At 44.4% G+C, this 108,516-nt stretch overlaps 3 protein-coding genes across 4 annotated transcripts; 1 reads left to right on the top strand and 2 right to left on the bottom strand.

Annotated features, from left to right (window-relative positions):
- Window positions 1–12,543: 12,543 nt before the first annotated feature.
- Window positions 12,544–78,716, bottom strand: DHX35 (DEAH-box helicase 35). Of its 2 annotated transcripts, XM_079785079.1 has the most exons (22): window positions 78,593–78,716; window positions 71,594–71,727; window positions 69,073–69,165; window positions 66,110–66,187; window positions 59,921–60,025; window positions 58,082–58,143; window positions 57,196–57,265; window positions 54,572–54,631; window positions 47,224–47,336; window positions 46,188–46,284; window positions 45,191–45,349; window positions 42,358–42,568; window positions 37,922–38,046; window positions 34,097–34,151; window positions 30,652–30,747; window positions 28,732–28,826; window positions 26,965–27,042; window positions 25,280–25,409; window positions 23,272–23,353; window positions 21,201–21,272; window positions 20,498–20,609; window positions 12,544–16,559 (listed from the first exon to the last, which is right to left on the bottom strand). In XM_079785079.1, the coding sequence occupies exons 1-22, from the start codon at window positions 78,630–78,632 to the stop codon at window positions 16,515–16,517; spliced, it is 2,112 nt and encodes a 703-aa protein (XP_079641205.1). In that variant the 5' UTR covers window positions 78,633–78,716; the 3' UTR covers window positions 12,544–16,514. The 2 variants fall into 2 exon arrangements, with proteins under 2 accessions (XP_079641205.1, XP_079641204.1); XM_079785078.1 differs by lacking the exon at window positions 12,544–16,559 and having other exon boundaries at window positions 19,545–20,609.
- A 4,232-nt stretch (window positions 78,717–82,948) lies between these two features.
- LOC307107610 (F-box only protein 6-like) lies at window positions 82,949–84,249 on the top strand. The gene has a single exon (XM_079784953.1). The coding sequence runs from the start codon at window positions 82,981–82,983 to the stop codon at window positions 83,575–83,577; it is 597 nt and encodes a 198-aa protein (XP_079641079.1). The 5' UTR covers window positions 82,949–82,980; the 3' UTR covers window positions 83,578–84,249.
- Window positions 84,250–84,683: 434 nt separating this feature from the next.
- On the bottom strand, window positions 84,684–106,934 carry FAM83D (family with sequence similarity 83 member D). Its single transcript, XM_079785080.1, has 4 exons — window positions 106,449–106,934; window positions 93,172–93,339; window positions 88,839–88,963; window positions 84,684–86,522 (listed from the first exon to the last, which is right to left on the bottom strand). The coding sequence occupies exons 1-4, from the start codon at window positions 106,923–106,925 to the stop codon at window positions 85,550–85,552; spliced, it is 1,743 nt and encodes a 580-aa protein (XP_079641206.1). The 5' UTR covers window positions 106,926–106,934; the 3' UTR covers window positions 84,684–85,549.
- Between the last annotated feature and the right edge of the window lie 1,582 nt (window positions 106,935–108,516).

The following is a 108,516-nucleotide window of genomic DNA, read 5'->3' on the forward strand; positions in this document are numbered from 1 at the left end:
CGGCCCGCATTCCCGTCCAGTCGGGCCACCTCAGGGAAGCCAGGCATGTCCGTGATGTACCCCCAAACAGCCCCCTGGGAAATGTCCAAGTCACACCCCTGTGATAGCCAGTGGGAAGAGGAAGAAAAACTGACTCCAAAGCCCATGTGAAAAAATTTAAAAAAACAAAAAACCAACACGATGAGAATAGCTAAATCAATTTGGGAAGAGGCTTGCCTTAGCCAGTGTTAAAATGCATTATAAAGCTACAATAATAAAACCAGTCCGTTACTGGCATAAGACTCAACAGACAAATCGATGGGATGAAACAGTCTTGAGCAAGAACTTGGCACATGAAAAATGAAGGATCAATGACGAGGGATGGATTATCCAGTAAATGCCGTCTCTAAATCAGGTTATTTGGAAAACAGTCCATTTAGATCTTCATCTCATTCTGGGGCCCAAAAATAAAAACCAGATGGGTGAAACAGTGGAAAGTATAAAATAAAACAATACAAGGCTAGAAGAAAGTATAAAAAGAAAATTATTTGATGCCTGGATGAAGAGGGTTTTGTCCATGATTTTGGACAAAACTCCCAAAGGGAAAGACGGACAGACATAGTTTCCAAAATGTTTACTTGCCTGTATTTCAAGACACAGCCCCCAAGTAAAGGTCAAGAGTCAAACTGACAAACCTTTTTGCATATATGACAGTGAAAGGCTAATGTTGATAAACTTTAAAGGAAATAACTGGCACTTAATAGAATGAGCAGATGATAAAACACTATAATTCATCAAAGAATAAAAAGAAGTATCTCTTCAGCATAGGGAAACATTTCCAACCACTCACTGTGATGGTGAATTTTATGTGTCAACTTGGCTGGGTCATAGGGGTGGGGGGGAGTTGGGGTTGTCCAGATATTTGGGCAGACATAATTCTGGGTGTTTCTGGATGAGATTAACATCTGAATTGTAGGCTGAGCGAAGCAGATTGCCCTCCCGAATGCAGGTGGGCCTTGCACAGTTAGTTGAAGGCCTGAGGAGAACAAAAAGGCCGGCCCTCCCCAAGGAAGGGAGAAGGCTTCCTGTCTGGTGGCCTTTGGATGGGAACATCAGCTCTTTCCGGCCTTTACACTCAGACTGACCCATTGGTTCTTCCTGGTTCCTGAGTGTGGTCATCTTCATCAGTGCCCGAGACGCTGATGCTCTCCTGGATCACAGACATGGATGTTCATAGACTCCATGCTCTCCTGGATCCCAGCTTACACACTCACCCTGCAGATCAGCCTCCATGATCACGTGAGCCAGATCCTTAAAATAAATAGATAGATGATAGGTAGGTAGGTAGGTAGGTAGGTAGGTAGGTAGATAGATGATAGATAGATAGGTAGGTAGGTAGGTAGGTAGGTAGGTAGGTAGGTAAATAGATAGATAGATAGATAGATAGATAGATAGATAGATAGATAGAAGCATCCTTTGGGTTCTGTTTCTCTGAGAACCCTGACTCATATAATGTTCCTCAGTAATCAGAATGAGACAGGGTTTGATGAGGTTAGAGCAAATTTTTCAACTCCAGGCAATGAAAGGAGAGTGTCGGGGCCAAACCTCGAGTTGGGTAGGCGGGTGAGTTCCCCATACTGGACATCAAGGAGGCAGGGACGAGGTGGGGTGTATGGTTGATACTTGTAGGTCCTGTCTGCCCAGCTTCCACTCCTCCTTACGCTGGTGCCAGCACCCTGATTTTATTCTGAGCCCCAGCCACCTCTCATCTCTGGCCACGTGGTTTGAGCTGGGCTGACCCACCTCCGTGTGAGCACCCACACATGCCCATCCAGGCCAAATGCGCCGTTCTGCTGGACCAGGGACGGTTCCCACCAACAAGAGCCGATCCTGAGGGCTGCTGGGACTGTCAGGAAAAGTAACAGTCTTCTTCGCTCTGGGGTTGCTAAGCAGTGAAGGTGGGAGTCGAGGGCTGTACTAGACATTTGACTGAGAGTCAAGGACACAGAACGGAAAGGAGTCCAAAAGATATGGCAGAGCAGACTCCTGCTGCCGCTGGTCGGTCTCCTGGATCCAGCTCTTCCTGAAGGAGACCTCTCTCTAGATATCTCGATTATATGAGTCAAGCAAGTCCTGGCAAATGGAGTTCAGAGCTCAGAGAGGAAAAACAGGAGCAGGACTGAAACAAAGGGCAGAGGTGAGGGGCAAGGAAGGAGGCTCAGTTCTGAGAGATGCTCTTGAAGGGGTAGAGGCTTGAAGGAAAGGGCTGACCCTCCAGAGCTTTCCCAGAGTCTCGGGCACCCAGCATCCACATTCCCGGAGGAAAAGAGATGGGGGCCCGCTGCCACTCTACCTGGAGGTGCCTCTCTGCAGCCTACACTCTGCCTGCCCTTCTGGAAGTTCGCCCTTGCAAACACCATTAGCGCCTCCAGCCAGCCCCACACCCCAGAGGGGGATTAAAGCCACTGCATTCATTAGGCAAGAGCCAATGCTGGTGGAAATGAGAGGGAGGCGATGAGGGAGAAGGAGACAGGGCTCTGCAAAGTTCGCTGAGGATAGCGACCACCCCTGGCACTTGACTAACGAATGCAGTGGCTTTAATCCCCCGTCTGGGGTGGGAGGCTGGCTGGAGGCGCTAATGGTGTCTGCAGGGCGAACTTCCAGAAGGGCAGGCAGAGTCTTGGCTGCAGAGAGGCACCTCTAGGTAGAGTGGCAGCGGGCCCCCATCTCTTCTCCCTCATCGCCTCCCTCTCATTTCCACCAGCACCGGCTCCTCACTCACCCCATCTCTAATCCCTCCAAGCTTTGTCAGCTCCACTTCCTAAATGTCCCTCATCCATCCTTACTTTTCCCCGCCTCCCCGGAGCCCAAAACTCCATGCTCTCCCCCTGGACCATAACGAGAACCTCCACACGCGTCTTCCAACTCTCCTTCTTCCCCCATGTCCTTTCTCAGCCCCAGCAGGACGCCTTTCTGAACCGGGAGTCTGGATGTGGCACTCACCTGGGTCAGACCGCCGGCAGCTCCACTGCTCACAGCGTCTTTGCTTTGGCTCCTCGGTCCCAACACATCCAGTCCCTGCTGATGCACCATCCACACCGTCACCTTCCTCCTCTCGCTCCACAGCCCGGCATCCCTGCGTTTTCTTTTCTCGAGCACGTCTTTCTGTTCAGTACACGGTTTGTCCTCGTATGGAGTGCACACAGAAAAGGGCAGCAGCTGTGCATGTTGAGATCTACAAAGTGAACACATTAAAGTTTTTTTTAATCCTCACCCAAGGAGTGAAGATATTTTTTCCATTGATTTTTAGAGAGTGGAAGGGAAGGGGGAGAGAGAGAGAGGAGAAATACTAGTAGAAAAACATCGATGAGAGAGAGACACATTGATTGGTTGCCTCCTGCACGTGTGCAGATGTGGGAGGAGGGATATAATCTGCAACGCAGGTAGTGCCCTTGACCTGAATTCAAACCCGAGACCCTCCCGTGTGCAGGTCTATGCTCTAACCACTGAGCATGCTGGCCAGGGCAAACCCAGACTTTAAAGGGAGGACAGAACATTATCAGGGCCTCAAAACCCCTCATACCCTCTTTGAGTCACTTTCTGGCCATTTTCAGAAGCGGACCTGTGTCTTTTGTTTCTGGTGTGTTTGACTCAACATTATGTCCATGAGATTCAGCGTGCAGCAAGGACTCCATTTTCATTGCTGCATAGTATTCCAGTGAATGAATGAATATACCACAGTGTAGTCATCCATTCTCCTGTGATGGCCATTTGGATCTCTTCCAGTTTGGGTTATTATGAATAAAACTTCTATGAACATCCATGTCTGTGTGCACACTTTTTGATAGACGTAAGGATTCATTTCCCCGATCCTGGTCCTGGCATTTCAGCTGAGGCCACTTTGCCTAGGAAGGAAGCAGGCAAAGTGCACCTAACGAGGGTTCCAAACAGAGTATCCTGAGGCTTAAGGTGGGACAGTGCAAAGGGTGCACACGCAGGCAGGTGTGCACGGGTATGTGTGCACTCACAGGCAGGTGTGCACGGGTGTGTGTGCACGCACAGGCAGGTGTGCACGGGTGTGCGCACACACAGCTTTGCAGCTGTACTCAGGAGCACACATAACCACACCCACTCACAGGTGTCACGGCTCTGAGAGGTCTGTGAGCCAGGCACGCACAGGCACACACTCCCACACCAGCAGTCCACGTGCACACACCTTCCAGGTGTGTAACTCCCGACCCTTGTGTGATTACACAAACACACAAACAAACCCACACGGCAACTGTTGAATTTGTCTCCACTGGGCTGTTTTCTGCTTCCAGAAAGATAAATGTCCTCCTCTCGGAGATGAGCTGCCGACCCCACAAATCACTGCTCCTCAGCTCCTGTGCCCTCCCACCCCGAACCCCCTCCATTACTCATCCAAAGGGGAAATGCAAAGAGTAATAATAATTAGACAAGGACAAATCACTGGGCTGGGTGGGAATGGCTTCACTCAATAAAGGGCTGTTTCCCTGGCAACCGGGACAGGTGTTGTGAGGTGGGGGTAGCGGGGACCCACAATGGGTAGGTGTGGGAGGCTGCAGGCCAGGGCTCAGCCCCTGTGCCTTGTCCAGAAAGAGAAGTTAGAACCCGGGATCTAGGGAAGCCAGCAATCCAACCCCAACCCCAGGCACGCTCATAAATTTCATTTTCAAGGCACACGGGCAGTGAAGGGAGATTGATGACCACCTGTCAGGTCTTGTAGTCTACATTAAATGGTGCAAATCTTAGCATTTTTTCAAAAGCTTATCTTTTGCTTCTAAAGAGTTGAAATTTCCTAGGAAACTATTTCAGCTTTAAATATGATTACATGTGCTAGATACTTGTTTTTAAAAATCTGATCATTTGAAAGTACATAAAGTAAAAATTCCCACTTTTTTTTAAGTCCAGCTCTATTCCCCAGAGGTAGCATCATTTCCCATTTCTAGAACCTTCTACAGGCACATACACACAGAGATACAGGCAGCAGGGAACTCATAGATCTAACTCTTCCATAGCACTGCATGCCACACACTGCTCTCAGCACTTCATGTCCACTTGCTCATTTAACACCCTAATAACTCTGTACAGTAGACACTGTTGTGTGCTATTTTTCAGATGAGAAAGATGAGGCACCGAGTCCAGTGAGTAGCAGAACCAGGGTCCAAACCCAGGCAGTCAGCCCCAGAATCCAAACCTTTACCTGCTACCCTCAGGGGCCTCCTGTAATCCCTAAGATGCTAACTTCTGTCTTGTTTCCTGCCTTCCTGTGTAGAGTCCTTGAGAGGGTAGAAGGAGGGTTGGGGGGAGGGGATGGGCTTGCTGAAGAAGAGGGTGGCAAGGGAAGAGGGACAGCGAGCTACAACCAGGGGTGCTGGGCCACCCTCCCCGGCAGCACCCAGGGATGCTGGCATGAATGATGTTGTTCTTTAACCCAAATACATCTCTTGCTCCCACAAGCCCAGTCTCAATATGTGGCACATTTCCTAACAGCCCAACAATTGGAAAAGTGACCGGAAGTCATCCTACTCTTCCCCTGCCCAGATCTCTCAAAGAATGTCAACAATGTCAAAGCCATTACCCCTCGCACCTCTTCTTAAGATCTCATTAGTGCATCATTTTTTTTCTTTCATTTTCTCACTGGCAGCTACCCGCCCCCCCCCCCACCCCTCCCGCAACCCCGAGTGTCTCTCTCCTCCTGACCAGTGCACTCAACCTCCTGCCCGCACGGGCCTTCACTTTATCTCCCCTCCTTTTCCACATCTGCTCTTCTGCTGCTGCTATCCACCCGCCCCGCAGACGCAGAGTGCCAGTCCCACTCCTCCCCACGCCCCGCGGTAATCGTGGCTGTCATTACGAATGCTGCCTCTTCGGGGCTGTAGGCAGACTAAATGGGGACGTTAGTGAAAAAATGAATAAAGAAGAATCTAGCCCACAGCACACATGCTCATCCCTCAAATGCAAATGGTGTGTGCTGTATGTATGTGTACACACATGCATATATGTACACACATGCCATAGGCAAATGGTAGTGCTATGTCATGTGCATATATGTACATGGTGCTGTAGCACATGCATATACGTATGTGCACACGTGTGCTGTGTGCAGGTGGTGGTGCTGCAACGAGCATACATACCCACACCCACATCCCGAGTGGCTCCGGGTTCTGTGGCCCAGGCCTCAGTCAAGCCAAGAGACACAGGCCAAACAGCAGGCAGCCGGGCCTCCCTCCCGCTGGCCTCAAGAAACAAAGACAGTTTAGCAAGAACTCCCCAGCTAAGCGGTTTTTTTAAGACCTTCAGCCAGCAGCCGCCGGGCTGAGCTGAACGTCTCACTTTATTAGTGAGTTTGGCCTTGGGTGTCTGGCTGTTTGATCAATCCTGCCGGGGGTCAGTGATATTTCCTGCGGGCCCCCGCCCCCGCCCCTGCCTCCCCGCGCACCTGATGAACAGCGGTGCCCCTGGACCGCTGATCACCTATTGATTTTTGCGCAGGAGGCTGCCTCCGCCGCCAGCTGCCATCTCCAGCCCTGTCACCGGGACCACTTGGTGACTAACTGACCCCCCAGGCCCCTCCCAGGCCCCCCCTCACTTCAGACCCAGCCCCCTCCCTGCTGGCCCATCCCGCCCGGCTCACTCTGTGTCCAGTCCCTGCCCTGCCTCTCAGGGCTGAGTGCTAGAGCACAGACACCCAAGTCAGAGTCTTTTGCTGGTGACCTGCCCACCCGCCAGTGGCCGGCCTTGAAATCCCAGCTGTATGGCCTTGAGCACATCCCCTCAAACCCTGTGCCTCAGTTTCCTCACTTGTAAATCTGGGGCATATTAAAACCTACCCATCCTGTATTTACGACAGCAGTTTCCAAAGTATGTTCTGAGTCCCTTCCGGAGTGTCCGTAATAATTAAAACTATGCTCATTAAAATGCTAAGATGTTATTTGCCTTTTTCATTTCGAATCAAAGTTGGGTTATTTTCAGTCTCGGCGGAGTGTGCCAGAGGCTGCAGGCCATGTGCTAGTCACACGCCTGCGTGCAGGCGCAGCTCCGGAAACCAGCTTCCTATGACGCTGACGCTGTGGAGACGTGCAAAAACGTAAAACGGGCCACGCGTCCTTCTCCCTAACTGTTTTGTGGGGGGGATGTAGTTATACCTCATCAGATATTTATGTGAGCATGTGATGTGTTTATTATTGCGATTTTAAATAAATTATCCACAAATATTACAGTTTCTCAGCTGTTACAGTTGCTCAGCTGTAGCTTCACCCGTGGTAACAGTGACAGACCCGCCCCGCGTGGCCAAGAGCACTTTGAGATCCTCAATCACTTTTAACAGCAGAGAGAGCTCTTGAGACCGACAAGTTTGGGAACGGCTGATACAAGAAGCCAGCACAGTGCCTGGTTGTTATTATTCATTGTCATTAGGAGTAATTATCACTGGCGAGTTCAGCACGAGAGCTGAGAGTTCTCATGGGTGTGGGCTGGAGACCCTGATTAGGGATTGAGTTCCTGAAGCCAAATGGCAAAGGTGGGGTCCCTCCTGCTGGCTCCTGGAGCCCTCCCTGCTCTGCCCCTGGCAGCCCTCCCCGCCTGGCACTCACTGTCAGCTCGGGGTCCCAGCCCCAGCGCCAAGGGAAGGGCGCACCTGGCCGACCCTCAGCCGGGCACCTGGCCTGGCTGCCTTGTGCTGCGTGCCGGCTCAGAGTCGCCCAGACGGAGGCAGTTGGTGCAAAGCGGGCAGAGGGGATGTAATAATAATAGCAGCCGCCAGGTGTCCGGCGGTGTTGTAAGCACTTTAGAAAAGTTGTCATTTGATCCCAGCAACAATCTGATGGGTTGTTTTTAAATGTACCTGGGGTTTTATCGTAACCGGGTTTGGTACGATGACAGACTTGAAGGCAACTGCCTTGGAAGAAGAGTTTAGTACTCACAGTTCCCAAGAAGAGGGGCACACCCCACCATGTAGGAGAGCACCGGGGCGGTCAGGAGGCAAAGGAGTGGGGGGCTGGCCGGGGCCAGAGCCTCTACTGTGGCTTCACAGGAAGGAATGGACATGGCTCCAGACTATGGGGGTGTCCTCCTTGTCTGGTCCCGGTACCTGGCCCTGGGGTGGTATATTAGCTTGCAGGGTGGGGTAAAGGAGATGGTTGGGGCAGGGCTTTAGATTGGTCAGTTTGCCGATGCAACGTGCACTCAAGGAGGTTGTTTAGCTAGTCCTGGGAGAGACAGTCCCTCCCTGCGTCTGCAAGTCCAAGTCCACAAGACGTCAAAGCATCAAGACACACACACACACACACACACACACACACACACACACACACGATTAATGCAGGGATGTATACTATTATTGTCTTCATTTTAAAGATGAGGAAATTGAGGCAAGGGCTTAAGTATCATGTCCAAGGTCCACAACTGGTACGTGGTGACAGCAGGACTTGAACCCAGACACTGTGGGCCCCAAGGCCATGCCCTTAACCTCGCCACACCACACTGCCTCGTGCCAGGACTGCTTCCCAGGCGGGGCTGCTCACTAGCTGGCTTCCATTAGCCCAGGGCGTGGCCGTGGCCTCCACCTCCTGGCACAAATGGGCTCAGCTCCAGCATCAGGCTGTAGCTCTGAGCACCATGACCTTGCGTAATGCTGCCTGGTAGGTGCCAATCTTGTTCCACTCCCCAGGTTCTCTGGCCATGCCAGACTCCAGGAGAGACGGTTGCAATGGAAGAAATGTGGACACGGGGTGGCCTGGGATGGTCTAGACATCCCCCTGCCCTCAGATTTATTGTGGCCCACCTGCTCCTCCTTCCAGGTTCTCGGGTCTGCAAGGCCCCTGATGGTAGAGCAGGGCCTTGTGAGCGTGACGCTTCACCAGGGCGGCCTCACACCCCTCCCTGCTTCCGCGAGTTCCACTCTGAAGGACCTGGCAAGCCAGGCCAATCACTAAACTCCGTAAAGGTCGGCTGGGATTATTTGTTGGTTATTATCATGCACTTGACCTCTAAACTGGGGAGAGTCATACCTTCCTTGGGAGTTGGTGGAGATGTGAGGACCTGCTCTGAGCAGGGTGGGCAGAGCAGAGGACTCAGTCATGGGCGATGGCGGGGAGGCTCCTTCCATTCCGAGGCGCTCAGGCCGGGACCACAGCCGCTGGGAGCATGCCTGGTGGGCAGGGGGTGAGACTGCAATGGCAAGGTCACAGGTCTGGCGGGCTCTGGGCACTCGCTGCCCGCGGGACCAGGAACACGACAGGTTTGTCTGGGCGGTGCAAACGCGGGGCGCCAGCGCCCCCTGCCGGCCGCCGCACGCAGCACCGGCCCGAGCGTCCCGCGGCATCCACGGGTGCTAGCGACAGCGGATCCCGCAGCCAGGGCTGGGATTGGGGACAGAGGGGATGTCCGTCCTTGCCCCCTAGCAGGCCGGCCCGAGGTTGAGAGCACCGACAAGCCTGGGGGTGTGGACCCAATGCGAGCTGCACCCTCCTTGGGCAAAGCCTCAGTTCCAACTTGTAAGGGACAAAGAGGAAGGGGCTCGCCTTTCCCCACCGCCAGTGTCTCCTCAACCTCTTCCCCAACCGCGTCCCTGCGTTTCCTACGGACCACCCCTCACCACCACCACCACCACCACCCCTCGGGCGTGACCCTTTCTGCAATTCCAGTCACAGTATGCTGCTTCTCTGCTTTCCTAAGGCGAAATGGTTGTTGCATAAAACATTGCTTCACTATTAGAATAAATCCGGGTCAGACAGACCCAATGGAGCTGACCAGGTCAGCGCCACCGACCGCCCAGGAGTCACAGGGGATGGAGGCCCCCAGATCTCCAGGCTGGTTACCCAGAAGGGGCCAGGCATCCCTCCAAGATTACCATGTGGGTCCCAGTTCCAGGCCAGGCTTCAGAAGCCCATTAAGCCATCATGGCCTGAGTAGGGTGTGATGGGCTGGGCTGGTGTGCCGGGGGGCTGCAGGACAATCCACCCCAAAACTTGGTGGCACAAAAACCACCATTTTATTATGCAAACAGATTCTGTGGGTCAGGACTCCAGACAGGGCACCGTGGGGATGGCTTGTCTCTGTCCCTGGGTGTCTGGGTCTCAGCTAAGGGTGATGCAGAAGGCTGGGGTCTGGCAGGTTTAGGCCTGGGGGAAGCGCCTTCCAAGATGCCGTCTCCATGGGCATCCTGGCCCAGGAGAGGCTACGGCAGTGCAGGGACCTTTACCCTAATTCTGGCTGGAACAACGAATTAATCAATTGGCAAAAATCAAATGTCAAAATCTTACTCCACCTGGGCCCACTCAGAACTGGGCCGGGCATGGCCACAGTCCAGGAGAGCCGACCTTGGTTTATAAATCTGGGAACAGGAGACCTGCCCCGTGTCCCTCGTCGCTGGTTTCCACGACCCCACTCACCCCTGGGCCAGTCACTGTTCCAGAATCTGCCCTCCTTCTGAGTCTGCAGCCCACGCCAGGCTGATTTATAATACCTTTCTCCGAGCAATGAAAGTTTTAGAGATAGACTTAAATTTAACAAGTTCCCTGATGGCCTCTTCCAATTTGCATGTTGCCTCACTAACCTGGCCCAGATTTCTCCTCCCTGTGAGGCGATTCTTGGAAAACCAGACCCCAGTGCTAATTAAGAGGATTCTAGATGACCAGCCAGCCAGTGATGAGAGCAGGAGGGGGCAGCAAACACAGCTGAAGTCCATAGGCTCCCTGGATGATAAAAGGTTACCAACGGGTTTCCAAAGTCTTGGCATATCCTGTTCTTTTTAGCCCCATAATGATCCAGGCCAGTGCTGAGGGCAAGAAGGTTCCGGAAGAACAGTGCCAGGAGCTGAAGGGACAACAGTCCCTGAGGGTTGAGAACACGAATTCCATCTTAAGGATGCTGATCGGCAGGAAGGACTCACAAGGGCATCCTCTGTCCCACAAGCTCCTGTCTTGGAAATCTGGATGACCTGTGTCCAGATAAATCCCACTTTTTTTCCTTTTTTTTCCTTTTCTTTTCTTTCCTATCCTCACTCCCATCCTCCCCTACCTTCTCCAGGCAACCCTTCTACTGTTGGTTTGTACGTGTTTTTGCAAATGCATTGTTTCTTGTGTGCACATATTTTTAGTGTCTGTAAATGATAGTGCTGCATATTCATTTTTTTACTTTTTTAAATAATTTTTTTATTGATTGCAGAGAGGAAGGGAGAGAGATAGATGAAACATCAATGATGAGAGAGAATCATTGATTGGCTGCCTCCTGCATGTCTCCTACTGTGGGGGGATTGAGCCTGCAACCCGGGCATGTGCCCTTGGCCGGAATCGAACCTGGGACCCTTTAGTCCACAGGCTGATGGATGCTCTATCCACTGAGCCAAACCAGCGAGGGCTTTTTTACTTTTTTGACTCAGCTATTTTTAAGGTCCACGGTAGATGTCGTCTGTGGCTTGAAACTGCTGTGGTACTCCGTGGTGTCACCCACAGAATTTCCCTGCACATTGTCCCCGTGGTGGACATCACTCCACCCCTCCCACAGTCACACTGGATGAGCATCCTTATACACGTCTCCTTATGGACCGAGGTGAGAATTTTGTTGGGGGCATTTACCCACACGTGGAGTTTCTGGAGAGTGGGTCAGGCACATACTTCACTTGATGAGTTGTATCAGGTAGCTTTCCAGGATGGCCACACGAGCAGAGCACCGGAGTCCCTGTCTCCCTGCCAACACTTGGCATTTCCGCCTTTAAAATTTGTGCTCATCTGATGGGTACAAAGTGGAAGTTGTTGCTTTAGCTTGTGTTCCTCTGATGATTGAGTTTGAACATCTCTTCACAGACTTGGTAGACCTTGGGGTGTCTTTCTACAACGTGTTCATTCCCTTCACCTACTTATTCCTATTGGGGTTTTCTTTTTATTGTTGATTTGTAGGAGCTCCTTATATATTCTTGACAGTTAATCCTTCGTTGGTTTCAACCATTGCAAATATCTTCTCTCAGCTCCCACACCTACACTTAGGCCTTTTGCCAAACATGAACACAAAATTAAGCATACTAAGATATGAGAAGGGGAGTAATGGGAGTAAAATGAAGTGGGAGGTAAATGTGAATTTAGAACTCATGTATTAAAATGAGAAAATAAAAACAATGGAAGAATATATTTACAGAACAACAAAACTAAATGAGGTTTCTTTTGTATCATAAGTACAAAATAAAAGTTAAAAACAAATAAGTAGAGTGTAAAAAAAAAGGACAAATAAGTTAAAATAAACGTTAAGGTAAAAATACTTGTTGTTGTTGTTAGTTCTCACCCGAGGATATATTTTGCCATTTATTTTTAGAGAGAGTGGAAGAGAGAAAGACAGAGAGAAACATCAAGCTGGGGAGGAGCCTGCCACCAAGGTATGTGCCCTTGACCAGAATCGAACCCAGGACCCTTTTGGTCTGCAGGCTGATGCTCTACCCATTGAGTCAAACTGGCTAGGGCTAAAAATACTTTTTAAAAACAGTATAAAAAGGAAGCAACTTTATGATTAAAAAAAAAAAAAAAAGGAAGTGGTGGGGGGCTGGTCTTTGTGGCCATTTTTGAGGCATCATCCTGTGCACCAGAAAGTTGCCAATTGGCTTGTCGATTCCCTGTCAGGGCACATGCCTGGGCTGTGGGCTCGATCCCCATAGGGGGCATGCAGGAGGCAGCCCATTGATGTTATGCTCCCAGACTGATGTTTCTCTTTCTCCCTCTCCCTTCTTCTCTCACCAAAAATCAATAAAAATATTTTTTTAAAGGTGGGGAAAATAATGCAGAAGTAAAAGAGGTAAAAATTAAGGGATGAAGGATAATCCCAAGTGGAAACAAACAAAAACAAAAAAAAACAAAGAAGAGCTAAGAGTAAACACAGTGACTATGCTAAGTGAACCCAACTGTACTTCCAAACAGAAAACGAAGCAAGTGGGAATGGAGAGAGAAAAACCCGAGTGAAAGCAGACTGCAGCAGGGTCCAGACGCAGTGTTCCAGAGGCAGGAAGGAGCCTGTGCTACCTTTGAATCATGTCAGGTTCCGCCCATCAGCCCAGGCCCTGGGGCAGCAGCTGTGCTGGACCCTCGCCTGGCTGTGGAGACTCTGGGCATCACCACTGAGGCGTCCCCACCACACCCACTCCCTCCTGGACCTCCCCACCTCCTTTGCTTGCTCCTTGCCTTCAGTAGAACCCGGGCCAGGGGGAAATGCTGCCTCAGGAATCTCTTTGGCAGCAAGGAGGCAGCCATTTGAACAAGTCCAATGCCACCCAACAGTGCACCAGGTACCAGCTCCGTGATTCACCGGGGACGGCAGAATGTGATCTTGTCAGAGGGAGCAGTGACTGAGGACCCAGGGACAAGCCCTCTCCAGGCCAGCCATGCTCCTCCCACTAAGTGGCCAGCTGTGTCCCAAACGATGTAATCGGTTGTTACCAGTTCCGATGACAGAAAAAAATAGATTAAGCTGACAGGCAGTCCAGAGTTCCATCACCCCCTTCGGCACAAGTTGGAAGGCCGAGGAAAAATCCAGATGAGTCATTAGAGAGTGGAAATCCTAGTCTTATCTAACGGAACAGTAAGTGATTCAGGGGCCAAGTCCTGCTCATTTGAATCCTTCCAATTATGTAAAGACAGACTCCCCAGCTACTCCAGCTCACTTGAATTTCAGGTGCTTGGGAGGACAGACCCATTTTCCCGGGGCCCTGACGCTTGGTGCTGGTGTTGCCAGCTGGCCCCCAGTCTGCTCAGCCCACCACCCCAGTGGTTCCCAGACTTGGGGATTTCATCAGTCGGTATCTGTTTTTGTTTTGATTGGTTTTTAATTAGGAGGCTGATGTAAGATTGTTAGTATTTTATTGTTCCAAGGAAAACATTTTTTTAACTATCATCATTTTCTAGAAGAAAGAACATTTTCAAACCAAAGAGACTACATGGTCTTTTAGGTAGAATAATTTTGAGCCTCATGAAATGCTCATTATCCAAGTTCCTCATTTTGACAGGGAAGCCGAGAAAAACAATGCCCAGCACCAGGACCTGCCTGGAGCCAAATTCCAACCACACTGCCATTCACGCAGTTCCCTGGCATCCTGTCGCGTTCTCAGCTCCGCTTTGCAGCCATTTCACAGGGTTGATGGGGGGAGGGCACAGGGCTGAAGCCCCTAAGTCAGCATGACCATGAGGCCCGTCCTGGAGCTACTGGACCAGGCCTCGGAGTAGACGGGTCTGCTACTTGCCAAGCTCCAGCCACACGGTTCTAACATGGTGGCTCAGAAGCCACTGGTGATGGGGATGGGGAAGGGGAACTGATCACAGTGCTTTGGGGGAACAGAGTGGGTTTGGAATGAGATCTAGGCACGAGGTAGGGTACCACCTGTGCAAAAACAGATGTATCAACTGTCACTCAAATCTGATGCTCCTCCTGCCCTCCCAGCAGCTGGCTCACCTTTCTCCCTGGTCTTGATGTCCTCAAGTCCTGTCCCCAGCAGGAGGCCTGGCTGGCCCAGGGGATTCCTTGGGAGACCAGCCCTGGGAAAGAACCTCAGGGCATGAACCACAAGCACAGAAATCTCCCGTCTCTGAGCCTCCAGGACCCCACTGCCCACCGCACTCTCCAGCAGACGCCCCTCCACTTCTCCCGCAGCACAACAGGACACTGCAGTATTGGAGAAATTCACTAACGGTTTTGAAAATCCATGCCGAGCCTGAGGGGACTAATTCTTGTGGAACCACTTGGGGACGGTCTTGTGAGTTGCTAGGTGACCAGGCCCTGCTGGCCACTGTCTCATCTCTCAGCCAGGCCGGGACATCACTCCTTGACAGGTGTGTGGTTCTTCAGATGCCTGTGAAGGCTGTGGCTTTACAGCAACAGTCTCCGTCTGTGACAAGTTCTCTACACACTGTGGACTGCAGCATAACACAGCTCAGGCGCCTACCCTGGGCGGCGCTCTGAGAGGTGGGTGCAGGCAGATGCGCTCAGGACCAGACACCCACAGGCAGAGGCGGCCAGTGCCGCCGGGTTCCCCTACGCTGCGCCCCCCACCGTGGTCTCTCATTTTGGATCTCTGGTCTCACTCAGAGGGGGTGGATCCTGCACTTTCCTCCTTCCACCACAACAGAAGCTTATGAGGACCAGCCGTGGCCCTAAACTCAGACTTTCTACAAGTACTTCAGACCTCTCTACAGGAAGACCCCAATCGAACACTGGCAAGAATCCCCAGGACTTCATTTAAACCACGTCCCATGGTTTGCTGTAGTGAGGCCTTGAGGGCATGTGGTCATGTGACCTTGCTGGGTGGGCTTCCTTGTCAACCTGACCCCTAAAGCCGCTGCATGCCATGGCATCAGGTTTCTTAGCTAATGCCAGGCCCTCACTCGGGAGAATGAAGTGGGCCATCTTAAAACACAGACCATGAGAACTGGGGTGGGAGGGAATACATCTACTTTAGGTATAAAGGTTTACTATTATTGACAGGTTATCACTATAAAATGGAAATAAAATTGGCATACACGTTTGGTGCCAAAGTGGCAGGTACATACTAAGATCAGTACAAAAATAAACTTTCAAACTACAATTTCTTAAATGTCATTGAAACAGGAAGGTGACCAAATCTGGACAGGTCACGTGTTGAAATGCCAACCTCTCAGCAAAGAAGCCTGGGCAGCAATGAAACCAGTGCCTGCTGGAAGAGCTGCCCACGTTCTCGCAAGAACCCGGCAAACGAACAAAAACAAATGCATAAGTTCTGTTCCTGAGCTAGAGAAGCTGAGCCTCTACGCTGCTGTGAGTTCCTGCCGCAGAGGGTCCCCGGTGGGGCTGAGCTAATGGACATTCATGAGTGCTCCGCTGGTGGCAGGGGACGTGGTGTGATACGCGGAGAAAGCTGGCCCACTTCTGAAACAGAAACGGTTTGCTAACAAAGAACGGTGCTTGTGAGTCATCACCAATCCTGAGTGTCTTCTGGCCGCAGATAAACGGACGTGCGCGAAAGGGGGACCCAGAGCTGCTTGGTCCGGGAGCCCTCGGTGATTTTGGTGGAAACCACAGCGTTTCCAGGGTTTCTCCCTCCGGGATACACAGATTCCCATCTGGCAGCGGACCTCACTAGCCGACACAGCTGTGGCCCCCAGGAGAGAGCCAAGCCAGCCCAGCTAACCCTCTTCACTCGACATGGTGCCTCAGCCGGCAGCGGCTCACTTTCCTCCTCGGTCCCCATTAAGCTGGGCCAGGACGGCGTGCCTGTTGGAAGTGGCATGCTGGGTCAGTGAAGGTGCCGAGTGACCAAAGAGCAAAGCCCTGCCAACTCCCGCTCTGCCTGGGTGCAGCTCGGCAGGGTGCCTGCCCACGCACAACTCCTCCGGATCCCAGCGAGGAATGCAATGCTGAGGGGAGCGGGAAGAGGGGGCCAAGGAATGGGCGGCGGCCCCCATCAGAGCAGCTGAAGGTCCGCATGAGCCACGGACAGCTCACCGCGCCCCGAGCTGGGGGCAGCAGCAAGGAGGAGCGGGCCCCAAGCAGCCCGGCTCTGCTCACTGGTCTTGGACCTTGGCCCTTTTGGCTTTTAGGGACAGGTGCTGCAAGAGAAAAGAGAACCTCGTAAGTGGGGTTGGTTAGACAAAGAAACCAGACTTCAACACCAGGCCCATAGAAATAACAAATCAGAGCTTCCATCCGGTTTCACACCTTCTCGGTTAGTGCCGTGCCCCTCGGGCGTCTTCAGGAGAAAAGCACCAGTGAGCAAGAGGGAATGCCTGCAGTAAGCACACAGCCCGAGGCCCAGCCCACCAGGGCTCAACCTGGGCACACAGGCTGTGCGGACGCTGTCAGTGAGACTCGGTCTCCCTCTGCCCAGCCCTCAGGATAGCACTGCAGCCAAACACCTGTGCCCAGGGACTGGCTCAGCTGGACGCCACCTCGTTTCCATGGATTCCTTAAGAATGGTCAGGGAAAGGTATCCTCTCCCTAGGCACAGGAACAAGGAGACGCATCATTTTACCGAGCGTCTCAGATGCAGGCACCTGTGATCCAGGCCCAGGCCCCAGGAAAAGGGTTACCTCCTAGTGACAGGTTTTTCCTTCAGAAATGTTGCTCTCTACCAGCATAAATAACATAAAAAGCATAACATTATAACCATGGGCATCAGATAATAGGACCGACGGAAATAACATTCTTTACATTCTAAGGCAGCAATTTTCAACCTTTTGCATCTCATGGTTGGTACTTTTGCATCTCTGAAATTCTGCAGCACACCAAAAAATATAATTTTTGCTGATCTGACAAAAATATAGGTATAATTTTGAATCATTAACACTGGACAGCTATTGTTGTGTTGGCTGCTCATTTTTTTATTTGACATTCTAAGGGAAAAGCAATCAGTGCACCTGACTAGTCAGGTATTGTGTGTTTTTGTTGTTTGTTTTTAAATATATTTTTGTTGATTTCAGAGAAGAAGGAAGAGGGAGAGAGAGATAGAAACATCAATGATGATGGAGAATCATTGATTGGCTGCCTCCTACACGCCCCCTACTGGGGATCAAGCCCGAAACCCGGGCATGTGACCTTGATCAGAATTGAACCTGGGAACTTTCAGTCCACAGGCTGACGCTCTATTCACTGAGCCAAACCGGCGAGGGCAGGTATTGTGTGTTTTTAAAATTCTTGCAGCACACCAGTTAAAAATCGCTGTTCCAAGGTAAAGCCTAAAGTGCTAGAAATCCTAAAATATGCCTTTACGACAAAGTGTATAAACGTAAGTTTTAAATAAAGAACTTCAGTTCACCAACTGAGGTATCTCTGGTAGCCCCTTAATAATCATAAACAAACAACCAAGAGATACCTAAGGCATGTCACCCTAACACGCGGTGAGATCTTCACTGGAGGAATTCCAGCCCTGACTGCCAACAGGGCCAGCCTGTCATCCCCCGCTACTCAGTGCCCGAGCCCGTTTCCCAGCACACCCACTGACTCGAGACAGCGATCCCCATGGCCTACAGAGAACTGCGGCCCTGGAGAACACAGGGTGCCAAAGACAGCACACCAGCGAGCACGACAGAGAGGGCTGTGTGGACAGGACACACGTGTGAATTTCTAACTGCTTATGCCCAAGAAAGGACCAGTGTAGGCTCTTGCAAAGGTGCTGGTTTAGAGGTTTCCCCAGACTCCAAAGCTATTTCTAAGAATCAGGGGGGTGAAAAAAATTAAGGACTGAAAGGCAAATCTCTGACCAGGTCACCCTGTTTTTCTCCCTGGCTGTGGGTCTTGTTGAATTTTTCTATTATCTCACTTCACTTGATGTGACCCCTACAACTAACGTTAGACACTCCACAGCCTGAGCTTGGGAGCGGGAGATGACATCACCGTGCCTGTGGACCATTTTTGGTGCTCATTTCTGGGAAGAATGTTGAGTCTAAACAAAGCCGACTCCGGACCATTTCAGGCCTCTTTAGAGGGTGAGAGTGACACTGAAAATCATCGGTAATGGAAAGTCACCTAAGGTGCCAGGAACAGCCGGGCATGTCACGAGGTGCTACGCTGTGTTCTACAGGCGCATCTACCATCCATGGGCACCACTGGAGGTCTGCAGGGCTCTTGCAGAAAGCCATTCATTTTGGACTAAAAGTTAATAGCGGTGCCTTTGGACTGTCTCGTTAGGAGGGGCTGTGGTTCTTGGGGAGTTTCAGGGCCTCGCCTGTACAATAAGGTTGGTGAACCAGGCGATTTCTAAAGGCCCTTTCCCCTCTAAAAATAACTGATCACACAATGATCAGAGTAGAGCTGCCGAGATGAAAAGCAGGCATCTGGAGAGAGGAGACAAATGCGGAAATTTGTGTTGTCATTTTCTTCAAACTTCTGGGGCTATTTGCTCTTTAACTTTGTGGGTTTGACCTAAAGAAACTCTATCTTTGAGCTGAGAAGGGAAAATGACTCAGCTTCTAGGTAATTCTGTTCAGCAAGAGCCTCGGACTCTTTAGGGGTCTCCTCTAACTGCCTGCACCTCGTTCCTTGAACAAGCACGTGTACGGCTGGCCATTCTTCCCAACTTCTTCGCCTTTCTAATCACTTCTCTTGGACTTTCCACCTGAGAGGTTTTAAAGGAAAATACTTTCTTTCACTTTAGTTTATCCTATTTTGTCAGCCCAACATACAGAGACAATACATTCAGCGCTGTTATCAGTCCCTGCAGCTGGTCTCATTTTGGGCTGAAATATCTTTATGAGGAAATGCTTGAAATGTTTGTTGTTTGATTGGGTAAGATTTAAATATTTTAAGAAAATGTTTAAAAGACAATTGCCCTTTATATTGCAAGAGAGATGGATGAGATTCTTCCATTTGCAGGGTCACAACTCAGATGTTCCCAGGAGCTGAACAAGGGACGCCAGGGCTGCGCTGGGACGCCTGGAGGGCCCTTTATACAGGCTGTCCTGCTTCAGGCCCCGTTGTTGCTGCCACGCAGAAACGCAAGCTCCATGTAAGCAGATACTTCTGCTTCTTTCAAGAGAAACCTGAGGTGGCACCTCATTTTGATTTGCATCTCTCCATGGACACAGACAATAGGGGGGTGAAGGCCTGGGGTGAGGGGGTGGGGGCAGGCTGGGAGAGGCCAATGAGGGAAAAAAGAGGACATATGTAATACTTCCAACAATAGAGATTTTTTTTAAAAAAGGAACCTGAAATCTATATTTAATGTGAAATCTCCCAATTTTTAAATGTACCAGTCAAGGGTTGAAAACACTGCAGTCTGGTTATAACCCTGATGAAGTTACAGGTTTTGGACCTTCCCTCTGAGGTAAATGATGGTAAAAAACAGATAAAATATCTGATGCAAATGTTTTCGGCACTGGGCAACAGAGAGCACAGGGCTACAACCATGCAGGAGGAGGAAACTCAAGGTGAGCTCTATATTCATCCCAGGTCTCTGCCTGACTGCAAACCTTGGCACACAAAAGTACATCCTAAATAGAGAGCAGTATGCTGGACAGAGGAAACAGGTCAGAAGAGTTCAGGAAGCCTGAGACAGCTGGAATTTACAGAAAGGAATAGCTCCAGAAATCTCTATGGGGCCACCCTTCAGTCTTTGGCTGAGTACTAAGCTGCACATGTGCAAGCCAAGATTCGATAAGGCTGGCCAACAAAAGTGGTTGGGGAGTGGTGAGCTGACTGGGAGAGTCTGGAGGTCTGTACAGTGTGGAGACACTGGAGTTCTGACCAGAGTGCAAAGGCTTCATTAAATACCCTAGGCATTCAGTTGAGACATCAAAAAGGTCATCATGTCATGGGAGTATGGCTACTTTAGACCAGTCCTACTAAAGACCAAAATCAAGCCTCAGTGAGATTAAACTATAAGCAAGTACTTTTACCCAGAATGGTCAGAGGATATGGTAATGGCCATTTCACCTTATGTGCTATCAGGGGGATAATTTCAGGCAGTGAACTGGGGAATAAGTGTGTGTTTAAAAACATGAAGAGGCAGGTTAACAGGCAGTTTTGGGAGACAGACTCTGTTCATTCCTACCGTTCCTTGTTGATAAAAGTGTGGAGCCAGCTCCAACAGCCAAGCAGATTCAATAGCAGTGACATCTCTCATATAATATTTGGAGGTTTGTATAACTTCATTGTAGATAACCCTGAAACAAGAAAGAAACATGAGCTAATTTCCTATATCTTCTGATGAGAGTCAAAAATCACCATTAGAACTGGTCACCTTTACTAGGTGTGTATTCTGTGTGCTAGGCACTATATTCACAAATGCACTGAGAATAAGAGTGTCCATTTCACAGATGAGACTTAGCTCCTACATGATTTCTGAAACATCTCAGCCATCCCTGACTCTCCTTGGTACAGGAGGTGCCAACCTCAACTCTTCATGCACCCCTCTCTCAAAGTCCTTCTCCTAAGACACTGAAATCTGTGGTGTCTATCTCTCCAAGGTAACTATAAATTCACCTGGATCTGAATTCATCTCCACACAGCTGTGCTCAGTGCAGGGGTTAGTATGTTTGCTGAATGGATGAGTGAGTACAGGATCATCACCATTTGCTTAAGGGGCTCTCTGATAGAGCAGAAATTCTATAAACGACCCAGTATAACAAAGTCAATAGCAAAGTGTCCTGGGCGCCTGTCCCAGGCGCAGTGCCCAGCAATAGGGGCCCAGAGACGAACAGAACTGGGCCTCTCCTTCGACACATTACAAGGCTACGAAGCAGGAGGTGGCTTACCAGCGAGGGGGCTTCTCTGCATAGAGGACTGACGCAGGGTGGATGTGTAGTTCATGATCGTCACGGATGGTCCTTGTAAAACAGAAGAGTTTTATCTGAAGCACATTATAAATACTTATAGCAAGACTCTCCGAGAGATGTGTTTAATATTATTAAAAATGCATGCAGATTGTACCTCACAGGAACAAAACTATTCTTTCCATCTTCTCTTGTGCCCTTCAAAGGCCCCTCCCCCACTGTCACCCCAGAAGTCAAGAATAAATCATGCAAACAAGGGAAGAAAAGAAAAGCAACACGTGGACATTCAGAAAAAAAGTTTAGAAACATATGGCTCTGCCAGTGCTTATGTTTGTCATTTGTAGGTTCTCTTTCAAAATCATTTCCTTGGAAACAAATGATATAAATTATTATTTCTATTAAACAAAGCTAAATACTAAAGACTATGGGGGAGATAATAATAAGGAAACAAGAAAGCTCAATATTGAAGTATCCATTTTGCTGAGAAAATATTTCAAATTCCAACTCAGATTTGACTCAATTTAATTCAAAAAAACTTACTGAGCACACAACTATCAATAAGATCAGATCACAAAGGAGCATTCACACATTCATAGATTAGGATGTCACTGCCCGAACCATAATTACAGAGTTTCTGTGGGTGCCAGGGATCTGTGTGTCAGGCAAGTGTTTCAAGCGCCATGACCGAGCTCCCCTCCAGCACCTGGGGTCCTAGCTGTCCTACCAGGTAGTCTGAGCTGACAGACACTGAACTTCGTCGCAAAGGGACTCACGGACTGTGAAGCCTCCCATGTAACCCATATTTTGTTGAGGACACTGGAGCATTTTTTTAAATGCTACTAGAAATTGCTAATCAGTACTGCTGAAGAGAATGGGGCAATCGAGGTGACAACGTAGTAACGGTGCTCACTGGAGAGGATCACAGGCCTCTCAGCGTAGCCTCCAACACGGACAGCTCAGCGTTGGGAGGGGAGCTCCTGTGATGGGCAAAGAGTCATGATACTGACCGGCTAGACTACTTGGCCTGGAGTGGCAAAAACAACACACCAGAGATCAATGTAACGGACTATACTTAGGTTCAAACAGATGCTAGATGGAGACCTGGTTTCCCCCCCAAAAAAGGGCCCAATGCGGCCCTGGACTTGTTAATAAAGCCCAGTGTCCAGGGCATCACAGCTGACTTCAAGGTAACAGGACTGAAATGTCTTCTGAGGGGAAAAGCTAATGACAAACGAATACATGAAGGGAACCCAAAGAAGAGCTGGGGAGAAAGCCTTTTGACTGCTCCCTTATTAAGTAACAGATTGTTATGATCGCTGCACTTTAAACGGGCTACAGTGAAGTTATGAGACTAAAATGAGCTGAGAGAAGACAGACTAAAAGGAACAATTCAAAGTGGAATGATTTAGTTTGAAGAAAAGAAAGTTAAGCTACACTTTAGCTTTTACTATATTTTAATATACTAAAGGCTGTTAGGTGGGCATCAACCACCAGTGATATTCTTTGCCTAGAAAATGGAACTGGAAAAAACAGGCTGCAGTCTGTAGTGAGGGGGGGGGGGGGGCGCGGGGCGGGCAGGCCCAGCACATGAAGAAACACTGGCCAACATCCAAAGACCCCAATGTGGCCACAATGCACCGGGGTAGGTGGTGGCTTCAATCCTGCAATTCTCTAAAATTATCTGAGCTACCCAGAGACGAAAGTAACTCCTCTAGCAAAGAGCATCTTCAATGGTTCCTTCTAGTCCTTGTATTCTACTACTGGAATGGAAATGTGACCAGCCTCCTGTAAATTGTCATCGTTCTACACCATGTGGATGGACTGAATATTTGAGAATCATTTCCATAAAGTTAAGAGACTTTGCTTAAAGCTATATAGCTAACCTCAACTCACCTTTGGATAGAGGCACGATATCAATAAGGGGAAATTCTTTAATTTCTCTTAAATTAAATTATTTAATTTCTCTCCTTTTTCTGTACAGCAGCTTTCTATGAGTTTTGGACATTTTTAAGATTTCTCCTTTAATAAATGACTTCATAAAGTATCATGTTACCTATAAGCTCCAGTAGAATGAAATCTCGCTGCATTGGCAAAGAATCCCGAAACGATGCACCTCAGAACCGGATCTGGATCACCTACACAAAGTAGCCAACAGAATGATGGATGAGACCCTTGCCTCTGTATATGCTGTGTGCTCAGGCCTGTGCCGCAAGGCCCCACCCCAGGCTGCTTCGAGCCACCTTGCAACCTGCAATGGCTGCTGAGGGAAACATGCTAACGGTGCTGTGCCTTTGACTTGGGACCCAAACCCTCCTGGGCCACAGACGCCCAGACCAAGGCCGGGCACCAGAACTTCAGAGAGCACTCCACTGGCCAGTGACCTCAGGAACTCCTTTCTAGAAGAGCATCTTGTGGGAATGTTCCTCCCACAAGATACAAACTGGGACACTCAAACTACATTATTTCTGTGGTTATAAGCTACAGTGTGTAATTCTTCACAATTTGCAAATGTTCCATTTTAATGGGTGTCTGTATTGCGACAGAAAACATCCTCCAAGGATAAAGACTTCCCATTTATTAGATGATTCTCAAAGGATACATTCCAAATTTTTGTGCAGTGTCATTTATGTGTCTAATGACATACCATATTTCATCAATTCTAAGACTCACTCTTTTTAGTGGTACATAAAATAATGGCATGCTTTACTCATGATAGCATTTAGATTCAATGAAATATAGTTTGTTTATAAATAAGTACCCAAAAGGTAGTATAACTTACAAAATCATCAACAATGTATGAGAATATCAATTTCGCTGCATTTTTACCAGCAATGTTTTGACAAAAAGGTACCTCTTCTTTTTAGCACAGAACTGATGAATCCGAAATTTATACCTCTAACCACAATCTGACCCAAGAAGCAATCCCTTGTTTCCAACTGGCCATGAGAAATTTCCACGTAGAACAGAAGGGGTGAAAAAATGGTTCTTGGGGAGCAAGTGGGAGGAAATCTTGGATATTACAGTACTTAAGGCCCTCAAAGTTCAATCCTTCCCGACAAAATCTTATTCCTTAGTGTTTAATTTCTCTCATTAGGAAGAATGTAATGTAACTTTTCTCCTGGGAGAGGGGTTGATAATGAAAAATAGGTTAAGAACCACAGACGCAGAAGACTGCAACCTCTCTGCTAGGTGACAGGCACTCAATCCCCAACTTACTCGCTGCCTCCTGGCCTCATTTTTCTCATCCATAAAATGAAGATAACACCTGGATTGTTGTGAGCATTAAACGAATTAATATATGAAAGCACTCTGGACACTGCCTGGCCCATCACAGGAAAGTACTAAGGGTGCTGAGAGTACACCCCCAGAGTGCCTGGCACACTGTAGGTATTCAAAAGACAACTGCTGAATGGAGGAGTAAACGTGTCACTTCTCAGAAGTGTAGGTTCTGAGCCACACACAGACCTCCCCTGCTGTAGCCAAGTGTGTCATTCTGAACTTAACTTCTCCCCAGGACTTGACATCTCATCTGTAATATAAAGTGTGGGTAATAATGCCCACACCTCGCAGAGTGGGAGAATGAGAGAACTGTAGGACCTCTGTCACAGAGTAATGTAACTAGTGTGTCCCCACTTCAGAGGCCAGAGATTGTGCCTTACACAGCACTTCCGTCTTACCCTGGTGACAGCCCAGGTTAAACACACAGCACTTGCTTTAAAAATATCTGTATTTCAAAGTAAAATGTAACATATATGTCATAGCCATAAATACTGTCCACTTAAAAGTAATTTTTCTTACAAAGCCTCCATGGGAAAATTAACTATATAATGTGCAATGATCTGAAGGTTAATGATTCTTATGAAAATTTTTTAGCAATAACCCTCGGACATAAAAATGAACCTCCTTAGAAAAAATATGCTACTTTTACACACAGCTTTTCATCGACACAGGTCCAGAACACACTGCGCAGCCTCACACCACACCCCAGGATGAGAACCCTAACAGTGCAGCTACACCGAGCAAAGAAAGGAACATCACCAGCAGCGGCAGCTTATTCTTACCTTCACTCGATATCTTGGGCACTTGAAACTTGACAAGAAGCTTTTTCAACTGTTCTCTTACTGTCGCAGCTCTGACAAGACCCTTGTAATTCAGGAAATGTTCCTGACACCACTGAGAGTTCTTGTTGTGCTACAGAATAATCCAGAAGGGGTAAGAGTGAGGAAACCACAGACAGGTTCTTGACCATAACTAGACTGTGAAGATCTTCATTTTCTCTTCCTGCATTTGCTCACTCAGTGGGACAAAATCTTCAGACCGTAACTGGGCCTTTTTTGGGCCAGATGTTGAGAGATGCTGGCAAGCTCACCATCTGACTGCTCTTTGATCTCACTCTCTGCTTAAAGGGCAAATAAGAACTTAATGACAAGCAGAGTTGTCAATCTTAATGACAATCTTAAATACCTTCCTACGTGAGTGGCAAACTACCAAACAGAATCACTTCCCTGTGGTTCTTTGTAAATCAACGTTCCTTCCTCTGTTGGCACTGCTTGAAGTTATCACTTTATTGGACTGCAGGCAAGCAATATGACACTTGCCAATTCAGAAATAATTTCCAAATTACTACTATTTATCCTGAAAGTACAATTTTTCTATCAACAGAACTTAATTCTGTTCTACATTCTAAAGAATGATCATTATGTCTTAGATCAATTATTGCTGTGGGAATGTACCTCAGAAATTATAGTATAAGCCAGGGAGGAAAGCATTTTAAATAAGAAAATGAAAACACAGATGATTTCCCAGAAAGCAACCACAGAATAACACAATGAAGACCTGTACCTGCATTCCACTGGCAGGGGGAGCTTTAGGTTGGGGATGATATACTGTGCATATACAAACAAATCTGAACTGATTTAATCCATGATTAATAATCTCAGTAAGAGACCAGGTTTTTTCTGAATAATCTCCCTTCAGATATCTCTGATAACACAAAAAGTTAGTGTTTCTCCTCTGCTAAAAAAAGTATTTAAAAAATGAATGCAAGATACTGAAAATCTGAAATATCTTATCCCCCCCTTACATCCATCCTTTCCTTTATATGAGAGGTTTCTATTTTCATTGCCTTCATCATCTTGAGATCTCCCTTTTTAGTAATTTTTGGTGATAACTTTAAGCTATATTATTTGCTCTTACTTCTACAGAATATTAAGCACAATAAAAATGAACATCACCTAAGGCTAAATACAGGTAGGGTACGTGAATATACATGGATCCTCACATAAATGTCTTCTCACAGCTTGTCTACTGCTGAGGAGAGGTGGCTGTGTGCAGTCTCAAACTCACATAAACAGCTCTGAAGAGTCAACTAAACTACAAGTACACCTAGCCTCGCTTATTTACAGGAAATGTCACGAAGTTCCTATTCAAATGCCAGCCGTGTTGTGCAGCAACACTGGGTGGTGAGAGGCAGAGTGAGGGGAGAGGAGTGAGGAGGGCCGAGCCGGCAGCCTGCTGCTATAGGCTTCGCCTCTAGGCAGAAAGGAGCGAGATTCCTGTGTTCTTTCAGCAAAACTGCATCACAATCTCAGGCAGGGGCCAACCCACAGATTAGAAGTACTGGCCATATCTAACAGGAAAGCGAAGAGGCCTCTTGGCCATTCCTTTATGAACCGAACTTCTGGACTCCTGGCTCCAGAGTGAACAGGTGTGTGGAGGGGGCCTTTCAAGCAGTAGCGGTGCTTACTTTGATAAATGCCTCGTACACGTTGAGCATAGTGAGATGATCACCTTCCTCCACAGCAAATTTTCGGTGCACTCGAATCTGGAAAGAAAAAAACATTTAGAAGTTGACTCCTGTGAGCCTCTCATACTGGGAGGTAACATACAATGAATGGCTCATGACTTGTAGAGCCAGAAAGACCTGGTTTGCACCATTCTAGCCCCGCCATTTCCTGAAAGACCTCAGATTGGTTACTTAACCTTTCTGGGCCTTAATTTCCTTATCTATAAAATCAGGATATGAAGCCTATCTACCAAGCTTGCTGTGGAATTGAGATAATTTACTATGAAGTACCTAGTACGGTTATTAGATAAATGCTAGTGCTCTTGTCTCTCTCCTCCTCTATGCAGGCAATATCATCTCTTTAAGAACTCCTCCCAGCCCCTAATGGAATGTAAGCTCCGGGAGGGCAGGGGCCAACTGTCTGGCACACAGTAGACACTCATGTTTCTAGGCTACCGCTCAGAACCCATCCCTAAATTTTTCCTTCTGTAACATCCTGGGCAATGCCATCTGCTCCCATGGATTCAAGGAGCAGCATATACAATATAAATACAAGTACACTCATACTGATTCACTTCAGAATTTTCTCCTTGCATCAAACACCACATAATTAATCTTCCTCCTTCCTTCCATTCATTCAATAACAGATATTTACTGAGCACTTACTATAGGCTAGGCACCGTTCTATGAATTTGGGCTATAACAGCGAATAATATGGTGGTGAGAAAAATATAATAAACAAGATAAATAAGCAAAATATTTTGTATACGAGGGGGTAAGAAGTATTAGAGGGGAAAAAATAAAGCAGGGGATGGGATATAAAGGGGAGGGGAAATATGCTGTAATTTTAGACAGATTGATCAGAACTTCTGTTTCCTCATCTTGAAAATGAGTTTGCCTATCCTGAGGTAGGATTGTTAAAAAAGCTAATAAAGAAGCAAATAAACAGAAAATGGAGAAAACAGACAAAACCACCTGGGCATGGAGGCAGGAAAACTTTGTAGTCTCTGGTTATATGACTGTCAGGGAAGAAGACAAGAATCCATAAGAAAGGTCTCTCCTCCCAACTACACATCCAAGGCAGCCTCTCCATGCAGAAGGCTGCCGCTTCTCTGACTCTTCCAACAGCAGCCAACTTTGAACTCATCACTGAACTGCCTCCATCATATGCCTCACCTGCATGGCGCTCTTCAGTATCACAACTTTCCTTCATAGTCTGTCCAACATTCATGCTTTCAGTCAATGGCGCCTGGGCCTCAGGCAGGGCCTTGTCATTTCTGTGGCTGGTTTCCAACATGACCAGAATCATTCTGCTGGGCCTGGGCACTGACTCCTTACATCACTAATGTGCCCACTCATTTGCTCCCAGAACAGCCTAAAGGACAAGTTTCCTTACGGGAAAGTCAGTAGGACAATGGTTAAGACTTGCGGCTCTGTACTGTGAAAGGCAACTCCACCCTGGCTGTGCAACCATGAGTGAGTCACCTAACCTTCCTGTAGCTCCATCTCTAAAAATGATTATAACAGCATCTACCTCGTGGTTTACGGTGAAGATAAAATGAAAGGATGCACAGAAAATGTCTGGCTCGTGTCAGGCACACAGCAAACACTCAAATGCAAGCTGGGATTTGCACAGCTCGGCTGTCAGCAGTTCCTAGTCGTTTTAATAAGGAAAGCCCAAAGTCAAAGACACTGGTATGAACAGCTTAGAAAGAACACTGGACTTACTGCCTGAGACTTCTGGTTGGAGGGGACCACAAAGATATTCTGGATCTGCATCATGGCTGCAATGCTGAGAATTTCCTGAGAACAGCCAAAATTTCCTATAAAACACAAAGCACCTTTGATTTCAAACATGCAATGTGTCAACAAGAAATAAAAGACATTTTCCTTATACAATACTGAAAACTAAGATGATATATCCATATATAGCTTGATTTTTAAAGTTTATAATTCATAAACGCTTCACTCTGCCAAATGGAATGTCCTACACCTGGCCTGATGCCTGGAGGCCTGGAAGGACTCAAAAAGGAGCTGCTCATTAACTCTGCAGCTGCAACACGGAGAGGGTTATACTCCTGTGAGCCATGGGGAGTGGGACTGGCCCCACCACTGAGGGCAGGTCAGCTCTACACCTGCTCCCAACTCTCTTACGTGGACACCTAGAATTCTGGCAGAAAGCCTGAGAGAGGAAGGGTGTAGGGAATACGTGGTTGTGTCCCTTCTGCTGTTTCTCTGCTCCTGGACCCTTCTCTGAGGTGGCCTGTCTGTCAGTAAGGCTCTAGCACCTGGAAAACTGGACCAGGGAAGCACTCTGTGGGCTGCAGCTACTGCTGCTGCTGCTGCTGGCACCTGGGACCAGAGGCTGCAGCAATCAGCCATCCAGGACATAGACAGCGAGAACAAACTGCACTGCCTGTCCCACTGCCCCCCAGCTTCCTGCCTCATGAGTGGCCCACTCCCAACTCCAAACTTAGAATCCTGCTGCTAAATGTAAGTCTAAGGTCATGTGTTTTCCAAAACACAATTATAGTTAACTTTCACCATGCTTAGTTTGACATACAACTTTGTAGATTGCCAACTAATGTAAAAGTTAGATAAAATTAAGAAAACATTTATTTACTTTCCCAGGCCGAGAAAACTATGCTCTCTAGATGATTGTGGTTTCTAAGTATAAGAAGATCTTTAGATCATACACTTTTATCCCTTAATTTATATCCTCAGAGAAGTCTAAAGATGTCAGAGAAGTTGGAACCCTGGTGCATTAGTGGGGGGGAAATGAAATGGTGCAGCCGCTGTGGAAAATGGTATGGTAATTCCTCAAAAACTTAAACATAGAATTATTACATAATCCAGCAATTCCACTCTAAATATATACCCAAAATAAGTGAAAGCAGGGACTTGAGCAGACATCTGTACACCCATGTTCCCAGCATTCTTCACAATAGCAAAGGTGGAAGCTCCCTAAGTGTCCATCAACAGATGAATGGGCAAACGAAATGTGATCTATACATACAATGGAATATTATTCAGCCTTAAAAAGGAGGGACATTCTGACATGTGCTACAATATGGATGAACCTTGAAGACATACCAAGTGAAAAAGGTCAGCCACCAAAGAACAAACATTGTATGATTCTACTTATCTGAGGTTTCTAAATTCAGAGACAAGAAGTAGAATGGTGATTGCAAGGTCTGGGGAGGAGGAGAGAATGGGGAGTTAGTGTCTAGTAGGTACAGGGTTTCATTTTGGAAAGATTAAAAAGTTCTGGAAATTAATAGTGGTGATGGTTCAATCACAATGTGAATGTACTTAATGCCCCACAGAACTATACACTTAAAAAATGGCTGAAATTGTAAATTTTGTTATGTATTTTTTACCACAATAACGTCCCTGTTTAAAAAAAAATAAAATCTAAAGCTGTCCGTGCTAGGCTCATGAGAAACAAACAGAAGTGCTTACCGAATTAATAAAGACTGACACTGAATCACAAGTTAGCAACATGCCCCACACCCAACAGCGTTAATCAATAGCTCCCTCACTCCCCTAAGTATATTGAACCCTCTTCCCCAGGGTGCATAGAATTCAGGGAAATAACTCCTCTGACAGACAAAATAAAATCAATGAGAACTGTTGGTCTCCACCCACCTGATTCAAGCAGCATTTTTGCAAACATGGGATTCAAAGGAAACTCTGCTATTCTCATGCCAAGTGGTTCAGTTAGTCGACAGTCTTTGTCCAGACCTGCCATGAGAACAACCATCAGAAGGCATGTACCGTTGTGTTGAAAGACATACAGTTGTTGAAGAATAAAAGATGATGATGTATGCTGAAAAAAGGTATCCAAAGGATGAATCATACACTACCACACTCAATCTGGCACCTGAGCACCGTTACATTATAAGAAGAAAAAGATCTGCTTTGAGCTCTTGAATATTTAATTTAAAAAACTGATACTTCTCATGACTTCTATTCAAGGACTTCATTATAAGAAAATGGCCCTGCAGCCTCCTCTTGCTCCCACTTTCTCCTTGCCCACAGCAGCCTCATTCTGGTCCCATATTCTCCACAGACTGCTCTTTCCAAGGGCCCAACCACACACAGTGCGAAATACAAAGAGCGCTTCCGGAGGGTCTGCAGCAGCCTTTGACCCTGTACACCACAGCTCCTTGGAAACACTCTTCCCCGGTTCCCACTACCCCCGCCCCCCTTTCTTCTCTGTCACCTCTCCTGCTGCTCCCTGTCACCTCTGGATCTTTCATGTCCCATGGTAGATGTCCCAGGATGACATTCAATGCCCTCCGTTCTTCCCTTACTATGCGAGCAATTACAGGCTGTGATTATGAATCTAAACACCTGCCCAGGTCTCTCTTTGGTGCCAACACCAGAGCTGTTTATCCAGCTGCTTCCTGGGCAGTCTACTGAACCGGCAGGCAGACTCCTTCAATTCTCTACATCCCTCCTTGCCTCTTTACCACTGGCCAATATCCAGAAACTGAATGCCCACAACGTAGACTATTGTTTTACTATTGTTTAGACTATTCCCAAGATGTAGCATTAAAACAAATGCTTCTTTAAAGGTGATAATTCAGCTTGAAACTAAATTAAATTGGGTGTTTCCCTCTATCTTTTCCAGTTAATTTAGGCCAGTGAAGAAATAGAAAATATTTTAAATGTCATGCTGATTGAAGGACAATTAGTCTAAATGAAAAGCTTCTATGCATTCAATGTTCTCCCATCCCCATTACAGATAATCCAGGAAAACTTGCTTTCAAGTTCCTATTACAAGTTTGAGAACAAGAGATGGAAACCTATCCCGGCACACATTCACTCTGGGCTGCCTTGATGTAGACCCACCTAAAGGCCCTTTAAATCACTGAAGATCTTTAAATCAGTAACTGGTTATTCCTTCACAGGAAAGTATCATAAATATAATGAATGAAGATGGACTCCTACCTCCCCCCTACAAATAATTAACTCAAAATGGATCATAAGCCCACTAAATGTCAGAACTAAAATTATGTTTAAAACTCTTCAAAAAAAGACCTAGGAAAAAAATTTTCATGCCAGTGGGTTAGGCAATGGTTTCTTAGCTATGACACCACAAGTGACAATTGAATTACTTAAAACTTTTGCCCTGGCCGGTGTGGCTAAGTGGTTACAGCCTCAGCCTGTGAACCAAGGGGTCACGGGTTTGATTCCCGGTCAAGGGCACATGCCTGGGTTGCAGTTGGGGCGTGTGCAGGAGGCAACCAACCGATATATCTCTCTATCCCTCTCATATCACTATTTCTCTCTCTCTCTCTCTTCCCCCACCCCTCCTTCCCTCCATGCCATGCTCTCTAAAAATCAATGGAAAAAAATATCCTCCAGTGAGGATTAACAAACAAACAAAAAAACTTAAAACTTTTGTACTGCAAAAAAGTGAAAAGCCAGCCCTGGCTGGTTTGGCTCAGTGGATGGAGCATCGACCTTTGGACTGAAGGGTCCCAGGTTCGATTCCGGTCAGGAACACATGCCCAGGTTGTGGGCTCAATCCCCAGTGGGGGGTGTGAAGGAGGCAGCCAATCAATGATTCTCTCTCATCATTGATGTTTCTATCTCTCTCTCCCTCTCCCTTCCTCTCTGAAATCAATGGAAATATATTTAAGAAGTAAGGGGGGGGAAAAGTGAAAAGCCAACCCACAGAATGGGAGAAATATTTACAAATCACAGACAAGAGAAGAAACGTATACCCACACTATATAAAGAACTCCTTTAACTCAATAATAAAACGACAATACCCCAAAATTAAACATGGGCAAAAAATTTATCCAAAGAAGATATACAAGTAGCCAACAAAGGTGCTCAACACCATTAGTCATTAGGGAAATGCAAATCAAACCCAATATACCACTTCCTATCCACTAGGATGGCTATAATACAAAAGACAGATAATAACAAGTATTAGCAACTTTTTATTATGTGGAGAAACTGGAAACTACCATACATTGCTGGTGGGATGTCCAAAACTTGTATACGAATGTTTATAGCATTTTGTATATTAGCCAAAATGAGGAAACCAACCCAAATATCCATCAACTGAAGAGTAGGTAAGAATAATGTGTGGTATATCCATACAATGGAATAGTATTCAGCAATAAAAAGAAATGAAGTATTAATATGTGCTCCAACATAGATGAATCCTGAAAACATGCTGAATGAAAGAAGCCAAACACAAAAGACCACATATTATATGATTCCATTTATATGAAATGTCCAGAATAGGCAAATCTATAGACATAGAAAGTAGATTAGCGGAACCCAGGCTGGGAAGAGAAGGGGAAAGGGAATGAGGAGTGAGTGCTGATGGGTACAGATTTCTTTCTGGAGCAATAAAAATGTTCTAAATATTCTAAACCTGTGGCAAGGTTGCACAACATTGTGAATATACTAAAAACCACTGAATTGTACATTTTAAATGGGTAACTTACACCTCAATAAAGATGTTAAAAGCAAAAAAATAATCTAAAACCTCCACTGAAACATATTACCAAAATGGATATTATATTCACTTGGGGCAACATTCACAGAAAAAAATACGTATTTCCTGAGGGGGTGAATTTAGGTGACAATTTTCTCTCTCTTAAGGGAAATACTACATTTTCAAACAACAAGAGAATACAGATTCCCCCATAACATGGTGTTTCCTTACCCGGGCTGGATGCCACCCAAATCTCCACAGGGAACGCTGAGCCACAGACTTCAGGATTGGGGGAGGGACAGAGAAAAAGGTCTGGAGAGGTGACACCTGAAATACTGGTATAAAATCTTCTGGATGTCGTTAGGAGGGGGCTTGGCTCTGCTGATGGTTATGAATAGCTTTTGATGTACTGATATGCTTTATTAATTCATTGTCAGGAGTATACGTCATGTACCATTAATCACACCTTCCTATTTCTATAAAGCTTAAGAATCCTTAAGAGGATTATTTATGTGGGGAGAACCAATGCCATTCCTGAAGATACTAAGAACCCTAAAGTGAAAACAACCTAACATCACATATTAGTGAACAGATCAGAGAACATATACTAGCAATAATAGATAGGCATACCTCCCAAGGCATAAAGTAACTCCAATGCTTGAACCATTGACTGTGCTGGAGGAGGCTGTAAAAAATATTAAAAAATTAATTAATTTCTTCAGGTGACAGACATAAAAGTGTGACTATTTCCAGATCAAATCCACTCTCCCTTCCATGTGGCCCATATTTCACCTCCATGCTCCTATACATAATGCTGGCGCCCCTTAACATGTCCTTCCTATACATCTCAGCATCCTTAATACTGCTTAGTCTTTAATCTCAGCTAGATTAAACATTTCCCATGGAGGCCAGGCCCTTCCTCATGCTTCCCTCTATCAGAAGTGGACTGCCTTGAACTACTTCCTTGTTTTTCCTAAACTCACATCAGACCGTTCTAATTTTCACTGCCTAGTCTCAATCTTCTACTACACATGATACTGCAATACTGGTTGGCAACTGATCTTTGCATCACCCAGAGCCCGCTCCAATCCTTGCCTATAAGTGGTAACTGACATGCGGTTGAATTTGAAGTCCTGAAAATAATACAGAATGCCAGATAACCTAAAGTTAAGCAAAGCTACTAGTAATATTGTGACCTTCAGTCTGATTCTCTAGATCCTCACCTCCTTCTTTCCTTCCACAAATCTTTACTGAGCATCTACTAACTGCCAAGCACCATTACTATTTACTGCTAAATGACTTCATTTATAATAAGCCAAGTAATAAAATTATAATAGTTTTCAAACTGTGTGGCTTCTTCTTTTTTTTTTAATGTTTTTATTTATTTCAGAGAGATGAAGGGAAAGGGAGAGAGATAGAAACATTAATGAATCATCGATTGGATGCCTTCTGCATACCCCCTGGGATCGAGCCCTCACTGGAATGGAACCATGACCTCCTGATTCATAGATTGACATTCAACCGCTGAGCAACACTGGCCAGCTGGTCTAAATGCATTCACATAACAAACATATTTTAAGTATCACACTGTTTTAGATCAATTTACAGATGAAGAAAGTAAAATAAGTAAAAGACATTTGAACAGGGTCAAGTAGGCAGCTGATGGATGGCAAAGCCAGAAACTGAACCCAGGTCTCATTTTTTTCACTCTACCCCACCCACTGACAGCCAAGGAACAAAGTTGTACTTTTAAAAGTTGTGATGACTGTACACACACACTTATGAGGGTAAGAACTAGACCTAATTCACTGCACAGAGGGCATTCCACAAATCATGGTTGACTCAATCATGGAATTGACTCACTAGCCTTTCCTCAGTGCCTCTGACATCTGACTTGACAACAGAGGCAAATACACAGCATCTGAGTGGAAGAGCCTAACCTCTCTGGGATCTTTACCCTGAGATTACTGAGAGCTGACAACAGGAGCAGCAAAGCACTGAACTAGGTTTTGAATACTTGCAGAACAAAACTAACGAGGTCCTCTATGAGTCCTTCCAATCCTTGACCCTATTTCTAGTCATTCACCAAGTCACCTTTTAATTCTGCTCTTTGAATTTATCATCTATCAACAAAAAAAGAACAAAACCTCTCCCCTCACCCCCCAAAGCACAGCCATAGTATTTTCACCTAAATACACATCTACTACATTTACCAGCATTTCTCTATGGCCTCATCTGATTTGGGATCATATGCAAACAGTTTTAACATAGTTGGAAGGACTGGGTATGTATAATTTTAGCTGTTTTTCCTCACTGTTTGGTTTTCTGTTTTCATTGTTTCTTGTACCCATAGGAACTTCAGTGATTACTTGGGAGAGCTGAGTAACATTCCAACAAGGTCATACACACTCTGTAAAATATGCAATTTTCTTATTACTGGGCAACTAAGTTGTTTTCAGTTCTTTGCTACTGTAATTAGCACTGCAAAATATACAAAATTATATGAACCCTATGATTTCAATAATGAAATCCAATGGTGAAAAACACCATTTCAGGGGGAAATAATGGGAAGGGACTACATGAAAATGAATTTGTATGTATTTTCCTCATTTCTCAGTTGTCTAAAGTTTATGGTTTTCATCACTTATATTTTTTAATCTAATACAAAGTGATGCTGTAAATATTATAATACATGGACTTTTTTGTCTTTCTTTCAGGAAAAATTTCCCTGAGAAAATATCAGGCCTTGCTCTGGCTCATAAAATAATGTCAGGAAGGCCTCCGTGAGGACTGAAACACGGGATGGAACCACTTTCCCAAACTGGGTCAGCTCTGGCTCTTACCATCTCTCCTTGTGTTTGATCATTTAATTAACTCAAAGTGGACTTTACAATTATTTCCATTTGCACTTCTCTCTCTTCTAGAAAAGCCGAGCATGTTCTGACATTAGTTTACTGTTTGTGCTGTTTCCTTTCCTTTAGCTTTTTTCTTCAGTGGACATTAGATTTATCCTAAATGATGTAGTTACTGAGATGTTGATCTATCACTGTTGCCATGTTGTTTTCCTTTAATCTTAGATGTGGGTTTTTAATAGCTTTTAATTTGCATTTACTTTTCATCTTTTCTTTATAATTTCTTGTAGTATACACCAATAAACAAAGGGTTCATTTTCGCCACAATTATTTCCTTTGGGAGGAAAAGTACTATTTTTCTATTCCTTCATTTGCCTAGTTTATGTGACATTAGGGATTTTATTATCCAAGAATCCAGACCTGCTATACCTCTTAACAATACAGCTGGGACAGAACAAAGAGTTAAAATGCAAGTCTTCAAATCATAAAAATTTAAGAAGAAAATATGAGTGAATATTTATTAACTAACTGACCTAGATATGAGGAAGAGTCTCATAAGCGCAATAACAGAAGCCATAGAGGCAAAGACAGAAAGACTTTACTGTGGAAATGTTTAGAATGTTTGCACATTAAAAAATAATAATAAACTTAAAAACATAAAATACAAGTAACTAGAAAAACTGTTTGCAAGAAATACTGTGGACAAAGATTAATTTTTTTATTAGTTAAAGGACTCCTGAAAAACACTAATAAACACTAATTCTAAGAGATAAATGGCTTAACAACATAAAAGTATAAAGTGTACAGTAAACATTTTTTAAAAACTATCTTATGAAAATCAAAATAATAAGGTACAGATGGTATTTTTCCTACCTTCTTTCTCCTTCCCCACCATCAATCAAATTAGCAAAACTCTAAAAGAAAGTAATATAGTATGGTAGGAGCACAATGAGTAGGGCATTCCTGTGCTGCTGGAGTTTATACCTGTAAAGCAACTTGGCCACATGTCAAGGACCTACAAAAGGACTATGGCTCTCTGACCCAATAATTTCACACCTGGAAACCTGCCTTGGGGAATAAGCAGAGACGCAATCAGCCACAAGACCCTTCCCTGCAGCTCTACCAAAGCCCTCTTGGCTCCCCCAATCGTGATACTCTCACATGCAAGCCTAAAACATGCTCACTGTCCTACATCTCGCTGCCCCTCCCGAGCTGGTGAAATCCCATGAGTTTCACATCTCACCACAGGCATGACTAACTGGGCTGGGGGGCCTGCCTTTGTCTCTCCCAGCACTGGCCACACGCACTGTAATAACTCATTACTTGTCTCTGTTCCCCCAGTGGACAAGGACAGGAACTGATCTGGCTGTATTCTCCTGTAGCCTGCACAAGGCCTGGTATAAAGCAAGCACACAACATAGGAGCTAAATAGAAAGGAAATGAAAATGGAGAAGGAAAGGAAAGGAGAAAGAAAGATGAGAGAGAGAGAGAGAGAGAGAGAGAGAGAGAGAGAGAGAGAGAGCGCGCGTGTGTGCGCTGACATGACCTATAACAATGTCCTGACATTCCCCTTCTATGGCTGCAGACAGAAGGCAGGACTCACCGACATGAAGTGGAACCTGAGGACGTTGTCAATTCCCAGTGCTTTCAGCTGCAGGATGACAGGTGCCAAGTTGCTCCGCTGCATCTCAGGAATGGTGGACTGAGGCAACTTGTCAAAGGCTTCCTCTGAGGATAGGAAATCAGAACTGTTTGGGATCAAATGGCACACTCAAATGCAATCATTATGACAAAGGAACAGTTTTCCTTCTCTAACAAGAGGCTCTAGGATTCCCGATTAGATGCATATATTATGATATAAAGTTATTTCATGTTTAAGAAAGACCATCCTACTTAAATACTTGAGCAATTTATATCTTTATAAACAATATATCATTATGGAAGTTTATCCTCTTATTTTTAGGATACGTTTTTTAAAATGTGTTGTCAGCAAAATATTAAATCAAAGCAACAAGTATTTGCTGAATCACTATTGGTGTCCAGTTACCATTACCTCTGCTTGGGATAGAGTAAGTCGAAAGGCAAGAACAGTACATATAAACACTAAAGAATAATTTCAAAATACATTACCAAAACAGTAACCAGAATATAATAAATGACCAAATCTTATGAAGAGCAAAAACTGTCCAATTGTAACTCTTCGAATCAATGAGCCAAGCACATACGTCACACTCATATCCCAATGGCTGTCCCAAATAGGTTAATGAATGCTTACATGCCTGCCCACCAGGAACAAAAGGTGACTTCTCACAGGAAAAAGCACAAGGCACAGAGGTGCCAAGATGGGAGGGGCAGGAGAACAGGGCGGGAGGGAAAGAGGCTTTGGGAGGCCTTCTTATAAAAGCTAGACAAAAAGATGGGGGGAAAGAGGGAGGAAGAGATTAAATCCATTTTGTTCATATTCAGAAAGTTTATGGGTTATATAGAGAATGCTCCACCCTCAAAACCCTCCCACATCAGTCAACATTTTAACGGTGCACACCCTCCTTCACACAGGATGGCCCAATTTCCACTGAGACCATTAAGGTGCAGTTAACTAGAGAAAAAGCAAACCAAAACAACCCTATCACTGAAGAACTTCATAAAGGTCATCTCTGAGAAAACAACCAATATTCTCTGGAGTGACTGATACAAACTGTCAAATGCCTGGGTCTAACTGGAAGGTTCTGGATTACAGGCAACAGCAGGAAGTTCCAAGTGGGATACCGCCTTTGTGTTTCAACAGCATTTTGGGAATAGCTTTTTGGTAGGATAGCCACATTTCCAAATACAGAGCTGACCAAGGGAGAAGCAACGCTATCAGATAAGAGGACAGCCCCCCTGAGAAGACACTCACAGGAAGTAAGTGCTTCCTAAGAGTTGAGTGCCACTCAATTAAACACCACTGAGGACTTGAGTGTGACACATTGGGTCAGAAGCTGTAGGAGCCATAGGTCAATGGTTTTGAGAAGCTTCAGTGATATGAAAAGGCCTGGGACAAGACCAGAAACAGTGACTTCTGAGACGAGGTCCCAATGAGAGGACCTCCCAAAGGAAAAGGGAGATTCAGGGAAGGAAGAAGCATAGCCATTGAAAGAAAACTAAGGCTGCTTTATGAGGGAGGTGCCATTTGAGAGAGGATGTGGAGGATACGGAAAATATGTGTGTTGGGCAAAGGAAACAGCTCAAGGAAAGGCATCACAGGAATGAGAGGTGGGTGTGGGAAAGCAGAAGGTATGTTCAGGAAGAGTGTAGTGCAGCTGTGATGCAGCTTAGGGGAAGTGTAGGTGGATTACAGGAGAAGATAAGCTGAGAAAAAGTTGTGGAAGGTTCTGAGAAACTCTTAAGGGTTTGAGCAGGAAGCAAGCTCAGAGCTGTGCTTTCTGAAAGTTCATCTAGTAATGTTAGCCAAGAACGCCTAGAGGCTGGATACAATGCACCCCATTACTGTCAACGGGCCCTCCCTAACCCCACCTCTACTAAAACTGCATGCTAAGGAAGACAAATATACCTGCCTGTCTTTAGTCTGTACTCTACTATTAGATTTCTTTGAAGCATGACATTATGTTAACCATTTCCTCAATGGGGGGTAGAGGGGAAGAACATTTGCAATATTTTCAAAGTAAAGGTAAATTTTTAAAAAACTTAAGTTCTTCAAAGTTAAGACACAGAATTATTAAATGACCCCACAATTCTACTCCTAGGTATATACCCAAAAGAACTAAAAACAGGTACTCAAACAAGTACATGCACACACGTTCATAAGAGCAATTATTCACAATAGCCAAAAGGTGGAAACAATCATCAACTAATGAATGTATAAGTAAAATGTGTTGTATCCACACAGTGGAATATTTTATATATATATATATATATATATATATATATATATATATATATATATATATATATATATTATTGATTTCAGAGAGGAAGGGAGAGGAAAAGAGAGAAATATCAATGATGAGAGAGAATCATTGATTGGCTGCCTTCTGCACGCCCCCTACTGGGGATCGAACCTGCAACCTGGACATGTGCCCTTGACCAGAATCGAACCCAGGACCCTTCAGTCTGCAGGCTGAAGCTCTATTCACTGAGCCAAACCAGTTAGGTCTTATCTATATATATATAAAAGCCCAAGTGACCTGCTGACCATTAGCTATGACGAGCATTGACTACCAGGGGGCAGACGCTCAATGCACAGGCATGGAAACATGGAACAGACTGATGAATCTCAGAGGGAAGAGGGGAGGGGAGAGGGCAGGAAGAGATTAACCAAAGATCTTATATGCATACTAGAGGCCCGGTGCATGGATTTGTGCACCAGAGGGGTCCTTCAGCCTGGCCTGCAGGGATCAAGGCAAAACTGGCAGTCCAACATCCCCCGAGGGGTCCCAGATTGCAAGAGGGTGCAGGCCAGGCCGAGGGATCCCACCAGTGCACAAATTCGTGCACTGGGCCTCTAGTTCAGCTATAAAAAAGAATGAAGTACTGATACAACATAGATGAACCTGGAAAACATTATGCTACATGAAAAAAGCCAGACACAAAAAGTCACATATTGTATGATCTCTTTTATTTGAAATATCCAACAGATATATCTATAGCGACAAAACAAAGATTGGTGGTTGCCAGAGGCTAGGGGGAGGGAGGAATGGAGGGAAACTACTTAATGAATAAGGGTTTTACTTTAAAGAGATGGAAATGTTTTGAAACTAGATAGAGGTGGTGGTTACACATTGTAAATGCCACTGAATTGTTCAGTTTAAAATAGTTAATTTTATAATATGTAAATTTCCCCTCAAAAACCATTTTTTTAAGTAGCTTGAAACTTTCTCCTCCCCTAAATTTCAGGATGCCTTTTACTGCCTTGGTTTCCCTCTTCCCACTCTAACCATTCCTTCTTAGTGCCTTCAGGGGTGGAAGACCCTACATCTCTGGCCTCAGATTCTGCGTTTCCCTCCCTCCCGACTACTCTTTTCCCCCCTTCTTCCCCGCCCACGTACTTGTGCATTCCACTCCCTCTGCTGGGTAAGCTGAAATCTAATCTCCACTGCTAGCCCTTCAGTGGATAACTACTGGGCTGTCAATAAAATCAGGCCCAAATACTCAATTTTGAAGTCCTCCCCAACAGGATAACTCTCTGCTCTCTGCTTCCAAGGCTCATTCCTTTATGGCAACCCTCTCACACAACATGTCAATCTGTTTGTGTGTCTGCCTCCATCACCAGGCTGTCAATGACCACACGTGGCCAAAACCATGTCTCACCTAGCCCTAGATCTCCAAACCCTGGCACCGCACCTGGCTCTGTAAACATTTGCTAAAAGAAAGAATGGTGTCAAGGACTGAACAAGGGCAACAGTAACCAAAAAGGAAAGAAGATATCTGGTAAGTGACTGCAAGTGGATATTGGACAGAGAAGGGAATTGAAAATGATGTGAAAATCAAGTCTGGACAATTGAGAGAAATCTTAGCACCATCCCTCACACAAGAGAAGTGCAGAGAGAGAAAGAGCAGCTCTGGGCCATCACTGTCTGTAGGGAAGGCTGTCTTCAAGCTGGAGAGAAGGCTCCTTAAGGCCAGAACAGTCTTGATGGTATTTATTTTGCTCCTTCAGAGCCTAGCATGGTGCACAGTACAGAGCAGGAGTAGACCAACTATTTGCTTTCTATCAGTGAGATAGATCTTGCTATTTTAGCTCTGCAAAGATGCTCTGACTAGAGCTAAAGATGGGATCCCCCCATTGGGGGTTCAGGGATCTCAGAACAAGAAAACAGTACACTAATAGGGACGTATAGGGACCAGTAGGCGTATAGGGACCAGTAGCAAAGAAGTACTATGTTTAGAGGAGCAAGGTGGGGGAGGGGGGACAGGTTACAGAAGGACATGTGAGGGAGGGCTGGCTTTTGTGTGAAGTCTTGCCCATTGAGGGTAAATATAATACTCTCCAATGTCGAGGCTGACAGAAATAAAAAACCCTTAAAAGAAAGCCACACTAACCTGTATAAAGACGATAACATTTTCCGGAGCGGCTACGGCCACCACGTCCTGCTCGCTGGTTGGCTGATGCCTGGGACACTGGGACCACTACCAAGCACTCGATAGCTGTCCTGGGATTGTAGGCTCGGAGTTTCATGAAACCACAGTCGATCACATACACAACCCCACTGATTGTAATGGAGGTTTCTGCCACATTGGTGGCCACTATCACCTAAGTTCCCCACAGAACGAAGAGTAAAAATAAAAGTTATTTGGTTCTTTTCACTTTTAATAAACTATTTAGTTTGGTATACTGCAAAAGCATAAGTTTTAGGGTCAGGGTGCCCTGGGTGTGAATTCTTCCAGAGCATGTGATTTTAGATAAGTTAATTAACCTCCTGAGCATGGTTCCTCACCAACATAATATTTACCCCCTTCCCAGTGCTGGGCTCTAATCCTGGTATTTGGCCCATACTAAATACTCAACAAACATTAGTTTTTGCCTTTTGTACAACTAAGATAAATCACCACCCTGTACATGTAAAACCCATTTATTCACTCACATTCTAGCTATTTTCTGAGAGTTTGTGCTTTGCCAGGCACTATGCAAGGTGCTGGGGATGTATGATGAACAAGAAAGAGAATACAATACCCCTGCTCTCCCAGAGTCTAGTGTGAGAAAGAAAATACAACAGAGTAAGAATATAACATTACACAGTATTTAAGGTGTTTATTATATACTAGTGGCCAGGTGCACGAAATTCGTGCACATTAAAAGGGAATTAATTAGAGGAAATATTTTAATAGTGCTATTTGCCCTTTCTCTATAATAGAAGTGTCAGAAATGAGAGAAAATTAGTAAAATGTATATGAAAATCTCCCTCCTGTCAGAGTCTGGGGCACGCCGTGGGACCTAGAGTCAAGTCCTTACCCACAACCTGCATGCATTTCGAAAACACAGGAGACCCAGACCCAGCCAGCACCACCCCCATCAAGCCTCTCCGGGCAGGGGGCGCAGCCTCAGGTCCCCCAGCCCAGCGCGGGTGGGGTCACAATCTCAGGTCCCCTGTCAAGCCCCACCAGGGTGGGGGACATGGCCTGAGGTCCCCCATCAAGTCCTGCCAGGTTGGGGGGGGGGGGCGCGGCCTGAGGTCCCCTGTCAAGTCCTGCCAGGCAGGGGGCGCGGCATGATGTCCTCCAACCCGGCGCTGGCAGCACAGCCTGAGGTCCCCTATCAAGGGGGGTGCAGCCTCAGGTTCCCCAGCCTGGCGCCGGGGACGGGGTCACAGCCTGAGGTCCCCCGTCAATCCCCGCCAGGCAGGAGGCGCAGCCTGAGGTGCCCTGGCCCGGTGCTGGGGCGGGAAGCATGGCCTGAGGTCTCCCAGCCCGGCGTCAGGGCAGGGGGCGCAGCCTGAGGTCCCCCGTCAAGCCCCATGGGGCAGGGGGGCATAGCCTGAGGTCCCTCACCCAGCCAGGCACCATGCAGCCTCAGGTCCCTGCTGTTCGGTCATGACGTTATGGCATCCTGGCTAATTTGCATATTCCTCTATTATTAGATAGATTATAATAATGGGCTGTGCTATTTTAGATTGGATGGCCAGAGAAAATCTCTCTAAAAGATGATTTTGAGCTGAGACGTGAGTAACAAGAAGCAGCCAACCCTGGAGATCCAGGCAGAAGAAACAATTGAAAGAAAGGAGAAACAGCCAGTGCGGCCAGAGTACAGAGTAAGTACAAGATGAAGCTGGAGGGAGGCAAGGACAGCTCATGCACAGTCTCTGGGAGACTGTGAGCTGTTTGCATTTTATTCCAAGTGCACTGGAGCTGCCCCTGAAGGATTTGAAGCAGCAGGGGTAGCACTTAGAACTTTCTAAAGGCACTTTTATATCTATCATTTCATAAAAATCTTCCTATCATTTTTACATAGTAGACATATGCTATAAAACCATCTGTCTAAAAGTCATTATTATTTATGTTTTACAGCTGAGAAAACCTGGCCTTGAGGTTGAGTAATTCATCCCAGAGCACAGTGACTCAGGAACAGAACCACTGCCTCCTGACTGGTTGGCCACAGTTCACATTTCACTGGGAAGATTCCAGCTGCTCCCTCCCAGTGGCCGGAAGCTCACTCCCAGTGGCCGGAAGGCTGAGCACATTCTTCCAAGTGGTCCAAATTAGGAGCGGATTGTCAGACCATCCCCCACTTACTGTATTCTGTCACCTGCTGATAAGTAGCTACTACAAGCCACTTCAGGCCAGTCCTGGGTCTTCCTCATCCAATGGAAGGGAAATGGGGTAAGGCCCAGGAGGACAATGAGCAGGAAGCAGATGGCTGCCTGCTGGCTCCTTCAAACCAATGCTTCCCACCACACCCTTCCCCACCCCAATTTCAATGCTAAATATTTTTAAGCCACACCTTAAATTAATTAACTTAAACCTGGCACTACAGGCAAAATGATGCTTCAAACCAATGGCTTAGGAACCACTAGTAGTAATAGATCTATTGTTCCCACTGATCACAATCCACCAACACAGTCCTGCAAGCTAAGGTAGTGTTGTGTCATGGGGAAATATTAGGCAGGCAGGAAAGAGATAAGGAGAAGTCACCTGCTCTGATAATTACTGTCAGAGTGACCCTTCTGTGGGGCAGGTTCAGAAATCTTTGGAACACATTATTTATTGTGTGCTTTTCAAAATACTGCACAGAAACATGGAGCTCTTAAAGAAACCTGCCTGTATAACAAGTTTCACTTCAATGTAAAAAAAAAAAAAAATTCTTTCCAATGGGCAGCAAAGGGCCCCCCAAATGATTCTAGATGTCTGCAAACACCCTTGGTCATCGGGTTAGTCTCACCTTTCGGACACTGCGGGACACCCTTTCAAACACTTTCATTTGCTCAAAGGAAGGCAGTCCTGCATACATGGGGAGGATCCGGAGGTGTCTCTTCATCCCAGTCCGACCTAGTGCTCGAGCCTGCTCGATCAGCATAGACACAACAGTTTCTACCTCTTCCTAAAACATCAAACCAGGAACCAAAGAAACCAAGATCAATTTCAAGTTGAAGCATGTCACTTTTTCATATGAAAGATACAAAAGTTGGGATCAGGATTTTAACTATGGTCAGATTCATGACTCCAGTGTGATCACATTCTACTCTGGGGTGGTATTTAATTAAATGCTACCCAACAATGGTGCCCGTGGAGTGAAAATTTGCAACTGTCAGATTAATAAACAATGACGATTATTTAACTCAACTTTGAGGTACTGTGACAAACAAAGCAATGCATACATATGAACAAGCTGTGGCAGATAAAATTGCTATACGCATTTCAAGAAAAGATTACTGAACTGTGGAAAATGCTCAACAGTGAAAAAGATTCTAGCTGGAGGGTAGTTCTGAACAGTGTTACAACCCTGAGTGAGCACTTGGGCTTGTTCAATTGTCTTTCCAGTGATGTGCCCACTTAGCACCCCCAGGGTAAACTGTAAAGGTATCACTGGAAAAGAAGCCTGCAGCAGCAACCTGCACACACAAATGCACCCGATGCAATATTCAATTTTAGTAAACAGCTTATGGAATGAATGTGTAATATACTTTGGAATCAACTAATAAATTTCAAATACATTTGACCCTCTGCAGACAGAACAGGCAGGAGCCAATGACTCTCTGACTATGTAGTCAGTAGATGAAAGACATCAAACCAAACAATTTTTTTTTTTGCAATTAAGTAACCACAAAATATAATAAAACATAAAATAAACAGCTAAGCAAAGTAACAGCCTTCTGTATTAATTCTGGTGCTGCCTTAACATGTCTGTTCATTACAGAGAAAAGGTCCATTGGAATTACCTGGCCAGTAAGAAATGCTAAGATGTCTCCATCTCCCTCTGTCTGGTGAATTTTCATCACAGTTTCTACAGTTGATTTGATGTAATCTGGAACAGGACTGAAAAGATATATGAGTGAAACTCATCACTACAATACACATAGTTATAGATCCATTACCCTGGTAAATCTGGCAGCAGAATCTCATGCAAGTTAGTTTGGGCCTGCCCAGCAGTAATCAGTATGTGAATAAATAAAATAAGTATTCACTTTTTCCTTTTTTTTAAATGCAACATTTAAGAATAATTCATAATTACATGTCAACTATGATTTTTTTGCTTTATTTGCACAGAAATAAAAACAATAAACCTATGCAAATTGATGGGCTATCTTTAGCATGCAAAGATGTCTGGCCAGTGAAAACAGAGGGCTATTCCTAGTGCTAAGTCCCACTCTTTCCATTTTCCCTCCTGACTACTGGCAGCATGTCTGAGGGATAGACGGAGCTGATGGGTGCACGCGCTGTCCAGCCAAAACAATTCAGAAGTCAAGCCCCCAACTCTCTGTATTTATCAGCCACTATCAGTCTGTCCAGTGACGCAGTATAGGAATTAGGATGACCCCCTTCCTGTCCAAGAGGGCTCCTCCCAAAATTGTCAACCAGGCCTTTTGCTAGGATGTAGGGAGCTGAGAACCAAATGATTTAAAGATATATGAGTGAAAACGACAGCCGTCTGGTAAACCTCAGTTCTAAAAATTATCAAACTGTCCTTCCCCTAACCTTGTTACCACTTTGCTCTTTCCTACTGAGCTACTAACTAGATTCATCAAAACTTGCACATTAGTGTCAAGAGTTTAAACTAAATTTGGTAGTGATATTGAGCAGGGTACCAGAATATCCTATCAATGACTGGAGATACAAAATAATGACAGGAGACAGAGTATACCCCTCCTCACCAGCCTGGCATATCACCCTCGGAAGACATGCAGTTGCTTCTCATTCCACAGTACAGGCCTAGCTTTCTAGGCACCATCATTAAGAAAGCAAGTATCAGCAAACCTTTGTAGGTAAAAGATATCCACAGGAAATGTCCGCCCTTCCACTGTAAGGATCACACATGTATCCCTGGTTGGGTCGCTGGTTTCATTTTGATTAAAGAAATCCCGAAATTTCTAAAAAAATAAAATAAATCAATTCTTCATTCCTTTAAAAAAATAATTCATAATAATCCATGGAAAAAAAGAAAATAATACAAAAAAAGAATACAGAGCAGGGAGTTGGCAGTAGAATTGGATATATATAATACAGACTATGGGTTGCAAAATAGTTATTAAAAACCGTATTTTTATTATTGCAAATTTGAGGGATCACATTTCAATGACAGACTCTTTACTAAGATTTGATAAAAATAATAAAGGTTAGATTTCAAAATTGTATTTGCTGACACCCGCCCAGCACCCTGTTGAGAGAAGTGGCTCTCAGCAGTTCCTCCCAAATAGGTAGCCACATCCTCTTCTATGGCACTTGATCACCAGACTGGTAGTCTATAGGGGGGGCCGGAAAGAGAGCTCTGGCCAACAATGGGCAAGGAGACACTGCCAAAGCTCCCCTCTTAGGGAAGGTGCCCCAAGACACACAAAGAAGCTGAGCCTGAGAGGAGCTGAGTGACCAAACCGGCTGGACAGTGAGCGCTGGATGGGAAGCTGCTGTGCCAGCGGCCCAGGGGCACAGACACCCCATTAAGTGGAGTGTGTCAATATGATGTCAATGACCTTCCTGTTCCCAACTATATTCCAGTTCCCCTGAGGCCTGCTTGGGCATGAGTTTTTACCCTCCTGGGAGGCCTAACTACATGATCACAAGTCCTGTCTTTACTTCCCCAGGTGTCTTTACTAAGCATGCCCATGCCTGCTCCTGGAATCTGAGAGCCCAGGGATACACTGAGGAACTGCATCAAATACAAAATGAATGGGCTTGGGGGAGTGCTTCTAAACTGGATTTAACCACAAAAACCTGGGATACTATACATTAACCTCCAAGTTGTGTTTGAGAAGAGTAAGCACAGATATAAAAGAGCCTCGTGCCAACAAAAGAACTACATTGTGTTATGAAGAACCATAAGGCACTATTCATTTTACTTTTGGGAAAATTCCCTTTGAGTAATTTCAGCCTTTCTGTGTCCTATGACGTACAGAGCACAGGCATGCTAGAAGGGATGCACAAGCAAGTGAGGAGAGACACCCCTGATGTCCCAAAAGAGTGAATAATCCAAGGGGGCAGGGTGCAAAGAACCAATCACAACATGAACCGAGGCAGAATGACTAAACGTCCAGAAAAGAGCTCCAAGTTACAACTGAAGAGAATGCGAGGTCAATGACTGGCTCTTGGGGAAGGCAGCATGGAGGGGCAGTCTCCCTTGGCTAAGCCTTACGGATGACTGGGAAGAAGAGACACCCCTTCCCAGGATGAGAGAAGAGTGGAGACTAAGATGTAAAGGGCCCCTGACAGAGCACAGAGTCCAAGGTTTAGGGCAGGCCAGCCTCAGCTCTGAGTAGCCCTCGTCTATAAAATGAACGAACTGCTACCTACCCTGTAAGACTGTTGTGCGGTTCAAATAAAGTGTGACTAGAATGAGCGCACAGTAAGTGGCTGTGTTATCACTCTAAAGGGGCCCAAATGTCACGCTACACGGGCACTTTCTTAGACAAGGGCAGTGAGGAGGGCATATTATCAGACCTGTGCTCTGGTGCCTGGCTCTGGAGGTCATTTTGGAGAAGGGCAGGTGTGATAAGAGAATGGAGGCCAGCAGACTAATTAAGGGAGGTAGTGTAATAGTTCAGAGAAGAGGGAATGAAAGTGTGGACTCGGGCAGGGCCGTTTGAAAGCAAAGCATTCCAGGGGTAAAGACTGACAGGACCTGGCAGTCAGGGAGTGTGAGCACATGCCCAGGCAAGCTGGGGAGGGTGGAATTCTTACCCAACCACATCCCCAAGCAATGAAGTCCTGAGCCTGAACAATTACGACAATGAGAAAGGGACTGTCACAGAGAAGCCGAGTGCCAGGGTGGTAGGAGTCCCGGGTCTATGAGTTTCAGTGGTCTGGCAGCTCAGGCTAGAGCGCAGAAGTACAGTCAAGTTCACCTGCAGCTCGAAGGAGGTGGGCCTCCTGGAGAAGGAAGAGCGCCTGTAAAGCAGCCTGAGGGGAAGCCATCAGGGAGGCAGGAGAGCGGGGAAACGGTGCAGCTCCAGGAGGAAGATTTTAGGAAGGGCTTGACAGAGGCTTTTTGGAGCAAAGAGGCAAGCAGAACAGGGAGGAAGTTGATGCCTTAACAATGTTGTTGGAGTGGGCGGCTACCCCTTAGCTGCTCAGGAATATGTGTGTTGAAGAGTAAAGATGGGAAGTTACTTTTTCAAGAAATAAAATTTAGCATTAACTGAGAAGGCACAAGATCTTTTTTTTTTTTTTTTTCAAATGAGAAGATGACTTATTTAATGGATTTCATTCCAGTAGTCTACACTTCCAAAACAAGAGGTATTCTTATTCACTGATTCAAGAATTTAAAGTTAGAATAATAATTTACAGTAATATAAAAAAGCATTATAAGCACAAATAACTTAAAGTAACATAAACACAATACATCAAGTAAGCAATAAGCATGTAGTGCTGTGAAGTGAAAATTGTATGCTTTTGAAATAAATTCTGGATTTGGAATATTCTGGAACAATCATATTAAGTTTCACTTCCTGGCTCCACTTTTGTTGTTGTATTTTAAAACATTTGCACTTGCCTTGTGTGGTGGGTATGAAATGCAACCACTATACTTGGGTATTTATTTAAATTTAATTTGCTCTAAAGTTCCCTTCATGGGGCTATTGGAAAAATCAATCCAGTTATTAATAGAGACACACACACACTCCAGGATTATGCAGAGATTCTAGTAATCTTACTCATGTAAACCCCTGAGATGCTCATTTCACCCTGGGCTCTGGAAATATGCTTGATTTCTGCATGAAAGTAGATGTTTCTGTACAAAATGAGACATTAAGTTCTATATTAATGCAAAGAGCTGTGGCATTTAGATCACAACATATATATTCCTGCTATTTCATTGGGAAAAATCTACCTTATCACTTTCAGAAACTTCTTATACATCATTTTCTTAGTCTTGGCATAGACACATAAACTTGTACTCAAAACGTGGACACTCAGTTTCTTAACCCCTTAAGCCTCTGTGCCCATCATCTCTTCTTGGGTTGCTCAGCTATGTTTTAAAAGGAATACTTCTTATGTTTGCTGAGAAGATAAAGGTAGCCTCAGGTCTCCTAGATTCAAATCCTGCTTTTGTTGGTGGAACTGACATAGAGTGGAGTGGGTATTTTGCTTTTTTTTTTTTTTTTCCTATCCATTTAGATTCCCTGGAAGGCACAAAAACTTAACCTTTAAGATCTTTGTCTTTTATCTTTATTTGGAAATATAAAATACACACAGAAAATTACAGGCTAGAAAGCAAATAAACATAGTATCAACAGTGTATACATTTTGAGGCAGAAGGAGTGAAACAGGCTCAACACACATGGAAAAGGAGAGAGTTTGAGTCAGGTTTGAAAGAGGGGGGTTACACTGACATGGACAGTAAGAAACATAAAATGGCATAAAGGAAGAGGACAGCCTATGAAATGGAATGAAAATGATGTGGACATCTGCTGGGTTGCCTTCCCAGTTTGCCACAGCTTCCTTCTCTGGGCACAGAAGTGGGCTTCCAGCAGCCATGTCCACCTCAGGTCCAATAGGCCTTGGCCCACGAGGATTAGTCCCAAGTGAGTATCTGACCCCAGCTGACCCCAAGTTCCTTCTCCAGGAATCTGGAAAGGGAAACTAGTCTCTTCCCAAGTAGCTGGACCTGTGACAAAAAACTGTGGGAGTAATCAGCAATCCCATTTTCTGCCACGTGGATGAAAGCAAATAAAAGAAAAACAATAGCATGTGATATACTACTGGTCAATAAATACTTCGTAATTACACTTGGTCATGTTTTCCGTAATTGTTTGCTTAATTAGGCTTATATTAACAAAGCAACTAAACAATGTGACCAGCCCAGTCATGCTTGCCTCTGCCTCCCAGCTGCAATCACTGCTGAGCCACCTGGGCCCTGAGCAAAACCAGAGCAGGTGGCATCATCTACCCCTCCAGGCAGTAGGGCTTGGAATTAGTCTGTCACCCACAGATCCAGCAGCTGGGGGACCAGGGATGAGTTCTGGCATCTCCTGGACCTCTTGGTCAAATGCTACCTAAGCCACACCCTTTCCCACTCCCACGCCCACTCCTATTCTTCCTCCCTGGCCCTCTTCAGCTCACTCCATTCCTCTTCCTCACTCATTCTCACATGAGAACTCATAAACCACACCCCACATGCACCCACACTCCCTCAGAACTGATTCTCTCCCTGAGGTCCTCTCCTCATACACACACAGACTTCACCTCCACCCCCAGCACGGGGCAAGAAAGGGATAAAGGGGTGAATGGCCCTAGCCCATCAAAGGCCCGGCTAAACAATGCTGAGGTCCTGGCATGCCGGCATCATAGTATTCCCACAAATTTCCTACATTCATTCTACTTTCCCACTTAAAGAAACCACTTCCAGCAAGTCCATCTATATCAATTACTGTAGGCAGAACTGAAAGAAGCTATTTTTTTTAAATTTCTATGTCACATCAAAAGACTATGAAAGGCAATTATGAGCAGTAAGTATTATTTAACAGTCTTTCTAAGAAAAGACTCGGACAGTGCTGCTTAGAAAGTGCGTGTACCATCAATCGGAACAAGGATTAATCTGAAGGAGCAAGGTGGTGAATACAGTGGGTGGGTTAATACTTCCCAGGCAGGATCTTTTAACGTGTCTTTAACTGGTTTTGAAGTGTGTGATGGTGTGTTATCATGAAGCAAAATCACTTTTCCGTGTCTTCTGAAACTTTCTGGTCATTTCATGATCAGAGTGTGGTTCAAACTGATTATTTGTTGTCGGTAGCAATCAGTATTAACGATTTCACCTGGTTTTAGAAGCTCATAATACACCACACCTTCCTGATCCCACCAAACACAGAGCATTGTCTTCTTTCCAAAGCGATTTGGCCTTGCAGTCAATGTTGATGGTTGTCCTGGATCAAGCCATGATTTTGTGCATTTGAGATTCTCAAACCCACTTTTCATCGCCAGTCACAATTCGATGCAAAAAAGACTTTCTTTCATGCTGTGGAAGTAACATTTTACTGATGACTTTTCCGTTTTCCATTTGTCTTTCGTTCAGTTGGTGTGGCACCCATTTTCCTTCCTTTAAAATCTTTCCCATTGCTTGTAAATGATAGGAAATTGTTTGCTGAGCAACGTTTAATCTTTCTGCAAGTTGTTTTTGAGTTTGACATGCATCTTCATCTAATAATGCTTGTAATTGTTGGTCTTCAAACTTTTTCGGTTGACCTGGACATTGTTTGTCTTTCACAACGAAATCATCACTTTTAAAGTGTTTAAACCAGCGTTCACAAGTATCTTGAGATGGAGCATGTTCACCATAAGCTTCCCAAAGTATACGATAACTTTTTCTTCAAAATAAAGTAACGAATTAAAACTTAAAAAAAAAGAAAAGACTCGGACATTATAGTTTTCAAACATAATTAAAACTGTTGGGAATACTTTTTACAAAGGGACATAACAAAGATAAGATGTAAAATAGAGATGTTCTGTGCAACTTAGCCATGGAGAAGGTAACAGGAGAGGTCAGGTATGGTCTTCAAAATAGCATTCTAGCAGGTATTGTGGGTGAAGGACATGAGAATTAAAGAGGGCAACCAAGGAGCCAGAAGTTATCATAGGCAGACTTAAGACACCAGCCTCCTAGGGCCTAGTGAGAAGATCTGCAAGCAGTCTGGGTGCACATGCAGACACCTCTCTTAGCCATGCTGGGTTTTTTCTCTCTACAAGTTGTTCGGATCCTAAAGCCACAGCGAGGCCAGGCCCTTTTGAACTGGATTATAAAACTGGCCTCTTAACTGCTATTTCCACATCTCTCTTGTCTCTTCTACACAGCACCAAAATGCTCTTCCTAGAATCAAATCAATATGATCAAGTCACATACCTCACACCCTCCCAAGGCTCCCGACCAGGCACTGGATGGAGTTTTTCCTTCTCTGGTTGGCTTGTGAGGCCTTCCATCATCTGACCCCTACTAACCTTTCCATTTTAATCTTCCACTGCCTCCTATTCAATCAAAATTCATTCAACCCACAGCACCTACTTTATGCCAGACACTGTTGAAGATATTCAAAGTCCCAGTCTTCAGGGAGTATACGTTTCATGATGGGAGACACACAATAAACAAACACTTGATATACACCTAATGTTAGTGCTAAACAGAAAAAAATAAGCAGAATAACAAGCTGGATAGCAACAGGGGCACTACTTTAGACAGAGTGGTCAAGAAAGGCCTCTCTGAGAGTATAATACCTGGTCAAGACTGGAATAAAATGAGGGTGGAGCCATGAGAACGTCTGAGGGAAGAATGGTGTAGAAAGAGGGTTTTTTGTAGGATCAGCAAGGGGACCAGTGGGGTTGGAGTGTAGGAAACACTGGAGAATGTGGAAGTCAGAGGCAGATCACCCCGTATTGGGTCATACAGGTAAGACTCCCACCTTACACTTGACTCCCAGCCCCATGCACACATGGTTTCACACCCTTGTGCTCTGTGCATGCTCAGGATGCCCTTCCGCACCCCTGTCCATCTGACAAACTTCTGTGCATCTGTCAAACCCAACTGGATGTCCCTCCTCTGTGAAAACTTCTGGACACCTTCGAGCCAGCTGGAGTTAGGAACTCTCTCCTTGGCTGTCTCAGCACCTTGAACATACTGAACTGTAAACACCTATTTATTTTATATATATGACAAGTGGTCAAAATTATTTGTTGAGTTGAGTTGCTGTTTGAACTTAAATATTAGTTAAGAGAGAATAATAATATAAACTTAGCCATAAAAAATTATAACACGGACATTATATGTACAGTAAACACTTCAATTGTACAAAAATTCTAAATATAAATGCTAGCCATAAGTAAATGCAAGAAATATAACCTCATACTAACAAAAGTAATAAAAAGAAGCTGCCTGTAAGAGGAGAAACAGTATGTAGAGAAACAAGACAAGTAGGTATTATGAACTCAATTAATTACAGGTTGATTTCCACCTACAGGCTAAAAAGGAGTATCCTCTGATCCCCTGGAATCTAGGTCATCAGATGGCCCCATAAGGGAGGTAGGCCATTCTGCCAAAGATAAGCTCTTGCTAGAGATAACTTCCCACAGTCACGGCTAATGATTCCAGTGTTTACGGGGGACACGGAGAGAGGGGAAATGTTCTTACCTCTGCATCCAGAGTGGCTGAAGCCACAATCAATCGAAGATCCCCTCGCTTTTTCTGAATCTAAAAACGAAGGTATCATAAAACAATAACTGTAAAATTTATGTATGAAATTTGATATCTGAAATTCATAATAATTTAGTATGTGTATTTTTGGGGGTAAGGGGGGGAGCTTACAGATGAAACAAGACTGACCACAAGTTGATAATTATTAAAATCATAGGTTAAAATAGGGTTTATTATTCTATTCTTTCCAATTGTACAAAAATTTCCCAAATAAAGAGCTAAAACAATTTAATAGAAAGTAAAAAGAAGCTTTAAGACTTGAATTTGAATTTACTGAAAGTAAAACCATTTTTCCTGAGACCTGGGTCTCTGGATAGTCAGAATCTGTGTATACAGGTTGGGACAAAACCCCACCCTGTATATAGCTAAAGTATAAAAAAGTACTTTAAAAGCAAACAAACAATAAACGATAACACCAAGATAGAAATATGGGCAAAAGATATTAACAGTTATCAGAAGAAAAAGATGACCAACAGGCATAGGAGAAATTATCATATAAACTATAGCAAATACATATAATAACAATGAGATTCTTTTTTTCACCTATTAAACTGGCAAGGATGTATTTTTAATGCTAATATTTAGTGTTGGCACAGATTCAGTGCAATAGCCCTCTTGTTATATTGTTCCTAAGAAGGTAATATAGGATAAGCCCTCATAAATATCAAAGTCTAAATCTTTGACCAAGGAATAAAATAATAATCAAAATAACAATAGCAGCTAACAAACACTGAGTTCTGTACTATTCCAGGGTCCCGGAGTACAGCTGTGTAACGTACGCACTGTACAAAGATGCCTGCCTAAGGGGGCCGGGGCATCTGAAATCCAATGCACCTTCCCCTCACTTGGCTGGGGACATCCTCCCAATGAGGGCATCTTTTCCTAATTTGCACAAAGGAGTCTTACAGTCTATTTGTGACCCTAGGCCAGATGCCATCCTAAGAATTTTACACTGTCTACTTAAGCCTCATAACAAATTATGATAAAGAGCAGCTCTGAGCTAGAGAACTCTCCTCAGTATGGAGAGGTTCTATCCCATGCTGTACCCACTCAGCACATGTGGCTAAAGAGCCCTTAAAATATAGCCAGTATGACTGAGATACTGAATTTTTTATTTTATTCTATTTTAGCCAATTTAAATCTAAGGTGGTTAGTGGCTACCATATATGAGAGTGTACTGCGCACATACAGACACTTCTATTATCCCCATTGTAGATATGAGTAACTCAGCAGTCAGAATTTGAATCCGGCAGTCTGACCCAGGTCAATGCTCTGCTCTACCACCACTTTCTAGACTCCTGAGATGGAAATTTATCCAAAGAAAACAATCAGAAAATTTTAAATAAAAAATCAGGAATGGGGGAGAGGATGGAGGTAAGGTAGAAACAATAATGACCATGAGTTATAATTACTGAAGCCAGATGATGGGTACACAGGCGTCATTAAACCCTCTCTTTACTCCAGGGTATGTTTAAAACTTTGTATAATAATAAATTTTTAAAAAGATAAATTTAAAAAAGCAGGAATGCAACAGATTTAATTATAAGGGTGCTCACTGTGACATTATTTAAAACTAGAGGCCCGGTGCACAAAATTTGTGCACGGGGGTGGGAGTTCCCTCAGCCAGGCCAGCACCCTCTCCAATCCAGGACCTCTCGGGGGATGTCCAACTGCCAGACATCCCTCTCACAAATCGGGTCCTGCTGGCTCCTAACCACTTGCCTGCCTGCCTGCCTGCTCGCCCCTAACTGCCTCCCTGCCGGCCTGGTCGCCCCCTAACTGTCCCCCTGCCAGCCTGGTCACCCCCTAACTGCCCCCCTGCTGGCCTGGTCGCCCCCCAACTTTCCCCCTGCCAGCCTGATCACCCCCTAACTGCCCCCCTGCCAGCCTGGCCGCCCCCTAACTGCCCCCCTGCCAGCCTGGTTCCCCCTAACTGCCCCCTGTTGCCTGGTCCCCCCATAACTGCTCACCTGCCGGCCTAGCCGCCCCCTAACTGCTTGCTCCCCTGATGGCCTGATTGCCCCTAACCACCTCTGCCTCGGCCCCCAGCACCGTGACTTTGTCCAGAAGGAAGGTGGACATCCAGAAGTTGTCCCGTCAACCCGATCTAATTAGTATATGACCCTTTTATTAGTATAGATACTTCAAATCTGGAAACATAAATGCCTCACAGTAAGGGAAAAATCAAATGGTAGAGATACAGTTATATAGCCATTAAAAATAACATCTTCAAAGAATACTTAATGACACAGAAAAATGACCTTGATATAATGTTAAGAGAAATATGCAAGACACAAATTAGCACATAAAATCTAATCTCTATTATGCCAAAACAGATTCATGTACACACACAAATGAACACAGAAAAGAAAAGAAAACATACCAACATTCCACCAGTGACTTTCTCTGAATGGATAGATAAGGATTATGGATGATGATTTAAAGTTTTTTCCTTCATATTTTGTTGGATTTTCCAAATTTCTACACTACAATTATTTTCCTAATCAGGTAACAAAACAAAACAAAAACAGAAAAACAGAAGTCTGGCAGCGAAATCATACCTTTTTCAGCAAGCCAATGGCAATGTCTGTGTACAAGGTCCTCTCATGGGCTTCATCTAGCATGATGGCACTGAGAATCAGAAGGAAGATCTCTATGAGCATCCAGACAACCCCTGCTCCCTCCCCATAACCCCATCCAGATCATCAAAGGGACATCTAGGTATTTAGCCCCCATGCAATCACCTTGTATCAAAATAAAGCAAATAACTCCTCTCTGACAAGGAGGAAGCTCTTAAGCTAATAAAAATGGTGACTGCAACATATGCTGATGAAGAAAATGGTGTATCTATTGCTCTATTTAAAGAGTTTTACCACCCACATTGGATTCCAAGAAGATCTAATACCTGATTTTAAATTATAACATAGAACCCCACAGAGCACATACAAATTGGAACAAGGCCAACCACTTAAAGATTGTTAAGCTGCAGATAATAACACAAAGGGCCACATGATCACAGCTGTGCTGCATGTGTACCAGGGAGTCAAATGTGACATCCTTTCCCAGAATGCCAGAGCCTGGATGGACAATTTTAATGCCTTGAGTGATAAAGACACACAAGGGGGGAGAAAGTATAATTATTTGGACTCTGAGCTGCTGCCCAGTTCTGTGCTGCGACACTATTAATCCTGGCACGTAACAGAGGCAAGATACAAAGGACAAGTCCACAGAGTGTTCAAATAACATCAGGGATTTTAATTTGCCCTTCTCTGTCTGTAAAGTCTGAGGAAAACATCAATGGTCTAAACAGCCAGGTAACAACAAAAAGCTTTAGGGCAGCTGAACACGGATGTGAACCTCAGCTACTAACACAACTGCCTTTTCAATCTAGTTATATACTGCACTTTTGAAACTTTAGGAAAGTTATCATAAGAAAAAGACATTTACCTATATTTTGTTAACAAAGGATCAACCATCATTTCCCTGACCAACATTCCATCCGTCAGAAACTAAAAAACAAAAACACAAAAGTTTTAGAAATAATTATTTTATACTGTACATTAATGATTTTTTTCTAAAAAGTTCAAGTGCAACTAAACAACCTCTTTACCAGCAAGTGTACAAGACAATTCCCACAAAGGACAATGAAGAAATGCCCCAACATTTTAGTTATCAAGCAATGGAACTGCTCACAAATAAGACTTCAAACATGAGCTCTCCAGCTGGGGTCTGCAATTCTTTTAGCTGAATTTCTCCTGCATTTACTATCTATACATCGGCTGAGCCTCACTTCTTCTGGGCCGGCACACCACTGGTACTGCTGAGCAGGCAGTAAAGACAAACCTATGTCTGCCCAAGGGAATGCCATGAGTATGACATAACTTGTTAAAATGTCCCAAAAACTATGGACTTGCAGCTCTTGAGGTGATTAACCTCAGCTTCAACTGGTATTATTTGAGGGAGGTAAAAGGGACTGTAGTTAAGAACATGGGCTGTGTCAGACTGCTGGGAGTTCAGATCTTGGCTCTATCTTACTAGCTGGGTGAACCTTGGGCAAGTTACCCCTCTTTGAGCCCGATTCCTCCTTTGTAAAATGGAAATAATAAAAATATCTACCTCAGAGGGTTACTGTGAGAATTGAGATAGCACACATAAAGTGTTTAGCACAGAGCCCAGGACACAGTGTTCAGGAATGTCAGATATTATCACTTAGGATTAATGAATGTTTACAAAATGCTTTAGAAATATGCAGCAAGAATGAGATATTGTGACTCTCACCCAAACAGTTCAGTACTTTAACAAGGCTAACTATCTCCCTCACATGCTGTATCTTAGTGTTTTTGCTTTTTGTTTATAAGAGCAGGATACATTCCCATAATTTTTTTCTTAGAGCTGGTACAGCTGCCACATAGACACACTGGAGTGAAACTGAGAACCTGCCACCAATAACAGGCCACCAGTTAAGAAATGAGTGCCTTGAAATTATGACCATTCGGTTACATAATCCACTGAAATTTATCTAAAAATTAGCTAATTTAAATATATTTAATGGTACAGAACAATATTCCCTTTACCTAGTAAAATATATGTAAAGGTAACAAAATACAGAAATTTGGAAAACAAGGTCTCTATTTTTTACAAATTACTACATTGTTCATTTAACTCATCTCATTATTTCCAATTTGCCTCTGTTGCAAATTGAGAGGTTAACTGAGATTCTAATAACCAATTTTCATTTCATCCGAGCATTCTGTTGAGTTGATTGTATATTAATTACTATTGATACTGATTATTTTAATATTAGCATGTAGGTAAAAAAAAAACAAATAAACACGTAAAATCCATTTTCATATAAAAATTAGAAAGGCCTAACTAGTAAAACTAAATTCTACACTTTATCAATTTATACTACCTTGTCCCTGTTTTCAGGCCTTTTTATAAGCAAGTTTCTGTATTTAGACAGCTATGTGGATTGTTGGAAAATAGTAAAAACACATGGGAAAGGACAGCTTTGAGTCCTGGCTCTATCACTGACAGGCACATGACATTAGGCAAGTTACTCAACCTCCCAGGTCCTCAACCTCTTCTTTTGTAGAACCAAGGGCTTCATCTTCCTTTCAAGGTCCTTTTAAGGCTAAGAGTCAAGGCTCTGTACCTCCCAGCAGACTAAATTCCCTGAGGGCCAGGGTATCGGTGTCCCATCAGCAGTAATGCAGCATGTTTTTAATCCCCCCCAAATAATCATCTTCCTTATTCCCACTAGGAAAAGCGGCTTGAGCACCTCACCTTAATTCTTGTAGCCAGCGGGTCAGTGCAGTCATCAAAGCGGATGCAGTAGCCCACCTCATGGCCCAGCACTGCACCCCTCTCATCAGCTACTCTCCCTGCAACCTTTGGGAAGAAAGATCATGCTGAAAATAGAGACATAGAAATTACTGCACAGAGCACATACTAAGGAAAATATAAAGGTCACTTATTTTTAAATAGTATGTGAACACAGGGGAAAATGTAAAAGGGCAGGTTATTAGAGAACAAGTGTGATAACCTTTGTGATTTATTAACTTTTTATATCTCACCTCACTCTATAATCAACTTGAGGCAAATTTTAAGAACATACGCAATAAAAACAGAATCCCATAAAGATGTCACAGATCAGGATCAAAGAAATGACAGGTGAAATTCAAAAGATCAAGGACAATGAGCAAAATTTAAAAACATAGATATGCCAGTTATTTAAGTTGAGCTACAAATTCAGCTCGAAATTTCCGGTGGCCAAATCAAAAAGGGAAGCAGAAGAAATGACAAGATCACTCTGTTCCTAAAGCCTTCTCTATTCTTTCATATACCAACCAGGCACAAATGTTCATGTCTTCATGCCTTAAAATAAAGCACATTCCACTGGACCATGAAAGTAGGGGAACAGGAATGATCAAATTCAATACTGGGCCAAATTCATTTTCCCTTTCGAACAAAAGAATAATGTTTCCAAAGCAAGATAATCTACAACAATGTGTAACAGTGTCCCAGCTACCAAAACCATTAAAAGAGGAAATAAAGACAAGAATGAAGATTAAAAAGTAAAAAAGAGCAGATAAGCTGATGAGAAGATTAAACAAGAATCCAAGTTAACATAATAAAGTAAAACTAGAAAACAAAGTACATAATATATTATGAAGACCATAAATTATTGGTTGATATTTTTACCCACCCATATATGACAAAAGGTGAGTGTAAGAAACTGAAAAAGAGAATCCAACAGCAAAATCTCCTACCTCTCCAAGGACAGTCAAGTTATTATCTTATTAATAGAAAATATCTGAAATAATGAATACATATAAAAGTGAAAGAGCAATAATGTTTGAAATTTAGTTTAAAAGAAAATAAAGAGTGTAACATTTGTTATATAAATTACCTAACTGAAAAAAACAAACAAAGGGAAACAATATTACAGAGATTCCCTGGGGACCTGGCACATCTACCCAATGTGAAGCCACTTGCCCATGTAGTCCCTGAGTCTTGGGCTTGGAATGTGGGCGGGCACAGGTGTCCTGAAGCAGAGTTTACTGCTATGGCCATTGGGCCACAGCACCCTCAAGCTCAGGAGCCCAGTGTCCCAGCACGTAGCTCCCCAAGCCAAGCACACCAGGAGTTATCTGGCCATCAGTGTTTAAGAAATTCAAGAGCAGATGAGGATCAGGAGTGGCTCTGCCTAACGACTTGAAATTACAGATCTGGTAGGCCAAAACAGAATCAATCATCCAGCAGCTGGTCTACACCTCAAAGTCTTTCAAAACATCTTATGAAACTAGAAATTCATCCTAGATGGCTCTACCTCCGCAGGTTATATTTCCCGATAACCAGCATTTCACCAGGGCGGTTTTGTTATTGTTTCAATTTCAACCCATGGATCATTATACAACAAATCTCAGAAAATGGCACAAATGGAGAATGTGTACATAGACATACTAGGAGTTGATGGGGAAAATAGGCTTATAAGAATAAGCACAAATGAACCAACCCTCCCAAAAAATATAATATATAAGGAAGAAGCCAAAACTATTTAGTCATATTATTTCACTGTTTATATACATTTGCTATAAAAAATATGTATTTTGTTATCAAACTCTTTTTTGTTATTAATTTTAGAGAGACGGAGGAAGGGAGAGAGGGAGGAAGGGAGGGAAGGAGAGAGAGAGAGAGAGAGAGAGAGAAAGGGAGAGAGAGAGAAGCATCGATTTGTTGTTCCACTTATTTATGTATTCATTGGTTGATTCCAGTATGTGCCCTGACCGGAGATCAAACCCACAACCTTGGTGTAGCAGGACAACGCTCTAACCCACTGATCTACCCAGCTGGGCCTCAAACATTTTTTTAAAAATTTTATTTATTACCATACCACTTAAATCTACTGGCTTTTTAATAAATATTTACCTCTATTAAGTTCTACTCCCAATAAGCTCATCATTGGACAGGATAAATATTATTTTTTGATAAAAACAAATAAATAGAGGGAAAGGAATGTTAGGAAAAAAAAATCACTGAGCACCTACGACCTGCCAGAACTGTGCTCCAAACTTTCACAAATTGTGTGTCATTAAAGATGCACACAGCCCATGAGGTGGGTTAGATACCCTAAAGAGAGAAAGTGAAATAAGATAGGCTTAGAGCTTGTCTAGAATCATAGCTCAAGGCAGGGCCCGGCCTTGAAGCCAGACCCAGACCATCTGAGCGCAATAAACATACTCAATAGTAACTGCCTCTCACAGAGATCAAGCAACTGCTTATGCAATCTGTTCTAGGCTCTGAGATTGTTTTCAAATTTCAGTCTGCACACAAAGTACTTCTTGAGATGTAGCATTTCAAACCTGACAGCTCTATTAATATTACACTGTTAATTTATACACTTTGGGTTCTTTACATAGAAAGCATGGTTTCATGGAAATTATCCATGGCTACAAATTTGGAACTAAAATCCAAACTGATTAAGAGCTGGGATCCCAAACCATAAATAGGAAAAATTTAAGAAACTGAGTCATCTCTTGTAATGTAAAAGGTTAAGTGGTTTCCAAACTGTTATCTCTATTTTTACACACATGTAAGACTTGGGAAATGTTTATCAATAATTTCTAACCTGAAGACAATAAGAAGATGAACTTTGGGGAAAAGTATTACACAGTAATTAAAACTCAGTACACAGCAAACATAACTCAAGGAAACAGAATTTCCTGTCCAGGTAAAGATGGCCCTTTCTCAGAGCTAATTTATTAACAACAAAAGAAATAAAACATATTATCAACCAAAAACTCCATCTTCAATGAAAGAAGGAAACAACCAGGAGCCCAAACAATTACTTAGGAAGGACACTGCCAAATACTGTGAGGTCTGGACCTAGAAGAGAAGCCCCAGCCTCCTCACAACCAGAGCAGGCTGCTGGCTCCCTTTGTGTTACTACCCTAAAGGCAGGGTTGACAATCCTTGTATTAGGAAGACAGAAGCGCAGTGTGCCCAGGCCCTGAAGACACACAAAATGTCTCAGTGGGAGACCCACATTGAAGGCAAAGAATCACAAGGGAGAGAAATTGAGGAGGAAAGGCAGGCAATCAAGAGAAAGCAGCAAATCCCAAATCAGAGAGCCCAGAGAATTTTATCTTGAGCCATTACAGACCTTTTAAATCATTAAGGAGTGTACCGCAAGATCACCATCTGATCCCACAGCAAAGAAGAGTAAGAGATTTGGTGAGAGGCTGTTCATTATCCAGTACAACCTCACAATTCTGCTGTCATTAAAAGTACTAGCACAAGCTCGCCAGTGTGGCTCAGTCGGTTGAGCATCGCCAGGCACTGGGAGGTTGCTGGTTCAATTCCTGGTCAGGGCACATGCCCGGTGTTGTGGGCTCAACCCTAGTATGGGCCTGCAAAAGGCAGCCAATCAATGTTTCTCTCCCTCTCTCTGAAATCAATAAAAACATTTGAAAAAAGACTCTGCCTAATTTAAAATAAATTTTAAAAATACTAACACAAGCCCATTTCCTTAAAGCCAATGAAGAAAAAGGAAAGGAACACAAGCAAAAAAAGCAGTTTAAAAAGAAACTTTAAAAGTATTACCCAAAAAAACAGAAGGACATTTCAGCCAAAGAAACCCAGTTTCAAAGAAATCATAAGCTTAAGCTAAAAACAGTGTAAGGAACAGATGCAAAGTCAAAAAAGAGTCAAAGAGAAACAAGGTCTCAAACATACAGACCAGAAGCCAGTCAAGACACGAAAGACAGTGGGAAGGCTTTCCCCAAATTTGAGAACAATCCCTAAAATTTATACAATGCTATAAAAATAGCCAGTTACAAAATTAAAGGAACACAGTGTCAGTAATAAAAAGCAAATCTGAATCAACCAGTTGGAGTAGCACTAAAATACTGCTCTACTCTCTCTGTAGGAAAATAATAGAAAATCATCCTATATAATAAAAGGCTAATATGCAAATCAACCAGTGGAATGACTGGTCTCTATGACACGCACTGACCACCAGGGGGCAGACACTCAACGCAGGAGCTGCCATCTGGTAGTCAGTGCGCTTCCACAGGGGGAGCTCCGCTCAGCCAGAAGCCGGGATCATGGCTGGCGAGTGCAGCGGTGGTGACGGAAGGCAGTCGGACATCCCCCAGTTGGACATCCCCTGAGAGCTCCCACACTGCGAGAGGGCACAGGCTGGACTGAGGGCCCTCCCTTCAAGTGCACAAATTTCATGCACTGAGCCTCTAGTTGTCATATAAATAGGTAATCAATGAAAAAGCAGTCAAAAATTATATGAAAAAAAAATTTACAGAAATGTGTCAGGCAGTTAATTAATAAAAACACTATGTTATTTTTCTCGATTTTTAAAAAATTTTGTGGCATTATCTGCTTTTTAAAATTATAATGTATTATAATATCTCCTCACATTCTAAATATTCGCTTCTCTATCTATTAAGAAAAAAATATTCAAACAAATAATTATGAGACCTACATAGAAATATAAAGGAATCAAAACAGAATAAATCTGACTAAAAACAATCATGAAAATTGTGGACAGACTTAAAGAAATTTCACAAAACAAAGTGGAAGAGTACATGATTCCAGAGATGGTGATAAATACTAAAAATAGACAAAGGAGATCTAATATACACTTAATTGATACTCTTAGAAAGAGAATAAAATAAATGGAACAGAAAATTTTTTTCAAGATATAATAAAAGAAAATCAGCTTGATATAAAGAGATGTGAACCTGAAGATTAAAATTTCTTCCATATTTAAGAAAAAATGAGACAGCAATCAGCATCAGGACATCCTGGTGCAAAAACAATCTTTAAAGTATTCAAGCAGAAAAAGTAAGCCAGGAAGTAGGGGGGAAAATCCCCCAATGGACCTTAGACTTCTGCATAGTGATCCTCCATGTCAAAGGCAAGACGCCAATGTCTGCAGTTTCCAGGGAAAGACAGTGGAATCAAGAATTTTATAGTAACAAAAAACACAATCAAACATTCTCAGGCATATAAAATTTAGCCAATAAAGAAATAAAGCAACATGAGCAAGTCAAGATTGGCAAAACAAGGAAGTATTTAGTGAAGAACATTAAAACTAACTAGAATTAAACATCTGTGATAGTTATGATTATGATTACAAAAAAGAATATATATTTATAAATATTAAAATAAAAATTATAGAACTGCATCTATAACAAATGGAGGAGGAAAAGATGGAAAGAATAAATGTGCTAATTTACTCTTTGAACAGGAAACTACCTATTACATAGTTTCAAAATAAGTAGCATCCTATAGCTTTTTTCTAATCTTTTTTATTTGTTTTCAAGATTTAATAAATTATCTTGTGGTGAACAAATATTGACCCAAAGTTCAGTATATTTCACTTCCATTTCCTCTTCTGTTAAATTCAACAGAAGCAAATATATGGCTATGACCCCATTTTTTAAAAATTATTTCTATCCATCCAGCCAAACATTCAACTTTAGTGTACATAAAAGAGAAGCTTGGAATAATGTTCACAAATGTTTACAATTTTTTTGCTAGATGGTGAGATTTGGGGTTTTCTCTTTATTTTTTTGTTTTTTGTTTTTGTTATTTAACTTCCTCTGTACTTTGTTACTACTTTAAAAATTCATAATGTGCCCTGGTCGGTGTGGCTCAGTTGGTTGGGGAACATGAGGAGGAAGTAGATGGATGCTTCTCTCTCAAATCGATGTTTCTCTCTCTCTCTCTAAAAATCAATAAAATATATATTTTTTAAAAATTCATAATGTACAGGTGCCAATTTTATAAAAATAATCAGGTCATAGTTCTTTTTAAACTGAAGGATTAAATTCTTAAGGAGTAATGTCATATTCATTTGGAGCTTTTAGGAAACAAGAAAAAAATAAGTCATTGAAATAGAAGATACAGATAGAGTCTGCAATACAAAAAGAAAAGAAAAAAACAGAAACTCACCGTAACAGCAGCCACTCTTCGAGGCTGGGTCACTCCTACAACTCTTCCTTCAGCTGTCCAGCCAGCTTCTGCAAGGTACTACAAATAAAATTACATCTAAGTACACATCTGACACCACCTCTCCAGAAACCGTCTCCCCTGAGGTCACACTGTATTGTGTTAAAATCACTGAGAAAAGAAATGACAGGTGGTTCTTGTTCCAACAGATACTTTGGAAATTATTTTGCAAATGATGGTTCTGAGGCTTGGAAATGTTAGGTAACTTGTTTACGTTCCCATCAGAGCTGATAATCAGAAAAACCAAGGCAGAATTCAACATTCTGACTCCCCAGTCTTAAAAATTTTCATGTACTACGGCTGCTTCAAGGAATAAAACCTATCCATGAGTCACTCAGAACAGTGATAAGAGGGGAAGGGGGAAAAAAAGGAACGGAGCTAAATCTGCAAACAAAGATTTTTAAAGTACACACAGAGATAGCTCAATGTAAATATCAACCATACAAATGTTTTAGTTAAAATAAAATAATTAGATTTTATATACATGTATATTTAACATTAAATTATATTAGTATATATAAAATTTGACTATGTATTTATCTGACTGATTTATATACTTATTTGCTATATATATTTATTTGTTATAAATTTGATCATATGCATTTTAAAAATCCAAAATAGATAACAATATTAAGTATTGTTTAAAGTGATTATTTTATGTAACATTTATTATAATACTTCTTTCTCACTAGCTTTTATTATTACTAATTATTATTATTCTCTAACTGATAATCTCTCAGTAACTTAACATGACTACCTCTTCACATGTGTTCCTCTGTAATTCTATAACAATCAATTTTTATTTACAACTATAGCAACATTCATTTTACCCTGCCTCTCAACTACAATTATTTGAGGATAAAAACTATGCATTACACCTCTGTAACTCAGTCCCCATTGTTACTTTCAGAATATGGCTATTCAATTATTATTATCTATATATATAAAGAGCCAGGGTCCATAACGTCCAAAACGACCAAAGGGACGACCGAACGCCAGGCTGTGCACGCAGCAGGCTCGGGTGGGCGGGGACTGGCGAGCGAGCTGAACTGCTGACCTCTCAGAGAGAGAGGCGGGTTGATCAGCAACTGCCGTGGCTGCTGGCGAGGCCCGGAGAGAGAAGCAGGGTCTGATCCGCAGCCTCCGTGGCATCTGCGGATCAGCCCTTGCCTTTCTCTCTCTCTACGGGCCTCACCAGCAGCCGTGCCTCTCTCTCTCTCCAAGAGGTCAGCAGTTCAGCCCGCTCACCAGCAGCCTGGGGCAGCTACTGATCAGCTCCGCCTCTCTGATCAGGCCTGGAGATAAGCCTGGAGACGTTGACTGGCATAGAAACCGACCAATCAGAACCAAATCTGGGTGAACTGCGAGGAGCCAATGGCTGCCTAGGAGGCGGAGCTTTTGACGCTGACTGGCAAAGAAACCGACCAATCAGAACCTAATCTAGGTGAACTACGAAGGCAGAACCTAAGGTGCGGGCTGAGGAGGAGTTTTAAGGGCAACAGCTGTTTGGTGTAAGGTGTAAGAAAGTGGTTCCATTTTTAAATGACTGGTTTGGCAGTATAATGCATATGGCTAGCTATCAATCCAGATATAGGGATTATGTATTTTTGTCTGCCAAGAGCATCTCCTCCTGCTGAAAAAAGGCTCCCTCCACCCCATTTAAGCAATCCTATCCTATATAATCTATATATACTAATAAAAGGGTAATATGCTAATTAGACCGGGTCAACCGGCCATCATCCGGACGTCCAACTTCCTTCGGACAAAGCCATGGTGGTTGGGGCCAAGGCAGAGGCAGTTAGGGGCGATCAGGCCGGCAGGGGAGGGCAGTTGGGGGCGAGATCAGGCCGGCAGGGGAGGGCAGTTGGGGGTGAGATCGGTCCGGCGGGGATTAGGGGCAATCAGGCCGCAGGGGAGGGCAGTTGGGGGCAACCAGGCTGGCAGGGGAGGGCATTTGGGGGTGAGATCAGGCCTGCAGGGAAGGACAGTTGGGGGCGAGATCAGGCCGGCGGGAGAGGGCAGTTAGGGGCGATCAGGCAGGCAGAGGCAGTTATGGGTAATCAAGCTGGCAGGGGAGAGCAGTTTGGGGCGAGATTAGACCTGTAGGGGAGGGCAGTTGGGGGCGAGATCAGGCCAGCAGGAGAGGGCCATTGGGGGCAAGATCAGGCTGGCAGGGGAGGGCAGTTGGGGGTGACCAGGCTGGCAGGGGAGGGCAGTTGGGGGCGAGATCAAGCCAGCAGGGGAGGGCAGTTGGGAGTGAGATCAGGCCGGCAAGGGAGGGCAGTTAGGGGCGATCAGGTCAGCAGGGAAGAGCAGTTAGGGGCGAGATCAGGCCAGCAGGGGAGGGCAGTTGGGGGTGACCAGGCTGGTAGGGGAGGGCAGTTGGGGGAAAGATCAGGCCGGCAGGGGAGGGAAGTTAGGGGCGATCAGGCAGGCAGACAGAGGGGTTAGGGGCAATCAGGCAGGCAGGCAGAGGCAGTTAGAGCCGATCAGGCAGGCAGGCAGGTGAGCAGTTAGGAGCCAGTGATCCCAGATTGCGAGAGGGATGTCCAACTGCCAGTTTAGGCCCAATCCCATAAAAAGAACATATTAATAACCGGCAGTCGGACATCCCCTAAGGGGTCCCTGATTGGAGAGGGTGCAGGCTGGGCTCAGGGAACCCCCCCTCCCGTGCACAAATTTCGTGCACTGGGCCACTAGTGGAATTATAATAAATCCAAGACTGTTACTTAAGTACTAATCAAAGAAATCATAAGTTTAATAGTTTAATAAAAACATGTCCAGTTGGGTTGAATATATCTTCTCTGAGAGAAGATAGTAAAAATGCAAACGATTAAATAGAGTTCTTGTTACAAAACCCTTCCAATCAAATTGAAGTGCAGAGACACATTTAAATACATACTCACTTGTGGGATCTGTGTGCTTTTCCCACATCCTGTTTCTCCAACAATCACCACTGTTTGATAGTTTTCTATCAAGTATAATATATGATTTCTAAGCTGAAAAAATAGAAGCATACATTGTAAAGAGCCATACATTTTCTCAAAAGATCTAAACAAAGACATTTAAACATTATGAAATGAAATGTTCACTGCAGGAAAGTAAATTTTTAAAAGAACTATCAAAATGTATTTCCAACTCTTAGGTACTATTGGTGTCAGTATAGGCTAATACAATTCCAATTGAGTATAAAAAATTATCCAAATATATAATGCACACACATTAGTCCCATATTATAGATAAGAAAACAGAAGCTCAGATAGTGAAGCAAGATCACACAGCACAAATGATGTGTGGGTTTGAACTCCGCAGTCCAGACACTTCCTGACAGCTCAAACTGTGTCCCTCAATGGTGAGGAAGCAACAGTGAATCTCCAAGCTCATCTCCTGAGGGTCAAACTGTTTTACATTCACACATACTGGATGAGGTTAATCACCTGAGAAAGAAACCCAGAGACTGTCAGTATGTGACTAAAATGTTTTGGGTCACAACCAACTGAGCACCCAGTCAGGGCCAAAAGCAGTGATGGTAAACCTATGACACGCATGTCAGCACTGACACACGTAGCCATTTCTGATGACATGCGGCCGCTGAGGTGGCCACATGCCGAGGATGAAACATTTGCTGCTCCTGAGGATGAAACATTTGCAAAATAATGTTTTTTCCTCAAAGTGACACACTACCCGAGTTATGCTCAGTTTTTTGGCAAAGTTTGACACACCAAGCTCAAAAGGTTGCCCATCACTGGCCAAAAGGCTTATTTCTTTGATGCAATAATAATTCATATGAGAAAATAGAATTAAGACAATAGAAAATGCATAAAGGACATAAACTAATAACTCACAGAAAAGGGAGTTCAAATGATTGGTAAAGTTATGAAAAATATGTGAACCCATTCATAATAAAAGGAATCACAAAGAAAAAAATATTTTGGGCCATGTAAAACTCTGATGAAATAGCCAGTTGGCTAAATTAAGAAGGCTGCCATTTTATCCATTGGAAAAAGAACATTTTAATAAGAGGAATTAGCCTGGCAGGTGTGGCTCAGTAGTTGAGCGTCAACCCATGAACCAGAAGCTCACGGTTGGATTCCCAGTCAGGGCACATACCCGGGTTTCAGGCTCCATCCCCAGTAGGGGGCATGCAGGAGGCAGCCAATCAATGATTCTTTGTCATCATTGATTTTTCTAGCCCCCTCTCCATCTCCCTTTCTATCTCTGAAATCAATAAAAACATTAAAAAATATTTATATAATAAATAAAAGAGGAATGATTAGCAGTCTAGACAACGGAAATCCCTACGTATAAGAACTTGGCAGCTTTCACCCAGCTCTGCCCAGGTGAAGGAAAGAGAGTCAGGGGTGCTGGTGGCCACACAACTTGGGTCATTGCAGAGGCATTGTGTGAGGCAGGTATAGTTCATCACCCTACATCAGGGGATATATGGAAAAAATATCCCTCAAATGGCCTTTGGCTCTGAGCTCCTTCCCAACTACAATATGGCTTCCCACATAGACTTGGCAACAGGGAGAAAGTGTGTCCATGGACTGGGCCCATCTGTACTGAAGAACTATGGCTCACTATAAACAAACATATTCTGAATTCTAATTTATACTTTGGTCTCTTGTGAGATGACAAGATACTAATGAAATCAACTGTCTGAATGTGCACATGGTGCACAATAAACACACCAAAATTCTGTCACTGTCTCAGTGGGAGTTAACCTCTTCAACAGAAACCACCTCATATTCCCAGTTAATCGTGTTTAAAGAAATAGCCTTTAAAAAGAAAGCCAAAATTGACTATGTGTTGGTAATCTGTTGAAGCTGGATGCATAGAAGTTCACTGTGCTATTTCCTCTATTTTTCTGTATGTTTGAATCTGTCCATAATTGAAAGCAACGAGGAGAGTCCTAGCTGGTTTGGCTCAGTGGATAGAGCATCAGTCTGCAGACTGAAGGGTCCTAGGTTCCATTCCGGACTGAAGGGCACATGCCAGGGTTGTGGGCTCGATCCCCCCCCCTAGCCCCCCCCCCCACTAGTAGGGGGCGTGCAGGAGGCAGCCAGTCAATGATTCCCTCTCATCATTGATGTTTCTCTCTCTCTATCCCTATCCCTTCCTCTCTAAAATCAATAAAAATAAAAAATTTTAAAAAGCAAAGAGGAGAAAAAAGAACATCATTCCATTTCTTTCAGTTTTTAATATGGAAGATCTAACTGAAAAAAAATCTTAAGGACTTTCCAGATTTATAAGGTTAACTAACACACATATTTTGAAAAGGTAATCCCTTCAGATAAGGGTGTCTCTGAGTTCTTTGTGTTCTAAAGAATCATTAAGAGTAAGAGGACACGATACGCTTCAGTGCCAAGTATAAAGTTCTTGCAGACAGCTTCAGGTCTACAGACTGAACATGCTTATTCAATGCACCTTGAACACTGGCAGCTTCTGCCTCTGCTGCTCTATGGAGAGGGCAGCATAAGGATTGTAAACAACGGTTGTTGCAGAGTTTTCAGCTAAACTTTGTCTCTCTTCAGAGATGCTGACACCTGGTCCCTCTGTACCTGTAACAGAAAAATTTTTTCAGATTCTCTGATACAGTGAACAGAAAAATGTGCAAAAGTTATAAATTCAAAGACTAATCTATGCAACAGAAGCAATGCATTTGATTTCAAACTACTAAGCGAAATTAAACTTTAATTTCAGGAAAGCATCTCAAAAAGTACCTATGAAAATACAAAGTTTCATTCTAAGAACAAAGGAGATACAATCCCAGTGGGCTCCAAAATGGCCACACCCAAATGTATATTACAGAAGACAATGTTTTTAATTCTGGCCTCCATGTCAGTATTATTAACCAGCACTTAATAAAAGTGACAGAAACCCAATGGGAACTAGCTGAGGCAAAGGATGAGTCCTTTTACTGTAAGATGGCAGCAAGGTTCAGGGACGACAGGAACCAGGGACTCAAACACTGCCTGGGCTTCCTCCTCCTCTCATCTCTGCACCTCTCAACAAGTCCTCTCAGTCTCTTAAGGTGGCTTCTCTTTAGGAGCTAAAATCAAGGATGCTAACAGTGCCAGAGCTCAGGCTCACAGTTGCTTCACCAATCATTCATTCACTCACCCAACAGGGATGAAGTGCAAGAGATACTGCATGAACACTGGGGAGGCAGGCCCTACCCTCGTGCAGCGTACTTGCGTCTTCTATTCTTCTTCCTGATAGAACATAGTGCATGAACTGGTAGGGGAGGCTCTTTTTCTCCCAGCTTAGGTCCAATGCCCAGCCCAATCCCAACAACCAAGATCAGTGAAGTGTGATGCAATAAACGGCAGATTCCATTTGAATCACAGAATTGAAAAGGTTGGATGGGAAGTGCTGTTTTAAGAAACCACATATTCCACAACAGCTTCTTAGTAAGAACAATGACAATGTGATCCTCAGAAGGGTGAAGAAGAGGGAAGCCATATGCTATCATGAAAAACTGTTCATGGATTTCAGCCTGAAAAGAAAAATGCCTTAGGAGGAGTACTTTCATGATCGCTTCCCTAACTTTTTTCTTCTTCTATAACTTTTCATGACAATTTGTTTGTGTAGCCCAAGGACAGAAGAGTAATAAGTAAATGACACAGGGTTCAGAATTCAACTCAACATAAGGAAGATAGTGGAAGATATTTCTAAAAGTTAGAGCTATTCAACCCCAGGACATGGTACCTTTGTGAATCAATAAAAACCCTCCCTAGAAGTTCAAACACTTGCTGCACAGCCTTCTTTTGGGATAATTACCCAAAACTATTATCTCACAGGTATTCTGAACTCAGAATCTGTGATAGTATGTGAAAGTACCAAATTCAAAGCTGTTGTCAATTAATATCGAGCATGTCTCCTTCTTGCAAAAGACTTCATCCAGCCAATCCTGGACTCGTATATAAATCCCCTTGCTTATTAACCTGCCACCTACCAATCTGGAACAATGCCTGCCTTTTTCTTTGGTCTCTCCCTGCCTCAGCTATGGGGCCAGTGTCAGATTTCACCTAAGAAGCTCCCCAAGATGCTGCAACCCAACATTGCTGTATTGTTTTTGCCAAAATGTTGACCTTTTTCCAACAAGTTAAAAGATAGGATAAGAACTGGAACAAAGTCTGTGCTCAAAAAAGGTGTCCTTTCTTTTCTTGTTATACATGATAATATTATCATCACTATATCTTAATAATTTCTGGAAACCTTTACACAAGAAAACCATTGTTAAGAATATCTTATCCTGCCGAAACCGGTTTGGCTCAGTGGATAGAGCGTCGGCCTGCGGACTCAAGGGTCCCAGGTTCGATTCCGGTCAAGGGCATGTACCTTGGTTGCGGGCACATCCCCAGTAGGGGATGTGCAAGAGGCAGCTGATCGATGTTTCTCTCTCATCGATGTTTCTAACTCTCTATCCCTCTCTCTTCCTCTCTGTAAAAAAATCAATAAAATATATTTAAAAAAAAAGAATATCTTATCCTCATCAGCTGTTTATGTTCTGAATTCCCTCCTTTTAAAAACACATTTTAAACCTAAATGTCTAGAACATTTTAGCATTGTTCCTGCAAGGTCTCTTCTTTCCACACCAGGGTTTAATTCCCGAGGTGTCTCCTTCACTACCTCACCTCTCCTGGTCCACCTCAGTATAATATCCTGTTATGAGATCTTTTACAAGAACAGCTGTTGTCAATCAATACCAAGCATGTCTCCTCCTTACAAAAGACTTCATTCAGCCAGACCAGGACTGCTTCCCCCTTATGTACATCCCACGGCCCATTCTGGTTGCCTATGGTTGTTTTTCCCTTGGGAAAATTCTCTATGCTTATGTGAGTAACAAGTTTGTAATTCTTGCAAACCACAAATGCCTTCATTTTCCCACTTGTAAAATTAGGATGAAAACAGCACCTACCCCCCCGCTCCCCAATCCAGCATTCCCTCTCACACAGTTTTTCATTTTGAATGGTGACTCATTAGTGGGTTATGAGATTAATGTAGTGGATCAATACTAGCATTTTGTAATAATGAACTAGAAAGAGAATAAAGTTGTACATAAACAGTATTGCTTTCTGGGACAAATGCCTTCATTTGCTTTCTGAAGGCATTTGTCCCAGAAAACAATACTGTTTATGTACAACTTTTTTCAGGTATGTGTGTGTGTGCACATGCTGGATCATAGCACAGCGTGTACACACACACACACACACACACACCCCTTCTTTACTATAGGTCAGGTCAAAAAAATCTCCAAAGTTATTGCTATAAAGTTTTTGTCAGGCATGTAGTCAGCAATCATTAAATATTTGTTGAATGGATGAAGAAAAATGGCCAGGCCCTTCTGATCCACTTGTGCTAGTCAAACTTTTCTACAGAAATCTTAAGCAGCTCATACAAAGCTCTTAAGGCAGAGAACACAAACTGGTAGAGATCACAAACTAGTTACTCAAGGTCCCCAAATATGCCTTGGTTAAAATGTTTGAAATAGTTCATTTAAAACATGTAAAAATTTCCCATTCAAATCTGGATATTTGGCTTAAAAACAATATCTGGCAATTCTGAGCCCATATGATACCCAATCATTCCACCCATATGATATCCTATCATTCCACCCAACAGTGTCACTTATTTAGACTGTCTGAAAGGTGCTTGTAGCTACCTGAGCTTATGACTCCCAGCCTAAAGGATATATTCGTGATTCCAACATCTAGACCAGGGGTCCTCAAACTTTTTAAACAGGGGTCCAGTTCACTGTCCCTCAGACCATTGGAGGGCCGGACTATAGTTTAAAAAAAAACTATGAACAAATTCCTATGCACACTGCACATATCTTATTTTGAAGTAAAAAAACAAAACAGCAAAAACACCCGCATGTGGCCCGCGGGCCGTAGTTTGAGGATGCCTGATCTAGACATATCTGGCCTCAACCACATTCTTGACCTTCACCATGTATTTCCAACATCCTACTTTCATACCTTGAACTTCAGTTTCCTCATCTGTAAAATGAGAGTGATACCAGATGATGCAAGTAAAAGTGACTAGCATAAAGTTAAGGGCCCAATAAGTACAGTATGTTCTAAATCCATTCCCACCTCAGTTAATGACAACAGTTTACCTAGACCAGTGGTTCCCACACTTTGATATATGCTGGAATCAGCTGAGAAATCTTTAAAAAATACTGATGCTTGGTTCCTAACCATCCTGACTTCTGATTTATTGCCATGAAGTATGACAGAACAGCAAAATATTTAAAAGCTTCTCAAGTGATTCAACTACACTGCAAAATTTGAGAACCACTTACCTGGTCACCTAATCCAGAAATGAGTCATTACTGACTTTACCATGCCCTCCATCTGCCTCTAAACTGTCTCTCCAATAAGGTTCCTCCTCTCTGCTCCCATGCCAAAATTAAGGCTTTTAATATTCTTCCTCAATTTTAGTACCTTCTCTTAAGGGTGCCGCTGACTCTAATTTCCACCCCCAACCATTCTGCACAACACTGCCAAAGTTATATTTCTAAAATAAACCTGATCACCCAGAAGGCGTGGCTCAGTGGTTGAGCTATGGACTAGGAGATCACAGTTCGATTCCCGGTCAGGGCACATATCCAGGTTGCGGGCTCCATCGTCAGTGTGGGGCGTGCAGGAGGCAGCCGATCAATGATTCTCTCATGATTGATATTTTTATCTCTCTCTCCCTCTCCTTTCCTCTCTGAAATCAATAAAAATATATTTAAAATAAACCTGATCTTGTCATCCCTTGCTTAAAAGCAATGAAGTCTAAATTCTTTAACTTGCATGAGAGCTCTCACAGTGAAACCCCTGTCTTTCTAGCTTCATCTGCTATTCCCCAAAATACAGGGTGGGGGAAAGTAGGTTTACAGTTGTAAGTATGGGAAAGAGTTTATTCTTACGTTATTATTGTACTATTTTCCATATGAACTGTAACGCTACTTTTGCCCCACCCTATATACCCTACCACTTAACACTATCACACTACTCAATTATTTTGGGTTTTTTGGGTCATAGTTAAGGCATGCATCCCACTTTGCCTTTGTTCATGTTGCACCCTTTGCTTAGAGCTCCATTCTCCTACCTCTCTGTGGAACAAAACCTTATTTGTGCTTCAGTGTCCACCTCAAAAATATCACTCTTTATGAAATACTTCTCATGTCCATATTCAATCTTTCCCTGTCCTCTATACTTCCATCTATATTAAAAAGGTAATATGCTAATTAGACCGGATAGACTGGACTTCTTCCGGACGTCCTTCCAGACAAAGCCACAGTGGCAGAGGCTGAGGCAGAGGTGGTTAGGGGTGATCAGGCCAGCAGGGGAGAGCAGTTAGGGGTGATCAGGCCGGCAGAGGCAGTTAGGGGCGATCAGGCAGGCAGGGGAGCAGTTAGGGGCGATCAGGCCATCAGGGGAGAGCAGTTAGGGGCAATCAGGCAGGCAGGGGAGCAGTTAGGGGCGATCAGGCAGGCAGGGGAGCAGTTAGGGGCGATCAGGCAGGCAGGCAGAGGTGGTTACGGGCGATCAGGCAGGCAGAGGCGGTTAGGGGCGATCAGGCAAGCAGGCAGAGGAGGTTAGAGGCGATCAAGCAGGAAGGCAGAGGTGGTTAGGGGTGATCAGGCAGGCAGGCAGGTGAACAGTTAGGAGCCAGTGGTCCTGGATTGCGAGAGGGTGCAGGCAGTCAGACACCCCCTGAGGGGTCCCTGATTGAAGAGGGTGCAGGCCAGGCTGAGGGCCCCCTCCCATGCACGAATTTCGTGCACCAGGCCTCTAGTATAATTATAATGGTTAATTATACTATGTCCAGTGCTAACAGCTTTACATGTACTCTCATTTAATCTTCAAAACAATCCTTGGGTAGATGTTATGCCCAACTTACAGATGAGGTAACTGAGACTTTCAGCACTTAAGTGACTTTGCCAAGTCACCAAGTTAGTGAATGGTAGTCAAGGATGGGCTGTACTGCTTGACTCAAGCACCCATTTTCCTTACCACCACCTATTTGTGCCTCCTTTTAAAATCTCTTCTAAAGGGTACCGAACTTCATAGTATAATTGAGAGAATAAACCTTGAGAGCAAAGCAGAGCCCTGGTCTTCCAGATGTCTCCTAGCCAACAAGTATATTGGTGTTCAATAAGTATATTCTCAATGAATAAACTAAATAATGGAATAAAACTCTTAGAGTAATCCCATGTTCTTTAACTAAAACAATATACTGGTCTGATTTTCAATAGTTCATTCAGGCCTTTATTATACTTAACACTTTGACCTATTATTAAAGGTTTGAATAAATAGAGGGTATCTCATTACTTAATGGGAGCTTAGTTTTGGCCAAAAATATGACACAGGATGGATAACTGGCTGATGACTTGAAATGCTGAAACATAAAACTGTTACTAAGTGACAAACTACAGATTTTAAAAAAAGAATTAGCACATCCCTTGTATGGGTTTATCTCCCACATCACTTTATGCCTGGTCAAAATTTCAGGGATCCACTCTAAAATACCCTTTAAAAGCTTTCCTTGTATTACCTTCTCGGTCTCATTTCATTTTTGCTGCAGTATACTTTGCACATCCAGACCTGCTGAGGTGCAAGCGGTGGAAAAAAGAAACTTGTTTTTCACTAGAAACTGATGGAAGGGGAAGGAAGTAATGCATCTAGCAGGGTCTCACATGTATACATTCAGTAAAATCCTGATGGGGAAAATTAAAACAAAACAAGCAAAGCATTTTGGGACTGAGATTCGTGTTAGCCTGCAAGAGGGGAAGTGAGTGGCCGCCAACATGAAAGAGTTCACTCTCTGGCAGACACTCGGAGTGGACAAGAATGACCCTAAAACAAAATAAGGCACTTTCCCTTCTCATGAGCACTTACTCTATGCCCGACAACGCGTAGTGCTCGTTATTCAAGCCCGCAAGATGTTATTTTTCTGCCTGTTTCACAGGGAGGAGCTAAGGCTCAGATCAAAGGCACTCGGCTACTCTGGGCAGAGCGGAAAATTCGAACACAGGTAGCCTGACTCCTTAACTTGAGCTCCTAAACCCCGAGCGGCACCGCCTGTCCGGTTACAGAGTAGCCCCGGGGCAGTAACAGGACACGCGTGGGCGCTTTCGCGTTTCCCCATCTCGCGGGTTGGGCAAGACAGGCATCAGGAGTGAGGTCAACGAGGCCCGGAGAGGCTGAGAGACTCGAACAAGGTCACAGAGAATTTCCGCCCAGGCTGGGAGCGGACCCCCGAACCCCTTAGGACCCCTGTGGGCGCCAGAGCCACAGAGCCGACCAGCACTGGCCAGCCCGCGAGGTCAGGCCTGCGAGCAGATCCGCAGGCCCCAGGACACCGGCCGCGGGGCCAAGACCAAAGTCAGGCCGCCGCCGCTGCCCAGCATTCCGCGAAGAGCCTTACCCGGCCGCCAGAACTTCACCGGTCCCACGGGCGCAGCCATGCTGGGGTGAAAGGTGACGAGGCAGGATCCACCCCTCCGCCCCTTCGTCGCGCGCCAGCCCGAGCCGGGTGGGGGGGCGTGGCCCGCGAGGAGTCCAGGCTGGGTGGTTCCCGCGGTGTTACGGCCACGCCCCCCCGTGGCAACCGCCCCTCTGTAGCACGTGACCTGCGGCTCGACTCCGGAGGGCATTCTGGCCCCGCCCCCAGGCCCACGTGATCCGTGATCCGCGCCGCCACCGCGGAGAATAGGGCGCGCTTTGCGGGTCACTGGTCCAAGTGCCCTTTTTAGGAGCATGGCGTGGCCTGGATGGCGGCCGCTCGCCTCGAAGGGCGAGCTTTGGGAAGGGACCACTGGCACGTAGTGGGCACGGAGACAGGGCAGTTAACTGCTAAATACTGATTATGTCGCAGCTTTACTATTTCTCTTTTACTCTCCTCCATATTTCCAGGTCGAAGGATAATAACTACCTTGTGTGTTTGCTGGCTCAGTTAATTTTTATTGGGCGCCCGGATAGTGCTGTTTTCAGTCCCCACCTTCGTGGAGCTTTTGTTCCGTGGAGGCAAAAGTGAATAGGAAATAAATGCTTGGTAAGCAGTAGTGTTTATTACGATCGGTAAACAAAACAATGGGAAACAGTATGGAAGGAGGTCTTCAGGAGCCTTGAGAGTAATGCTGAAAAACAGGGATAAAAATGGTTTGGAATAAGAGGATTAGAAATGGGTAGAACAGTTGGGCTAGGACACTAATCCAGTGTCTCCTACAACTTGACTGCTCATATGCTTCATGCTTGTTAAAAATACAGATATTAGTCCCCAATCCATTCTTGAGTCAGAATCTTCAGGGGCTGGAAACCTGCATTTTAAGAAGCCCCACAGATAATTCTTTTGAATCAACAAGCTTGAGAAAGAGTTCACTAATCCAAAGGAGAGGTAACAAGAGCTAATAAGTTCAAGTAGTAGAGGAACTATTTTATGGGTAGGCAACGAGTTGAAAGGAAGTGTGAGGCTTCAGATCATATGCATTTTTAGAGCTGTGAAGAAAGTTCTGCACTCTTTCAGAGAAATTACATAGTCCTGGAAAGATCAAGGGTTGGAAACATGTAGACATGATTTGGAATCCTAACTTTGCCATTTCCTAGTTCCCACCTGTCATATTTAAAAAGGTTGTATTAAATGAGATAACATGTAAAGTACCTAACAGTGTAAGACCTAGCACGTGTCCAAGTTCAATCAACGTTAGCTCTCCTTAACTCAAATAGAGCAAATTCATCAGGAGGAAAAAAAATCTAAGTTTACGTGCATACATTCATTTTCCAAATATCTTACTTCCATAATAATAAAAATAGGATTCAATACCTGATAATCCCACTGCCTAGAATTCTCCATACAGCCTTTAAAATATCCTCATAATGGTCAGCTCTAAGAAGACTTCTCTAAACTCACCATCTGGCTTCAGCATCCCCCCTCTGTAGGCTCAGACCTGTATGCTCACTTTCGTGGTGAACTTACTTAGTTGAACTATAGTTGATACCCAAGTATTACATTGCAAGCTTCTTGAGGACAAGGACCATGTCACATTCACATTCCTGACCCAGGAACAAAGTGCCTATTGAGTAATGTATATGTGAGCACCATTCATTATACTTATTTTTAGTTCTTCGTAACATCGATCCTTCCTTGTTTTATTTTTGTCTTATTTCACTAAAGGACTAAGTACAGAAAACAGAGTTTATACATGAACACAAGGGAAATACAATACATGCCACTTTTATTATTTCTGTACTTTATAAATTACTCATATGGTTTCTATAAAGAAGTCTTTCTATTTATAAAGAGACCGTAAAACTGGAAGAGACTTTAGTCAACATCTAGTCCAGGACAGCATTTGTGATCTTATTCCCCAGTATGTCATCAGTTTGGCTCAAATAAAATCTTATAATTTTTTTAAAAATCTAAATACTGTTTTATACAAAACAACACTGAGGCTCATCATGGAGGTTAAAAGGACTTGGTCAGAATCAATGAGTTAATTTTGCACCAGAACTGAAACTAGAACTCAGGCTTTCTAATTTCCAGGCCAGTGTTTTTTCAACCACATGGACCATTTAAATCCATTATAGATTAGCTCTCCTGGGTGTGAATTAATTTATCTGTCCCAGAAAGTTCTCAAAGCCCATCTGTCCTTAATGGGTTGTTTTGCTTACAGATGTCTATTGGAGAAAACACCTAAGTAATAACATGATGTTGATGGTTTGATTTTACTGTCAAAAACTAGGAATCGTCTCAGTAGACTATCTTATCCTTCCTAATCAACTATTTTCAGAAAGAATGGCCTAAAATAACAACTCTAAAATGAAAACCTTCATGTCTTGAGATGACAATCAGAATCTATTTAGTTCATTGCCAACAATTCCATGAAAGTTTGATCATTTTGTTACATAAGGGTTACATTTTGCAACTTCTGAATGATAACAGGTTTTCTAGAAAGATGCTCCTCAAAATCATGTTTCATGGTACATGATATAAGTTTTTCTGTGCCTTTGGTAACTGGTAATTTCTCCCTTGAACTATATCCTGTGCAACCATCTTGGCCATGTTTAGGAAGCAGATTTAGCACTTTTCGTCTTGGTACCATTTAAGGCTTTTCTGTAACAAGTGTTATTCTCACTTAAGCAAAAATAGCTCATAAAAGAGTAGTTCTGACTTGAGACACAGCTGCATTTGTGCTTATATAATTCTCTCTTATACTGACCCAGGTGTCATACGATAACTAGATGGCCATGTCAGTTTAGCCACCACATCCTCTCGGCATCAAGCTTCTTTCCAAAAGTACCTGGCCATGTATCCATCCTTGATTCAGTCACAAGAGCCAACAACTATGATGTACTGGCTTACACCTAGGTCACCCACTCTACCCCAAGTCAGGTGTGGTCAGCTTCGCCAGAACCATATGGACTAATAGTTGGGAACAGAATGCTTCCTCAGAGAGAAATTTGAGGGTGAGAGGATGAGAGGGCAAATGAGTGAATGAAGTAAAAACAAAAGATGTCCATAACACCACCTATGTAGTCATGTGCTAGACCTCTTGGCTTCCTACGAAAAATTCTAATTTCCCTTGAGTCTACTTCATCAAGCCACATCAGAGAGAGCCACCTCCCAGCCTGAAAAGAGGTTGTCCTTTGTAGAATTGCTTTTACAGAATTGTACTATACTGGAATTTTCCACTGAGTCTAAGGTGCAGCCCTCTGAAACTTGTAACATATGTAAACCTGCCTGCTTTGTTGGCTTGCACACAAGAATCAAGTTCACACATGTATTAATATAAGTGTTTACTTAGCTCCAAGGATTCGGGTACAGAGACCCACTAAGGAAGGAGACTCAGCCATCAGGGGAGCCTATCATGTTGGCCTGAAGAACATGCATGTCTATGGAGTTGGATGAGCTGGGGAGGGCCTCCTGAGATTGGTCTGGAGCTTTCTAGATAGAATGACTGTATGTTTTATTATTCAAACTGGGACACTTGAAAATGAAATGGGGTGTTCACAGGAATGAAATGCAATTCTGCCAGGCAAATGGGGGCGTATTTCCAGGTGGCACCAGTGAACCTACTGAATAATGTAAATATTGCTCATATGAACATATTCAACATAAGGCACACATTCCATGCTCACTTCGTCTGAATACATCTAATTAATTTCTAGGTATGGACAACTACTGCCCTTGGAGAGTTTAGTGTCATTGTGTTTATTATCAGAATGCTTAACTATCATTTTGATAAGAGGATACTTGTGAGAAATTCTTACCTGATTTTAGTACTGAATTTGTTCTTCCTATACCTGGATTTTTATCTTAGATCTGAGGGACATTGTGAATGGTAGATCCAACCATGGTTCTCTTTCTGCCCTGGCCACTGAGAAGCTTCCTACCCAAAGTAAGTGTGTTGGTCACTGGGGCACACACCTGTAGCCTCATTCCTGACTCCAGTTTGCATTCCTCACCCTTGGGTTTTCCATGTAGAGGAAGGCGATAAATGCTTTTCTCTCTCCCCCTCTTCCTCTCTCTAAAAATCAATAAAAACATACAGTATTAAACACAAACAAAGAGGCTGACGCACAGCACAGGTCCCACCCGGTGCTCAAGTCACAGCCAGCAGGACAGGCAGGGGGGTGACAGGCGTGACAGGAAGCAGGATTAGGAGGCCCAGGCCCCCCAGGACCCTGAAAGATCTGAGGAATCCACCTCCTTGGTCAGGGTTCATAACCACCATTGTTGCCCCCCGCCTGCTCCCCTCCCGCCACCCCCCCCACACACACACACACACAGGCCTGTGTGTGCACCCCAGCCCAGCTATGGCCCTGATCAGCATCAATGAACTGCCTGAGAACATCCTGCTGGAGGTATTCACATACGTGCCTGCCTGTCAGCTGGTATTGGACTGCCGCCCTGTCTGCAGCCTCTGGTGTGAACTCATCGACCCTGTGACCCTCTGGAAACACAAGAGCCTGCGTGAGGGCTTCATCACCGAGGACTGCGATGAGCCTGTGTCTGACTGGAAGATTTTTCACTTTTTGTGCAGCCTCCGCAGGAACCTCCTACACAACCCATGTGCTGAAGAGGGTATGAGATCCTGGCAAATCGACTACAATGGGGGGGACCACTGGAAGATGGAGAGCTTACCTGGAGGTCATGGGCAAGATTTTCCTGACTCCAAGGTCAGGAAGTACTTCGTCACATCCTTTGGATTATGCCTCAAGTCCCAGATGGTGGGCCTCAAAGCTGAGGGCTACTGGGAGGAACTAATGGACATAATCCGGCCTGACATTGTGGTGAAGGACTGGTTCGCCGCCAGAGCAGACTGTGGCTGCACCTACAACATCCGAGTACAGCTGGTCTCAGCCAACTACATCACCTTGGCCTCCTTCGAGCCCCCACCTGTGACCATCTAGCAGTGGAATGATGCCCAGTGGGCAGAGGTTTCTCACACCTTCTCAGATTACCCTCCAGGCGTCCACCACATCCTCTTCCACCATGGGGGCAAAGACACCCAGTTCTGGGCAGGCTGGTATGGGCCCCGTGACACCAACAGCAGCAGCATCATTAGCCCTAAGACGACCAGGAACCCAGTGGCCTCCACAACTCAGCCCAAGACCATGCAGGAGCAGGAGCAGGAGCAGGGGCAGGAGCGGGAATGAGAACAGGAACGGGAACCAGAACAAGGATGGGAATGGGATGAGGACTTTAATAACTTGCCCTCCCCACTTCATTTCTAGACCCTTCTGACAGTCTGGATCTAATAGACTTTCACCTGCCCTCTGTCCCCGCCAGCCAAGTGCCAAAGGTCTCCTCCTGGCAAGAGATGAGCCTGTGGTGGGCAGGGAGGCCCTTGCCCTGGGATCTCCTGCCACAGTTCTAACCTTGGGCAAACCCACTGTTGTGTAGCTCTCACTTCTTGTCATAATAAATGTTTCCAGTAAAACCAAACAAAGAAACAAACAAAACACTGTAGGTGTACTCATGATCTGGGTGCATCAGCAAATGTCTACATGGCGGACAACACCCTCTCCTATTAAGACCTCTTTTGCTCTAGCCAGATCAGACAAAGGAAGCCATCATTTAACTCTCTTCCTTTAGTCTGTCCATGCAAATGAGACTAGACAAAAACAGGATTCCACAATCAGACTAACTCTGATTAGCAGGGTGTAGAAACCAGTTGCATTACCTGCCAATGAATTAGGAATCTGGGATAATTATCAGTGTCTTCTTTGCCCCTAGTCCAGGATATTAGATTGCTAAATCATTGTCAATACACCCATCTGATGAAATTAAGCCCATGGGGCCACTAGAGTTAACATCAGGGATGAATCCAGAAATGCAACTAAGGCCTTCTTTGGCAGAGAAGCAGAGAACCAAGGTCACTGTCTAAATAGCTCAAGCTTTTTCTTTGAAAAGAGACAGCTAGAGTCACATAAAAAGACCTGCAATTTCTGACAAGTGTCTTCATTCAAACTATAGAGAGTAACATCAATATTCATAATGCTAAGGAAGGGGTGACCCTGATGCTTGCTTTTTTATGTCTTCTAACTTTTAAGTGAATATTTTCCTTTACAATTTGGATCATGTACTTTTTCTCCACACAAAAATAGTTATTAGGTGCATTACTTGTGACATACTCCCAAAGTTAAAGAGAAAAATGCCTGAAAGAAAAAAAAAAGGTACTCAAGCAATCACCAAATAAAAGTTGTTTATATTTAGTTAATACTAAGAACACAGATATCCTAAAGAAGAGACAATTTAAGAAACCATTTATTCTACACAGGATTTTGACCATAAAAATTAGTGATTCAAAGCTCTAACACAGAAGAACACACAAATCTAGGAAAATGCAAAACATATTTTATCTCTTACCAGAATTTACCTCTTTAAAAGATATCAATGTTAAAAATGTGCAAAGAGCCGAAACCGGTTTGGCTCAGTGGATAGAGCGTCGGCCTGTGGACTGAAGGGTCCCAGGTTCGATTCCGGTCAAGGTCATGTATCTTGGTTGCGGGCACATCCCCGGTGGGGGGTGTGCAGGAGGCAGCTGGTCGATGTTTCTCTCTCATCGATGTTCCTAGCTCTCTATCCCTCTCCCTTCCTCTCTGTAAAAAATCAATAAAATATATTTTTTTAAAAAATGTGCAAAGAAACTGTACCCATAGTGTTTAAATCATAAAACCAATAGCCAGTTTATATATGACAAAAACAAAATTAAAGCATGTAAAATAATGTGCAGTTTATAGAATTCAAAGAAAATCAGGATGACTAAAAGTCAGGCCAAAGAAAAACAATTAGGGACAGGAGACATTTTGCAGAGCAGGATGCTCTGATGATGTCTATTGCAAGCCTGGAGGAACCCAGGGGGCTCTGAACACCGAGCAGTCACTGATAGGAGGGATAGAGTGTAATATCTCGAATAGCCAGTAAATTAACTGGTGCTCTGGTAAAATTGCCAGAATTAAAGCCAATATAATTCTCAGTAAGAACTGTTCTCCCTGACAACATGGCCAGCATATGGTGGAGCCGGGACCTGACGGCAGAAAAGTGAAACTGCCGCTCTTTATTCAAGTTTCTAAATGAGTCAAAGTGGGGGGTGCCCCAGAACTGGGAATGTCCAGGAAGGATGAGGTCAGTGGTTCTGATGGAAGTCTGGGAGCCAATGGAGCTTGCCACAGAGCCTTGGGAAGACAGCGAGGAGTATGATTTCAAACTGGAAGATCTCGAGACAGACATCTTTGATACAGGTGACCCTTCTTTAGACTGGGTTCCCTGAGAAAAGACAACATTCTCGTCCACATCAGTCTGGGTGGTGGCCGACATGAACCGAACCATGGTTTGGGAGCTCGCTGCCCTGGTGGCAACTGTGGTTTGGGTCCCAGCACTAGTTATGGCGGTGCTGGTTTGTGTTCCCGAGTCACTCACGCTCACCACTGGCATCTCCTCTCCTGGCTCTGTCTGAGTGGCGGCATCAGTCAGCTTTCCACCTTCTGGTTCTTCCTTGTGGCTGTTAAAGTAGTCTTCCTCACTGATGGTGGAAGACTCAGAGTCGTGGCGCCTGGCCTCTGCCCTGTCCTTGGTGGGTGCCCCACACAACAGCTCGGCCTTCTTGGGGGTGCTTGAGAGCCTGGCCAGCCGCTGCCGCAGCAGATTGCCCAACGTGAGCTCCTTAGACAATGGTTTCCGGTCAACTAGATGGTCAAACTTGCCACTGATCTGGAAGCTGGACAGGAGTTTGGAGCTGATGGGCTTTGATTGCGCATACAGGATTCGGAACTCCAGATCAAAGTGTTCAACCACTTGGCCGGACAGAATGACCAAATTACTGCTATTTAATTTGCCATCTGTCCATGTAAAACTTGAGGATTAAAAACAAACAGACACTGGTAAGAATAAGCAACTTTAGTCTTTTCTTATGTCAATCTGAGTAATAAAGCCCAGATATCCTGCTACATAAGATTCATAACTGTGATGACAGCATACCTATCACGTAGTGTAAATTCAGCCTTAACATAGGAATATGACATATATAGGTTAACATAAAAGTTAAAAGACCAACTGTTTAACCAATACACTAAAACCTACACATCTTCAGCCTCAGTTTTTTAAAACTAGAAAGGGTTTCTAAAATATTTGGCCAGTGCCATTTTCGAAGTGAGGAAACGGCTAGTGGGTTCATAGCAGGAAACTGTGATGGACCCCAGACCAGGCCCAGTCCTTAAGTATGGCCAGTGCAGTGCTGTTATTCTAACCGTGACGCTGTTGCTGGAAGCACATTCAGAGCTGAGTAGGCCATGTGCCCCTGACTGTCCAGCATCCCTCCTCCTTCCTCTGGTGACAGAACCCATGTCCACCCTAGCTAAGAAGGTCTTCATTTATGCACCTCTCCAATTACAAGAGCATATTACCAGGATGGCCAGACTATCCTATCCCCTTGGATACGGGGAGCTACCCAGGGTGGGCATGTGACCCACCTCAGGCCAAGTAATTTTTCAAGGATTAAAAGCAGTGCTGAGAGAAATAAAGTCTCTCTCTTTGGGAGACAGCTATGGAAGGTCACAAGCTATGAAGCCTGGATCTATGCCTTCAAATGGAGAACTGATTGAGAATAAAGACCAACTGTAGAAAAGCAGAACCAGAAGACAGTGTTCAGATAAATGGATGGCCTCTAGGTCAAGAAGAGCTGAAAACCTTTCGACACTTCTAAGTCACAGGAGTCAAAAAATTCCATCTGCATAGTTTGTTAGCTTTCTGCACTTGCAATCACCCCACTGAGAGAGAAGAGTCTTTTGAAAACCCTCAATGGGATCACATAAATAAGACACCTATCTAATACCAGGATTATAAAAATGTCCGCAACAAATGAAAGCTATCATCATCTTCATCCTCAACGGTAGCATACTGCATTTGTAGAGGGTGGTTTTTATATTTTAGAATAGCCAAAAGCCAGTTGAGCTAAGTTTGGCTAATACAGATCAATCCTACTTTGGGTGAAAAATCTAGATTCCTCCAGTTATTTAAAATTTCTTATGGCCCTAACCGGTTTGGCTCAGTGGATAGAGCATCGGCCTGCAAACTGAAGGGTCCCAGGTTCGATTCTGGTCAAGGGCATGTACTTTGGTTGCGGGCACATCCCCAGTAGGGGGTATGCAGGAGGCAGCTGATCGGTGTTTCTCTCTCATTGATGTTTCTAACTCTCTATCGCTCTCCCTTCTTCTCTGTAAAAAATCAATAAAATATATTAAAAAATAAATAAAATAAAATAAAATTTCTTATGAAAGGAAGTGGGAATTTTCCCCCAGCATTGAAGGTACTGTTTGAGAAGAAAGGCATCAAAGCTTTCTTCATCTTACCATCTGCATCGTCCACAAATCTTTCCATGCCCACCTTTACCCAGGGCTGACACATAATTATCACTCAGGAATGTGTGTTTCTTTAAAAATGAGTTTTTCATTTTTAAACTCTCAGACACACCTCATGCACCCCACCCCATCAGAAGATCAAATGCAGAGCTGGCCAAACATCGAAGCCGCAGGAGAAAAAATGGCATGTCTTAACTTCTGGAGATTAGTGTTAACCACTCATTACCTCCACCCTCTATTCAACTTCTCTGCATTCTCCCTTAAGATGCCGTTGCCAATGTGAGACTTCAAAGGTGGAGCCAGAAGATGGATCAGTACTTTCTAAAGCACTAGATTACAAGGCTTGAAGCAAGGTGAAAGAGTTACGTGTAAGCTGACAGCTTCAGCTCTGCCCTCTACTCTGATGCCCATGGCTGAGACTGCCCTTACCACCAAGTGAGCAGGGACAAGGCGTTCAAAGTACCCAGGAACCAGACTTGAAACTGGTCCTGTCACTGTTATTCCTAATTCATCCACTGTGGGCCTAGCTGCAGCTTGAATCTAGGACTTGCTCACCGTGGGGTCTCCAGACAAATTCGACCTCTGTACTTCAGTTCTGTGGACCACAGGGCAGGAGAGGTGACCCCAACCTCAACTACCTTGTGTAGGAGGAAGCATTGATTAACCTACTCACACACAGATGCACACATCTCAGAATGCCTGGCCATAAAGCCTGGCGTTAGGGGGTGGGAGGGTGGGAAGCTTTTGCCTTTACATAGCATGCTTCTCCTAAAAAATTTAGATTAATAAGCATGGACAGGTGAGAGACTTACCTGTAGGAGCCTGTAGCCACTCGAATGCCATCAATCAATGTGAACTTTTCATGAACCTTCCCAACAATTTTAGTTCCTGACCTTGCATAGTAGATATTTCCTGTAATAGTCCGAACTGTCATCAGCTGTTGGCAGGAGAGTGTGGAAAAAAGAAATGAACAATCTAGTGAACAAATGATTAAGACATGAGGGCTTAGTTTAGAATTCCCAAACAGACAAATTTATTGGCCAATGAATGGTTCACAGTCACCATTCAGGAGCTCAAGTAAGGTTGTTTCACATTTAGTCCAGCTTCTCATATGTCTATATCTTGTATTTATTTTTGAGATCCTTAGTTCATGTGTACATGTGCTCTAAAAGAAGACTCACTTTTTGATGATACTAAACAATAGAATCTAAGAAATAATTTTTTAAATAAAACATGGGGGATTAAATTATCAAAGGAAACACACTAGTAGTAAGTAACATCTTAACAAAGGTTTAAAGAAGTTAAGTTGATATTTCTCCTACTTCTTTTGTTTAATAGACTCACCAGTAAATAACAGACCATCCTCACCCACACACAACAATGGGTCTAGAGAACATACAATGAGCCTTTTCTAATATGGGACTTGAGGCAGCAAACATTCATATCACATGTGGCTTAATCAGCAATATCATATTTTCTACAAGTACGTATTTACCAGAAAAGTACAATGGAATCATACTGGGGTTATATACTGCATGTATATGCATAATTATCTTTGTAAAATGACACACGTAAATGTATATACAACGGTATACAAAATACTAAGACAATCTGCATTCTTTGGGGCAGATCAGTAGCTAAATATTTTTAGAAATCTTACACATTCAAATTAAATGTTTAAGATTTTTGTTTGACTCTCTCATTCATTCTACAAACAAAGAAAGCCCCTATGTGCCGGCCCTTGAAATAATAGAGATATAAGACATGTTTCTTGCGATAAAGCAAAGGCATGCTCCTGACCTGCAAAGAATAGACAGGAGAGAGGAAAGTAGTAAATGATTAAAAACTATAGCAAGACTAAATCATCCAGAGAAGTGAAAATCTATGTCTACACAAAAACCTGTACACAAGTATTCATAGTATCCATTCATAACAATAAAAGACTGGAAATTGTTCTAATGCTTTTCAATGGATGAACATTTAAACAACCATAACATGATACTACTCAGCAATTAAAAGGAACAAGCACACAACAATTTGGATGGATCTCAAGGGCTTTATGCTGAGGGAAAAAAGCCAATATCAAAAGGGCAGATACTATATGGTTCCATTTATGTAACGTTCCCTAAATGACAAAATTATAGAGATGGGGAACAAGTTAGTGATTTCCAGGGTTAAAGATGGTAGGAGGAGGGTAGAGAGGGGAGTAGATGTGACTATAAAGATGTAGCATGAGGGAGATCTCAATGGTACAGAATAGCTCTGTATCTTGATGGTGGTGGTGGTTACTCATATGTACATGTGACAAAATGGCACAGAACCCATGTCAGTTTCCAGCTTTTGCTATCTATAATAATAAAAGCGTAATATGCTAATTAGACTGGACGTCCTTCTGGACAAAGCTGGGGCTGCGAGGGAATCCCGGGTCCCGGGTGCCTGCCAGCAGCCGGAGGGAAGGTGGGAAGGAGGGAATCCCGGGTCCCGGGTGCCAGAGGGAAGCCAGGGGCAGCAGCTGGGGGAAGGAAGGCCTACTCTTGCACGAATTTCGTGCATCAGGTCTCTAGCTGTACTATAAGTTACATAGACATAACCATTGGGGGAAACTGGGTGAAGGATCCATGAAAACGTCTGTATTATCTGCAATTCCTATGAATCTATCACTTCAAAAATAAAAACAAAAGGCAAACCAAAGAAAACTATGGCAACACATAATATCACTTCAGTGGTATTCTTACCAAAATGCATGATCTGAATTTAACCATGAGGAAGCATCAGAAACCTAAATTCTACAGAAAACTGGCTAGTGTTCTTTAAAAGTGTCAAGACCCTAAAAGACAAAGGAGGAACAGTTCAGGATGAGAGGAAGCAAAGGAGACATGACAACTATGTGCCAGCTACGGTCCTGGATTGAATCCTGGACAAGAAAAAGGACTTCCATGGAATGATTAGTGAAATTTATGAGATCTTTAGCTCAGATAATAATATTATATCAAGTTTATTTCTTGATTTTCAAATTTGTACTGAGATTTGGAAGATGTTAACATTTAGAGAACTTGGGCAAAGAATATTCATGAATTTCTTATATTGCTTTTGTAACTCCTTTGTAAATCATAAATTATTTTAAAATGGAAATTAATTTTTTTTAAAAAGCTAGTAATTCCCACAGAGGTACATATGCAGCTGGCAGGGGAGGGTTTCCTGGAGAAGGTAATGATTCCTAAGCAGAGCTTCAAAGGATCAACATATAATAAAAAGCATAAAAAATATCACTATGGGCAGATTTAGGCCTGATTTTGTGCATCTTTCTCTTTGGCCCTTATATCAGAATATGTTACAGGCCTCTGTGATTGTGGCCAAAGCACTTTTGAGGCCTATACACCAATGTGTGACCAAGTTCCTACAGACAGGACACCCAATATCTGAACCAGTTGCAGAGCCAGGGCCTGGAGGAGGAAGTCAGCCCCGGCTCGGTGAGGGCACATGTTCACCAGCATAGACACACCCGGGTGTGAGAAGCAGCCAGCAAAGATGGTGCTCCCCTAGGAAGGAGTTAAGACATGATGAAAATTGGTGACGCCAGAGGTACAGACCTCCCTCCAACTCCTCCTGCAGACATAAAAGACAACCCTAAAGACACCAACCAGCACGGGGCAACTGAGTAGGCAGACAGTACTCCTAGATTTCTGCCAAGTAGATGAATCACAGACAATCCCTTGACCAAAGTGGTGGCTAGAACTAATCTGTGATTTTCCTGCTGATAACATACCACCTTAATTACAGAATGAGTGCCTGGAAATTAAACACTGATGCCTTCAATTTCCACACCTGGCTCTCTGTGAGCATTTGGCTACAGGACAATGTACTTTTCCATGCCTGATTTGCATATTCCTTGGATTGACCTGATCTCATTTTTTATTTGATTTTTGGGTCACATGGCTGGTTCATTTCTTTGGGTCTCCATGCTACAATCCTACCTCCACCATGATTTGCTTTGTAACATTAGCAACAAGTTGAAAATTACTTAATTAAACCCAATCCTCAGTTTCCTCATTAGGGAAAACAACCAACAAGAACTCTGTGGGAGAAGTTAAATAGCTAAAATTTTGCAAAACCAAAATTGCTTGATAATAACAAGGCAGTAACTGTATGTCCCATATGCAATAACCCATATTTTTTGTTCATTTTGCTGACTGTTTTATTTCCAGTACCTAGAATAGCTCAGAGTAGGTGCTAATAGGCGATGAACTAAGTTGATCAATTAAATCCTGAAGCTCACAGGTTAAGTTGATTTAAAAAAAAGAATGGTGTAGTAAGTATGACTATTTTTCTTGCCTCTTTCCACTAAAGAGAGCAAGCTAGTTAAGTTGTACAACCTTAGATTTTTAAAAAATATTGTTTTACTTATTTCAGAGAGGAATGGAGAAGGAGAGAGAAAGAAATATCAATGATGAGACAGAATCATGGATGGGCTGCATCCTGCACGCCACCTACTGGGGGATCAAGCCCGCAACCCGGGCATGTGCCCTTGACAGGAGTCGAATCTGGGACCCTTCAGTCTACAGGTCGACGCTCTATCCACTGATCCAAACCAGCCAGGACTAAACTTAGATTTAAATTCAGTCATGCTCAGAGCAAAGGACATAAAAAGCCTAATTTTATAGAGACATGAGACACACCATGGGACAGTGATGGCAGATGGGGAGTCAAACTCCAGTCCCACTAACTTTCCAGTTGTAGATAGTAGGTTCTCTGTGTCACCCCTTCCTGCCACTTACTCAATAAAGCTTCTGTGGGGATTAAATTGAATAATATTTGTTAAGAGCCTAGGCCAGTGCCAAGGACACCATAAATGGTGGTCATTATGATTAAATGAGAACCTACCAGCACTACAGTCAAAAGCAGCAGCATCCAAGGCAGCCTCTTGACGTGAACAGTCAGGCTCCTAGTTAGGAGGCAGCATGATGTGAGGGAGGGACCAAGTTTTGAATCCTGACTGCCCTTTCTTTTCTGTGAGACTTCAGGCAAATAAATCACCTTACTCATGGCCTCAGTTCCCTCTCTTATAATGGGGATACCACTACCAACTGCTCTGTAGATAGGTCCTATTTTTGATTGTGGTGAAATCAGACACAGTGTAACACAAACCTTTTCTTGTTCAGGATGAACTTTCAGATCCATACACATATCCAAAAACTGAGAGAGCAGAGCCTGGTCCAGAAGGATGTACACAGCAACTCCCTGTTTCCGACATATTTCCTGCAGGTCTCTGAAGATGTCGATGTCTGTGAATACATCCATCACCACGGCAATCACCTGCAGGGTCAGGGTGAGGAAGGGCAAGCTGTCAGCTCGTGCCACCACCATCTGCGGCTCCTTGTCCGGACTCTGGACCCTATCTCATAGCTGGGAAAGGATCCCCATCCTATGATATCCTCCCTTCTCCTCCTGCAGTATTGCTTTCCCCCTCACTGTGGACTCCCTTCCATCTCCAAAGACACTGTGGTCACTGTATCCTACAAATCTGGAGTTGGCCTAGCTAACCCTCCCAACTGCCTCCTAGCCACTCCCCTCCACACTGGCTAATTTCTCAGAAACATACATTAATCCACTGCCCTGCAGTCCTATGACCCTGTTCCATTCAACTTCTCTTCTTTTATTAAACCCCTTTCCCGTCCTATAGGCTCAGCTCAGACCAACAAGCTGTCTAGAATCTGTGGCTAACACACCATTCTCTTAGGCCTGTTGCTTCCACACTGGCTTCAGTTTCCTATCTGTAAAAGTAAACAAAACCTTAGATTCTCTGAGGCCCTTTCTGGGTGTAGCATTCTCTAAATCTGTGATTTTGAGTATTGTCTGATTTTGAATCATAAGCTCTGAGTTTTTGTTACAACTGAGACAGGCCCACCCCATCCACCACCAACTCAGAGCTTGGAAATGACCATACCAGGTAAGCAGCAGATCCTCCCACTTGTGCCTCTAACACTGATACCAAATCTTCATAATGTTCTACTCCCTCACTAGTCAGGATCCAACCAAATGGCTCCCACAGCACCAGTCTCCCCTCTATAAAAGGTGGTCTCTAGTTCTTGATTATCTATCTGTCCACAGTATAAGTCACAAGAACAGGAATATGGAAATATATCCTAAGGATTCTGTCCTGAAGCTTGACCAGTCCTTTCTTCTCCCCATTAGACTACAGTTAAGAGATGCCTCAGTCAGATAGCTTTGGGAAAATTACAGCTGTTTCCAATGTCTGTATCCTTAACTGCAAAATAGGTTAGTGAGAACTAAATTATTATGTTACATGAAATGCAAGGCACAAAAGATCTCTTAAGTATCTGTTCATTGAATCACTTTACTAGTCCAGAGTTTGAGCTATCCAGACAGTTCAACACAGGGAGGCATCCGCCAGCTCCTAGCTTTCCTTGCTAAAGAGTGCTCCAGACACAAAGCCTCTAATCATACCCTTTGCAGGTTTAAACCATGGCCCTCAGCTAACTCCTGGCAGGGCGCTGGGGATGTAAAACATCCAGGCTTAGAAACAAGTCCCTGCAAATGGAGTCATAAGTGGGGGTGTAAGCTAACAAAACTGTTCCCCGAAGCCACGGCTTGGAGCCTTTTACAGTCTGCGGCTGTGAGGGCTTCTCTCTCTTCCCAACCTCAATAGTAAAAATGTCTTTTATAATCACGTTAACTCTTTGTTTTGAACGTTAAAGTATTTACAGGTCTCAAGTCTATGGGAGCAGAGGCATTTGAACGGGACTGATTCAATCTCTGGCCCAAGAGGACTCAGGATGGTACCTAACAGTATTTATCCCTTAAGTATTTGGGGGGTAGGGGAAGAGGTTAAAGAAGTGCATAGACAGAAAGGCAATTATGCTGTCTTTCTCTGATACCCAAGTCTCATCTACCAGGAGGAGGGACCTTGAAATGAGAAAATCTGGAAAGATCAATTTATCTCTCTGGCTGCTTCTCCCCTTTCCTCCTCTCCCCAATTTTTGTTTTTAACTTTATTTTTATTGCTGACACTATTACATATGTACCTATTTCCCACACTTTGTGCACCTCCACGCAGCCCCTGAATCTTCCCCGATCTGGATGAAACCCCAGCTGTGAGCTATTCTTGGTAAAGGGTACAGGGAAACTCACTGGGCACAGTAATTTACAAAATAAAGAGTTCTTTCTGAATCGGTGGCATTTTCAGAAGTCTATATCCTCTGATGGGTTTTTATACGTCCTAACTGGAGTTGTATCTACCCCATGCATTGAGGTCACATAGCAATAGTTAAAAGGCAGAAAAAGCCTGGGCACACAAATCCCAGCTCTTGTGTGACCCTGGGCAAACTGCTCAATGTCTTTGAGCCTCGTTTTCCTCCTCTGGAAGATATGGATAATATCAGCATCTACGTCAAAGGGTTGTTGTGAGGATTAAATGAGACAAAGCCTGGAAGGGGCTCAGGCTTGAAACTGGTGTTCAATTATGCAGCCAGCACCCCTTCAGAGCCTACTGCGAGCTGAATCCCTGTACTAGGCAGAAAGGTGGCTGTAAAGAATTTGACCTAGACACAACTTACCTGCAAAGGGAGGACATGGGATGCGGGGAAGGGAAATGATATGTACTGTTAGAGGCAATGAGATTGGGGGACACTATGGAGAGCAGGGACAGTAGAGCATCTGCCCTGCAGTGGTGGACGCACCACAGGCACTCACTGTTTACCAAGTAAGAGCAGAGAAGCTTTCTGGAGGAGAGAGCCTTTGAGCTGAATCACAAATAAGGACAAGATTTGGACAGGGGGAAAATGAAGGGGAGGACATTCTGGCAGGAAGCCACGTGATGACAGAGGAAGAAGTAGGAAATAATGGGGTATGTACCAGTTTGGCTGGCACGTGGAGTATGCACAAAAGGGAGCAACAGGACATGACTGAGAGAGAGATCAAAGAGCAAGATCACAGAAGGCCTTGAATGCCAACCAAGGAATCAGTATCACACAGGCAATGGAGGGAAAGGGGTTTAAGAAGAGTAATGAGTTCAAAGTGAAGACCACAACAGACTGAAGAAGCTGATGCTGGAAGAAAAGAAGGGGTAGGCTGGAGATCTGGCCCCAGCTCCTCCAACACAGGTCCATGTACCCAAGTGCCCAAAACACAGCAGGCACTTAGATACTTTTAGGTTCAGCAAGCATTTAGGAACACTATTTTTTTAAATGTGACAGAGGTTTTGGTGAGGAAAGCAATGAGGATTAAAGAGGAAAGGGGCCATGGGAGAGCCAAGCAATGGACTGCATGGACTGGAGGAGGAAAGAAGAGGGAAGGAGGGTGGGAAGAGGCAGAGGAAGATTCAGGTTTACATAAACAGCAAACAGAAAAAGAAAGAGGCTTGAGAGAGAAGCTTCAAAACTGGCAGTAAAACCTTCATGGGGGGGTTCTATACAGGTGTAAGAATGAGAGTAAAGCTCACAAGAGAAAGCTAGAGGAACACAGATACCTGCTTGCTTCTCTTATATCCCACTATTCCTTCAAACATCCAGTGAGCGGACCATAAGCCTGGCATGGCGCTGGGTTTTGAGGACCTAGGGTCAATCAATGTCCTCAAGAAACCCTACTACTGAGGGACACAGGATGAGCCAGGGTTAAGACAGTGTGATGGGGCCAATGGACATGCACCAAGGAAGCCAGCCGAGCTGGCCAGGTTAGAGAAGGTGGAGAAGTGCTGGAGGCAGGGACTCAGGAGCAGGGCCATTAGTATAAATCACCTGCCAAACAGAATTTAGATTCACAACTCCATAAAACAATTGTACAAACAACAGCTTTGTTAGGTTTCACCGTTTGCTTTTAAAGCCTCAACCCTTCCTGTGTGTACTGAAAATAACTGGTTTGAATGCTGGTCCCCAGCACCCACAGGGTATTTAGAGGATAGATTGAGGCATTTCTTCCTGACTCCCCTTTACCCTTACTAGAGCAGAACTCTTTTTTTAAAGTATGTTTTAATTGATTTTTTATAGAAAGAGGGAGAAAAGATAGAAACATTGATGATAGAGAAACATACATTAGCTGCCTCCTGCACACCCTCTACTGTGGGTCAAGCCCACAACCTGGGCATATGCCCTGACAGAGAATCGAACCAGCGACCTCTATGGTGCATGGGACAACGCTCAATCCACTGAGCCATGCCAGCTGGGCTAGAGCAGGACTCAAGACTTCTGTAGAAGGAACAGCCTGCTACATTTAAGCAATCAGTAGGAAATCCCTCCTTCCTTCCTTCAAGAGCCAAGCCCTGCTCCCCTATACTCTCCCTCCTCAGCCCCACCAGTCCCCATGCAACCAAGCTCTGCAGAGTAGAACTAGACCTGGGGCTTCTCAAATCTCTGAGGGAACAGTCTCTTCAGTGAGCCAATCAATGACCTGGACTCATTCACTAGCCAGCCAAGTGCCTGCTTTCCAAGGCCGGACACATCTCCTAGGTGTTGGTGTTCATGCTGCAGGGCCCCAGAAGTACATCTGGACTTGACAGAAGCATAGAAACCAGTCACTGCTCCCTCCCTGAGGAATAATTCAGGGATGGACAAAGGAGAGACATCAGGAAGGTGGGCATCCCATGGCCATCAAGCGCCTGTGTGGTCACTGTGGGCCCTGCCCTGTCCCAGCCTCTGCTTCATAGAGCCTGCCCACTTTCTTAGGGCTAGAAACTCTGTAAGTGGTGACTTTTGAGAGTCTATTCCAGTGTCAACACCCATCTGAAACTCAGTGCAAATTAGTCATGCCTGGTACCCCATACTGTTCCTACACTTCTTCAGCCACATCTGGAGCAGCCACACCTGTCAATCCCACATCATCATCGCAGGTGAAAAGCCCCAAGCCTTACTCCACCCTACCAACTATCCCTTGCTGATTTATACCAAGGGACTTGGTGGTCCATGCAGTTAGAGTAACAGTCTCAGGTATTCTTGGTCTTTAAGAAGGGCACAAAACCTGTTTATGCTACTTTCCACGTAGAACTGGAATCTTTTCTATATGTCTTCTTGCACAAAAGCTCTAAAGAGATATCTAGATATTTCAAAACCCCATTAATTGTTATCCCCAATTTACAAATGAGAAAAATAAAGCTTGGAGAAGTTAGGTAACTCGTTCAAAGTGACACACTTAAGCAAATGCAGGAGCTGGAATTTCAGCTCAGGTCTGTGTGACTCCAGAGCTATGTGGTAAAGTGTTAAACTAAACATTACTCCAAACAAGTCTAGTAATGTTCAGTCTGCAAATGACTGAGAGCCCGGACTAAATCCTGAAAGGATCAGTAAAGTATGTGGGATCAAGCCCACCACAGAGGATGATTACAAATAACACACAATAAATCAGAGCAAATACTAAGCAAACTTAGAACTCCCTAGAACAGTGGGCACCTTTTCTCTGAAGGTGCTCCTGCTAATTCCAAATGGACTAAATCAGGATGTCTTGAGAAACAAAGATATTATGCGAACAGGCTATAGAATTAGACCTGGACATGGATCCTGGATCTTCCACTTTCAAGCACCATGTACCCTCTAGCAAGTTACTTAAGGTGCAAATAATACTGTCTATATGTTATAGTGTTTGAGGGTTCAGTCAATGAGAGAATTCATGTCAACATTTGACAGTTCCTGGCATAAAGAAAGCCCTCCTATGGCAGCTAATATTCAGTCCCAATTCTGCCACTATTTCTGGCCAAGTCATTCTACCCGAGCTGCCTCCTCAAACACATCCCCTTCCAGGTCTAAAGTCTGATTCATACGCCCTCGATGGGCTGGGCTGGGAGCTGACCCAGCACATGAGCAGCCTCAAGGGGCCACTCAGTCATTCCAGTTCTCATTCCAGTTCTTCCTCTGCATGAAGCAGGATGTTTGTGTCAATCATCCCTTCCTACTGCACCTCAGTTTCCCTCCCTTCCCACCCATAATCATAAAGCAAGGACACGTGTGCAACATGCTTGGAATTCTACCAAAATTCTGCGCACATTCAAAGATGCGTCAACCTATCCAGTGGTCAACATAGCCTGGCTGATGAATTCCTCACACTGACCACATGACACCCAAAGTCAATTTCCTTCAACTCCCTAGGACACCAGCCACTTCTTCTGAAAATACTCTTGCTAAAAAAGCAAAAGATAGCCTTAGCGGGTTTGGCTCAGTGGATAGAGCGCTGGCCTGCGGACCAAAGGATCCGGGGTTCAATTCCAGTCAAGGGCACGTACCTAGGTTGCAGGATTCTCCCCAGCCTATTTATTTTACCCTGATCGGGGTGCGTGCAGGAGAGCAATCAATAGATGTGTTTCTCTCACATCAATGTTTGTCTTTCCCTCTCTCTTCCACTCTCTAAAAAGATCAATGTAAAAATATCCTTGGGCGAGGATTAACAATAAATAAATAAATTTTCCCTCAATTTCTTACAGCTTTTAATACAACAGAAATTCTCTCCTTGGAAATTCTTTTTTTTTTTTTTAATATATTTTTATTGATTTTTTACAGAGAGGAAGAGAGAGGGATAGAGAGTTAGAAACATCAATCAGCCGCCTCCTGCATACCCACCACTGGGGATGTGCCCGCAACCAAGGTACATGCCCTTGACCGGAATGGAACCTGGGACCCTTCAGTCCGCAGGCCAACAATCTATCCACTGAGCCAAACCGGTTTCAGCTGGAATTTCTTTAAAAAGCTTTAAACTATCATGATATCATCTCCAGGGTTTAATAAAAAGAAAACATAAATTTCCATAGCAAAACCTAATTTTGCCTGTGTGTTTTCTCTCTAAATTTCATAGTCTGTTGTTATAAAATTAACAATTCAAATGTCAGATTGGAGTGTTGGTATAGTCTCCACCTGCAGAGTGGCACAGTGCCTCTCAGGAAGGCAGGGGGAGAGCCAGGTTTTCACTGGCCTGTGGAGGGACTGACCATACACACAGCCGCATTTCCTCTGTACTGTTCCAGCCTGAAGTGTACAGGTGGGCTGGGTTTTCAGAGAGGGAAGGAAAAGCATCAAGAGATGGTTTTTTTGTGTGTTGTTTGTTTTTTTGCTGGGGGAAAGGTTGGGGGAGAGAGGGAAGGGCTTGTCGGTCAATCATTCTGAGTTATTTTTATTTTATAATTACAGAAAATATTTGCTTGGTTCCAAAATCCAATCTACAAAACAAGGTACATTCAGAGACCCTGGATTACATCCTTATTCCTTCCCTCCTTTTTCCTTTCCTCCCTCCCCATTAAGATAATAATTTCAATTAGTTTTCAGTTCATTCTTCCCTTTTTTTAAAATAAAAATACGTATGTGTATGCATGCTTAAACATACTTAATATGAGTATGTTTATACATGTGTGTATATGTGTTCATATCCCTCTGTAGATAAAAGGCAGCATATGATACATTGTCCTAGATTAGTGCTGTCCAGCAGAGCCTTCTGAGATGGCAGATGTTCTATATCTGTGCTGCCCAACAAGATAGCTACTAGCCACAAGTGGCTATTAAGTACTTGAAATGTGGCTAGTGCAATAGAGGAACTGCTTTTATCATGTCATTGTAATTCATATAAATTTAAATTGCTACATGTGGTTAACGGCTACCGTATTGGTCACTGAAGTTCTAGACACTTCATACCAAAAAATGGGAGTTAGTCCTCATTCCTTTTTAGAGCTGCAGGACACTCCATTATGTAGAAGAGTAGGTTTACTCACCAACCCTCTCCTGGAGGGTGTTTGAGCTCTTCCGGGCTTTTGCTATTAAATTAATGCTACAACAAATAACCTACTGCATATATTTATTCATATTTTTGCCACCAAATTCCAGTGCAGAGGTTCTATCATTTGCATCAGGAATTTTAGAAAACCAATACATACACACTACTTCTTTTTCTTGAGATAACTTATCCTATATCCACAAAATAATCCACAGCTTCTCTGTCTGATGGGTATAAAGAGAAAAAAATAAATAAAGAAATGAAATGGCAAGCAGAAAATAAAATGGTTGTTGACAGGGGCTGGGAGGACAGAATAGGGAATTCAATAGGATATGGAGTTTCCATTTTGTAAGGAGAAAATTCTGGAGATATGTGGTGGTAATGGTTGCACAGCAATGTAATGTACTTAATGTACACTTTTAAAAAGTGGTAAATTTGCCTGACCAGTGTGGCTCAATGGTTGAGCATCGACCTCTGAACCAGGACATCACTGTTGGATTCCTGGTCAGGGCACATGCCGGAGTTACGGCTCAATTCCCAGTAGGGGGCGTGCAGGAGGCACTGATCAATGATTCTCTCTCACTGATGTTTCTATTTCTCCCTCTATCTTCCTCTCTGGGGGGAAAAATAAACATTAAAAAAAAACAGCGGTAAATTTGTGATGTATATTTGACCACAATTAAGAAGAAATGCTGCTCAGCACCTTACCATGCACAGGACAGCCCCTTGGGACACAGAAATATCTGGCCCAAAATATCCATAGTGGCAAGGCTGAGAAAGCCTGCCCTACATTGATATGAGCATCTGGAACAGAAACTGATCACACCACACAGGCTCTATTGTAACTCAGAGGAGAGTTGAGCAACATCAGGAGAGCCTTAATTCAGAGACAACCTCATGCACACCAGGGGCCTCTGACAGATTCCTCAGCTGCCACTTGTCCTGGCAGGACTCTTGGTCAACACAATGACAGCATCTACTAATGCTCAGGTTATCAGGATACTCAAGGATGTAGTCACAGCAAAAGTGCCTCTTTGAAGCAAAAGCACAAATGGAATAGGCAGCTGTTAAGAACGATGGCTCTGAGGAGTGAGGAACCTCCTGGGAAGATGAGCTTTGCCCATGCAGAAAGCAGGTCCAGCCCCATAGCCAGAGCAGAAGCACATGGCCAAATGAGGGCATGCCCCTGGTAAGGGGCGTAAAGGAGGCAGCCAATCAATGTTTCTCTCTCCTCCTCCCTCTCCTTAAAAGTCAATAAAAATAGATATTTTTAAAAATACAATAGCATTGGCCAGTGTGGCTCAATTGGTTGAGTGCTATCCCATGCACCAAAAGGTCAGCAAATTCTATTCCTGGTCAGGGCACATACCCAGGCTGAGGGTTTGATCCCCGGTCGGGGTGCATATGGGAGGCAACCGATTGATGTTTCTCTCTCAGATCAATGTTTATCTCTCTGTCCCTCTCCCTCTGAAATAAATAAACTAACCAACAAACATTTAAAAAATACAATAGTATAGGAATAGATTTTGGAGTAGGTGTGTAAGGGGAAAATTCTATATAGTTCAAAATTACCCTGAAAATTCCTTAGGAAGCAAACATCTCATGCTCTCAAAAAGTCCAAAGCAGCCCAGCCAGCGTGGCTCAGTGGTTGAACATAGAGCTATGAACCAGGAGGTCACAGTTCAATTCTCGGTCAGGGCATATGCCCGGGTTGCAGGTTTGATCCCCCATGTGAGATGTGCAGGAAGCAGCTGATCAATGACTCTCCCTCATCATTGATGTTTCTATCTATCCCTGTTCCTTCCTCTCTGAAATCAATAAAAATATATATTTTTTAAAAAGTCCAAAGTAGTCCATATCTTCTCCAGCTTTGGTGAAGCTCAACTGAGCACAAGGTAAATAGTCAGCTTGTATGCAGAAGCCATGTCGTAGATAAATCGTGTTTTTTAAGCGTCGTACCTCACTTACTATGCCAGAATACCCACACTTTGAAAGGTACACAGAAACTGAGCCAATGGAGCCTGGCAGAAGCCCCAGTCACACCGACTGTGGGATAAGTACTTGTTGCGTGGAAAGGCAGGCAGAATCCCCAGAACTATTGCATTGTCGCCCTTGGTACCCCTCTCCATCCCCCCCCCCCCCCCCCGCAAATGTATGTAGCTGAATGATCAAAGGTGCATATGATGGGTCTCCACAGTATCTTCTGAGCCCCTCTTCCGTGTCAGAACAGCTCAAAAAGCAGCATGAGTCCCGGATGAGGATGAAACCTATCCCAGAACTGAACTGTCCATTCAGGCTACAAAACCGGAACTAGACACTGCCATTTACCAAATAACCTTGCTTTGTGCTTATGCCCAGTCTTCTTCCAGAAAAGGGCAGATTTAGTACTGTCATTGTCATTTTCTGTTCATAAGATATGTCATGTGGAAATTAAAAGTCCAAATCTTAAGAAACGGAAAAATCATCAGCCTGTTGAAAACTACCAATGTAGCAATCCTTCCTCACAGCACGGAGGACATGTGAAGCAGTAATTGAGAGCATGGGGTCAGGAGCCAGGCAGTCTTGGGCTTGAGCTCAGCTCTGTCCCCCATTAACTGCATGATTTTGAGCAAGTTACTTAACCTCTCTGTGCCTGGTCTCTTCTTAACTGTGGCTTCCTCTTAAGGCTGGGAGGGTTAAATAAGAGAATCCAGGAAAAGGGCTTAGCACAGAAACTGACCCATTAAAAGTGCTCAATCATCATCAAGTGTTTTTGCTACCACAGCACAGATACAAAATGGCTTCTCATCTCATCGTGAAACTGAGACCTGCATCTTCACAGTCTTTGCTGTCGCAGGTACCGGACTGCAAAGTATGTGGCCAAAGTGACACAGCCCCTCCTGTGTACATAACACACACCTCTACCCAGAACAGCAGCACTGGACCAGCCACCAGATTAGCTCTCTATTACCTGTCTCCTTCATAAGCCTCTGTCCACCTGAGGACAAAAATGGCCCCTTATCTCCACAAGGCACAGGCAGAGTGGTGGCTGACAATGGTTAACAGATGCTGTGCCTTAGTTTGAGTCCAGGCTCTGTCCTTCACCAGTTGTGAAATCTCGGTAATTCCATTACCTGCAAAATGGGATTACATGGAACAGTGCCTGGCAAAGAAAGCATTATATTTTTTGGCGTGTTTTTTTTTTTAAACAAAAGAGATGGTTTCTGAGACATCACATTTAGCAAGTCTCAAATCCAACTCATCTCCCCATCCATACCCCCAGCCTTATTCTCCTGTATTCTAATTTGGTAGCATCAAGCTAAAAAATCTCTTCCTATACCTTCTTCTCTTTGTCTTTGCCTACTCTCCTGCCCCCTCCCTCACTACCCTTCCAGGCCATCTAATGACAAAGTCCTATCAATTCTACCTAAAATTCACCTCCCCACCCCAGCACTGGCTTATTAGCACACACCTTCTTCTAACACATAGATCCCTCTGGTTCCCTCCTTACAACCATCCTGGACACCAGTCTCTAACGCACCCACCTACTGCAGGAACACCAAACTGATCATGCTCCTCTCCTCCTTCTAAACCTTCAAGGGCTCCCCAGTGCTCCTTCAAGAAGTGTGCAAAGCCTGACAGTCTGGCCCATGCCCCCCTCCAGCCTCCTCTCCTACCACTAACCCTCACATACTTTCTGCGCCAGCTGTAAGGAACTTGGCTGCCTCCCAAACATGACAGGTCCTTTCACACTTCTGGGCCAGTCCCTGCCCTCTGGCCTGGCAAGCCCCACCACCCATCCTCTGGGATGCAGCTCCAAGGTCACCAGACTCCTGAGAGGCTTTCTTTCTTCAGCCCCTCCCCTACTACCTGCAGCCACCTCACTGCTTCCCACCAGCAGACTGTCAATTCTCAAGTGCAGGCAAGGATCATGCCCTCCACCTGTGGCCCCAGCCCCTGACAGTGTCTGATATACAGCAGACACTGAAAAAGCAAGTATTAGGCACATGGGAGAGACACCGAAAATACTTAACAAATTTAAAGGTAATGTGCCAGTTATCAGTTAAAAATCACCCAGGTTCCAAACACAGAATCTTAAAAGATTTTAGTGTGTGGCTGGATTAGGGCACAGCATGGAACAGCAGGTTCTACCCAGGAATGTCAGCATTACAGAATGCCCCAGGACACAGCAGAGCCTGAGCGCCAGCCGCAAGTCCCTTCTAAAGCCTAAGAGTTTATAGACAGTTTTCCCTCTGGCATTAGCTCCAGTGCCCCTTCACTACCACTCAGAATTAAAGCTGGGCAATAGGCTAGGGCCGTGGTCGGCAAACTCATTAGTCAACAGAGCCAAATAGCAACAGTACAACGATTGAAATTTCTTTTGAGAGCCAAATTTTTTAAACTTAAACTTGTTCTAATGCCACTTCTTCAAAATAGACTCGCCCAGGCCGTGGTATTCTGTGGAAGAGCCACACTCAAGGGGCCAAAGAGCCGCATGTGGCTCGCGAGCCGCAGTTTGCCGACCACGGGGCTAGGGCAATCTCTCTCTTGTATGGAGACCTGTTCGTTCCTTTTCTCAAGTTCCAAGTGCCCAGGTTCTCATCCTGGAGGGTAAGCTTTGGGAATGCACACCAACCCCACAATGGAGCCTTTTTCTATCTTTTTAATCTCTCATTGAACCCCCAGTGTCTGCAGCATCAAAAGGACCCTCAGCATACCTGAAGCACTACAGAGCTGATACTGGCCTCGCTGGAGCTCACATCTACTCCCCCAAAGGCAAGGCACTAGCCTATTGTATCTCCTACCCGCCACAACCCCATCATCAGGCAAAAAAAAAGCAGCCAGCATCAGGAACATTGGGAGACTTGGGGCTTGTTCCTGGGGTTGGCTATCTCAACTAGACTTGATGCACAGATATCGTAACTCACACTCACACTCAAGTGCCACCCCTCGCTAGTCTTGCTAAGGCCTAGTGCTTTACTGCCATGTTCCTGGCCGAGACTACCCACCTTGTGTGCTGCATTCTTCCTCCCTGACTGCCAGGGACCAAGCACCCTGCTGCAGTTCCATCCTGGCTGGTGAGACAAGCCCTCCCCCCTCTGCACCCCAATACCATGTCACACTAAGAGTCCGACAACCGCACCAAAACCGCTGTGAGCAGAGTCGACCTAATGCAGGGGTCTGCATTTTAGGAAGCCACTACTAACTGGGGTATCATCCAGCCTATGAAAAAGCAACTCCCTGCCCCACCCATTCACAGAGGGAGCAACTTTCTCCACACTCTGTATGTACTGCCACTCTTGCCTGTATTTGCTTTCTGCGATATGAGACAGGTGGAGGTGCCTAGCAATAATAGATTCCTAATGGCCCACAGTTGTCCCTGGGGACCATCTTTCAGGAACTTTCCCCTAGGTAAAGCAACTCCTAAGCAGCCCCGAAAGTGGGATCTAGTGTTGGCTGACAGCCAGGAAAGCTGGCAATCTGGTTTGGTTTAAGTAAGATTTGAAAATGGAGGTATTTATGGTCCCCTTTCCCAGGAGATGTGAATATTAGGAGCTGGAACTCAGGCACAATTCGATTCTTGGCGACCGAGACTCCTCCCACTCTCCCCAACCGTAAGGAGGGGCCAGGGGATCAGGAATTCTAGGGGTGATACACAGGGTGGGGCCCTGCGCTCCCAAGAGGCCCCCGTTTTCCATTCTTGAAGAGGGTCTCCGGTCCGACCCGGGACCGAGGCGTCTCACCTCCCGCGCCGAGCGGAGCTGCTGGCGCAGCGCGTCCTTGCAGCCGTAGGGGCCGCCGGCGCCCGCGCCCCGGGGCTGGAAGTGCGCCTCGACGCGCGTGGCGCCGCGGTAGGCGCCCTGGTAGAAGGCCGGCCAGCCGAGCTCCAGCAGCGGCGGCTCCAGGTCCGACTGCTCGGGGAAGTAGGTGCCGGACGAGCAGTCGTGTGACGAGCCGAAGGAGTCCTCGGCCTCCGCCGCCGCGCCCTCCTCGCGGGGCCGCTCGGCCGTGCGCAGAATGGAGCGCACCTCGTCGGGGTTGAGGAAGCGACCCAGGCGCTCCTGCCGCAGGAAGGCCGCGAAGGCGTCGGGGCCGCCCGCCACCAGCTCCTCGAGCGCCAGGCGCTGCGCTTCGCTGTACAGCTCAGCCAGGTTGGCCGGCCCGCACGGCGACAGGCAGGCGGCGGGCAGCTCGTCCAGTCCCTCACGCAACAAAGCCATGGCGGTGGTCAGACCCCACGGAGCTCGGAAGACAGCGGACGGGCAGGTCTTTTTATAGCCCCTTTGAATCAAACCGGCCCGCGCCATTGGCCGCGCCGCCCCGCCCCGGCTTTCCCATTGGCTGCTTTCTCCTAACGGCGGTGTTCGGACGCAGTGCACGCCGCTACGACCCGCCCCTGGACGTGCATTGGCTGCCCCGCGGCCCGGCCCCGCCCCGCCCCGCCCCGCGACTCCGCTCGGGCGGAGGTCCAGCTCTGCTCTGGTTCTGGGCTTGCTTCTTGGAACTTAATTTTGGCGACTCTGTCCTGCTCCAAGGTAGTCGTTCCTGCTCGGGCCCCGCGGAGCACGGATCTCTTCACAGTCAGCTGAAGGCGGGGCAGGCCTGATGGCCGCGTGGCCCCGGGTGGTGGCCCGGGCAGCGGAGCCCGAACTGAAGCCGGAGAGCCCAGCCCCTGCCATCCTAGCGCGCCCCCTGCCGGCCCGCCGTTCAAGGCCGGGCGCGATCAGACCTAGGCACTTGGAGAGGCAGGCGCCTGCTCCCCAGGTACACTGACCGCGGTGCTCCTGGGTTCTGAGCTTGGGCGTGACCAGCCCTGTCTCCTGCATTTAATCATTCATTCAAAAATGGCGGTCTATCGTAATACCCCTCCTTTGATTACACCCTTAGGTAGCTTTCTCTTCTCTCACTTCATCGTGTTTTTGCCTGGCAAAACCACAACCCACTCTCCACCTACTTTCCACCTGCACCTAGTCGTGCAGGTTGACTAATTGTGCTTTAAATTTATTATCTCAAGTGCCTGCTAGCCTACATTCCCTTCATTCATTTTGCCTTTTCCTCTCTCTTATTCTTAGTTTGCTTCCTATTTCACTGAGAAAATAGAAGCAATCAGAGAGAACTTCCACAGGCTCTAATCACATCCTAGTCTCTGCCTACATACTGGGCCTTCTGCTACTATTGATCAACAGTCCCCTCCATTTGGGCCCTAGTTGCCAGCCCCTCAACTACTAACCTATATCTCTTCAGCAATTCTCTCCTCTCTCTGGGATCATCCATTTCCCTTCTTTACTGGTTCATTCCTTTCAGCATTCAAACATGCTGAAATATTTTTCATCTTAAACAAACCTCTCTCAACCCCACTACATTTCTTCCTCCCCATTTCTCTGCTCATTTTGATAACATAAAACCTCAAAAGAATTGTGCATATTCGCTGTCTCCAGTTTTCCTCCCCTTCTTTCTTGAACCCTGTTCAATCAAGCTTATGCCTCCTTTACGCTACCAAAACCTCTTGTCTAGGTCATCATGAACTCCACAGTGCTAAATCCAATAGTCAAATTTTAGGCCTTATTTCCCATGTGTAAATGAGAGGACATATGTACAACTGTAAAGTGCTTCCTAAGTGTCACAGATTACCATCATTATTTAGAAACCAATAAACTTTTAAACTGGATGAATGCCCATTGTGGCAAAGATACCTCTGTTCTTCCCATCCTCTCCCCATCCCCAACCTGTTTGTGAAGCTTTCCAAGCCCAAGTGTGGGGTCTTCCATGTGTCCCTGCTCTAGCATCCCGTGTCCAGAAGGGTCCAAGAAA

The sequence above is a fragment of the Cnephaeus nilssonii genome, assembly GCF_951640355.1.
Source record: "Cnephaeus nilssonii genome assembly, chromosome: 11".
NCBI classification, from domain to species: Eukaryota; Metazoa; Chordata; class Mammalia; order Chiroptera; family Vespertilionidae; genus Cnephaeus; species Cnephaeus nilssonii.

What these genes read in the sequence shown, in the direction of transcription:
- DHX35 (XM_079785078.1), bottom strand. Translation starts at nt 78,632, where the DNA reads ATGGCTGCGCCCGTGGGACCGGTGAAGTTCTGGCGGCCGG. An exon ending in AAAGCACACAGATCCCACAA is followed by an intron (nt 66,188 to 69,072) that starts GTGAGTATGTAT and finishes TTTTATTTGTAG; the next exon opens with TACCTTGCAGAAGCTGGCTG. An exon ending in CCAACCAGAAGTCTCAGGCA is followed by an intron (nt 27,043 to 28,731) that starts GTAAGTCCAGTG and finishes TTTTCTTTCCAG; the next exon opens with ATTCGAGTGCACCGAAAATT.
- LOC307107610 (XM_079784953.1), top strand. Translation starts at nt 82,981, where the DNA reads ATGGCCCTGATCAGCATCAATGAACTGCCTGAGAACATCCTGCTGGAG.
- FAM83D (XM_079785080.1), bottom strand. Translation starts at nt 106,925, where the DNA reads ATGGCTTTGTTGCGTGAGGGACTGGACGAGCTGCCCGCCGCCTGCCTG. An exon ending in AGCTCCGCTCGGCGCGGGAG is followed by an intron (nt 93,340 to 106,448) that starts GTGAGACGCCTC and finishes CTGACCCTGCAG; the next exon opens with GTGATTGCCGTGGTGATGGA. An exon ending in TTCATCCTGAACAAGAAAAG is followed by an intron (nt 88,964 to 93,171) that starts GTTTGTGTTACA and finishes TCCTGCCAACAG; the next exon opens with CTGATGACAGTTCGGACTAT.